Source organism: Oncorhynchus nerka, linkage group LG22 (genome assembly GCF_034236695.1).
Source record: "Oncorhynchus nerka isolate Pitt River linkage group LG22, Oner_Uvic_2.0, whole genome shotgun sequence".
Classification (NCBI taxonomy): domain Eukaryota; kingdom Metazoa; phylum Chordata; class Actinopteri; order Salmoniformes; family Salmonidae; genus Oncorhynchus; species Oncorhynchus nerka.
In genome coordinates this window covers 31,248,314-31,376,330 of record NC_088417.1, presented here as the reverse complement: position 1 = coordinate 31,376,330, position 128,017 = coordinate 31,248,314, and the positions used below count along the sequence as shown (strand labels likewise).

General features: G+C 43.5%; 2 protein-coding genes across 5 annotated transcripts in view; both read left to right on the top strand.

Moving 5' to 3' along the window:
- Nucleotides 1-14,535, top strand: part of LOC115125332 (MAGUK p55 subfamily member 7-like) — a 313,135-nt gene extending 298,600 nt beyond the window's left edge. For all 3 annotated transcript variants that reach the window (XM_065007128.1, XM_065007126.1, XM_065007127.1), the window contains 3 exons: nucleotides 2,478-2,586; nucleotides 4,956-5,099; nucleotides 12,239-14,535. In XM_065007128.1, coding sequence (XP_064863200.1) covers nucleotides 2,478-2,586; nucleotides 4,956-5,099; nucleotides 12,239-12,418 — 433 coding nt within the window. In that variant the 3' untranslated portion in view covers nucleotides 12,419-14,535. The remainder of the gene's footprint in view (nucleotides 1-2,477; nucleotides 2,587-4,955; nucleotides 5,100-12,238) is intronic.
- Nucleotides 14,536-48,965: 34,430 nt separating this feature from the next.
- On the top strand, nucleotides 48,966-127,639 carry odad2 (outer dynein arm docking complex subunit 2). Of its 2 annotated transcripts, none has more exons than XM_029626701.2 (20): nucleotides 48,966-49,040; nucleotides 49,326-49,586; nucleotides 60,693-60,850; nucleotides 61,241-61,439; nucleotides 61,648-61,754; nucleotides 62,562-62,698; nucleotides 63,639-63,755; nucleotides 68,056-68,273; nucleotides 68,885-69,013; nucleotides 71,766-71,919; nucleotides 85,715-85,861; nucleotides 86,285-86,494; nucleotides 87,522-87,755; nucleotides 87,964-88,074; nucleotides 88,225-88,379; nucleotides 98,666-98,908; nucleotides 102,659-102,773; nucleotides 107,258-107,446; nucleotides 107,710-107,931; nucleotides 123,811-127,639. In XM_029626701.2, exons 2-20 carry the CDS (start codon nucleotides 49,363-49,365, stop codon nucleotides 123,922-123,924), a joined length of 3,183 nt encoding a protein of 1,060 aa, XP_029482561.2. In that variant the 5' UTR covers nucleotides 48,966-49,040; nucleotides 49,326-49,362; the 3' UTR covers nucleotides 123,925-127,639. The 2 variants fall into 2 exon arrangements, with proteins under 2 accessions (XP_029482561.2, XP_029482562.2); XM_029626702.2 differs by having other exon boundaries at nucleotides 48,973-49,040; nucleotides 49,334-49,586.
- The last annotated feature ends 378 nt before the right edge of the window (nucleotides 127,640-128,017 follow it).

Here is a 128,017-nt window from a genome sequence, read left to right as displayed (position 1 = left end):
GGGCCCCTCTCTGCCCTGTGTGTGTCTGTCTGTGTGTGTGTGTGTGTGTGTGTGTGTGTGTGTGTGTGTTTCTTTGAGGTGACGCCGACACTCACACTCGGGAGCCGCTCTCACATTATGCGGGGCGGACAAATTGAAACAGAAATGAACATCCTTCGTGATGGATGCCTTTCCGGCTGTCTCGCTCTCTAAAAACACACAACATGCACGCGCGCACACACACACAACAGGATGGCTGGGCTGCTGAGTGTGTATAGAGTGTCAGAGCATGCAGAGCGAGGCTGGGACCAGGGTAGGGCTGCTTCAGCTGTGGTTGGTCATGGGGCACGGCATAGGATGTCTGTCGGGGAGTTTAGAGTTAGGGGTGAATGTTGGGACTGTGATGTGGCCTCGACGCTCTGGACAATCCACACACACAAACACAAATTACAAGGCACTGGAGAGAGGAGAAGAGTGAAAGCCTTGTTTTTTTGCGTTGTGCCCACACACACACACACAGAGAGAAGCTCTCTCTCTCTCTGTGCCAGTAGGGAAAAGCTCCATGAGAAATGGGCCACGGGCAGTAACTAGCAGTGTGTGAGCGTGTGTGTAGATTTCCCAAGGAAAGCCCTGTTCCCTGCAATGGATGGCATCCATACATTCCCAGTTTAGCTGAACCGGTCTTGGCATTCTACACTGCTCTTATCTACATAACAGCACTTGTGACAACAAACAGCATAGCTTGTTTCAGTGTATGGCTATGGCAGGCCTTTTAAACATGAGATGAAATGTATTTCCCATAACCAAATGTAAGAGCTTGTTAGACTACCGGCTCCTTTTCTGAAACGGAATAAAATGTTCTTACATGAGGCAATTACTATAAAATGAGTTTTACATGGATTTTAGGACTGCAAGTACAGACATTCAGCCCAGCGATCATCAGGACCAGTCTGATGGTGTGTCCAAAATGGTACCCTGCTCCCTCCGTAGTGCACTGCCCTATGCCCATGTGGACCCTGGTCAAAAGTAGTGCACTGTATAGGGTCTGGGGTGCCTTTTGGAATACACACCGAGTCCACCAACACACACACACTGTCTTATTATTTAGAAATGTAAACTTAGTAAGACACGCACACACACACACACACTAGACACGCTCCTGGCATTCTCCTTCTACACTTTAAACAAACAGGTGTTACTGATTTAAAGTGTAGCATAGAAGATTATATAAAGGGTTATTGTGCCAGACTGTCTGGATTTGTGTTGTACTGAAGAATGCCATCTGAGGATTCGTCAGTGGTTGGAGGAGTAATCCCTAGTCCCTGAGGTACTGTAGTCTTTTAGAATGATCTTATTCTGAACACAATCTCAGTTAGGAGTGTGTGTGTGTGTGTGTGTGTGTGTGTGTGTGTGTGTAGTATATCTAAATAAGAAAGGAGTGCCTTAGAATAAGATGGTAACACAGCCAGTCCTCAGGCTAGGTGAGTTATACGTTGGTTTTATTTGACGTTAATATTAATGTTCATCCCAGCCTGTACTTCTAAATGATGTGAGTGAAACGTTTACTCACTGACCTACTCTTGTGCTTTTTTACGCATCTCTCTCTGACTTTCCCTCTCTGTGAATGTGTGCTGCAAAATGAATTGTCTCTTTAAGGACATTAACGTTTTTCTAATATAATCTCCCTCTTTCTTTTATTTCTCTCTCTCTCTCTTGCTCCCCCCTCTCTCTCTCTCTCTCTCTCTCTTGCTCCCCCTCTCTCTCTCTCTCTCTTGCCCCCCCCTCTCTCTCTCTCTCTTGCTCCCCCTCTCTCTCTCTTGCTCCCCCTCTCTCTCTATCTCTCTTGCTCTCGCTGTCTCTCTCTCTTGCTCCCCCTCTTTCTCGCTGTCTCTCTCTCTTGCTCCCCCTCTTTCTCTGTCTCTCTCTCTTGCTCCCCCTCTCTCTCTCGCTCTCTCTTGCTCCCCCTCTCGCTCTCTTGCTCCCCCTCTCGCTCTCTTGCTCCCCCTCTCTCTCTCTTGCTCCCCCTCTCTCTCTCTTGCTCCCCCTCTCTCTCTCTCTCTCTCTTGCTCTCGCTCTCTCTCTCTTGCTCCCCCTCTCTCTCTTGCTCCCTCTCTCTCTCTTGCTCCCTCTCTCTCTCTTGCTCCCCCTCTCTCTCTCTCTCGCCCCCCCCCTCTCTCTCTCTCTCTCTCTCGCTCCCCCTCTCTCTCTCTCTCTTGCTCCCCCTCTCTCTCTCTCTCTTGCTCCCCCTCTCTCTCTCTCTCTTGCTCCCCCTCTCTCTCTCTCTCTTGCTCCCCCTCTCTCTCTCTCTCTCTCTTGCTCCCCCTCTCTCTCTCTTGCTCCCTCTCTCTCTCTCTCTTGCGCCCCCTCTCTCCCTCTCTTGCGCCCCCTCTCTCCCTCTCTTGCTCCTCTCTCTCTCTCGCTCTCTCTCTCTCTTGCTCCCCCCTCTTTCTCTCTCTCTCTCTCTCTCTCTCTCTCTCTCTCTCTCTCTCTCTCTGTAGGTTCATAGAGCATGGTGAGTATAAAGGGAACTACTATGGCACCAGTCTGGACTCTGTGCGTTCGGTCCTGTCCAAGAACAAGGTGTGTCTACTGGACGTTCAGCCTCATGTGAGTTACACAAGTCCCTGACCCAGTCACAATCTTCCCTTTACCTCTACCCGCCATCTCTTCATTCGTTTCCTGTACCCTTCATTCCACCACTCCTTTTCCCTCCCAATGTCCTTCCAACTCTCCCTTCATCCCTCCATCCAAAAATATAAAAAGCAACATGCAATCATTTCAAAGATTTTACTGAGTTAACGTTTATATAAGGAAATGATTCAATTTAAATACATTCTTTAGGCCCTAATCTATTGATTTCACATGACTGGGAATACAGATACCTTAAAAAATATCATTTCAAAGTAGGGGCGGTGATCAGAAAACCAGTCAGTATCTGGTGTGACCACCATATGCCTCATGCAGCACGACACATCTCCTTCACAGAGTTGATCAGGCTGGGGCCTGTGGAGTGTTGTCCCACTCCTCTTCAATGGCTGTTTGAAGTTGCTGGATATTGTTTGGAACTGGAACATGCTGTCAAACACGTTGATCCAGAGCATCCCAAACATACTCAATGGGTGACATGTCTGGTGAGTATGCAGGCCATGGAAGAACTGGGACATTTTCGTCATCATGGAATTGTGCACAGATCCTTGCGACATGTGGCTGTGCATGATCATGCTGAAACATGAGGTGATGGCGGCGGATGAATGACACGACAATGGCCCTCAGGATCTCGTCACGGTATCTCTGTGCATTCAAATTGCCATCAATAAAATTCAATTGTTCGTTGTCTGTAGCTTATGCCTGCCCACACCATAACCCCACCACCACCATGGGCCACTCTGTTCATATTGTTGACATCAGCAAACCGCTCGCCAACACAACGCCATGCACGTGGTCTGCGGTTGTGAGGCTGGTTGGATGTACTGCCAGATTCTCTAAAGTAACTTTGGAAGCAGCTTATGGTAAAGAAATTAACATTAAGTTTTCTGGCAACAGCTCTGGTGGACATTCCTGCAGTCAGCTTGCCAATTGCACATGCCATCAAAATGTGAGACATCTGTGGAATTGTGTTGTGTGAAAAAACTGCACATTTTAGAGTAGCCTTTAATTGTCCCCAGCACAAGGTGCACCTGTGTAATGATCATGCTGTTTAATCAGCTTCTTGATATGCCACACCTGTCAGGTGGATGGATAATCTTGGCAAAGGAGAAATACTCACTAACAGGGATGTTAACAGATTTGTGCAGAGAAATTAAGCATTTTGTGTGTCTGGAAAATGTCTGGGATCTTTTATTTCAGCTCATGAAATTTGGGGCCAATGTTGCGTTTATATTTCCACCTCTCTCTCTGCCTATCTCCTGGAGGAATCTCATCCTTCAGGAGACTTCAGAGGCAGCGGTGGCTTTCTGCAGGCCATGGCTGCTTACTGGGTTACCAACCAAACCTGGCTTAAAGGGCCATTTTTAGGAGCAATTACTGCTAATGTTCCTTATTTGAAGATTTCCTCTTTGGCTTATGTGTCTGGGTGGTGGTGATGATCTGCCTTTCATAAGTGGCCTGTATGTCGCTGAAAGCCCACAAACCCCACAGTTACAATCCTTTTACCCCAGGCCAGGCCTAGCACCCACCCTGCCTCAATTCTGCCTCGCACAAACACACTCTTGCCTGGGCCCCATAGGCATCCTCTGTTTGTTTTCTCTGAGTAAGTAATCATATAGAGTCCGAAATACACTATTATATAGATTACTGGCATGTTTTCGAACCATCTCTCCCTGATCAAGTGCCTCGTTAGCCCATGCTGTCTGTGTACATGTGTTTATATGTGCGTGCTCGCACGTGTCTATGCCTTTGTGCTCCCTTGTAGCTCTCTACCCCGCTCAGTAGTCAATCACATGAGTTTCATGTCAGCCTGGTGGTGTTGCAGAGCGAGGGATGTTGACTGGTCCCGTGCTGACCGGATGAAAGCTCTCCTCCTCTCTTCCCTCTCTGTGATGGAGATTAATGGTAGTCTAGCGCCACTTCCCTCCTGTCTTCTGCTCCTGTCTTCGTCTGGGTCCCAAGTGGCACCCTATTCCCTATCTAGTGCACCTAATAGGGAATAGGGTGTTGTGTTGGACTCGGCCTTCGTACCGGCCCAGGGTTTCGAACCCGCTCAGCAGAACACAGCGAGAGGCCGTGGTATCGGGCCCAGAGGGAGGTGGACCGGCACCGGTTAACACTGCTCGGCTGCGGTTCAGTACACACACACACACACACACACACACACTGTGTGCTACGTGTCAACGCGACCCAGCTGTGTAATGTGTCATCGCCTCTGCACTGTGACAGATGGAGATCTGGGTCTAATTCCACTCTGCGATATCTCCAGATAGATGAACCAGACACTCTCCTCTGCTAACTGTGTTTTCTCTCTCCTCTGTGTGTTGCAGACGATAAAGCACCTGAGGACGGCAGAGTTTAAACCTTATGTGGTGTTCGTGAAGCCGCCGCCCGTCGAGCGCCTGCGGGAGAGCAGACGGAACGCTAAGGTCATCCCAGGCAGGGACGACAAGGGATCTGCCAAATCATTCTCCGTAAGTCACGTCAGCAAAAACAATGAAATGTTTTCATATTGTCAAGAGAAGAAACGTTTCAACGTTTCACCTTGTCCAAAATCTGTGACAGAAAAGCCTTGCGCTTAAAAGTTTGCGTCTTTTTGAAGTAAAAACAATGTCACACAACATCAGAAAGTTGAAATGACTGGCTATTGGTGACGTGGTGGGAAGGATCAAACTTGATCCAGGGGTGTAAAAGTTCACACATTTTGAAGAACATTACTCCTGTAAAACAGGCAGTTTTAGAACGTCAAACAACTACTTCTTTTTAAAGGTAAGAAATCCACCAAATGGATAATGATTGGCTAATTGCGTTGGAAGCACACTTCCCACTCAGACATCTCCAGTGAAAAGTGATGTGGTCTTTGTGTGTGTCACTGTGTGCGGGCGTGTAATGACACGTTATAAGGTAGGATCAAAGGTCATCGAGCAGTTTTCGTGTACCACATGACGAAGCTGTAGGGTTATCAGAAACACATCTAACACCAACTTTATCTGGGGCTCTGGGGGAGCTAGTTGTGGTGGTGAGGTCATATTTACTACCTACAGCTTTCTGTTTCAGGCTAGGGTGTATGTGTGTTTGCGTGCGTGTGCGAGCATTTGTGTGTGTGGTTGTGTGTGTTACACACCTTTCCTCCACAGCAAGTCGCAGCTCACAGCCGGGCCCCACATGAAACCAATTAGCCGTGGTGCGTTGCCGTGGTGGCGGCGTAGACGTGTGGCAGCTGATGGCTTTCCCAGCCCGCCGGGTCATCAGGTCCGGCGCTCGCGTGTCTCTCTCTCTCCTCTGGGCCACGCTACGGGCCAGAACCCAGGTCACAGCCACATGCCGGGCCGGGATGGAGTGATATGATGACGCGAGAGAGAGAGGGTGGGGGGGAGAAAGAGGGAGAGGGAGGGGGGGAGAAAGAAAGAGTGAGGGGGGAGAGAGAGTGGCTGTCATGTTGGAGGCGTGGAGGCTTTCCACGCGCCAGCGCTGAAGGTCGTGTCAACCGAGCTGGGGGAGGGGAGAGGAGGAGGAGGAGGAGGAGGTGTAGACCGGCAGGTGCAGATCAGATCGGCTGGCGGCTCAGTGGGATGTCTGCCTCGGCCTTCGCGGCCCCGCAGGGCTCTGGGCCGTTCTCTGCCTTTCGTCTGTTCTCTCTCTCCATCTCTCCCTCAGTGTGTCTGCTCTTTTCAGCTCAGAGCATGAGGGCCTGCCCCAAATGGCTCCATATTCCCTATATAGTGCACTGTGGGCCCTGGTCAAAAGTAGTGCACTATTCAGAGAATAGGGAGCAATTTAGAGCACCGCCTCAGCCCCACATTGAGGTGTTACTCCACACATACCTCTGTGTTTTCACCATGACCTAACCTAACACACAGCCCAACGCGGCTCTGGAAAAGGACAGGGTTAGACACAGCCGCTCTTAACTCAGAACATCCTTCGTTGAGCCGTCACTAAGTTACACAGTACCGTCGCTGTTTTAAACACAACATGTCAGAGGGACAGCATCTCTTCTTAAAATCATCCTTCAAACATTAGATAAATTCACCGGTCACCTCACTGATATACAGACATAATGTATTAAAGTCAGAAGCATCACTTTGTCCCCCAGTCGTGTACGGACTACACATCTCTGAGGTCGCTGATATGTTTTTGTTTCATCTCAGTAAGACAGGGATTTCTTCCCGCCGAGCTCTTCCATCATGCATGATGACGGCCATCCTGAGGGGTGAGAGGTCAAACAGAGAGAGGTCAGAGGTCATGCTATCAACCTTTGTTTGACCTTTGGGTGAAAGTAACCCTCTGCTCTCAGTATAACTCATGTGAACAGTGAGCAGTCGTTGCCAAAAACAGGGCAGACTTTGACATTGATTGCCCTGGCCTATAATACCTTTATTAGATCCAGAGTTCAGAGCTCAGGTAACACATCCAGCCCCAGCGTTTTATTTTGTTACCTGGTTGAAATATTTCCTGTTACCAAAGCCCTTTCTGTAACCTTTTCGGGAGATTGACAGACAGCGTTTTAAACCATCAGGTGCCAGCTATTAAAGAAAGAAAGACTTTGTTTGGTGGAAATGTCACTGCTGGATAATATTCTCCGTCTGCTATATTTCTTTCAGTCGAGACGAATGTTCGAGGCAGCAGGTCTGGTCATTGTCCCATCCAGACTACTGGAGAACAGACGTTTCATTGTTTTAACAGAGCCCTCTATGCTTTATTTTACCTGAATGCATTCATATCTGTTTTCAAATAGGGCTGACATGAAATATGAGCCCAAAATCAGTTATGATACTGTAATACGATAATGAATATGTCCATATTCATATTCCTAGTAAGAGCAGTATAATAAGTAAAGGGTTCATGGGATAGGGCTACTTACTGATGTCTTACCTTTCCCTCTAGCCAAGCAATGACATTCTGTCTTCTTTGAGAGAGAGTAAATCAGGGACCTCTTGCCGAACCAGATCTGTTCTGATATTTTATATCATTTTAATACAGAGGGCAGGTGCATTTTATGGGTATGAATAAAAGCAGATTTTCCGTTGAGGGCCTGACCTCCGAGGGGATGGCCAAGAGACATCAGGACTGAGAGGAGACCTTATCCTGGCTCAGTACCATAGAGATCTCTCTCTGTTTCTCTCTCTCGGTCTCTGTTTCTCTCTCTCGGTCTCTGTTTCTCTTGGTCTCTTTCTCAATTTCAATTCAATTTAAGGTCTCTATCGCTCTGTCTCTCGGTCTCCGTATCTCTCTCTCGTTTGGTCTCTGTTTCTCTTCCTCAATTTCAATTTAAGTCTCTCTCTCTGCCTTTGTTTCTCTCTTTCTCTGCCTCTGTATTTCTCTCTCTCTCGGCCTCTGTATCTCTCTCTCTCTCGGCCTCTGTATCTCTCTCTCTCTCGGCTTCTGTATCTCTCTCTCTCTCTGCCTCTGTATCTCTCTCTCTTTGCCTCTGTATCTCTCTCTCGGTCTCTGTATCTCTCTCTCTCTGCCTCTGTATCTCTCTCTCTCTGCCTCTGTATCTCTCTCTCTCTGCCTCTGTATCTCTCTCTCTCTGCCTCTGTATCTCTCTCTCTGCCTCTGTATCTCTCTCTCTCTCTGTATCTCTCTCTCTCTGCCTCTGTATCTCTCTCTCTCTGCCTCTGTATCTCTCTCTCTCTGCCTCTGTATCTCTCTCTCTGCCTCTGTATCTCTCTCTCTCTGCCTCTGTATCTCTCTCTCACTCGGCCTCTGTATCTCTCTCTCTCTGCCTCTGTATCTCTCTCTCTCTGCCTCTGTATCTCTCTCTCTCGGTCTCTGTATCTCTCTCTCTCGGTCTCTGTATCTCTCTCTCTCTGCCTCTGTATCTCTCTCACTCTGCCTCTGTATCTCTCTCTCTCGGCCTCTGTAGCTCTATCTCTCGGTTTCTGTTTCTCAATCTCTCTCGGTTTCTGTTTCTCGCTCTCTCTCTCTCGCCCTCTGTGTCTCTCTCTCTCTCGCCCTCTGTATCTCTCGGCCTCTGTATCTCTCTCTCTCTGCCTCTGTATCTCTCGGCCTCTGTATCTCTCTCTCTAGCCCTCTGTATCTCTCTCTCTCGCCCTCTGTATCTCTCTCTCTCGCCCTCTGTCTCTCTCTCTCTCGCCCTCTGTATCTCTCTCTCTCGCCCTCTGTCTCTCTCTCTCTCGCCCTCTGTATCTCTCTCTCTCGCCCTCTGTATCTCTCTCTCTCGCCCTCTGTATCTCTCGGCCTCTGTATCTCTCTCTCTCTGCCTCTGTATCTCTCTCTCTCGCCCTCTGTATCTCTCGGCCTCTGTATCTCTCTCTCTCTGCCTCTGTATCTCTCTCTCTCGGCCTCTGTATCTCTCTCTCTCTCGGCCTCTGTATCTCTCTCTCAGGTCTCTGTTTCTCTCTCTCTCTCTCGGTCTCTGTTTCTCGCTCTCTCTCTCGGTCTCTGTTTCTCTTCCTCAATTTCAATTCAAGTTTAAGTTTTCTATCTCTCTCTCTCGGTCTCTGTATCTCTCTCTCTCTCTTTCTCTCTCGGTCTCTGTCAGGTCTTTCTCTTTATCTCTTTCCCCATAATGGCCTGCTATGGTCATAGAGAGGGAGACTTGCCATGTCATGGACACTGACCGCCTGGTTCACATGGAAACGGCATACACAGCGTCTCTAGGGCTTCTTCTGTCCATGTCCACCCCACCGTCCTGTTGCCAGTTCCTGATCTAATGTCCAAAGGGTTGGAGAGCTGCTGGCAGCAATAGCTGGTAGTGTGTCCCAAATGGCACCCTATTCCCTGCGTAGTGCACTACTTTTGACCAGAGCCCTATGGGTATCGGGTGCCATTTAGGAGCACCCTGGGTCACTGTGTCCACGTCCAACCTCCATCCTTTCCGAGGGCTGACCACAGATGAAGGTTTACCAAGGGTCAACAGCCTTGGATCACCGGAGGGAATATATGGTGTACGGACGGACCGAGCCACTTCAACTTCCTCTCAGCCCTGACCAACAAACCTCCTGCTCCCTCATCAACCTCTTCCCTTCCTCCCAGACGGAGGAGGATAAAGCCATCATATCTTCTCTCAAAAGACAATAGGCTGTGAGATAAATGTGGGTGGATTAATTACTGCCTTGTACAGTAGACAGTGAACACAGTGGAAGAGAAAGCTGTACGAGGGCTGTGTCGGAGGCAGAGTGGTATGTTTGTACAGTAGACAGTGAACACAGTGGAAGAGAAAGCTGTACGAGGGCTGTGTCGGAGGCAGAGTGGTATGTTTGTACAGTAGACAGTGAACACAGTGGAAGAGAAAGCTGTACGAGGGCTGTGTCGGAGGCAGAGTGGTATGTTTGTGCAGTAGACAGTGAACACAGTGGAAGAGAAAGCTGTACGAGGGCTGTGTCGGAGGCAGAGTGGTATGTTTGTACAGTAGACAGTGAACACAGTGGAAGAGAAAGCTGTACGAGGGCTGTGTCGGAGGCAGAGTGGTATGTTTGTACAGTAGACAGTGAACACAGTGGAAGAGAAAGCTGTACGAGGGCTGTGTCGGAGGCAGAGTGGTATGTTTGTACAGTAGACAGTGAACACAGTGGAAGAGAAAGCTGTACGAGGGCTGTGTCGGAGGCAGAGTGGTATGTTTGTGGAGACTGGCTTGAAAACGAGTTATTGTCGTGTCATGGCGACCGTTTAATTTTAGCTGCACGACTAATCAACTATGAGGTGAAAAACCGCGAGCCGCGAGTAACTCCTGGCTCGGAGCTGTTAGGCTGACAAAAAGGAGACATTCTAAAATTGTAGATTTTAATGAGTTTGTGTGTGAATTTGTGTGTGTGTGTGTGTGCGCATTTCCATCAGTATGTGTGTCTGTATTCCTGCCTATGAATGTGTCTGTATTTATATTTGTGTGTTTGGCAGTCAGTGGAGATCTGAAGCTCAGTATTCCTCTAGTAAAAGGAGCTAGCTAAATGTAGCTAGCCGCTCTAACCCTGCCATGTTCCCTGGGTTTGAGGCTGGAATGGACCAGGCCATATAAACATATCACCGTGCAGTATAATACCATGCCATCAGAGAGGGGAAACTGTGAGGAGGTAGCTAGCCTGGTCCCAGATCTATGTGTGCTGTCTTGCCAACTCCATTCATGACAGTGACCATAGGAGTTGCAAAACAGCACAAGCAGATCTGGGACCAAGCTAGCGGTGAGGCCAGGAGTTGTATAGCTACTAGGTTCATGTACCCAAGCCATTTCCATTTCTGAAGCCCTCCCATTTTTAATGCCTTGTCCACAAGCAGTCTTTGGCCTGTCTCCATAAAACCAAAATGGCATGTATCAATTATGGACCTTCTACTTGCTTTGGCAGTTATAGATATGTTTAGTATTTTTCCGTTTTAAGGAATATTTCATTTCTCTTCTGAATCAGATCGGCTAATGAGGAAATAATGAAAATTCCTTGAGGTTTTGGACTGTGTGTGTGTTACAGTTTTGTAAAGTGTGTGTGTCCTTCACTTGTTTGGGTCAGTCTGTTTATCTGTGTTAATGGCTGTTATGTTTGTTTATGTGTATGTCTCTGTCTTCCCTGAGATTCTCACTTACTAATGCCCTTTAGTCTTCATAGGCCATCGACAAAAGCTTGTCCCGAAGATAAGCAGAAAATAGATGTCTGTTTCTCTCAAAATGGACAGTAAAAGATACAGTTTTAGGTACACCCATCTAGTACCGGGTCAGACCCCACTTTGCCTACAGAACAGCCTGAATTCTTTGGGACATGGACATGTTGCTCCGTGTGCCAGGAAAACATTCCCCACACCATTACACCACGGCCACCAGCCTGTACCGTTGACACCAGGCAGGATGAGTCCATGGACTGACTCAGCCATCAGCATGACGCAACAGGAACCGGTATTCGTCGGACCAGGCAATGTTTTTCCACTCCTCCATTGTCCAGTGTTGGTGATCACGTGCCCACTGGAGCCACTTCTTGTTTGTAAGTGATTTAGCCCATCCGTGACAAGGACCGATGAGTTGTGTGTTTCCGAGATGCCATTCTGCACACCACTGTTGTACTGCGCTGTTATTTGTCTGTTTGTGGCCTGCCTGTTAGCTTGTATGATTCTTGCCATTCTCCTTCGACCTCTGTCATCAACGAGCTGTTTTCACCCACAGGACTGACGCTGACTGGATGTTTTTTTGTTTGTCTCGCCGTTCTCAGTAAACCCTAGTCACTGTCATGCGTGAAAAGCCAAGGAGGCCAGCCGTCTCTTAGATACTGGAACCGGCGTGCCTGGCACCAACGATCATACCACACAGTCGTTTACTGTAGGTCACTCGTTTTGCCCATTCTAACGTTCAATTAAACAGTAACTGAATACCTCGATGCCTGTGTGCCTGCTTTATGTATATACAGTATATCAGAAAAGTGAGTACACCCCTCACATTTTTGTACATTTTTGAGTATATCTTTTCATGTGACAACACTGAAGAAATGACACTTTGCTACAATGTAAAGTAGTGAGTGTACAGCCTGTATAACAGTGTAAATTTGCTGTCCCCTCAAAATAACTCAACACACAGCCATTAATGTCTAAACCGCTGGCAACAAAAGTGAGTACACTCCTAAGTGAAAATGTCTGCTGAGTGTATATTTTATTCCATTCTATTCTTGTCCAACAGGAGGAGGACTTCCTGGAGATGGTGAGCACCGCCCAGCAGATGGAAAGCCAGCACGGCCACCTGTTTGAGAAGATCATTGTCAACGACGACCTGACGGCGGCATTCACCGAGCTGAAGGTGGCTCTGAAGAAGGTGGAGACTGACACGCACTGGGTCCCCATCAGCTGGACTCACTCCTGAGAGCCACAGAGAAAGAGTGAAATGCCGTTTGGAGAAAGAAGGATATAAAAAGGGGAGGGCTTTTTAATGAAGTTGGTTCTATGTCCACTGTGTAGGTGGTGGGTGCTGTCGGGTTTAGGATGGATCGTAACACAGCTGGACAGCAGAGTGGGCTGACTAGATGTGTGTCCCAAATGGCACCCTATTCCCTATATAGTGCACTGCTTTGTGAAAGTACTTTTCAAATAGGGAGTAGAGTGCCATTTGGGACGAAACCTGTGTCTCTGTCTGGGTCTTCCTCTGGGCCCTGTCTAGCTCAGTCATCATGCAACACGCTGGACATCTGAGGGTGGGGCTGGTCTGATCTGGTTCTAGACCGCTGCACTGTCTTCTCATCAGATCGGTGTGACTGCCCATCAGTGCTGTGCCAGAACGTACTGTAACTTCGGACTCCTTCCTTAGTGTGTTTTTAACATTAGTTCATAGAAACCTAAGGGATTTGTATTGTTCTGTGGGTGGTTTGTATATTAATGCAGAATGGGGGAACAGATGAAAATGTTTTTTTGCCTTCAAGTCTTAAACTCAGCTTGGGTCCGAAACGGCACCCTATTCCCTATGTAGTGCACTTGTTTTGACCAGGGCCCATAGGGGATGGGGTGCCATTTCAGACACAGCCTCAAACTCAGATAAACGTTTCCCTTGTGATTTCTAACGCTTCCATAGTCTGCTACACCAAGGTATCAAAGCAAAAACATGGCAGGGACAGTACACTCAAAAAACAGCAACAACAGGTGTCATTTTATTTAAGATAAATTAATATATTTGAATATTTTTCTGCAGTTTTATATATAACATATCTATAGCATCATCTGTAAGGAAGCATCATGACACTGTAAGCTACAACCTGAGGTGATTTCTGATGTTACTTTGACGTTGGAAGTTTTTTCATGTCGTCGCACCTCAAATTCCCAAGGTCCTACTTACACCGCGTGTATTTTAAATGGCAAGCTATTGTGTGTACTGTGCACTACTTTTGACCAGAGCCCAATGAGCCCTGGTTAAAAGGAAATAGGGTGCCATTTGGGACACATCCTAGGTGTTTTCTAATTTTATTTTAGGGGCTTTTTTAAATGTAAAGCCCTCCACCCTGCCCTACTCATGATTGTGCCCAGGCAGCATAACAGTTTGCTATTTCAACCAGCAGACGTTGGCTCGTCGGTTGTAAGTCAAATGTTCTCAATCTAGTATAATTAGGGTGGAGTTAGCGTTATTTTACCCTCATAAAACAGGCCTAAAACAAGGAACCTAATAGAGGGGTCCATGGCGCTAGTAGATTTACAACAGACAGAAACACAAAGTAGCTGATTTTAACTTAGCAAGGTTCAGGTTATATACAGAGAGGTTAGAGGCGCTAGTTATTTGCAGGATTCCTCCACCCCTCTCTTTCTAACCCTCCTGTCTATCCCTCTACCATGTTCCTCCTATACAGTATGCTGGCTGTATCCCAGGGTTATGTGTCTAGACTAGAGCCTGTCTTCGAGAGAATATTTATGTATACCATATCTAGGGTTGCGAAATTGCTGGGTGCAGTGACCTCAGTGCCCCTATGTTCTCTCTCTGTCTCTCTCTGTGATTTCACACTCTCACATCACCAATCATGTGGCGTTAGCTCTGTGTCGAGCTAAGGTCATCATGAGTCATGACGATGCACCAGAGCGATCTCGCTGTCTGTCTGGTGTCTCTTCTCTTTTACAGCAGGTTTCCCTCTATCCCTCGCTTCCTTTATCCCAGTGTTTTTGTTCATTTCAAATGTTCTTAGTATCGCAGATACACCTGTTCTGTATTTTTCTGATTATCAGGAGATGGTGTTTCTATTTAAACAAATATATTTGTTTGAGGTTAAGCCACTACAATACCATGTTTATCTACACTACAGGTTTAACCCTCTAGTTTCCTCATTCTTTTCTTTCATGTTTATATGATGTTAGGTTCATATTTATCCTCCAGCCAGCCGAGTCAGAGTTCTGTCTGTGCAGATATTGTCCTTCTGACTGTACATTCAATTACTGTGAGGCAAATTGTGTGATTTCACTTTTTTCTTTTTATTTGTACATTTTATATAAAAATATTAAACCAAATGTGTATTTTTCTAAGATGCTAATAACCCGTATGGAGAACTAGAGTTTGTAATATGGCAAGTGAATGATGATTGTAGCCATGAGTTCATTTTCCTCTCATAGGATCACGACAGTGACATGGGACGCTTGGGGTTGTCACAATCTTGTATGTCTAGAATTAGTTTCTGAGCCATTTAGCGCAACTTTCGCTCGCTCCGATAAAGAAGAAAAACACTTACACGGAGTGCACACTTGTGTAAATAGAACTGAGAATGTGTCCCAAAAGGCACCCTATTCCCTTAATAGTGCACTACTTTTGATTATAGTGGTGCACTATGTCGGGAATAAGGTGTCATTTGAGATGTAACCCCTTACGGAAAATCGCATGATTCCACATGTAGTGATATTTCACATGAAGTTTCACATGTTGATTTCCACATGTAAAATCACGTGAAACCATGTGTTTTTCTCACACTTCACTAGAGGCTGTTTGCCTACTAATCTCACTACAACCCCCCTCCATGTCGCTGATCATTACTTTGTTTGCTAGATCCTTCTCCCTCCTGTATCATGTCTTTGCCTCTTCGACACTACTCTCCTCCCTTTCCGCATCCTTTGACTGTCCCCTTTCCTCCCAGCCGGCTCAACCTTCACCCTCATGCTCCGTGGCTTAGTGACCTACTGCTTGCCTACAGAACAGGGCCCCAAAAGCATCTTAAGGCTAAATTTATCGTTAGAACATTTGTTAAATCTCTGAACTGTTTCCCCGAAACTGTTGCACTTGAAAACACTAATCGAACGCCTGCCTCAGACCACTCGTGTAACGGCTAACAGCGATAGATACTTTTTTGCCCTCCCGCGTCACTTAATAGACACAAGATCTCAGCCAAACATAGAATCACATGGTTTATCTGTCTCTCTGTGACCACTGATATCTTCAGAACAAAGTTGGCTGCAAATACAAAGTTGCCAATGTCCTTGCAATTGATACAAACAACCGACATATAAAATGTTTTAAAAAAAAGATGACTGCATTAAAATATAAACAGTAGGCTATATGCCTATTTCAATCATATTGAAAACATTTTAATCAATTTAGTTATATGTTGCTTCTTGTAGGCACTTTCTGTATTTGTCTCAATATATTTCATCATGTGTAGCCTAACGTGCGCAATGATGTGCCAAATCTGTAATTTTGTGCATTTTCATTGGGTAAGCATTATAATAAGCCGCCTCTAGTTGCAGCCGTAGGTGGTAATAACTCTCTAGGAGGTGACCGTTTGTCAGTTTTGTGAAAAAATTATAATGTTAAAGAAAGATTTGAATGGAGAAAGCTGACCCGAAAGCAGCGCAGCATTTCTTTAGATCCTATCAGTTTTTGACTCCTGCCTTAACGATGCACTTAGCGACCTTTCTTTCTGCGTAGTTTTTGGGGGAAACATGTTACATATTCGGCCGTTGTAGGAAAGATGCATTGTTAAAACACTCGTAAGGAAAACTAAACTTTCGGAGGACCTATCATCCTTCCACTCCCTCCTCTCAACCTTCTCTTCCCCGGTCTCTGCTGCTAAAGCCGCGTTCTACCACTCCACATTTCAAGCTTCTGCCTCTAACCCTAGGAAACTCTTCTCCACCTTCTCCTCCCTCCTTTAATTCTCCACCTCCCACCCCTCCCTCCTCCCTCTCTGTGGATGACTTTGGAGAAAAAAAAAGGTTGACATCTGCTCCTCATTCACTCAGCCTACTGAGCCCACTGATCCCACTCACATAGTACTACCCTAGACCTTGACCTCTTTCTCCCCTCTCTCCAGATGAAATCCTGACACAAGTGATGTCCGGCTGCCCAACAACCTGCCCACTTGACCCTATCCCCTTCTCCAGACCATCTCTGGGGACCTCCCGTTCTTCACTTCCCTCATCAACTCATCCCTGACCACTCACTCCCCTCAAGAAACCAACACTCGACCCCTCTGACGTCAAAAACTACAGACCAGTATCCCTTCTTTTCTGTCCAAAACACTTGAGCGTGATGTCTCTCTCGTTATCTCTCTCAGAACGGTCTTCTTGACCCTAACCAGTCAGGCTTCAAGGTGGCTCACTCAACTGAGACTGCTCTCCTCTGTGTCACAGAGGGTCCACGCTCTGCCAAAGATGACTGTCCTCTGTTCATCCTCCTAGATCTATCTGCTGCCTTCGACACCGTGAACCATCAGATCTTCCTCTCCACCCCCTCAGGGCTGGGCGTCTCAGGCTCTGCACACTCCTGGATTGCATCCTACCTGGCAGGCTGATCCTACCAGGTGGAGTGGAGAAGAGTTGTCTGCACCACATGCTCTCACTTCTGGTGTCCCCCAGGGCTCGGCTCTAGGCCCTTTTCTCTTTACACCAAGACTCTTGTCTCTGTCATATCCTCACATGGTCTCTCATTGCTATGTGGATGGCGCTCAACTACTCTTCTCCTTCCTCCCCTTCTGACACCCAAGTGGCGACACACCTGTGCATACCTGCCAGAGATCTCAGCTTGGATTTCGGCCCACCACCTCAAGCCAAAAACAGACAAAACAGAGCTGCTCTTACTCCCTCTCCCAGAGTGCAAAGAACCCCGGCGTGACCCTGGACAGCACCCTGTCATTCTCTTCAAACATCAAAGTAGTGACTCACTCCTGCAGGTAGAGTACAACCTTTCCTCACACAGGATATGGCGCAGGTCCTACTCCCATCTAGACTCCTGCAACTATGTTGGCTGGGCTTTCCGCTTGTGCCATCAAACCTTTGCAACTTATCCAGAATGCCTCAGCCAGCCTGTTGTTCAACCTTCCTAAGTTCTCCCTTGTCACCCCACTCCTCTACACACTCCAATGGCTTCCAGTCAAAGCTCATCTTGAAGACCCTGGTGCTTGCCTACAGAGAGGCAAGGGGAGCTGCCCCTCCTTACCTTCAGGCTATTCTCAAACTCTACATCCCAACCCGAGCACTCTGCTCCGCCACCTCTGGTCTCTTGGCTCTCCCACCCCTACAGAAGGGCAGCTCCCACTCAGCCCAGTCAAAGCTCGTCTCTGTCCTGGCACCCCAATGGTGGAGCAAGCTTCCCCCTAAAGTCAGGACAGCGGAGAACCTGCCCATCTTCCGAAAACATCTGAAGCCCTTTTACCACCTGCACTGACTTTGCTGATAAATACTTTGTTGGCGGAAAATGTACTTGATAAGATTCTGATATGTTGTCTTCTCGCCTAGCTATTTTAAGATGCATGCACTAATTGTAAGTCAAATTAAAGTGTATTTGTCACATGTGCCGAATTCAACAGGTGTAGACCATACAATGAAATGCTTACTTACAAGCCCTTAACCATCAATGCAGTTTTAAGAAAAATATCTAAAGAAAAATAAGAAATAAAAGTATCAAATAATTCAACAGCAGCAGTAAAATAACAATAGCGAGGCTATGTACAGAGTCAATGTGAGTCAATGTGAGTCAATGTGAGTCAATGTGAGTCAATGTGAGTCAATGTGAGTCAATGTGAGTCAATGTGAGTCAATGTGCGGGTGCACCGGTTAGTCCAGGTAATTGAGGTAATATATACATGTAGATAGAGTTATTAAAGTGACTTATGCATAGATAATAACAGAGAGTAGCAGCAGTGTAAAAGAGGGGGGGGGTCAATGCAAATAGTCTGGGAAGCCATTTGATTAGATGTTCAGTAGTCCTATGGCTTGGGTGTAGAAGCTGTTTAGAAGCCTCTTGGTCCTAGACTTGGCGCTCCGGTACCGCTTGCCGTGTGGTAGCAGAGAGAACCGTCTATGACTAGGTTGGCTGGAGTCCGATTTTTTTTTTTTTTTTTTAAGTCTCTCTAGATAAGAGCGTCTGCTAAATTACTAAAATATCAAATGTAGTACTTCACATGTGATGATATTTCACATGAAGTTTCACATGTGGATTTTCACGTGGTTACCTAACTTTTGTGGATTCAAATTTTCACGTGAGATTTCACAGGTGATGCCTTGCAAATGAGTCATTTTGATACACAGTGTTTTTAACATGAGTGTTTTCAATGTATATTTTAGACACACTTTGAAATACAGTACCAGTCAAAAGTTTGGACACACCTTCTCATTCCAGGTTTTTTCTTCATATTTTCTCTTCTACCATGTCGAAAATTGTAGAAATAAATAAAAACCCTTGAATGAGTAGGTGTCCAAACGTTGGACTGGTATGGAGCAGCTACAGATGGACCCTTTAAGTCTATTCAAAGTGTGACTTTCAGCATATGTCCATTAGGCCTATGGATTTATTTATTTTTATCAGCATGAATTAGATTGAGCACTAAAAGCCCCACCTATATTCCATAGGCTTGGACAGGTAATATCTAACCATTCCACAACAACATCTAATATCTAACAGGTAATATCTAACCATCTAAACAACATCTATCTAACAGGTAATATCTAACCATTCCACAACAACATCTAATATCTAACAGGTCCAACAACTAATTCCACAACAACATCTAATATCTAACAGGTAATCTAATATCTAACCATTCCACAACAACAATATCTAACAGGTAATATCTAACCATTCCATTCCAAACAACATCTAATATCTAACAGGTAATATCTAACCATTCCACAACAACATCTAATATCTAACAGGTAATATCTAACCATTCCACAACAACATCTAATATCTAACAGGTAATATCTAACCATTCCACAACAACATCTAATATCTAACAGGTAATATCTAACCATTCCACAACAACATCTAATATCTAACAGGTAATATCTAACCATTCCACAACAACATCTAATATCTAACAGGTAATATCAACAACATCTAATATCTAACAGGTAATATCTAACCATTCCACAACAACATCTAATATCTAACAGGTAATATCTAACCATTCCACAACAACATCTAATATCTAACAGGTAATATCTAACCATTCCACAACAACATCTAATATCTAACAGGTAATATCTAACCATTCCACAACAACATCTAATATCTAACAGGTAATATCTAACCATTCCACAAACAACATCTAATATCTAACAGGTAATATCTAACCATTCCACAACAACATCTAATATCTAACAGGTAATATCTAACCATTCCACAACAACATCTAATATCTAACAGGTAATATCTAACCATTCCACAACAACATCTAATATCTAACAGGTAATATCTAACCATTCCACAACAACATCTAATATCTAACAGGTAATATCTAACCATTCCACAACAACATCTAATATCTAACAGGTAATATCTAACCATTCCACAACAACATCTAATATCTAACAGGTAATATCTAACCATTCCACAACAACATCTAATATCTAACAGGTAATATCTAACCATTCCACAACAACATCTAATATCTAACAGGTAATATCTAACCATTCCACAACAACATCTAATATCTAACAGGTAATATCTAACCATTCCACAACAACATCTAATTCCATCTAACAACAGGTAATATCTAACCATTCCACAACAACATCTAATATCTAATATCTAACAGGTAATATCTAACCATTCCACAACAACATCTAATATCTAACAGGTAATATCTAATATCCATTCCACAACAACATCTAATATCTAACAGGTAATATCTAACCATTCCACAACAACATCTAATATCTAACAGGTAATATCTAACTAACATAATCCACAACAACATCTAATATCTAACAGGTAATATCTAACCATTCCACAACAACATCTAATATCTAACAGGTAATATCTAACCATTCCACAACAACATCTAATATCTAACAGGTAATATCTAACCATTCCACAACAACATCTAATATCTAACAGGTAATATCTAACCATTCCACAACAACATCTAATATCTAACAGGTAATATCTAACCATTCCACAACAACATCTAATATCTAACAGGTAATATCTAACAATTCCACAACAAAACCTAATACACACAAGTATTAAGTATAAAATATATGGATGAGCAGCGATAGAGCGGCTAAGATGCATAGATAGTAAAGAATAGATAGTGAAGGATACAGTACATACATATGAGATGAGATATGTGAACATTATTAAAGTGGCATTATCAAAGTGACTAGTGTTCCATTTATTCAAGTGGCCAATGATATCAAGTCTGTAGGGTAGGCAGCCGCCTCTCTGTGTTAGTGGTGGCTGTTTAACAATCTGATGGCCTTGAGATAGAAGCTGTTTTTCAGTCTCTCAGTCTCAGCTCTGATGCACCTGTACTCGCCTTCTGAGTGGTAGCGGGGTGAACAGGCAGTGGCTCAGGTGGTTGTAGTCCTGTGACATCGGGTGAGAGAACAGCAGTGTGATTCACATCAGTGCATTATGTTGATATCAATAACTTGTGCCTTTTTTCAATGCTGATTTGAATGTCATACAGGAAACGGAGAAGTGTCAAAAAATGTTCCGCAAAACATCCTTTCGGAATTTAGAAGTCATCCTCAAAGTAATCATCTAGTTTTTCTCAAATATTTGGAATCTGATTACAATATTTTTGCTGGTAACGTAACTGATTACACTTACCGTTTTTTTTTTTGTAATCCCTTACGTGTAAAGGATTACATGTAATCCGTTACTCCCCAACCCTGCACATACACTACAGTCACAACACACAGGCCTCCTTATTGTCCCTAGAATTTCTTAGCAAACAGCTGGAGGCAGGGCTTTCTCCTATAGAACTCCATTTTTATGGAATGGTCTGCCTGTCCACGTGAGAGACGCAGACTCTGTCTCGACCTTTAAGTCTTTACTGAAGACAATTGAGTGTAGTCTGACCCAGGGGTGCGAAGGTGAACAGCAAGACACTGGAGCGACGAACCGCCCCTGCTGGCTGCCCCCTCTGCACTGGGATTCTCTGCCTCTGACCTTATTACGGGGGCTTAATCACTGGCTTACTAGTGCTCTTCCGTGCCGTCCCAAGGAGGGATGCTTCACCGGTTTTTCCATGAAAGCATACATGAAATGAGTTGCAAAATGAATAGGAAATATTGTCAAGACGTTGACAAGGTTATAAATAATGATTTTTAATTTAAATAATAACGTTGCTTTCGTCAAAGATTCCTCCATTTGCAGCAATTACAGCCTTGCAGATCTTTTGTCATTCTAGTTGTCAATATGTTGAAGAGTTTTCACCCCGTGCTTCCTGAAGCACCTCCCACAAGTTGGATTGGCTTGATGGGCACTTCAAATTGCTCCCACAACAGCTCAATAGGGTTGAGATCCGATGACTGCTGGTCACCCCATTATAGACAGATTATCAGCTGACTGCTTCTACCCTAAATAGTTATTGCATAGTTTGGAGCTGTGCTTTGGGTCATTGTCCTGTTGTAGGAGGAAATTGGCTCCAATTGAGCGCTGTCCACGGGGTATATGGCATGGCGTTGCAAAATGGAGTGATAGCCTTCCTTCTTCAAGATCCCTTTTACCCTGTACAAATCTCCCACTTTACCACCACCAAAGCACCCCCAGACCATCACATTGCCTCCGCCATGTTTGACAGATGGCGTCAAGCACTCCTCCAGTATCTTTTGTTCTTCTTTGTGATCCGAACACCTCAAACTTCGATTAGTCTGTCCATAGCACTTTGTTCCAGTCTTCCTCTGTCCAGTGTCTGTGTTCTTTTGCACATTTTAATCTTTTCTTTTTATTGGCCAGTCTGAGATATGGCTTTTTCTTTGCATCCCGGAGTCGCCTCCCCTCTTTCTATTCTGGTTAGGGCCAGTTTGCACTATTCTGTGAAGGGAGTGGTACACAGCGTTGTACGAGATCTTCATGTTTCTTGGCAATTTCTCTCATGGAATAGCCTTCATTTCTCAGAACAAGAATAGACTGACGAGATTCAGAAGAAAGTGCTATGTTTCTGGCCATTTTGAGCCTGTAATCAAATCCACAAATGCTGATGCTCCAGATACTCAACTAGTCCAAAGAAGGACAGTTTTATTGCTTTAATCAGTACAACAGTTTTCAGCTGTGCTAACATAATTGCAAAAGGGTTTTCTAATGATCAATTAACCTTTTAAAATTATAAACTTGGATTAGCTAACACAACATGCCGTTGGAACACAGGAGTGATGGCTGCTGATAATGGGGCTCTGTATAGGCCTATGTAGATATTCCATTAAAAATCTGTGGTTTCCAGCTACAATAGTCATTTACAGCATTAACAATGTCTACACTGTATTTCTGATCAGTTTGATGTTATTTTAATGGACAAAAAATGTGCTTTTTTTTTCAAAAACAAGAACATTTCTAAGTGACCCCAAACTTTTGAACTGTAGTGTCTATCCTGCCTGGTCGGACGGGGCCACTCTCTTTCTCTCTACCTGCTATCTCGACCTGCTGTCTCGACCTCTGAATGACCCTGCTGGTCATCTATGAACATTGTTCTTCAAGATATTCAAATCTGCTATTAATGGCAATGTACTATGTCCAACCAGCACAAACAGAAGAGGACTGGCCACCCCTCAGAGCCTGGTTCCTCTCTAGGTTTCTTCCTAGGTTCCTGCCTTCTCAGTAGTTTTTCCTAGCCACCGTGCTTCTACATCTGCATTGCTTTCCATTTAGGGTTTCAGGCTGCGTTTCTGTACAGCACTTTGTGACATCAGCTGATGTAAGAAGGGCTTTAAAAAAATACATTTGATTGAAACCTGATTGAAGGGTGACGAGGTGGAAAGAGGTGGCTGGAGACATGCCGAGGGAGGAGTGGGGGAGGAGAGAGGTGGTTGGAGACATGCCGAGGGAGGAGTGGGGGAGGAGAGAGGTGGCTAGAGACATGCCCAGGGAGGAGTGAGGGAGGAGAGAGGTGGCTGGAGACATGCCGAGGGAGGAGTGGGGGAGGAGAGAGGTGGCTGCAGACATGCCCAGGGAGGAGTGAGGGAGGAGAGAGGTGGCTGGAGACATGCCGCGGGAGGAGTGGGGGAGGAGAGAGGTGGCTGGAGACATGCCGCGGGAGGAGTGGGGAGGAGGAGAGGTGGCTGGAGACATGCCGAGGGAGGAGTGGGGGAGGAGAGAGGTGGCTGCAGACATGCCGCGGGAGGAGTGGGGGAGGAGAGAGGTGGCTGGAGACATGCCGAGGGAGGAGTGGGGGAGGAGAGAGGTTGCTGCAGACATGCCGCGGGAGGAGTGGGGGAGGAGAGAGGTGGCTGGAGACATGCCGAGGGAGGAGTGGGGGAGGAGAGAGGTGGCTGGAGACATGCCGAGGAGGAGTGGGGAGGAGAGAGGTGGCTGGAGACATGCCGAGGGAGGAGTGGGGGAGGAGAGAGGTGGCTGCAGACATGCCGCGGGAGGAGTGGGGGAGGAGAGAGGTGGCTGGAGACATGCCGAGGGAGGAGTGGGGGAGGAGAGAGGTGGCTGGAGACATGCCGCGGGAGGAGTGGGGGAGGAGAGAGGTGGCTGGAGACATGCCGAGGGAGGAGTGGGGGAGGAGAGAGGTGGCTGGAGACATGCCGAGGGAGGAGTGGGGAAAGGTCAGGGAGAGGTAATGGTACTCTGTGGGAGGCCAAGAGGAAGGTCTGAAAACAGTTTTCAGGAGGACTCGCTGTCCTCTTCCCCTTAATTGGAATTAAGGAGTGACTCACTCACTTACTTACCAGGCTCCACAGTACGGGTTGCGTCCTAAATGGCACCCTATTCCCTTTATAGTGCACGTCTTTGACCAGGGCCCGTAGGGTAGTATAGTAGTGCACTTTAAAGGGAATAGAGTGCCATTTTGGACCCAATACTGTAAGTGGGGACATGACAAGGTGCTGGAGCTGGCCTGTCATGTCAGGCTTTAGAGGTAAGAGAGAGAGAGAGAGGGAACGAGACAGAGAGGGAGACTGAGAGAAAGAGGGAAGAAGACAGAGTTCCACTTTGGTGTTACCTTCCAAAAGCCATCAAGCTCAATGGTCCATGTTTAACAGCAGAAAAATACCGCCTCACATCGTCCCTTGGGCGTGGGAAACTAGAGCCGTGGGAGCGCGGACCCAGTGACAGGTAAGAAAGGTTTTGAGAGACTTCTAAGTAAAGCGCTGACTTTACTTCCATTTCCCTCCACGTCAACAGTTATGTTAACGGTGCCCACTGTCTGGGGTGCGCCTTTATATTCCCTTTATAGTGTACTACTTTTGACTAGGGCCAGACAGGTTGCAGACACTGTTTGGGGCCTGCTGGCTAGCTCTCCTGGGTAAAAATGTCCCTCTCTTTCCAGCCTGCAACGAGCCAAAGTGACTGGAGCCACGTCCATCTCCTCTATCGCCACTCTCCTGTCCTCTCTGGTTTAGCTCTTCTCCGACTGGCTCACAAAGCTTGCGCCCCAAATGGCACCCTATTCCCTACATAGTGTACACTACTTTTGACCAGGGCTCATAGGGCTTTTGTCAAAAGTAGTGCACCATAAAGGGAATAGGGTGCAATTTAGGACACATATAAGGCTCAGATCGCTTTCAATCTACAGTACACTTCATTAGATTGAAACCATTTTTTTGTTAACCCACTACCTCACCCACTAGATAGTGTTTCATCCTTGCGTGTTTATTTGACCATGTCCACGTTTGAGTGTTTATGACCTCTTGCCCGTTCCAGTATGTTTTGATAACACTCAAAACAATGTACATGAGGGTGATGGGTTCCATGTGAATTCCAAACAGTTCTCCTCAACAAAACACCCTCGTATCTGACGTTCTAAGACATTCTGTCATGGGGGGGGTTGTGACTGACACAGCGTTTTCTCTCCCAGCACACTGACATGTAGATGTACTGTAAGTCCTCCTGTCACGCCTTCTAGGGGCCCTATGGGGAAGGAAGAAGTGCTCTTGCTCAGTCAGATGTAAGTCATGTCGGTGCGAGGCCCAGAACATCATTTGTTCCCACTGGTACGTTTCTCCCACTGCCACGGGACAAGAAGGGGGCTGCTGATGGAAAAGGACAGAACTATTCCCCACATTTCTCCCCCTTTCTCTCTCTCTCACTCACCCTCAATCACATGAATCAGGGTTGATTTGACAGATGGTGACGTCACAGCGATCAATTAATTGTGTGTTTGTGTCTAGGCAGCATGAATCTGAAGTTGCACAGCCCGAACGAGGTGATGAGATCTTAAATACATCCTTATAAAGGTGAAAAAACATCATGCGTGCCTGTATTAGTCCATGACTGATTTAAGAAAACAAATCTTCCTACCTGGTCCCTGGAGAGCAGCTACTCTTATGTGACTGTTGGTTTTTAATTGGTTTCCCCAATTATGATATGAATGTGACTGAGAGCTCACAGAATCAAAAGGCTGCCCTTTTCCTCATTTTGTTTTGTCTCTGATCCACAAGATTAATGTTGGACTCCGCAGGGCCTGTCGTACGTTTTCATGAATCGCTCTCCTGCCTTTTGATGTATTTATTGTCATGTCCATAAATTCCCATATTAACTGGGCTAGGGCCGAGGTGGAGAGAGAAAAACAGGAGATTATGTTGTGGAAAAGCCAGACACACCGCCATCACAGCGAGGCACAGCGACATGTCACAGAGGTTCCTACTGCGTTCCCTCTCATGCTTTTCCGAAACCATTAAAGCAAAGTGACTCGCCCTCTTCGATTTGATATACACTCCAATTGGTTTGATTTACTGCTCTAAATTACGACCTCAGGGCCAATATCCTGAACCCTGCTCAACGTGATAAGTCCTTACATTCGCTGCATGACAAATTGTACATCATGCGCATCGGAGGAGGGGAAGTAGAGGGGGTGTCCTGGGCTCCTGCTGAGATCAGATCTCTTTCATGGAAGGTTCTCTTCTTTAAATAACCTTTCTCTTTCTCTCCCTCTCTCAATTTTATCTCTCTTTCTCACTATTTAATTTTTTCTCTTTTTCAATAGTAGCCCATTCCATCCTGTTCTGTCCATACTTTCATGTTGTGATCTGGGCCGTCATCGTCGCAGCTCTGTTTTCCTCATCCCTGGTAAATGACCTTGACCGGAGGGAGAGTTCCAGGCTGCATTCCAAATGGCACCCTTTTCCCTATGTAGTACACTGCATTTGACAAGGTCCCGTAGAGCTATGGACAACAGTAGATCACTATGTAGGGAGCCATTTGGGACACCTCTCCAGTGCTGGCTGGGGCTTCTGCCCACCATGTGTCTCCTGCTAATTAACGACACATTACCTCATGTCTGTAGGCAAAGGTCTTCAGGCCCCGTTACTTTGAGCTGTATTACACAGTTACACACAGGGTCTGGGGAACCAAGGAGAGAACAGAGGATGCCCTTCATACCTTTCTTCATGACTGCGTCCCAAATGGCATCCTATTACCTACATAGTGCACTACTTTTGACCAAAGTTATTTTAAAGTTATTTTTACCAGGTAAGTTGACTGAGAACACATTCTCATTTACAACAACGACCTGGGGAATAGGTACAGGGGAGAGGAAGGGGGATGAATGAGCCAATTGGAAGCTGGGGATGATTAGGAGGCCATGATGGTATGAGGGCCAGATTGGGAATTTAGCCAGTACACCAGGGTTAACACCCCTACTCTTGTGATAAGTGCCATGGAATCTTTAGTGACCACAGAGAGTCAGGATACCCTTTTAACGTCCCACCTGAAAGACTTCACCCTACACAGGGCAATGTCCCTAATCCCTGTCCTGGGGCATTGGGATATTTTTTTTAACCAGAGGAAAGAGTGCCTCCTACTGACCCACCAACACCACTTCCAGCAGCATCTGGTCTCCCATCCAGGACCAACCCTGGCTAGCTTCAGAAGCAAGCCAGCAGGGGTATGCTGCAGGGTGGTGTGCTGCAGGGTGGTGTGCTGTAGGGTGGTGTGCTGCAGGGTGGTGTGCTGCAGGGTGGTGTGCTGCAGGGTGGTGTGCTGCAGGGTGGTGTGCTGCAGGGTGGTGTGCTGCAGGGTGGTGTGCTGCTGGAGTATGCATTGCCTGTTAAGGATGTGCAGGTTAGAGAGGCACCCTGTGTAAAGTGAAAATGAGAGCAGGGGGTAAAAGTTCAGGTGGAAGTGGTGGGTCCATTGTTAGTATTAGTGGAATTTCCTCTGACTTGTGGAGGTAAAACAGGGTCGAAGGACCGAGGCTGTGTGAACACATTGACTATGTTACGGCGACACCAAACTGTCCACCTCTATTTTCTTAAACTTTCGCTGTGCCGTTCCCCTCAACCTCTCTGTACCCAGTTCTTAATTATTTAGACAGAATCTATCATGTTTAAAGTTAGAGGTATGGTGGTCGAGGGAGGACTGGCTTGTTGTGCAGAGAAATTAGCACGGTCTCTGTGGTGTTTTGAGGGGGGGATAAGACCACCTCTAAAAATGTTATTTATATATTTTTACTATGTCGCTTTACTTTGGTTTTGTGTTTCAGAGCCTAATGGGTAAGTTTCTCATCATGCCACTTTATAATAACTTTACAACCATGCTCTGGTTGGAACTTGTTGGTTAGCCCGACCACATGTAAAAAATACATTAAACAAAAATGAACCTGTTCTGTTTGGGCAGCCCATATACATCCATCCACAGAGGAATGTGTCGGTGGGCCCAGTCCAGCTTGGATGTGAATACAGAGCGCAGAAGTAGGCCGGTAGTCAGTCATGATGTTAAGGTTATAACGGCGAAGCCTGATCGTCAGTCGTGTATAGCCGTTCTACTGTCGAGGGTTCTCGAGTTACCACCACGTCTCAGCAGCATCCTGCCGCAAATAAACACGCACACACCCAGCACTGGGACCGGATGCGGATCTCTGCTCTGCCGGCGATACCTTTACTGTTTAAATGTCTCTGTAGGCCCATCTAGATGAGCCATCAGCACTCTGCTGTGGTGACGACTCAAAATAACTTGTTTCCTGGTTTTCCTCATTTATTTCATACCATAGTTTGCTGTGTTTATGGAATATTTTATTTCCATGCTCGTGTGAAGTGAGAGTACAAAAACATCCCGTTGTCATATCAAAGTTCACCACTGTACGAGCCAATAGTGAAGATACTGTCTTAGGCCATAGGAATAGATGAGACATGAATAGAGAAAGTGATTGTGGATTGTTTCAATGGTCTTACACTGCACACGCATTGAAATCTGATCAAAATCACACTCAATGAAATCACATTCAACTCCATGGCCATGTGCTAATTACATTTTAGACGATCGGCATACAGGATCTCAAGTTGCTCCTATAAAGACTGTGTATGCTCAGCCTCCGATTCTGACGTTGCCTCAACTCAAGGAAACTGTGAAATGATTTGCCTGGCGTGTTCCAAACCAGGAAGCAACAAGACATTCCAACGAAGCACGGCATGCTGATAAAACCCATACTTTTCCTGGGATACAATTGGCCAGACTGGCCTTGTAGGAGACGTGTGAGAGACGTGTAGCGTCATATCGGTGGCGCCAGTTGTGTTCTCAGAGGCAGGGTTGAGGCTGTTGCTGTTTGACACCTCTGTAACACAGAGAAATGAATCCCAAATGGCATCCTATTCCCTATTTTAATGCACTACTTTTGACCAGGGCCTTGGTAAAAGTAGTGCACTAAATAGAGAATAGGGTGCCATTTGGGATGTGAACAGAGACCCAGGTCCAGATGGAAAGGGAGGCCCTTAGCGTGACGATGACTGGGCCAGGTCATGGCAATCACCAGGACGTCCCTCGCCGTGTCTCACTTCGCTCGCAAAGCCTACAGCCCAGAGCCCCTGGACTCACCCAGGGAAGAACACTCACTCACAGGCCTTGTTTTGACAAGATGTCCCTCTCATTTCTCTTAGGAGTGTGGAGGGTGGTCAGACACACACGCACAAACAACGGCACGCACACACGTGAGTGTGTTATTATTTCCAATCAGCGGTTCCCCCTGACTGACTCGCCTGAGCGACAAGATGGGAACTCACATGATACAATGAATGTGTAAAACACAGGAGGTGGAAAAAGTGGGAGGGAGCGGGAGAGAGGTCCAGACAGAGAGACCGGTCTGGTTTGCTGGGGAAGAATAACAAGGAACTGTATGATATTGTATTGGGTCGTGTCCCTTTACAAGGTGATGTAATCGTCAGTAAAGAGTTATCGGCGGGGTCAGGGCCATATGTACTGGTGACTGGGTCCTCAGATATATGGCCAGACCTGGTTGGAGGGGACAGGGGATGCCTCCCAAATGGTACCTTATTCCCAATGTAATACACTACTTTTTTTACATTTAATTTTTACCCCCTTTTCTCCACAATTACGTGGTATCTAATTGTACTAATAATTAGATACCACGTAATTGTGGAGAAAAGGGGGTAAAAATTCAATATTGTCTCATCGCTACAACTCCCGGGCTCAGGAGAGACGAAGGTCGACACAGCGCGCATCCAACCTGGAAGCCAGCCGCACCAATGTGTCGGAGGAAACACTGTGCACCTGGCGACCTGGTTAGCGTGCACTGCGCCCGGCCCGCCACAGGAGTCGCTAGTGCGCAATGAAACAAGGATATCCCTGCCGGCCAAACCCTCCCTAACCCAGACGACGCTAGGGCAATTGTGCGTCGCCGGCTGCGACAGAGCCTGGGCGAGGCCCCAGAGTCTCTGGTGGCACAGCTAGCCCTGCGATGCAGTGCTCTAGACCACTGCGCCACCCGGGAGGCCTATAGTACACTACTTTTGACCAGTACTTTTGATCCCATAGGGCTCTGGTCAAAAGTAGTACACTATATAGTAAGGTGCAGGGTTGTGAGAAGATCACAGCCGCCACGGCGTTAAACTGTCAAACCGGACAGGACTCATATGAGCAGAACCAGGTGGTAAGAGCTGTGAAGCAGCAGCTCACCTTTGGACGGCCTTCAATGTTCAACTTCCTTAATATGTGAGCAAATCCAGTGAAGAAAATAGCCTGAAAGAACATCGCAAAAAAATGGCTGACCGTTTTGTTTGTGTCTCTTTGAGAGACCGGCATGCAGTTGAAAGAGGAAGGAGATGCAGTGAGGTTCTAGTTCGTAAAAGACAGAAGTGGGAGCAGAACGCAGGAAGGTGAAGGCAGTCTTTCAGTGCGCTGGTCGGTGTGTCATGTATTAACAGGTGTTGATGTTGGGGAGTGGTGTGTGAGTGGTCTTGGGAGTGGAGTGGTGGTGGAGTTTGGCTGAGGTCTGAAGGGAAGAGGGGGTTTCTAACAGCCCATAATGAGTGATCATCTACTGGCCTGGTTGTGTAGTGGGTTGACAGACAGGGCGCACCCACACACCCCACCGCCTCCCTCTGAACCCAGCCCTTTGGAAAGGGAAATGGGAACTACCCGCAGCCTTGGGGAGGCCCAGCAGCAGCCTGGCTCTCCAACTCTACAGCCCACATCGAAGGTCCCCAGAGCAGGCCGGCAGGCACGAGGCCGGGTCCAGTTCCTGCACCCTCTCTCTCTGGAGCGGAGCGGCTCACACGAAGCCTGCAGACAGACTGATTGGTCCTCTGTGTTCTGTGATTAGACTAGCTTCATTGTTAGCATTGGAACGCTCTCCACTCCTTGAGTCTCCTCTGGCGTTCATAGGCCTTCAACATTTAGCAGCTCACTATATATACTCTGTAACAAATCGTATTTCCACTTTCCTGACTTCAAAGTCAGTGAGTGCACTGATGGATTTTCCCTTAACATGACTTGTCTATTGGACTTCCCCTTCGAACAGACTTTACACATGATGCATCCCAAATGGATGCCCTTTGGGCCCTGGTCAATAGACATACACTACATAGGGAATAGGGTGCCATTTGGGACGCACATACAGACTTCTGTTTATTAACATCTCTTGTCTGTTCACAGGAAACCCTTGTCTTCTCGTGTGACTTTTCTTGCCTGCCTAACAAACTGAAGTGCCATTATTTGCAGAGAGTCAGAGTTATCCCTTTACGGGTTTCTTTTCCCTCCGTCTGCATCTCACTTAGCTATACCATCGCTGGAGCGGCTGCAACATAAGCACTCAACAAGCACCTCCTCAACCAATGGTTGGGAGGGAGGAGCGCCCGGCTCAAGAACCCCTCTCCTTTCCTACAGTACTTCTCCCCCTCTATCCACCTCTCTCTGCACATGCCAGTGCCCGTCTCCCCCCTCCTCTCCCTCTCTCCACCTCTCTCCTCGCCCCACACCCAGCGCGGCACATGGCAGTGTCTCTCTCTGCCTGTTCATGCTGAGATAGACTGACAGACTGACAGACAGGCGGAGGAACAAAGAGGCCCTGATGTCTTCCAGGGGAGATTATAAAACACAAGTCAAATTGTATTAAACCTCCCCGAGTGTTAGCGAGTGAGGCAGCGCCAAGCATGGACAGCTCTTCACACCGCAGTTTCAAAATAATAATTACGCTGTGAGAGACTGAGGTAGTGAGGAGGGAAGGATGGAGGAAGGGAGGGAGAGGGGAGGAGAAAAGTGAGTGAAGATCTGTGTTTTTGCATGCTGAATGACTTTGAAATAGTAGAACCAGCTGGTATCTCCAGGGACCTCATTTATAAACCTTACATAAGGACAAAATAGACCCCAAAATGTGCACCGGTTTTCACGCAGAAGTTGGCATTTATAGGAAATTAACTTGACATGAGAATGTGCTCACCTCCTCGCTAACTTCAGACCATGCCTACACACATCTGCTAGTGGTTGAAATATTGTATTGCAAGCTGGCAAGTATTTTGTGCAAATTTGGGATGTGATGAAAAGCTTATTCATAAAAAAAATAAAAAACTAGAAAACATATTAACAAGAATGCAGACATGTGCAGTTATTGAGCAGAGTGAAAATCTGTATATTTCATTTGAATTTCATAACCGTAATACATTCCTCACCTTTTCTGGCCATGATGGCTTCACATTCCCAAATGAGCCATAATACAATTTATCATGTGAACCTGTCATTTAATTGGACCTATTAGCCTCGTAAATATACTGAAGAAAAATATAAACGCAACATGTAAAGTATTGATCCCATGATTCAAGAGCTGAATTGAAAGATCTCAAAAATGTTCCATATGCATAAAAAGCGTGTATCTCTCAAATTCTGCACACATTTGTTTACATCCCTGTTGGTGAGCATTTCTAAATTTGCCAAGATAATCCATCCACCCGCAAGACCATGTGTAACCACGCCAGCCTAGGACCTCCACATCCGGCTTCTTCACCTGAGGGATCGTCTGAGGCCAGCCACCCGGACAGCTGATGAAACTGTGGGTTGCACAACCGAAGAATTTCTGCAGAAACAGTCAGAAACCGTCTCAGGGAAGCTCATCTGCATGCTAGTCGTCCTCACCAGGGTCTTGACCTTCGGCATCATAACCGACTTCAGTGGGCAAATACTCACCTTCGACGGCCACTGGCACGCTGGAGAAGTGTGCTCTTCACGGATGATTCCTGGTTTCAACTGTACCGGGCAGATGGCAGACAGCATGCATGGCGTTGTGTGGGCGTGCGGTTTGCTGATGTCAACATTGTGAACAGAGTGCCCCATGGTGGGGTTATGGTATGGGCAGAACAACGAACACAATTGCATTTTATTGATGACAATTTGAATGCACAGAGATACCGTGACGAGATCCTGAGGCCCATTGTCGTGCCATTCATCACAGCCCCACGTCGGAAGGATTTGTACACAATTCCTGAAAGCTGAAAATTTACCATTTCTTCTATGGCCTGCATACTTACCAGACATCTCACCCGTTGAGCATGTTTGGGATGCTCTGGATCGACGTGTAGTACAGGGTGTTCCTGTTCATGGCCATATCCAGCTATTTCGCACAGCCAATGTAGAGGAGTGGGACAATATTCCACAGGCCACAATCAACAGCCTGATCAACTCTATGTGAAGGAGATGTCATGCTGCATGAGGCAAATGGTCACACCAGATACGGACTGGTTTTCTGATCCACGCACCTACCTTTTTATTTAAAGATATCTGTGACCAACAGATGCGTATCTGTATTCCCAGTCATGTGGAATCCAGAGATTAGGGCCTAATGAATTTATTTCAATTGACTGATTTCCTATGAACTCTGCTGATTTAACCGGTGTGAAATGGCTGGCTAGTTAGCGGGGTGCGCGCTAATAGTGTTTCAATCGGTGGCGTCACTCGCTCTGAGACCTTGAAGTAGTCCTTCCCCTTGCTCTGCAAGGCCGCGACTTTTGTGGAGCGATGGGTAACGGTGTATCGTGGGTGACTGTTGTTGATGTGTGCAGAGGGTCTCTGGTTCAAGCCCAAGTAGGGGTGAGGAGAGGGACGGAAGCTATACTGTTACACTGACAGGTCCACAATACAATTGTTTTCTCTTTCAGAAACTTTTCCAGATAAATTACTGCTAAAGATTAAACACAGTCTATTTACAATAGACCCCTAGCATATGTCAAATATTCAAATATTTGGAAGTATGGGTAAGCTACAGTATTGCTGTGCAATAGGAAAACAACATTATTTCCTATACCAAGACAGGACATAAAAATCCAAGAATCTATTGAAAGACAAACCATTCGTATTTTGTATGCCGTGGCCTTATGCCAGTAGTTCCCATTTCTGCAGCAAATAAAGGGTGTTATTGTCACCCTAAAAGACATATGGTGTTTTCCAGGCTGCTCTTTCACACTCACACAGTTTTAGGACATAACTGATTTATAATGGGAAACATTCCTATGGCCTGTGCCAATTTTAGAAATCTCAATATTTTTGGTGTGCAGACCTTTCAGAAATGGCACACGCAGACATTTTGTGTGAAATTTCGGCAATGGTTATAAATGAGGGCCCCAGGTGAGAGGGGGGGTGAGAGGCAACAGGGATGGCAGAGTGGTACTAGGTCAAATGAGGGATACCAGCTGAGCTCAGGGATACAAGCTGAGCTCAGGGATACCAGCTGAGCTCAGGGATACTAGCTGAGCTGGTAAATAGGTGTGGTTGGAGACAACCTGTCTGACCTCAGATGAACCAATCAGGAAGCAGGATACAGGACATTCCCCAACAATGGTTACGACAACTGTCCAACATTTGTGAAGTCCAATATCACTTTTTACAGTTGTTTTGAGGTTTTCCTCTTAACCTCAAAACAACTAAATGACAAACTTTTAGGACTAAATAATTGGATTTGTTCACAGTAACATGTTTACCGCAAACATGATAACAATGTTGCTTGTAGTATCATGCTGATATATGTTCATACTGTCTGTTAGGCCCCACAATGCATTTACATGTATATACAGGTTGACATTTTTACATTTTGGTCATTTAGCAGATGCTCTTATCCAGAGTGACTTACAGGAACAATTAGAGTTAAGTGCCTTGCTCAAGGGCACATTGACAGTTTTTTCACCTAGTCAGCTTAGGGATTCAAAACAATGACCTTTCAGTGACCCAACACTCTTAACAGCTGGACTACCTGCTGATGTCATGGGAAACCTGGTCAGATAAAAGCATGGCCAGCTTTTTCATTCTATTTTTACATTAAATGACAGCTTGTGGATTACAAATACATTTCTGGTGATGACAGTGTGGACATCAATCATTTGAAATGGCTGGAAACGTTCAACTTTATGGTGATGCGATTTTCTACAAGATATGTTTTGAGGTTTGACAGTGTTAGTTCAATTTATTTTTCAAACTCAAAACCACTTGTGAAAGTGGTACAGGGTTTAGCCGAGGTATTGGTGGGGTTTTGCCAGTGCCACCAAATAGCAAAATAAACAACAATTGGTTTTAATACATACAGATTCAAAGTCGTTCCATTCCATAAATCTTTGTATTCATGAATCTTGTTTTACTTCTATATTTGACAAGCAAACAGCTGCTCCAAAGAAAGCATTGGCACCAACAACTTGAAATATATACACAGCACTTGAAATACCACAATTACAGGTTTACATCCATAAGAAGCCCAAGCAATGATATTCATTGTTACAGAGCAAACTGTTTCAACAGTATCTGGTTTTGTTTTTCTTACAGTGAGACTAGTTTAGTGTAGATAAAATGGACTTTATTGCTTTGTATTTCATAGTTGCCCTTGATTTCCCTTCATCGCCATTGGTTCCCAATGTTTTGTTTGATGGGCAGTATCTGATTGGGTCTTAATCTAGATGTTTGATTGCCTTTGGCTGGAGTTCTTAATTCTTTACCGATGTAGCTATTATTTCGAGAAAACAAAGGTTATATAGCTATCGAGGTATTTCTGATTCACTGACGTTGACCCATTTGTATTACGGTCATATCAAACCATTTGAAAATATTTCACTAAGCAGTAGCCGTGAATCGCATCACACACACACACACAGCCCATTAATAATGAGATGCTCCTCAGCCTGGGTTTGTCAGTGAAGTAAAATTAAGTGCAGTTTTCTTTGGCACCTCTGTCTGTCTGCCTCACCTATCAGTCCGTCCTCACTGAACCAAGAACCAGAAGCACTTATGTATTTTCCATGTTGGTGGGAATCCACAGTAACTCATCTATAATACTGCCTGTCCAAACAGTCAATAAACTGGGTGATTATTTATAATGACCCAAATCCTGTTTATACCCCGTTTATATCTAATGATAAAATCAAGCTGCTACGGGGGTGAGGTAGTAAAATATAAAAGAAATAACCCTATTTGCAGTGCCCTTGGGCACGGTACTCTAGGCCCACTCTAAATTGTTCCCTGGAAAAAGTTATAAGACAAGTCACCAAGTCTCTTGTTCATCATACCGTTAGTCACTCAGACCTGAATCTCTCTCAGAGCAACATTTGCCCCCGCTAACTCCCTGTCCCTACAAGACTCAGCAGATTATAGAAGGTCTACAGCTTTAAAACAGGAGTATACGGTGATACAATGTTCTCCTCTTGTTAGAACTGTTTTGGCTATTTTTACTATTTTCTATTTTGGAAAGGTCATATATCTGAAATGTGTGTGACAGATCTTGCACTTGCTCATTATTGTGACCAGTGTCACCTCATTCCTTGCCTGGCCCGTCCTATTGGCTTGCGTACCAAACGGCACCCTATTCCCTATGGGCTCTGGTCAAAAGTAGTGCAATATATAGGGAATAGGTTTCCATTTGCGCTGCAACCCGAGTTAAGTTAACCACGTCCCTGAACTGTGCTGAACTGCACTTGACATGAAGCCTGCAATAATAAGAGTTCTCTGGACTGTGTGAGTGTGTCTGGGAGGAAGACTAGAGCAGGATATATGATATCAAACTACCTCAACAGGAGGACGACTAGAGCAGGAGATATGATATTATACTACCTCAACAGGAGGAAGACTAGAGCAGGATATATGATATCAAACTACCTCAACAGGAGGAAGACTAGAGCAAGAGATATATCAAACTACCTCAACAGGAGGAAGACTAGAGCAGGATATATGATATCAAACTACCTCAACAGGAGGAAGACTAGAGCAGGAGATATATCAAACTACCTCAACAGGAGGAAGACTAGAGCAGGATATATGATATCAAACTACCTCAACAGGAGGAAGACTAGAGCAGGAGATATGATATTATACTACCTCAACAGGAGGAAGACTAGAGCAGGATATATGATATCAAACTACCTCAACAGGAGGAAGACTAGAGCAGGATATATGATATCAAACTACCTCAACAGGAGGAAGACTAGAGCAGGAGATATATCAAACTACCTCAACAGGAGGAAGACTAGAGCAGGATATATGATATCAAACTACCTCAACAGGAGGAAGACTAGAGCAGGAGATATATCAAACTACCTCAACAGGAGGAAGACTAGAGCAGGATATATGATATCAAACTACCTCAACAGGAGGAAGACTAGAGCAGGAGATATATCAAACTACCTCAACAGGAGGAAGACTAGAGCAGGATATATGATATCAAACTACCTCAACAGGAGGAAGACTAGAGCAGGAGATATATCAAACTACCTCAACAGGAGGAAGACTAGAGCAGGATATATGATATCAAACTACCTCAACAGGAGGAAGACTAGAGCAGGAGATATATCAAACTACCTCAACAGGAGGAAGACTAGAGCAGGATATATGATATCAAACTACCTCAACAGGAGGAAGACTAGAGCAGGAGATATATCAAACTACCTCAACAGGAGGAAGACTAGAGCAGGATATATGATATCAAACTACCTCAACAGGAGGAAGACTAGAGCAGGAGATATGATATTATACTACCTCAACAGGAGGAAGACTAGAGCAGGATATATGATATCAAACTACCTCAACAGGAGGAAGACTAGAGCAGGAGATATATCAAACTACCTCAACAGGAGGAAGACTAGAGCAGGAGATATATCAAACTACCTCAACAGGAGGAAGACTAGAGCAGGATATATGATATCAAACTACCTCAACAGGAGGAAGACTAGAGCAGGATATATGATATCAAACTACCTCAACAGGAGGAAGACTAGAGCAGGAGATATGATATTATACTACCTCAACAGGAGGAAGACTAGAGCAGGATATATGATATTATACTACCTCAACAGGAGGAAGACTAGAGCAGGAGATATATTATACTACCTCAACAGGAGGAAGACTAGAGCAGGAGATATGGTGTTATACTGCCTCAACAGGAGGAAGACTAGAGCAGGATATATGATATTATACTACCTCAACAGGAGGAAGACTAGAGCAGGAGATATGATATTATACTACCTCAACAGGAGGAAGACTAGAGCAGGATATATGATATCAAACTACCTCAACAGGAGGAAGACTAGAGCAGGATATATGATATCAAACTACCTCAACAGGAGGAAGACTAGAGCAGGAGATATGATATTATACTACCTCAACAGGAGGAAGACTAGAGCAGGATATATGATATTATACTACCTCAACAGGAGGAAGACTAGAGCAGGAGATATATTATACTACCTCAACAGGAGGAAGACTAGAGCAGGAGATATGGTGTTATACTGCCTCAACAGGAGGAAGACTAGAGCAGGATATATGATATTATACTACCTCAACAGGAGGAAGACTAGAGCAGGAGATATGGTGTTATATCTCCTCAACAGGAGGAAGACTAGAGCAGGAGATATGATATTATACTACCTCAACAGGAGGAAGATTAGAGCAGGAGATAGTATAATATCTTATCTCAACAGGAGGAAGACTAGAGCAGGATATATGATATTATACTACCTCAACAGGAGGAAGACTAGAGCAGGAGATATGATGTTATACTACCTCAACAAGAGGAAGACTAAAGCAGGAGATATGGTGTTATATCTCCTCAACAGGAGGAAGACTAGAGCAGAAGATATGGTGTTATATCTCCTCAACAGGAGGAAGACTAGAGCAGAATATATGATATTATACTACCTCAACAGGAGGAAGACTAGAGCAGGAGATATGGTGTTATACTGCCTCAACAGGAGGAAGACTAGAGCAGGATATATGATATTATACTACCTCAACAGGAGGAAGAGTAGAGCAGGAGATAGTATAATATCTTACCTCAACAGGAGGAAGACTAGAGCAGGATATATGATATTATACTACCTCAACAGGAGGACAACTAGAGCAGCAGATATGGTGTTATCCTGCCTCAACAGGAGGAAGACTAGAGCAGGATATATGGTGTTATACCTTCTGAACAGGAGGAGTAACAGTAGTCCATACTCTTCATCACTTGTTTCATTTCAGTGTTAACGGTTTGAGTATGGAGTACACTGTAGACGGATGGAATCATGATAGCAATGTACCTGGCACACAATACCTTTCTCCAGGAGTCCTCAGCATGTTACCATGCAATTCATTCAACAGCTCCAGTCAAGCATTGGAGACTGGTTTTGTTTGTTTGGGTGTATTAAGTTAAACGCTAAGTGCATCTAAGACCCAGCAGGTGCCCTAGACCACAGAGCCATATTTGTTTTGAAAAGGTTCTGGAAGCCCCAGACGGTTCCATTTAGCCGTTTTAACAAACAGAAACAGAGTTGCTAATGAGTCCTTGAGCCAGAAATAGGCCGTCATTCATTCTCCTTCTCTCCTTGTCCTTTTGTCTCTGATTCTCTTTTCCCATTTCCTCTATCCAAGCTCCTGTCTGGACTCCTGTGCCCTGAGTCTGTACACTCTCTCTCCTTTTAGCCTGACCTAATACCCTGCTGTGGATATGTGGATTTCTCCTTCTCTTTTTTCATCCCTCCACCCCTTTCCTCTATGTCCTATACACAAGCATGTGTATCTGGGCTCTTGCTTCACACAAACCACTGGCCTGATCAGGCACCCTGCTGTGGGTACGTGGATTTCACCTTTTCTCTTTGTACCCCATACTCTACACTTCTCTCTCGCCCTTGCTTCTTTCCAAACTCTTACACAAGTCTGTCTGGCCTCCTGTACCCGAAACCACTTCTGCTCCAGCACCCTGCTGTGGCTACGGGGATATTTCTCCATGCTTCTTAATTTAGACAGACTACCTTGTTCCAAATGAAATACCTGAAACGGGGAACTAATAAATCTTCCCTTGTAACAACAACAACACTCAGGATGATGTTTCTTGATTTCCTTTTCTTCTCTGGATGAGCTACGGCTTCTCCCCAGGGATATCTCAAATTTCTGTCCAGCATGTTACCTACGAGAGAGAGAGAGAGAGAGAGAGAGAGACACACACACACAGAGAGACACACACACACAGAGAGAGACACACACAGAGAGAGAGACACACACAGAGAGACACACACACACAGAGAGAGAGACACACATACAGAGAGAGAGAGACACACACACACACAGAGATACACACACACAGAGAGACAGACACACACACACACAGAGAGAGACACACACACACACAGAGAGCGAGAGACACACACAGAGAGAGAGAGACACACACACACACACACAGAGAGAGAGAGAGTTCACAAACTTGTTCGACTAACACACTGAAGCCTCAGGACCAGAACATCCAATCAATCAGAATAAACCAAATTACAACACAGTCAAAACAAAACTACATTGCTTATTGGGAAACACAAGCACAATGCAGTGCTATCTGGCCCTAAATCTACAGTACACTGTGGCTAACTATTTGTCCATGGTTACTGATCAAAACCTTAGAAAAACCTTGACAAAGTACAGGCTCAGTGAGCACATTTATTACATTTATAACATATTGTTATTTTTGTATTTAATTTAGTATTATTATTTACTATCATTTTATATTATTATTTGTTATTGTTTACCATTTTATTACAATGTATATTGTATTCATTGTTGCTTTGGCAATATTGACACAATGTTTTTCATGCCAATAAAGCTGCTAGAATTTGAATTTGAGAAGACAGACAGACAGAGAGAGAGAGAGGGAAAGAGACACACACAGAGAGCGAGAGAAAGAGAGACACAGAGAGAGAGAGAGACACACACACAGAGAAAGAGAGAGAAACACACACACACACACACGAGAGAGAGAGAGAGAGAGAGACATATACACAGAGAGAGAGAGATGCTGAGGTAACCTCTGGCAAAAGACACCTAGAACAATCAGAGATTGGAGAGGTGTGCCAACTACTGCATCTAATATGCAGACTACTGAGCTAGACAGACCCTTTAATTCACACACACACACACAGGGTTGCAGATTGCGTTGTACTTTTTTGTGCATTCTTATTCCATGCCGAGCCTCAGGTGGAATCATCATTTGGCATAAGCGGGACTTAGCACTGAATGAAATGAAAAAAGGTACGAATCACATTTGGCTAAAACTTAACAAAGGTACAATCTATTGTGACAATGATGTATACATATGTGCTGCTTATGCTCCTCCTTCAGATTCATCATATTATGATGATCAGTTTTTTGACAATCTCCAGACAGAAATCATTACATTTCAGGCAGATTCAGTCTTCTTAGCCTGATGCAGGTCTATAATTTTGTTTCTGGTGTCCTTTGACAGCTCTTTGGTCCTGGCCATAGTGGAGTTTGAAGTGTGACTGTTTGAGGTTGTGGACAGGTGTCTTTTATACTGATAACAAGTTCAAACAGGTGCCATTAATACAGGTAACGAGTGGAGGACAGAGGAGCCTCTTAAAGAAGAAGTTACAGGTCTGTGAGAGCCAGAAATCTTGCTTGTTTGTAGGTGACCAAATACTTATTTTCCACCATAATTTGCAAATAAATTCATTAAAAATCCTACAATGTGATTTTCTGGATTATTTTCTCATTTTGTCTGTCATAGTTGAAGTGTACCTATGATGAACATTACAGGCCTCTCATCTTTTTAAGTGGGAGAACTTGCACAATTGGTGGCTGACTAAATACTTTTTTGCCCCACTGTATACACTTTACACACACTAATTTATAAACATGTTAATAAACACGTCCACCAAAAAAAATAGGGCACAATCTTTGCTTGTTTTATTGACTTTGAAAAAGTATTTGATTCTATTTGGCACGAAGGGCTATTCTACAAAATTCTACAAAGTGGGCTTGGTGGTAAGGTGTATGACTTCATAAAATGTATGTACACAGAAAACAAGTGTGCAATAAAAATCAAAAACCAAAGAACATAATTATTTTACAATGTTGAGGTGTGAGACAAGGCAGCAGTTTGAGTCCAAATCTTTTCAACGTTTATATCAATGAATTAGCAGACATGTTGGAACATTCTCCAGCGCCAGCACTCACACTATTTGACACAGAGGTAAAATACCTGCTATATGCTGATGACTTGGTACTTCTATCACCAACCAAAGAAGGTCTTCAACAGAACCTTAACTTTCTAGAGCAATATTACCATAATTGTGCCCTGGCAGTAAATTTCCAAAAAACGAAAATCATGATTTTCAACAACAACAAAAAAGATGTCAGAAACACAAATATAAATTCACCCTGAACAACACCATAATTGAACACACTAAAAATGACACCTACCTTGGTCTGACCATATCTGCATCGGGAAACTTTAATATGGCAGTGAATGCACTCAAAGAAAAAGCCTGCAGAGCACTGTACGCAATAAAAAGGAAATTATTCAAAATCAAAATTCCAATTAGAATTTGGAACAAAATATTTGACAGTGTAATCCTACCAATAGCTCTTTACGGAAGTGAGGTTTGGGGCCACTCAATAAACTGGACTTTAAAATGTGGGATAAACATCCAATTGAAGCCCTACATGCAGAATTATGTCTGAATATTCTACAAGTCCAGAAAAATACACCAACTAATGCATGTAGGGCAGAACTGGGCCGCTTTCCAGTAGTAATGAAAATACAGAAAAGATCATTAAAATTTTGGCTACATCTAAATTCAAGTCCAAATTCAAGTCTGCAATTTAAAGCACTTCAAACCCAAGAGCTGAGCCCAGAAACGAGCCCTCTCAGTCAGCTGGTGTTGGACCTCACCAACCAAGCTGACACCAGCACTGCTTCAAAAGAAAGAATTCCAATAAACAAAATCATGAACCAATCAAAGGACTCATATTTACAACATTGGAAAAACTAAACAAAATCCCAAAGCCGACTAAATTGCTATCTGACCCTAAACAGAGAATATGAATTGGCTGATTATCTCTACTCTGTCAGAGATACGAAGCAGAGACAGATTCTTACCAAGTACAGGCTGAGTGACCACCGATTGGCAATAGAAACCGGCAGACATAAAAAGACATGGCTACCCAAAGAGGAGCGTGTATGTGGTCACTGCATAACAGGGGAGGTAGAGACAGAGATGCACTTTCTCCTTTACTGTGATAAATATTCCTCACAAAGAGATTCATTATTCACAGAAATGACTACATTTATTCCAAATTTTAACTTATTAAAACCAGAGGAAGAACTAAAAATACTCATGGCCGAAGGAGCAATGGCTCCTCTTGCAGTCAGATATGTATTTTCCTGCCACAGCCTGAGGGACACTGTCACGCCTTGGTCTTAGTATTTTGTAGTTTCTTCATGTATAGTTTTTTCCTTCATTAAAATATCATGAATCATCATCACGCTGCATTTTGGTCCGATCCTTGTTCCACCTCTTCGTCAGAGGAGGAGATAGAAGAGAACCGTAACAGAATCACCCACCTCACCAGGACCAAGCAGCGTGGTGACAGGCAGCGACAGCAGAAGCAGCGAAAGGAGGAACGGACATGGGAAGATGAATTGTTCGGAGAAGGACCCTGGGATCAGCCTGGAGAATATCGCCGCACCAAAGAAGAACTGGAGGCGGCGAGAGCTGAGAGGCGCTGGTATGAGGAGAAGCAACAGCGGCAGCAGGAGCAACAATATCGGGACTACACTACTTGGGAGGAAATAGACAGGTGGGCGGTCGACCCAGAGAGAGTGCCGGAGCCCGCCTGGGATTCGCTGGAGCAGTGCGAAGCAGGTTATCGGAGAATGGAGTTGGCGAAGCAAGCATGGCGGCGCGGACGGAAGACCGAGAGTCAGCCCCAAAAATTTATTGGGAGGGGGCTCAGGGATAGTGTGGCAGAGTCAGGGTTCAGACCTGAGCCAACTCCCCCTGTTTATCGTGAGGAGCCAAGGAGGAGACCAGAACCAGAGCCGGTGTTGGAGGTGAGTGAAGCAGAGACTGTGAAGGAGTTAATGGGGAAAGTGGAGGAGAGAGTTATGAGGGAGTTGCTAGTTTGGTGCTTTAAATACGATATTCGCCCGACGGAGCGTGTCGGGGATTTAATGGCACCTGGGTCAGCGCTCCATACTCGTCCTGAGGTGCGTGTTAGTCGGCTGGTGAAAATTGTGCCAGCCTCACGCACTAGGCCTCCTGTGTACCTACCTAGCCTTGCACGTCCTGTGCCAGTCATGCTCTCAGGCTCTCCAGTACGCCTTCACGGTCCGGTCCATCCTGTGCCACCTTCACACACCAGTCCTCCGGTGGCAGCTCCCCGCACCAGGCTTCCTGTGCGTGTCCTCGGTCCAGTACCACCAGTGCCAGCACCACGCACCAGGCCTTCAGTGCGCCTCGCCTGTCTAGCGCTATCAGAGCCTTCCTCCTCTACAGCGCTGCTGGAGTCTCCCGCCTGTTTAGCGCAGCCAAAGCCTTCCTCCTCTACAGCGCTGCCGGAGCCTCCCGCCTGTTTAGCGCTGCCAGAGCCTTCTTCCTCTCCAGTGCTGCCGGAGTCTCCCGCCTGTCTAGCGCTATCAGAGCCTTCCTCCTCTCCAGCGCTGCCGGAGTCTCCTGCCTGTTCAGCGCAGCCAGAGCTGTCAGTCTGCATGGAGCAGCCAGAGCTGTCAGTCTGCATGGAGCAGCCAGAGCTGCCAGTCTGCATGGAGCAGCCAGAGCTTCCAGTTTGCATGGAGCAGCCAGAGCTGCCAGTTTGCATGGAGCAGCCAGAGCTGCCAGTCTGCATAGAGCTGCCAGTCTGCATAGAGCAGCCAGAGCTGCCAGTCTGCATAGAGCTGCCAGTCTGCATGGAGCAGCCAGAGCTGCCAGTCTGCATAGAGCAGCCAGAGCTGCCAGTCTGCATGGAGCAGCCAGAGCTGCCAGTTTGCATGGATCAGCCAGAGCTGCCAGTCTGCATGGAGCAGCCAGAGCAGCTAGATCCGCCAGTCAGCCAGGATCCGCCAGTCAGCCATGATCTTCCAGATCCGCCAGTCTGCCAGGATCCGCCAGTCAGCCAGACTCTTCCAGATCTGCCAGTCAGCCAGATTCTTCCAGATCTGCCAGTCAGCCAGACTCTTCCAGATCTGCCAGTCAACCAGACTCTTCCAGATCTGCCAGTCAACCAGACTCTTCCAGATCCGCCAGTCAACCAGACTCTTCCAGATCCGCCAGCCAGCCAGGATCTGCCGGATCCAACTACCTGCCTGAATTTCCTCTCAGTGCTGAGCTTCCTCTCAGTGCTGAGCTTCCCCTCAGTGCTGAGCTTCCCCTCAGTGCTGAGCTTCCCCTCAGTGCTGAGCTTCCCCTCAGTCCCGAGCTTCTACCTCAGTCCCGAGCTGCCCCTCAGTCCAATGGGGTCCTTGGTGAGGGTTATTAGGCCAAGGTCGGCGGCGAGGGTCGCCAATCATAGGACGCGTTACAGGGGGACTAAGACTTGGTTGGAGTGGGGTCCACGTCCCGAGCCGGAGCCGCCACCGTGGACAGACGCCCACCCGGACCCTCCCCTATGGGTTTAGGTGTGCGGCCGGGAGTCCGCACCTTGGGGGGTTCTGTCACGCCTTGATCTTAGTATTTTGTAGTTTCTTCATGTATAGTTTTTTCCTTCATTAAAATATCATGAATCATCATCACGCTGCATTTTGGTCCGATCCTTGTTCCACCTCTTCGTCAGAGGAGGAGATAGAAGAGAACCGTAACAGACACTGAATAATAACATCTGCATAGTAAGCAGTAACTTACTTATTGCTATTATTGTTATTACTATTATTGTTATTACTATTATTCCAACTAGTAGTGGTATGGTAGTAGGGTGATGGTAACGATAGCAGTTTAATTATGGTGATGGAAGTTGTAGTGGTGAAGATGACCATTTTTAGTTATAAGTTAGTTACAGTTTCATTTTCCATAGTTAGATTTGTACATTTATTACATTTCTACTATTGACTGTTACCATTATATTGTTATTAGTTTTGTATTTAATTGTTGTATTATTATTTACTACCATTTTATATTATTCTTCTTTATTATTTATAATTTTATTACAATGTATATTGTATACAGTGTTGCTTTGGCAATATTGACACAATGTTTTTCATGCCAATAAAGCAGCTGAAATTTGAATTTGAGAGAGACAGAGTGAGAGACACACACAGAGCGAGAGAGATACACACAGACAAAGAGAGAGTGACACACACAGAGGGAGAGAGAGACACACACAGAGGGAGAGAGAGACACACACAGAGAGAGAGAGAGACACAGAGAGAGAGAGACACACAGAGGGAGAGAGACACACATAGGGAGAGAGAGACACACACACATAGGGAGAGAGAGAGACACACACAGAGGGAGAGAGACACACACACAGAGGGAGAGAGAGATACACACAGAGGGGGAGAGAGACACACACAGAGGGGGAGAGAGACACACACAGAGGGAGAGAGAGACACACACAGAGGTAGAGAGAGACACACACATAGGTAGAGAGAGTGAACGAGAGTGAGAGAGAGAGAGAGAGAGAAAGACACACAGAGGGAGAGAGAGGGGGAGAGAGAGAGAGACACGCACAGAGAGAGAGACACACACACACAGAGAGAGAGAGACACACAGAGAGAGAGAGAGAGAGACACACACACAAAGGGAGAGAGAGACACACACAGAGGGAGAGAGAGATACACACAGAGGGAGAGAGAGACACACACAGAGGGAGAGAGAGACACACACAGAGGGAGAGAGAGACACACACAGAGGTAGAGAGAGACACACACATAGGTAGAGAGAGACACACACATAGGTAGAGAGAGACACACACATAGGTAGAGAGAGACACACACATAGGTAGAGAGACACACACAGAGGGACAGAGAGACACACACAGAGGGACAGAGAGACACACACAGAGGGAGAGAGAGACACACAGAGGGAGAGAGAGACACACACAGAGGGAGAGAGAGACACACACAGACGGAGAGAGAGACACACACATAGGTAGAGAGAGACACACACATAGGTAGAGAGAGACACACACATAGGTAGAGAGAGACACACACAGAGGGACAGAGAGACACACACAGAGGGACAGAGAGACACACACAGAGGGAGAGAGAGACACACACAGAGGTAGAGAGAGACACACACATAGGTAGAGAGAGACACACACATAGGTAGAGAGAGACACACACATAGGTAGAGAGAGACACACACATAGGTAGAGAGACACACACAGAGGGACAGAGAGACACACACAGAGGGACAGAGAGACACACACAGAGGGAGAGAGAGACACACACAGAGGGAGAGAGAGACACACACAGAGGGAGAGAGAGACACACACAGAGGGAGAGAGAGACACACACAGAGGGAGAGAGAGACACACACAGAGGGAGAGAGAGACACACACATAGGTAGAGAGAGACACACACATAGGTAGAGAGAGACACACACATAGGTAGAGAGAGACACACACAGAGGGACAGAGAGACACACACAGAGGGACAGAGAGACACACACAGAGGGACAGAGAGATACACAGAGGGACAGAGAGACACACACAGAGGGACAGAGAGACACACACAGAGGGACAGAGAGATACACAGAGGGAGATATCGACACACACAGAGGGACAGAGAAACACAGAGAGAGAGTGAACGAGAGAGAGGGAGAGAGAGAGACACAGAGGGAGAGAGAGGGGGAGAGAGAGAGATGCACACAGAGAGAGAGAGAGAGAGAGAGACACACACACACAAAGGGAGAGAGAGAGACACACAGAGGGAGAGAGAGAGACAGAGAGAGAGACACACACACATAGAGAGAGAGAGATACACACATACGGGACACCATGGACCGGGAGGGCAGCTGCCAGACAATAAGACACACAGTGTTGATTTGCACAAATTGTTGCCGTTCATTCAGCGTAGGAAAGAGGGGGTTATAATCTAATGAAAACATACTCCAGTCTTCTCAATCATGGTCTGGGGCACGCTTAGCCAATACGAGGAGCCCATGGTACATATGCAGGGAATATGGTGCCATTTGGGATGCAACCATGGAGTTGTGATACCTTTCTGTGAAGGGTGGATCTCCCCATTAACTGTCTGACTCAGAGCTCACTTCTGGTGAGGCTGTGGCTAAAGGAATGGAAGGTTCCACAGTGGTGCACAATCAAAGGTTTAGAGTCTTCTGGTTATTTTCCTTTTGCATCTACCTGAAAAGGAAAAATATGCAATCGGATCTGGTTAATCAACTAGGCCTGATTTTATGGTGGCCTAGCAGTCTCAAAACACACCAAAGCCTTTATCTCACTCTCCTGGATGATTTTTCTTTCTTCTTTTTTTGCCAACCTGAAATAACGAAATCCTTTCCCTACTCAGCTTTTGAAATTACAGCCAGGTTGAGGTTGGCTTTTGTTTTGAAAATGAACACTTTTTATACAGTAAGAGGATGTTGCTCTCAATGACTGAATGAATGAAGTCTGAATTACTTTATTTGAATGAAGTCTGAATTACTTTACTTGAATGAAGTCTGAATTACTTTACTTGAATGAAGTCTGAATTACTTTACTTGAATGAAGTCTGAATTACTTTATTTGAATGAAGTCTGAATTACTTTATTTGCCGAGCCAAAATGGGTAAAAATCTACTTCAAATATACTATTTCCAGTTTGCCCAGATTGTTTGTCTGCGTAACACTGCAGTGCCAAACCATACAGCAATCATAGAGAGTGTTTCTAAAGAAGCTCTCACATGTGTGGTTCTGGGGACACTCTACTTTAAAAAATGAACTTTTCTTATGAAGGCATACTCAGACTCACGCTGTGCTAAAGCAAATATCACACCAGCAGGCAGGAAGGAATGGAGTTTTGCGTTTCTGACTAATGTTATTTTTGACACGTCTCCCGCTACGTTGTTGAGAGGTATCCTAGCAACTTGAGGCAGTGGTGCTTGTCTGTTTCCAAGGAAACCGACTAAACTGCTAACATTGATTGGTAGCTAGCTCGGGGTTCTCTAAAAGACAATTTCAAATAGCTGGTAAGTTGTCATATGTAAAAGATAAATGTTTACTGTACACTTACACAAAAAAACGAATAAAATGTTTTAGCTATGAAAGCTTCAACACCTTTCAAAAGTTTGGGATGTGATGGATGTAAGCAACGCGGGGGTCAGCTGGCTAGCTAACGTTACATTAGTCGATAACTGGCTGTTAACATAGCTAGCTAGGTCGATACCGTCTTATCTGCCAGTCTACTATAACTGTAGCTAGCGATTTCATATTTGTTGCTAAAAGTGTAATTGTCACCAATTAATCCACCATAGCGTTTCAGGACTTTGCCAGTCCCACACAGCTGCTACCATGGGGGTAGCGCTGACCAGAGCAGCGCAATGGACCACAGCAAGTTCTGGGACTGGAAAACTGGAGATCACTCCAGCCAACGAGTCTCTGCTGAAAGAGATCCTGGAGTTTGTGGAACAGTTCAGCTCCAGACACCCTCAGGAGGCCAAGCATGTGTTCAAGGTGCCGTTGCAGTGGACCACCTCTTTGCAGGCTTCTGATTTCAAAACAGAGTATGACATAAGGTAATCATGAGGCAAGCTGTGCTGCCTGTGTGCTTGGTGTAATGTTACTGACTGGGGATGTTGTCATGGAGTCTAAACGTATTTTGAGCCCTGCAGCAGGACTCATTTATGTTCTTGAATGTATTTGTTTTCCGTTCAACTTCAGTAGGACAGGAAACATCTAGACTACTTCATCAGAAAAGTCTGTTCTTTTTTTCCCTGGCTGTCTGCCTGTGATTAGTTGTTATTCTACAGTTGGTTAATGGTAACCCTTGCGGGGGGGGAAAAAAACATGATTTCACATGTGAATTTTCCACGTTTTGCACAAGTGAAATTTGATTTCAGATCTGAAATTCCACATCTGAAATCATGTGAAACCGTGTGTTTTTGGAACACTTCACATGTGATGATATTTCATATATGGATTTTCACATGTGGTGATATTTCATATATGGATTTTCACGTGACGATATAACCTTCCAAATGCGGATTCATATTTTTTTCCACATGAGATTTCACAGGTGATGCCCTGCGAACAAAAATGAGTTGTTAGGATACACACACACAAACAGTACTTTTAACATAGTGTTTTCAACTTACATATTTGAAACATTTTGGCATACATTATTCAATTGTGTATTTTTATTTGTACAATACTTGTTATTCAACATGTCATCACCTGGGATTTGAACTCATAACCTTTTGGTTCATTGCATTCTGATCTTCCTGCTATGCCGCCACGCCTGTGTCAATGACTGATTTCACCTGTCTTTCTACACTTGGGACTAAAGTAAAGTAAATCTCTGCTTAAATATAAACTCAAGAAAAACCATTATATTTATTTTAGTGAATCAGGGGGTAACATTAAAACATGTTAATATGCCTCACTAACAGACTATACAGAAAATCCTCAAATTGCTGAAATAATTAAATGAAATCAATGATGAGAGAATAGTCAAATCCAGAGGTTGTGAGTTCCAATCCTAGGTAGGGTCATATTGAAAAGTCAGAACTAAGTGATCATGTTACATTTTTTACTCTATTTCAGCAGTTACTTTAAAACCCCCATACCCCCATACCCTTATAAAAAAAATATATGTGAAAATTGCATTTGCGTTAACATTTTCACATGTAAATAAAATAGAGACACGTCAGTTGTTCATATGTGAAACCAGATGTTCACATGTGTAACATTTTAAGTTCAAATGTTAACACCACATTTTCACATGAGGGGAATACCATGTTTTCACCTCACATGTGAATTGCAGATTCACGTGAAATGTGCTTTTGTTTACATGTGAAATTTGCAGTTTCATGTGAAAAAACTTTCACTTGAAAATCAAATTTGCATTTTCACATGGGAAAATCTACCTCGCATGTGGAATTGCATTTTCACGTGAAAAAACTGTTGAAATGTTGCATTCCCATGTTGTCACATTTATTTCACATGCGATCATGTTTTCACGTGTATAGTTTTATGTTATCACACACAGCTAAATGTCCGGTGTTAAATCAACACTGAGAGTGTTATATTTAACACTGGTCCAGTGTCTATACGGGTCCACACTTTCCTCTGTTAAATTAACACACTGCTTATTGAAAATACTTTATTTCCATATTTCCCAGAGTGTCTTTTGAGTGAATTACCACCAATGACTGTAGGCTATTTGTTAGTGACAGAGACATGGTTGTTGCATTCATCCATTTTCAGTCCTGTGGCCTTAACCAAGTGAGATCCTAACCAAATATGTTATCATTAAAATGTAATTGTTGAAGACAATACAACACATATTTCATACGGCCTTATTTTGAGGGACTAGATTTACCCTAATACAGTGGCCACAATGGGGAAATCCATTTATTCACCTCCAACCTGCATTCAGAATGACTGTTGGGTTGGGAAGAAAAATATATACACTGCTCCAAAAAATAAAGGGAACACTTAAACAACACAATGTAACTCCAAGTCAATCACACTTCTGTGAAATCAAACTGTCCACTTAGGAAGCAACACTGATTGACAATACATTTCACATGCTGTTGTGCAAATGGAATAGACAACAGGTGGAAATTATAGGCAATTAGCAAGACACCCCCAATAAAGGAGTGGTTCTGCAGGTAATAACCACAGCCACTTCTCAGTTCCTATGCTTTCTGGCTGATGTTTTGGTCACTTTTGAATGCTGGCGGTGCTTTCACTCTAGTAGTAGCATGAGATGGAGTCTACAACCCACACGAGTGGCTCTGGTAGTGCAGCTCATCCAGGATGGCACAGAGGTTTGCTGTGTCTGTCAGCGTAGTGTCCAGAGCATGGAGGCGCTACCAGGAGACAGGCCAGTACATCAGGAGACGTGGAGGGCAACAACCCAGCAGTAGCGCCTTTGTGCAAGGAGGAGCAGGAGGACCACTGCCAGAGCCCTGCAAAATGACCTCCAGCAGGCCACAAATGTGCATGTGTCTGCTCAAACGGTCAGAAACAGACTCCATGAGGGTGGTATGAGGGCCCGACGTCCACAGGTGGGGGTTGGGCTTACAGCCCAACACCGTGCAGGACGTTTGGCATTTGCCAGAGAACACCAAGATTGGCAAAATCGCCAGTGGCGCCCTGTGCTCTTCACAGATGAAAGCAGGTTCACACTGAACACATGTGACAGACGTGACAGTCTGGAGACGCCGTGGAGAACATTCTGCTGCCTGCAACATCCTCCAGCATGACCGGTTTGGCGGTGGGTCAGTCATGGTGTGGGGTGGCATTTCTTTGGGGGGCCGCACAGCCCTCCATGTGCTCGCCAGAGGTAGCCTGACTGCCATTAGGTACGGAGATGAGATCCTCAGACCCCTTGTGAGACCATATGCTGGTGCGGTTGGCCCTGGGTTCCTCCTAATGCAAGACAATGCTAGACCTCATGTGGCTGGAGTGTCAGCAGTTCCTGCAAGAGGAAGGCATTGATGCTATGGACTGGCCCGCCCCCTCCCCAGACCTGAATCCAATTGAACACATCTGGGACATCATGGCTCGCTCCATCCACCAACACCACATTGCACCACAGACTGTCCAGGAGTTGGCAGATGCTTTAGTCCAGGTCTGGGAGGAGATCCCTCAGGAGACCATCCGCCACCTCATCAGGAGCATGCCCAGGCGTTGTAGGGAGGTCATACAGGCAGGTGGAGGCCACACACACTACTGAGCCTCATTTGGACTTGTTTTAAGGACATTACATCAAATTTGGATCAGCCTGTAGTGTGGTTTTCCACTTTAATTTTGTGTGACTCCAAATCCAGACCTCCATGGGTTGATAAATTTGATTTCCATTGATCATTTTTGTGTGATTTTGTTGTCAGCACGTTCAACTATGTAAAGAAAAAGTATTTAATAAGAATATTTCATTCATTCAGATCTAGGATGTGTTATTTTAGTGTTCCCTTTATTTTTTTGAGCAGTGAATATATCTTTTTGATTTAAGCTTTATTTTAACAGGGAAGACTTATCAAGACTCAAATCTCTTTTTTTTTTTCAAATGGAATTCGGAAAGTATTCAGACCCCTTGACTTTTTCCACATTTTGTTATGTTACAGCCTTATTCTAAAATGGATTAAATTAGTATTTTTCTTCATCAATCTACACACCCCATAATGACAAAGCGAAAACAGGTTTCTAGAAATTTTGGCAAATGTATTACAAAGGTAAATAAGGTATTTCTGTTTTTTATAAGTATTCAGACCTTTTGCTATGCGACTTGAACTTGAGCTCAGGTGCATCCGGTTTCGATTGATCATCCTTGAGATGTTTCTACAATTTGATTGGAGTCCATGTCCACACCTTGTCTACATAAGGTGCAACAGTTGACAGTGCATGTCAGAGCAAACACCAAGCCATGAGGTCGAAGGAATTGTCCGTAGAGCTCTGAGATAGGATTGTGTCGAGGCACAGATCTGGGGAAGGGTACCAAAACATTTCTGCAGTATTGAAGGTCCCAAGAACACAGTGGCCTCCATCATTCTTAAATGGAAGAAGTTTGGAACCACCAAGACCCTTCCTAGAGCTGGCGGCCCGGCCAAACTGAGAAATCCGGAACAGAAAGGCCTTGGTCAGGGAGGTGACCAAGAACCCAATGGTCACTCTGAGTTCCTCTGTGAAGATGGGAGAATCTCTCAGAAGGACAACCATCTCTGCAGCATTCCAGCAATCAGGCCTTTATGGTAGACTGGCCAGATGGAAGCCACTCCTTAATAAAAGGCACATGACAGCCCACTTGGAGTTTGCCAAAGGGCACCTAAAGGACTCAAACCATGAGAAACAAGATAATCTGATTTGATGAAACCAAGATTATCTGGTTTGATGAAACCAAGATTGAACTCTTTGGCCTGAATGCCAAGTGTCATGTCTGGAGGAAACCTGGCACCATCCCTACGGTGAAGCATGGTGGTGTTAGCATCCTGTTGTGCGGATGTTTTTCAGCAGCAGTAACTGGGAGACTAGTCAGGATCGAGGGAAAGATGAACGGAGCAAAGTACAGAGAGATCCTTGATGAAAACCTTCTCCAGAGTGCTCATTTCAGTTTGCCTATCAGCCTAGCAGAGGAGTTGATGATGCCATTCTTACCCTCCTTAACATGGTCTATAGACATCTAGAGGGTGCCAAATCCCATGTCAGGGTTCTGTTTGTTGACTTTTCTTCTGCCTTCAACACAATCCAGCCTTACATTCTAGCACAGAGACTCATTCGGGACTTCTTAGACGGGGGGCTGGTTTTGTGGCTGTTGGACTTCCTGAGCCAATGCTCACAGCGAGTCAAAATAGGTCCCCATGTGTCGGATATACGCAATTCCAACACAGTATCTCCTCAGGGATGTGTTTTGTCCCCACTCCTGTACATCTTGTGCACTAATAGTTCTACTAAATATTGAAAAATATTGACGAATATATTGACAAAATATTGACGAATACGCTGATTCGGTGTGCGAGTTCATTAGAACGTGCGTCGAAGATGTCGTTCCCATAGCAACGATAAAAACATTCCCAAACCAGAAACCGTGGATTGATGGCAGCATTCGCGTGAAACTGAAAGCGCGAACCACTGCTTTTAATCAGGGCAAGGTGTCTGGTAATATGTCCGAATATAAACAATGCAGCTATTCCCTCCGCAAGGCTATTAAACAAGCTAAGCGTCAGTACAGAGACAAAGTGGAATCTCAATTCAATGGCTCAGACACAAGAGGCATGTGGCAGGGTCTACAGTCAATCACGGACTACAAGAAGAAACCCAGCCCAGTCACGGACCAGGATGTCTTGCTCCCAGGCAGACTAAATCACTTTTTGCCCGCTTTGAGGACAATACAGTGCCACTGACACGGCCTGCAACGAAAACATGCGGTCTCTCCTTCACTGCAGCCGAGGTGAGTAAGACATTTAAACGTGTTAACCCGCAAGGCTGCAGGCCCAGACGGCATCCCCAGCCGCGCCCTCAGAGCATGCGCAGACCAGCTGGCCGGTGTGTTTACGGACATATTCAATCAATCCCTATACCAGTCTGCTGTTCCCACATGCTTCAAGAGGGCCACCATTGTTCCTGTTCCCAAGAAAGCTAAGGTAACTGAGCTAAACGACTACCGCCCGTAGCACTCACTTCCGTCATCATGAAGTGCTTTGAGAGACTAGTCAAGGACCATATCACCTCCACCCTACCTGACACCCTAGACCCACTCCAATTTGCTTACCGCCCAAATAGGTCCACAGACGATGCAATCTCAACCACACTGCACACTGCCCTAACCCACCTGGACAAGAGGAATACCTATGTGAGAATGCTGTTCATCGACTACAGCTCGGCATTCAATACCATAGTACCCTCCAAGCTCGTCATCAAGCTCGAGACCCTGGGTCTCGACCCCGCCCTGTGCAACTGGGTACTGGACTTCCTGACGGGCCGCCCACAGGTGGTGAGGGTAGGCAACAACATCTCCTCCCCGCTGATCCTCAACACGGGGGCCCCACAAGGGTGCGTTCTGAGCCCTCTCCTGTACTCCCTGTTCACCCACGACTGCGTGGCCATGCACGCCTCCAACTCAATCATCAAGTTTGCGGACGACACAACAGTGGTAGGCTTGATTACCAACAACGACGAGACGGCCTACAGGGAGGAGGTGAGGGCCCTCGGAGTGTGGTGTCAGGAAAATAACCTCACACTCAACGTCAACAAAACTAAGGAGATGATTGTGGACTTCAGGAAACAGCAGAGGGAACACCCCCTATCCACATCGATGGATCAGTAGTGGAGAGGGTAGCAAGTTTTAAGTTCCTCGGCATACACATCACAGACAAACTGAATTGGTCCACTCACACTGACAGCGTCGTGAAGAAGGCGCAGCAGCGCCTCTTCAACCTCAGGAGGCTGAAGAAATTCGGCTTGTCACCAAAAGCACTCACAAACTTCTACAGATGCACAATCGAGAGCATCCTGGCGGGCTGTATCACCGCCTGGTACGGCAACTGCTCCGCCCTCAACCGTAAGGCTCTCCAGAGGGTAGTGAGGTCTGCACAACGCATCACCGGGGGCAAACTACCTGCCCTCCAGGACACCTACACCACCCGATGTTACAGGAAGGCCATAAAGATCATCAAGGACATCAACCACCCGAACCACTGCCTGTTCACCCCGCTATCATCCAGAAGGCGAGGTCAGTACAGGTGCATCAAAGCTGGGACCGAGAGACTGAAAACAGCTTCTATCTCAAGGCCATCAGACTGTTAAACAGCAATCACTAACATTGAGTGGCTGCTGCCAACACACTGTCATTGACACTGACCCAACTCCAGCCACTTTAATAATGGGAATTGATGGGAAATGATGTAAATATATCACTAGCCACTTTAAACAATGCTACCTTATATAATGTTACTTACCCTACACTATTCATCTCATATGCATATGTATATACTGTACTCTAGATCATCGACTGCATTCTTATGTCACTAGCCACTTTAACTATGCCACTTTGTTTACTTTGTCTACATACTCATCTCATATGTATATACTGTACTCGATACCATCTACTGTATGCTGCTCTGTACCATCACTCATTCATATATCCTTATGTACATATTCCTTATCCCCTTACACTGTGTATAAGACAGTAGTTTTGGAATTGTTAGTTAGATTACTTGTTGGTTATCACTGCATTGTCGGAACTAGAAGCACAAGCATTTCGCTACACTCGCATTAACATCTGCTAACCATGTGTATGTGACAAATAAAAATTGATTTGATTTGATTTGATTTAGTTCCCATCCTGACAGACACCTCGTTAAGTTCACTGATGACACTGCCTTGATCAGCCTGTTGCATGATGGCGAGGAACATCATGGCCCGGTCCTAGATGACTTTGTAGAGTGGTGTGAGGAATCACGCTTGGTCCTCAATACCAACAAGACCAAAGAGATGTGCATAGACTTCAGGAAGCGTACAACACCTACCTCTGCAACATCTATCAGAGGTCAGAATATAGAAATAGTAGAGGAATATAAATATCTGGGTGTCCTTTTGGACAATAAGCTTCAGTGGAGTAAATGTACAGACCTGATCTACAGAAAGAGCCAACAGAGACTGTACCCTCTAAAAAAGTTGGGATCTTTTAATATAGACTGTACTATACTGACTCTGTTTTACAAATCCTTTATTGAGAGTATTTTAACTTTTTGTATTGTTTGTTGGTTTGGCAATGCCACTGTCAGCCAGAGAAACATGCTGAGAAGGATTATTACTACAGCAAGCAAGGTACTTGGAGTCAAACAGACAGGACTGGATGAGATCTTTAAGGTCAGGGCCCTCCGTAAGGTTCACAAAATAATTTTAGACCCAAGCCACCCCCTGTCCCTGGACTTTGAATTACTCCCCTCTGGGCGCAGGTATAGGGCACCCCTCAGCAGGAAAAACAGAATGAGACAATCATTTATGCCAGGTGTGATATCCCTCCTAAATATCTCCGGCGAATGTTCCCATTGACCCCGTAAAGCCAGCAGGCTAGTCTTTTCTTCTTTAAAAGAAAATGTTTTATTTCTTACTATTATTATTTTTATTGGTGTGTAACTGTTATGATAGTTGTGTTGTCAATCTTGTTTTGTATTTCAACGCCACTTTAAATGTGTACATGACACTGCAACAAAATTTCCCCATGGGGACAATAAAGTCAGTAAGTAAGTAAGTAAGTACCTCATTCTGGGGCGAAGGTTCACCTTCCAACAGGACAACGACCCTAAGCACACAGCCAAGACAATGCAGGAGTGGCTTCGGGACAAGTCTCTGAGTGTCCTTGAGTAGCCCAGCCAGAGCCTGGACTTGAAACCGATGGAACATCTCTGGAGAGACGCTGCCCATCTAACCTGACAGAGAGAGGATCTGAGAGGATCTGCAGAGAAGAATGGGGGAAACTCCCCAAATACAGATTTGCCAAGCTTGTAGCGTCATACCCAAAAAGACTTGAGGCTGTAATTGCTACCAAAGAGGCTTCAACAAAGTACTGAGTAAAGGGACTGAATACTTATGTAAATGTGATATTACATTTTTATTTAATTTAAAAATTAATTTGCAAAACATCAAAAAATCTGTTTTTGCCTTGTCATTATGGGGTATTGTGTGTAGATTGATGGGGGGGGGTAATCAATTTTAGAATAAGGCTGTTATGTAACAAAATGTGGAAAAAGTCAAGGGATCTGAATACTTTCAGAATGCACTTGTGAATATGCACATTATACACAAATATATATTGGACCCATGTCGTCCAAAAAGTTATACTTTTGACTCATCTGTCCATAGAATATTTTCCAAGAGTTTTGATGATCATCCAGGTGCTTTTTGACAAACTTGAGTCAACTTTTTGGATGAGATGGGTCCCATTATGTCTGGCAAAAACCAAACCCTGCATTCCACAGTAAGAACCTCATACCAATGGTCAAGCATGGTGGTGGTAGTGTGATGGTTTGTGGATGCTTTGCTGGATGCTTTGCTGCTGAAACTGAAGCTAATTTGGGTCATGCAGCAAGACAATGATCCCAAAACACACAATGAAGTCAACATGAAAACGGTTAAAAAGCAATACATTTGAAGTTTTGAAATGCCCTAGTCAAAGTCCAGACCTAATCCCAATTGAGATGTTGTGGCAGGACTTGAAAAAAGCAGTTCTGCATGTAAGAGTGGGCCAAAATTCCTCCACAGCGATGTGAGAGACTGATCAACAACTACAGGAAGTGTTTGGTTGCAGTCATTTCAGCTAAAGGTGTCACATCCAGTTATTGAGTGTAAGGGGGCAATTACTTTTTCACACTGGGGAATTGGGTGTTGCATAACTTTGTTAATTAAGTAAAGAAGTATCAATTTGTTTTGTTAGGCTCCATTTATCTAATATTATGTTTTGGTTGAAGATCTGATAACACTTAGTATAACAAATATGCAAAAATAGAGAAAATCAGAAAAGGGGGTAAATACATTATCAAGGCACTGTAGATGAAGTTACAGATGGATTAATGGTGTTTATTTAAATAGTGAAGAGAACAGGTCCCAGAATCGACCCCTGTGGTACACCTTTATGTACATCAAGAAATGCAGACAACCCCATCAATCACAATGGCCTGAGCTCTGATACTAAGATAATCATTCAATTATTCACACGCGTCAGAGCTCAGGCCTATCGAGGACAACTTATTCAATAAAATAGCATGATCAACAGTATCAAAATCTTTTGACAGGTCCACAAACAAAGCAGCACATGTCATTTAGGTGTCTAAAGCATTGACAAGACCATTAACAACTGAAGTGGTTGCTGTACTAGTTCTATGCTCAGGCCTAAACCCTGATTGCTTTACATTTTACATACATTTCTCAGATAACAAAAGAGCAAAGTTGTACATTTACCAAGGATTCAAGAATCTTAGCTAGACAAGGAAGCCTTGAAATGGGGTGACAATGATGAAGATCACTACTATCCCCGTCCTTATGAAGTGGCAGCACAAGAGCTGATTTCCATACTTTTGGAATATTTCCTGATAACAATGTGAGGGGTTACATAATAATCAGATTAGGTTTAGTCACCAGCTGGGTTAGGTTTAGATCATTACACATGTCTTTTAGATTGTCCGAAGCCTCTATTTCCCAATCATAATTTACGTTACCCAGGATAATACTTTTTTTAATTAGTAAAGGAAGACAACAAACTAGTTAACTAAGGTTTACCTGAAGGAGGACGATAGATCCCTTTAACAGTTATGGATACATTTTTCCCCAGACAAAGTCTTAAAGATAGTAGCTCGTTATTATGGTCATTTCTTTAGCAAGAGACATGGATTTCAGTAAAGAGCCAGAGAAAATATGTTTTATAAAAATGGCCACTCCACCACCTCTATCCTGTCTGTCAGCTCAATATTATACTTTTTAAAATTATTTTTTATCTATGAGACTAACTTAAACAGAGAAACTGGAACAACCAATTCACGTAACGGGTGCAATAAGTCCAAGTAACAGATTGGATTAGTTTAGAAAAATGTATGCTATTTATATTTGAGTAGCATAAGATGAATTAATCAATCAATATACATGCAAAAATATAGATATTGAAACAAACAATTCTAATAATCAACCTGCAATAGAGCATGCTGGGAAATAAGATAATGATGGACTTGGTTTTGGTTTAACATTTCTTATTACCACCAACACTGGGGTTCTTTTACACCAGTGAGTGTTAATTTAACACTTACAGAGTTAACACCTAACTCAACACTAGAAATGTTACATGGAAAAATCCACTCTGGGTCAAACTGGCCAATTTTCTGTGCATGTTGCTTTTACATGTTATCACATTAGCTTCAACTAAGATCACGTGATCACATGCAATCACATGTGGAACACGTGTTTTTTCTCTAAGGGAAATCAAACAGGTGCATTTACTGTAGATTTCACTGATAACAAAAGTGCGCATTTGTTAATTCTGAGAACATTCCCCTTTCCTTCCCGAAAAGCATATTTATGACATTAGCATAGACACAGAATGGAAAAGGTATCTAGGCCTAGATAGAGAAGGAAAACGGTGTGCTTGTTGACCAGTTTATGCTTAAAAATGTGTGTTTCTCTATTTTCAGTGGCCCGGCTGTAAAGTCACAGGAAACAGACAGGGATGGGCATCCTATGTTGCAGCTCACCCCTCCGACCATTTCTGTGCACAGCTTCAGTCAGCTGTCCAAAATAGTGCAGCTGGCAACGGATAAGAAGCTCAAGGAGGTCCGAGCTTGCCTGGAAGGTAAACCATGTCAACCACAGAATGAGACTTTGCATCCCATTTGCATCCTAAATAGTCAAAGCTGCATACTTCCCATAAGCCACAGGCATCATTTGTTTGTCCTCCTTGTTATCGTCTGCTTTCATCCAATTAGAAACTGGCATCAGATTATGTTTGCAATTCTTCAGTCATATTTACTGTACCCTCCAAGCCATAATGTGGTACTTGCTAATAGCTATGTTAGTTTGAGAAAAGAAAACATGAATCTACTGTATGTCTATAATACCCTAGGCCTGGACGTTCTTAAAATAGGCCTACATCGTTTGACCTCAATGGGACAATCTGGCAAAATAAACGTGAAAAGTGAAAAAAAAAATGTATGGATTTAACCATTTTTACTGTAATTTGTAGCCAACAGAGACCCTGTTGCGAAGATGCTGGGACCTAGCTTCGCCACAGTGGAGGGGGAGGACAGCTCTGTGCTGCGTCTCCTGGAGGAGGTAAAGGAGGGGGACCAGGCCAAGGAGACTGAGATCAAAGTGAAGCTGATCATCCTACTGCAGCAGCTGGACACTCAGCTCCTCAGCAACTCCCTCAAGCAGATCTCCCAGTGGGTGCCTTTCCTTCCTCCTCCTCACTCTGTCTGCAATCTCTATCAATAACAAATCAATCTATCTTAATTCACACTCCCACTCCCACTTCAGACAAGTCCAAACATATGAGTTTCACTGATTAAAAAACAGTTTCTTACCAGACAGAACAACCACAAATGGGCCCAAGATGAATTGTCTGTATTTGTTTTTGTTTTTTTTGTACAGGGAGGTTAGGCTCAGTCCTGCCGCAGTGAAGAATGATGTTGAGCTGCTGAAAAGCTTCTGCAGTGAAGGGGAGAAAAGGGTGTTGACGTCTGTTCAATACACATCAGGTTTGAGTTATCTTTCCCATTTTCTTTCTTTTGCTATTAGAGGGTAATACTGGGATATACAAAATATCTGTGTTCAACCCTGAAAAACATGTTAGTCATTATACATGTCAGATGTACTGAGACAATCAATTGTTTCACTTGCCTCAGGCGGCGCGGCACATTTGCGATGACATAACAATGAACCGTTCAGTGGGAAACGCACCACCCCAGTGATAAATGCAGTCTTTTGGAAAAAAAAACTTCTATGCAAATAGTCTCCAACCTGTCATATCGAGCACATTAAAATAAGGTGGTATGTGTGTCACGATGCTCTGCGGGGTAGCTGTTTTCAGAGGATGATTTATCAGGGAGTGAAATCACAGCGAGCTCTAAATAACCTGGTCTTCTGTCTTCAGACCTGTACTGCGTCCCAAATGGCACCCTGTTCCCTATATAGTGCACTCATTTTGACCTGAGCCCTATGGGCCCTGGTCAAAGGTAGTGCACTAAATATGGAATAGGGTGCCATTTGGGATGCCAGCCCCTGTACTGCTCTCTCTGAGGTGGAGTTGATCCGTCGTCCTCGCTGGCGGCTCAGGGAACAGCGAGGATTTCTCCTGTGATGCTGCACACTTTGAACCCGTATTGGATCTGTATTTTCCCTCTAATCCTCGATCCCCTCATACCTTCTGTACCTTCAGGGAAAACTCACAATGTGGCCTAATTCCCTATAGAGACATTACTACTGTATGGTTAAATCCTATTGATTTAATGTACATTGTACACTGAACTGACATGCTCTGGTATGCTCTTCTTATTTTTCTGCAGATTATGAGTTCACCAATGGCTGTCGAACTCCTCCTTGGAGGCAGGTGCATGGTGAGATCTGCTACCTAGTGATAAAGCCGTGTGACACTCAGCCCCTGCACATCACCTGCAGCACAGCTGGAGTCTTTCTCAACGGGGTAAGATAGCTAGAGATAGAGTAGTGTCACTGAATCACCACCAGTTTCCAGTAGACTGAGAAGCAAATTAGTTGTGGATTATGTCTGAACTGTCAAACAGAAATCCTGCATCAAGAAACGCTCTCTATTTTCTCCTTTCGTTTCAGTTTACATAAACTGAATTTCAGTCAACAGTATTCCATTCTCCGCATTAGATATTATTTTTAGTCTACAGGATGTGTTTTGTCATAAATGCTTTAGGCATCGGTCAATTAATAGTCAAGATATTTTAGCACAGAATGTTTGCCAATTGTTATGAACAAGCACGGCAAGTTAAAAATCATCTTTATCTAAATGTTTACGATATAGAACGTTTCTGTTAATGATAGCCCGTAAAGTTTCCAAAACATTAGGTAAGTGTCACTGAAAAGTTTTGCGATTTATGTACTGAAGTAGCGTTAGCTGTATGGTCGAATTCCAAGTTTGCCCTGTGTTGTTAAACATTTACAACCACCCCATTGACCTTAACGTGTCTGCAATGAATCATAAGGAAACATTTGACATGCCTCAGCGTCTTTCACTCTCTCCGTCACTGCCTGATTCCCCGAGTTAGTACATTTCCTGTCTCCCCGTCTGCTCACCTGGAAATGGTTCAATTCAGGACACTGAAACCCGTGTTCCAACATGTATGACATTGATGGCATATTTACAAAAATGACACCTAAAAGATTACAGTTGAACATAATGTGGGTGCAGGCGGTGCACACTGGTTTTGAATACCAGCCTGTGAAGCTGCGTTTTGATACTTTGACCCTCTCTAAACCTCCGTTGTTCTGACAGATATCCAACTGAGCCTATAGTTAGTCTCTAGGGGTCTCTGCCAGTAACAGTGAATAGCTTCATGGTATTATGTATTAGTAGTATTGATCTGATACATAAAATGTCATCTTGGTCTTCACAGGGCATAAGGCAGGAGGGTGAGGAAAATGCCTATGACAGAACAAGCGATGTCTACAGAGACCTGGTAACCCTTCTGAAAAGCAAGTCTCCCCATTTTGCAGAGAACATAAATAAACAGGTAGGGTTTCACGTGAAGCAGGTTGCGGGTTTTCTCCGAGTAATATTTGCTCTGCCGATAACCCCACGAAGCAGTATGCATTCGAACTGATCATAGATGACGTAATGTAATGCATAGTAGAGTGCGTTTAGGATTGTGAATCAGTGTCTGCGCTTGTCCTCCCCGGTGAGCTAGTGTCTGGTTGTCACGGTGCACAGTGAGAACTCTCTGAAACTATTGCAGCACTACCTAACCTTACTTTCCAAATCACACCAGTTGAAAAGAATGTTAAAAAAACCCACAAAAAAACAGTCCAGTTACTCACACAGACAGAGTCATGTGTTGCCCTGAAATGCCAGTGATTCATTCAGTAGTGCTGTTTCCTGCTTAAGTGATTTGATGAATTAACAAATCACCCCAATAATGACTTCAAGCTGTGGTGGGAAAAAATGTGTTTATCATCTGAATATCTGGACATATTTTTTGTCACGAGTGACTCGATAATGTACTGTTGGAAAATGCTGTATAATTTACAGGCATTCTAGCTATACAGTTACAGGGGCCAAATATTTACGGAGAAACTTTGTACATTTATTTATGTTCTAGGAAAGGACACAATGTTTTATTTAATTGATTCAACAAGTATATTGAGTATTTATTAGTTTCCTCGTGTCTATTTGGACTGTCTGATGAGTAGTTACAACAAAGTATTCTAGCTAAACAAGTGTTTTCCCACTTTTAAATCGTTCATTTCTGTTAGCAAAGACTATGGTCATTGTTGCTCTTGCCGGTTTCTCCTGGGCTGGTTTATATTCACGATAATTCTGTCCTTGAACTATTGGAACGGAAATGTGATTAAAACTGATATCCTTTTACCCCTTTCTGTAAATCTTGCTCTTTAAAATGAGGAGCCCACTGGTTGAATCAACGTTGTTTCCATGTCACTTCAACAACAAAAATTCTATGTGAGGACGTTGAATCAATGTGGAAAACTAAAAAAAATCACCAACGTAAGAGAATTTAGTGTTTTTCCCCACCCAACTTTTTACCTCAATCCAATGACATGGTGAAATGTTTTGTTGATTTCACGTTGAATTCACATTACTTGACAACTCAACCAGTGGGACGTTGTCACACTAATATATTGTAGTTTGCAAATGTAAAGCATATATTTTGTCTTTTCCCACACAATTTCAGGAACTGGTAAGTCCGTGCTTGCTTTATGGACAATAGCTTAAGACAAAGGAAATGTCTTGTTTGACATACAAGAGTTGTCTGAAGCACGATCTGCCATAATAGCCCCTCCTCCATAATCCATGGTCGTTCCCGAGACATTTACCATTTACATCATGTTACTACAGTGGCCTATAACAACCATTGTTCTCCCCATTTGGAAATAACGATATTATCAAGGAGAAAGAGCCGCCTCATTACTTTCAATTGAATTGTGCTTGGCCAGTCAGTGTGACTTAGTGCCACAGAGAGACAGGTTAGGTTAAGTGGCGGGTAAGTGAGGCAGTATAAACCCCAATGACCAGTGCCAGGCCGCTGTGCTGTGCTGTGCTGTGTAAAATGGCCATCCAGGCTTTAATGTTTTATGAACCCCGTGTCTGTGAGGAGTGATGCCATGAGGTTGAACCTGTCGGTCTGAGGATGTTGGACAGTAGGCCGTAAAACACTACTGTAAATGAGGTAGCTGAGATACAAATCAAGTCACAGGATATCTCTGCCTACTTCCTTTTGCCCTTTGAAGTTGCTCCAGTTATGTAGAAAAACATTGAATTGTGACGGTGAGGTGATATAAAGGGAGTGTTTTGCACTCAAATCAGGCAATGTCTTTCTGGCCTTTTTACACCCCGCCAAAGGATTTTCCCTCTGCAATACTGAAGCACACTTCTTATATGAGAGAGGGTCAGCTTGACTCAGTGAATGCTGATTGCAGATAAAAAAGCCTTTTGTATTGATTGGTGGAATATCTGTAACTTGTTCAGACATACAGCAAAAAAGTAATTGCATTCAATCTTGAGGACAAAAAAATGTACGTCTGAAACCGCTCCGGCCGGGACCTGCTCTCTGATTGTATCACCAAGAGCCCAAAATGGTTGTGATCCAAGTCAACATGAAGCCTGGCAGGGTGATAGCCAAAGATAACAACACCAATCTCTGAACATGATCTACTCGTTCCCAGCGTCGCGGAAGCAGATTTCTTTTCACAGTTTTATTAGATCAGACATTCTCAATCAAATAAGCAAGAGGCAGCCAGAGGAGAAGAGTGCAGCACCTGGGAAGCATACCGCATAATGCTACTCCCTTCCTTGGTGTGTTGGACTGACAGAACGAGTGTTGGACTGACTCGTTCTGAAAATTACAACGTGATTAGAAATTGGACATGGTGTATGTGTTTTGCATGCGCGATCACACGCAAAAATGCCATTCAAATGTCCCGAAATCAATCTATCTCTGCTGTCATGTTCACTCTCCACACGGAGTTTCGCGGAGCTCCGCCACTGACAGCTACCCATTAGCTGACAGCTACCCATTAGCTGACAGTTTCACATTAGCTGACAGCTACCCATTAGCTGACAGCTACCCATTAGCTGACAGTTACACATTAGCTGACAGCTACCCATTAGCTGACAGCTACCCATTAGCTGACAGTTACACATTAGATGACAGCTACCCATTAGCTGACAGCTACCCATTAGATGACAGCTACCCATTAGCTGACAGCTACCCATTAGCTGACAGGTACCCATTAGCTGACAGGTACCCATTAGCTGACAGGTACCCATTTGCTGACAGGTACCCATTAGCCGACAGCTACACATTAGCCGACAGCTACCCATTAGCCGACAGCTACCCATTAGCTGACAGCTACCCATTAGCTGATAGCTACACATTAGCTGATAGCTAGCCATTAGCTGACAGCTACCCATTAGCTGACAGCTACCCATTAGCTGACAGCTACCCATTAGCTGATAGCTACCCATTAGCTGATAGCTACCCATTAGCTGACAGCTGCACATTTGTTGCACCTCTTCTGATTTTCCATCACTGTGTGGAGCAAGTCATTATTGATACAAGTCCATAACATGTGTAAATATTTGGAGTCTCAGGTGTCTCAGTGAGGGCTTGGAACGTGGCACAAAAATTTGGAAGTCAGCTGTAGTAAAAAAAAGAAGAGAAGTCTGAGGAGAGTTGCAGGCAGGCAGGCGTCAGACTTGCTTAAACTGTGCACTTGTTTGTTGGCCCTCTAACTGCTCTGACAGAGCCCGTCCCTGTGCTGTGTGCGCTGCTGTCGTGTGCCATAGACTTTGGAATGTTTCCTTCGGTCTTAGCATATGGAGTTTGTCCATTTCAGGTATCGTAAAAAGAGGTAAGGTTGGACACCTGAAATGCAGCCACGGTGGACTGAATTGGCCTGCAGTAGCTGGAAGGTCACTCTGGATTCTAAGACACACAAGCCTTTTGAAAAGTGGCCGAGCGTGGTTGGGCCGAACGTACGAACACAGCCGTAGTATTCCATGTTAATTATTTTTCCCCTTTTACTTCTGAAAATCACAAATAAAAAATGAGCTCATTGGGAGCCATGGCAGTCTGAGGCGAACAATTTTCTGCCTAGCAGGTGTCTGTGATTATAAAACGTTCCCTGCCTGCAATCCATTCATGTGTGTCTTGTTGGCATTCTTATGTGAGGTTGTAAAGTTGGGTAAAAAGACCTTCAGAAACTTTAAAAATCATCTTTGAATAACAGTGACACAAAGGCTCTACTTTCTCTATGCCAAACTGCAAGGTTTTAGCGTGAGGAATGTAAAGAAACAATAAACGTTTGATATTGTTCAGCCAATTAATAGAGGGGGACCTCTTCTGTGTTGTAAAGCACTGGGAATGTGTCATTTTATTCCCTTCGCTCAGTAATAAAGGCTGAATTGTTATTCTGCTGCTTGGAATGATGAGAAAGTACGGTTTTTATCATGAACAGTCCCAGATACAGACTTATAACCCTGATTTGTTTTTTATAGGGTTCTTCTTGGGCTGAGAAGAACTGAACGACACTCTTTCAGACACCAGTGTGTGATGTCTCTCAAATAAATGAATAAAGAGGCAACGTATCAGATGTACAATGGAAAATATGCTTTATAACTTAAAGGAATCACAATAGGCCCGAAAACTTTGTTAAAAGAACAATCATTCAGAGGAAGAACTTTTTTAGCGACCCAAGTCCATATAATTTTACGACCCAAATTTATTTCACTGCTAGCATTTTGGTGCAAATTAAGAGAGGTCCTATTTCCTCATGTCTTTTTTTCCCCCTCAACAGGATTTTGCCGTTCAAGAAGAACCTCCAACACAAAAGGTCCAACATGTGGAATTGGTTGATGCAGAGGAACAAGGCCAACCCCAGAGGTCTTACGAGCATCAGGAAAAGAATGTGCATGAGAAGGCGAGACAACAGCTTGTGCAAAACAAGCCAGGCGGCAAAAAGAAATTAGAACCATCTTTGAAATGGAAGAACCTCGGTCTCGCGTCTCCCTATGAGTACGTGATAATTCCACCCTGATATACAATGTCCTTGAAATATTGCAATGCATGTGATATGCGTGGCGGGAACTTTCTGCTCCAATAGATTTGAAGCTTTTAAGTAAGAAGGGAGTGATGCTGGAGTCAAGCACTCCGATGGCTGTGTTTGTCTCATTGTGTCTTCTCCACATGCCAGCAGTCACACATTATAAAGATATGGTTTTATATGGCTTATACATTTAAGGGAGGGCCACAAATATTCCTGATTATCTGGACGATCCCAGCTAATGGATGTGTTCACTGTGTTGAACCCCTCAGCTCAATTATAGACCCGCGGGAGGATAAATTCAGAGAAATGATCTATCGCATATGTTCTTTGATTGATAAATAGATCTAGCAGGGGTTTGAGTATTTGCAGCTGCACCTTGTGATAAGTGTCCCCATTTTTAAGAGGCAACTGGCTCCAGATAAAAGTGCCTTAAACGGCTAAGAAAGCCTAAAATCCCTGCGTCTCTCTTCTCTCCCTCAATGCCTTAGATGATGATGTTATGTTACGATAAATAACTATTTAAAAACAGACAAATGGGTAATGATGTGTGCCTTTTATTTTATTTCATTTTTTTTTTTAGTGATGCAGATGACAAGAAATCGAAAAAGAATGCAGTGAGTGAAAAGTTTTCCGAGGCACGGGAGAAGATGCAGAAGAAAGCCGATGTCTCTGTGTCCTCCTTACCTGGTCGGCAGTCGTCTAATAAAACGTAAGCCACCTGATGGGGATTTCTCTTCCTGCGCTGCACAAATGAAAGAGCTTCCACAGTACAGCAGAGAAAGCAGCAGCCGACAGAACAGGAGATTGCTGAGTTGGCAGAAAGAAAAGATTGGCAACACTCTTTTGATCTAGGATGATATTCTCTGTGGATTATAAATATTCTTATATAAGATAATGTATGGGTCTGATGTACACCTTCCCTGTTTTTCCTCTGGCGCCTGGCAGCGAGGTTTCCAGCTGTCCCCATAATTGTGACAGGCCAGTATATACAGGACCTCTAGTAAAGTTACTGGGTCGACTGTAGACACTGTTCTGCCGATGAGCTTTTTTCCAACTTGCACCAGTGAAACTTGGTACACGTACAGGAGGGGACCTAGGCAGGTAGCCTAGCGGGTTAAGAGCGTTGGGCCAGTAACCCAAAGTTTACTGGTTTATATCCCAGAGCTGGCAAAGGTGAAAAATATACTGTTCTGCCAGGAAATGAACCCCCAACAACAACTGCTCCCCTGGACGTTGATTAAGACAGCCCCCCACACCTCTCTGATTCAGAAGGTGTGGGTTAAATGCATTCAGTTGTGCAAGTGACTAGGTATCCCCCTTTCCCTCAGGGAGCCTACTGACATTACTTATGGACAGTAGTGATAGCAGACACAGGGACCGTGCTTCACTGCTTAATTAAGGCTTGGTTCAGTGTTTATCATGGCTCTGCTACGCTGCCTGGGAAACGGTCGTATCGGCTGGTTTCCTCTGATAATGGCCTTCTCTGGAAATTCTATCTGTGTACATGGGAACCATCTCCCCGCGGACCCATTAGAACGTATACCAAATTTCATTGCTCTGCGGTGCGCCGTTTTAATGATACACTTATTTGAGTGGCCCAGCTGACTTTAAAATCCATCTGCATTTCTGTTTGCGTGTATGGAAGGAAGGCGACGGTAGAGAGAGGCCCGCTCTGTGTAGTATGATGATGAATACTCCAGTTCCCCCATTACTTTCGGACCCTCTCTCTCACTTTATGCCTGGTTGCTGCTGCTTAGATCTCGAGGATGTTCAAACCTGACACTTCCATTTATTTTAATGGTGCTTGTTGCATAGAATAACATTGCCGTTATTTTAAATGGAGAAACCTCAAATATTGTTACGTGTATCATTACAGTTATTTAAATCCTTCCTGTGTATGTACTTGTATAGTTAATTATTTTAGGGGGTAGATCAGCTTTAATATTGCATATAAATTGTAGCTTCCATCAATTTAATTGTCTGCATCATTTCCAATCGCCATATATTTTCTTTGTAAATATATACAGTACCAGTCAAAAGTTTGGACACACCTACTCATTTAAGAGTTTTTCTTTATTTTTTAGTATTTTCTACATTGTAGAATAATAGTGAAGACATCAACACTATGAAATAACACATATGGAATCATGTTGTAACCAAAAAAGTGTTAAAGCAAATCAAAAGATAAGTTATATTTGAGATTCTTCAAAGTAGCCTCCCTTTGCCTTGATGACAGCTTTGCACACTCTTGGCATTCTCTCAACCAGCTTCATGAGATAGTCACATGGAATACAATTCAATTAACAGGTGTGCCTTTGTTAAAAGTTAATTTGTGGAATTTCTTTTCTACTTAATGCGTTTGAGCCAATCAGTTGTGTTGTGACAAGGTAGGGGTGGTAAACAGAAGATATCCCTAAAAGACCAAGTCCATATTATGGCAAGAACAGCTCAAATAAGCAAAGAGAAACAACAGTCCATCATTACTTTAAGACATGCCAATGTGGAAAAAATTTCAAGAACTTTTAAAGTTTCCTCAAGTGCAGTCGCAAAACCATCAAGCACTATTATAAAACTGGCTCTCATGAGGACCGCCACAGGAAAGGAAGATCCAAAGTTACCTCTGCTGCAGAGGATAAGTTCATTAGAGTTACCATCCTCAGATTCCAGCCTAAATAAATGCTTCAGAAAGTTAATGTATAACACATCTCAACATCAACTGTTCAGAGGAGACTGCGGGAATCAGGTCTTCATGGTTGAATTGCTGCAAAGAAACCACTACTAAAGGACACCAATAAGAAGAAGAGGCTTGCTTGGGCCAAGAAACACGAGCAATGGACATTAGACCAGTGGAAATCTGTCCTTTGGTCTGATGAGTCCAACTTTGAGATTTTGGGTTCCAAGCACTGTCTTTGTGAGACGCAGAGTAGGTGAACGGATGAACTCCACATGTGTGGTTCCCACCGTGAAGCATGGTGGAGGAGGTGTGATGGTGTGGGGTTGCTTTGCTGGTGACACTGTCTTTGATTTATTTAGAATTCAAGGCACACTTAACCAGCATGGCTACTACGGCATTCTGCAGCGATATACACAGATCTTTTAAAAATATATTTTCCTTTATTGTTTTCTACTAACCCTACCACCTTATACATAGTATATACATTTTAGGGACACAATCTATTTTACAAGAGTTATCTTTTGTTTGTTTTTACACCTAACCTTTCTGCTACCCTCAACCGCTCCCATCTATTTCTGAAGACCATCCAGTCCTTGTATAGTTATTACACACACTAGGTCTAGATAGTGATTTTAGCTTGTTGTATAGAATAACCTTTCAGTTATTTTAAATTACAAAAGTAAATCCTTCATATTTTGTTATCACATGCCGACATTGAAACTCTTCTTGTGTTAGAACACACAGCCTAGATGTTGATTGTTATCTCCTGCTGGGTCCTGCTCCTCAGTAAGACCCCGGGAGGAGCTGGTGGCGCCGATGACTTCAGTGAGAGTTCATCGGAGAGTGAGGAGGATGAGGAGCAGCCAGAGCGCCGCACGGAGAGTAACACAGACCTGCCCTCAGAGTACTGGCAGATCCAGAAACTGGTCAAGTACCTCAAGGTACAGTACAGTAAAGCCTGTAGAGGCCCAGCCCTCCTCTGCTTTGGGTATTTGACTGAAAATAAGTTATTCTGTTTCGAAAACATGTACTATTCTAGCAGGCCAGCAGTCCACAACAGACAGGGAAAAAAATCCAGGTTATTTTCCTGTGATCCGTACAGGAATTTTTTATGAGGAGTTGAGTCAATATTTTTTCAATTGTCTAAAAAGTAGTAATGCCTTTAAGGTATTTCTCTGTGTCTGTTGTATTGTAATAGTCACAATAGTGCTAATGTCACCTGAGAGAAACATAATGTTATCACCTTAACATAATTCCACATGCCTGCTTTGCGTACATTTTATGTCATTGTCGACAAACTGACGTTGGAAAAAATATGCATTGCATTGCAAAAGTATTCAGACCCCTTGGATTTCCTCACATTTTATTGTTACAAAATAAATATTCTGTAATGTCAAAGTGGAAGAAAACAATATTTTTGGGGGGTGGATAAATACATTCATAACTAAAATATAGTTGTTGCATAAGTATTCAGCCAATTTGTTTAGGCAAGCCTAAATGTAGTTTAACAAATCACATAATAATGGACTCACTCTGTGAGAAATGATAGGGGTTGACATTATTTTTTAATGACTACCCCTTCCTCTGTCCCCTCTACATACAACATATGTAAGGTCCCTCAGTCAAGTGTTGATTTTCAAGCACAGATTCAACTACTGTACAAAGACCGGGGAGCTTTTCGAAAGCCAGATTCAGTCTGCTTTAGCCCCGAGACTGGGAGAGGAATCCATATTTCAGCAGGACAATAACCTACACTGGAGTTGCTTACCAAGAAGAGTGAATGTTCCTGAGTGGCCAAGTTACAGTATTGACTTAAATCTGCTTGAAAATCTATCGCAAGCCTTGAAAATTGCTGTCTAGCCATTATCCCCAACATCATGACAGAGCTTGAAGAATTTGGGAAAATATTGCACAATTCAGGTGTGCAAAGCTCTTAGAGACTTACCCAAGAAGACAGCTTTAGTTGCTGCCAAAGGTGTTTCTTACATGTATTGACTCAGGGAGCGGAATACTTATGCAATGACTATATTTTAGTTATTTAATTTCTATTAAAAAAACAAATGTTCAAATTTTCCTCCACTTTGACATTACGGAGTATTTTGTGTAGATTGTTGACCAAAAATGACAATTAAATCCCACTTTGTAACACAATAAAATGTGAAGAAATCCAAGGGATCTGAATACATTGTATAAGATGCTCCTGTTTTAAAGCGCCTGCTTTGTAGTAGGATGTTTATTGAAGTGGTTGGCCTGGGTCTGTGGAATTCCTGTTTCTGACACACTAGGCCTGTTTGGGTGCATGTGCGAGCCAACGCTTAGGAGATAGAAGAGAGCTGTCTAAACGCAGCAGCTGGACACGCTGTTTGCCCACACCACAGAGCATAAATGAAACGCGCCTCTGAAAGGTCTGACAGTGCATATGGTGAATATTAATGTGTCAAAACACAAAAGGACCAAAAACTCCAGTGACCCAGATTGACTGGAAATACCTCCATCTACTGCCTGATTTGAAAGGATTTCTCCCTTCTCTCACTCTGTGGTTACCGGTCAGTTTATTTGGATAGATACCGTTTAGGCCCATGACATGATGTAACTGCAATCATATGATATTGTGGTTAGTCATTCATTGCATATCTGGCCCCTATACATTAATGGTAATCATGACCTAAGGTAGCTTCTCTCAGCTATGAATCGGCCATTTCAAATGTAGTAAATAAAAAATAAATAAATGTGTGATAAATATATATTTTTATACAAATTAAATTGATTTACGGTATAATAATTCAATATGAATTACTTTCTTTTGTACCTCTATGATCTAGGCATATTAAATATTAGCAGAAACTTAGCTGTGGTACAGTATTTGGCTCTGTCCGTGTTTTTATATACTTTACTGCAATCGGTACCCCCTAATAAGATCATTCATAGGGCAATCGGTGGTTCTCTAAATGAAACATTCATGCAAAGTTCAGTTCCAGGTAGATATTTTTAGCTTAACAAAACATCAGATAATTAATGAAAATTCCCTCTTAGGAAAGCAGCAGTTACTCTCTTTTCCAAAAAAGGATTTAAAATGTAAATGATATAGAAAGAATATGAGAGAACTTTCAAATTTCATTTTGTTTGTATACGTTATACTTTTCAGTGGGATTGAAGTGAATTCGTAGTGATACTTTGTGCCTTCAACAATATGCATTTGTAAACCTGTACTTCCCAGGCAGTATTATATCTGTCTGGGAACCACACACTGGAGTTATTTATGGGGTTTGTCCAGTAGTCATTTTATAATATCATTACCATCAGAAGCTAAATGTAATCCAGAGCCAAGTTAAATATCTGTTTTATTTTAGGAGTAAGAACAGTTTTTTTCTTCGTCTTTTCAGCGGTATAGACAGACATTTGTACTTCAGGAAGATTGAGACTTTCATAAAGTAACACATGAATGATCTGTGTTGCGTTTTAATGGTTATTTATCTAAGGATATTTAGCCAGAGTGCTAATATGTGTGCCGACATTGCATGCGTTTAGAAGGTCTTATGGAACGTGCTAATATGTATACTAATATGTATATATGTGTGCCGATGAATACACATACAGTATGCCATATAATAAGTTGTGTTTTTGCTCGCTGCAATGATGTTATAATGATGTTAACATGTTGCTTTTGCCACAATGACTTAAACACTTTAGATGAGACTTGTGTGTGTGGAGTAGAGTGTACAGTTGAAGTCGGAAGTTTACATACACTTAGGTTGGAGTCGTTAAAACTCGTTTTTCAACCACTCCACACGTTTCTTAACAAACTATAGTTTTGGCAAGTCGGTTAGGACATCTACTTTGTGCAATTCACTGTATCACAATTCCAGTGGGTCAGAAGTTTACATACACTAAGTTGACTGTGCCTTTAAACAGCTTGGAAAATTCCAGAAAAGGATGTCATGGCTTTAGAAGCTTCTGATAGGCTAATTGACATCATTCGAGTCAATTGGAGGTGTACCTGTGGATGTATTTCAAGGCCTACCTTCAAACTCACTGCCTCTTTGCTTGACATCATGGGAAAATCAAAAGAAATCATCCAAGACCTCAGATTTCTTTTTTTAGATCTCCACAAGTCTGTGGACTTGGGAGCAATTTCCAAATGCCTGAAGGTACAACGTTCATCTGTACAAACAATAATACGCAAGTATAAACACCATGACTACGGTTTGCAACTGCACATGGGGACAAATAAATATGTTGTGTAATCATCTTCCGATATGAAAACCCTGATAAAACAAAAATAGAACTGTTTGGCCTTAATGACCTTCGTTATGTTTGGAGGAAAAAGGGGGAGGCTGTTTTAGACAAAAAAAACTTTAACCAAGTAAGATAAATAAATGTTCAATCAGTCCCGAGTGAATGAACAACAACAAAAGCTTCCTGTCCTCACCAAACTGTCCATTTAAATAGTGTCAAGATAATGCATTAATGACAGGGTTTGTTGCGTAAGCGTTACCATCACCGCCATGAGATCTGAAGGCCCTGGGTTCGCTCCTCTTTGAGGAGACATTTTTAGCATTCTCTTTCATGTATAGTGTTGACACCCCCCTCCCAGTCCCGACACACACCGCCCCACACACGTATGGTGTGTGCTTATTTTCAATGATTAGGTTGCTCTTAAAAGAGCATCGTTGAATGGCAATGGACAGGGGCTGTGGTGCTTACGACTGCGGCTTGTTCCATTCGAACATCCCATTGGTTCCTGCATAGCGACCTGGTGTTGCCTCCCGCCTGCTATGCGAGTCCTCCTATCTAGCTAGGTAACTAGCTAGCACACAGTGTCCTTCACTCCCACCTGCAGAAAACCTGCCCTTGCCATCGTTAACAGACCTTCTGAAACAGTGCACAACAGGAGGGGAGCGCGAAATACACTGTCTACCGGGCTAGCTACCTAGCCCGCCTGCTGAGTCCTAGCTTGCTAACTAGTAGAACTGCAGAAAAATAGTGCCTGACTTTTGGGGATGGACACTGTCTACCGTTGTCCCTAGCTAGCTAGCTACCTATGTTGTCACCCCCACCTCTTCTTCTGTGGGGTTTATCGGCTGTTGGCCTCCAACGTTATGGCACGTTACTGCCACCTACTGTCCTGGAGCGCTCTCGCCTGTGTACCGGAGTCCTAGCTTTTCAAAAAAATGGACCACAAGAAGTATAAAGAGAGGTTCCTGCAGATGAAGGAATGACCACATGTAGGACCACCCTGAATTGCGGGCCGCAATTGCACCCTACTCCATCTTGCTACTACGGAGGAGAGAACGGTGGATACTGGAGAGACCAACTCTCAAGGAATACGTTGTTGCCCTCATCCGTCAGATGCACTCCAACCCCTATGGTACATCCCAGGAACACACTGCTTTATGGCTGGGTGGTGGATTGTGTTCCCTGAAATGTTTATCGTGCTGGGCCCACTCTCTGCATTTGGTTAACTTCTGGTCCCACTGGAACATCCAGCTCCTCCGCTGTGCGATATCAGAGAAGACCACCGCTGTCCCGGGAAACATTCGGATGACCACCTCTAAATCCGCACATCAGCCGCACCAGTGCCGTCCCTTTGGTGTGTCCCAAGTCGTCTCCACCAAGATGTATAACTAGGATGTCAGGGAGAGAAGTAGCACAGGCCCTCTGCTGGCGCAGAACACAGAGCAATTTGTGCCACTTCATGCATTGCTCTCCGAGCCACCTAAAGTGACAGTCAATAATGTATGTACAGTAAATTGTTAATGGGTAGGCTACATGTTGATTATTTTGCTGTGAATATTAAATAAATACTAATAACTACATTTCTGTTGCCATTTTCCGTTATGGTGTATTTTTACTTGACTGTATTGCTGTGTTATGTTGTATAATCACCTTCCGATATGAAAACCTTGGAAATGAAGTGAAGAGTAGGCATTGGTCTGAAGCTGAAAAAGAAAGGAAATTGACACCACAATGCCTACTGAACTCATGCTCGACCAAGGTTGTCCAGCACACAGCTTTGACCTACTACAGTAGCTATGTTGGTCTATTACTTCAAACATTTTGTATGCAGGTTGCTTAGGATTCAAACCTTCTCAAACTGCCTAATTCATACACTTCAGTGGAATAATGGAATGCACAGGATCCTGCTATTAAAATAATACTGTATATCATTAGGCTGTATGTGTTTTTATAAATAGGCCTATTGTAAATGTTAATTGTTGAAGCGTCACCATCTTTATTGCAAAAATAAATACAAATACACACTTTAATCTTTAATCACTTTAAACATATTCATTTGACAGAGGTAATCAACTACCCACTGATCAGCACAGAAACTGATAGAACAGAATCATTTTTTGAAACAAGTGTTTCTGAGCTTATGTCAATATTACACAGCTAAGCTAACTGTTACAGAAATCTACACCAGTGCTAGAGGCATCACTACAGACCCTGTATTCCAGCCGGCTGCGACCGGGAGACCCGTGAGGCTGCGCACAATTAGCCCAGCGGCGTCCGGGTTAGGGGAGGGCTTGGCCGGCCGGGGATGTCCTTTCGGGGCGCATGCATGCTGACTATGGTCGCCAGCTGTACGGTGTTTCCTCTGACACATTGGTGTGGCTGGCTTCAGGGTTAAGCAAGCAGTGTGTCAGGAAGCAGTGCGACTTGGCGGGGTCGTGTTTCAGAGGACGCATGGCTCTCAACCTTCGCCTCTCCCGAGTCCGTACAAAGGTGTAAAAAGTAATATTATAAATACATTTCCCTATATGGTAGCGGTCTCTCAGATTGAAGAGCATACAGTAAAGTTTCCATACCAAGTAATTGCCATCAATATGCACTGTAGGTAACCACAAGCTGAAGCCAAACTGCCTCATTTACTAGAATTAGATACATGGCAACTTAACAGTTTCATATAATATGCTGTCGCCATAGCTGCTACCAATTACCCTAATTTGTGCTCTGCTTTTTTTTGATAAAGCATTGGCGATAAGTGGTTTAAGAGGTTAAGTGATGATTAGCAAAAAATATTTAGGTGACAAATTTATTAACATGTTTGTTACTTAGCAAACCACACTCAAAGGTTGTCTATTGTGTAAGTGTTTACAATGACGGCTAGAATGTGATCATTTTTGTTGCATAGGTGGCTTCTTCATTTTACTGCCACATAATAACACATTAGAGGATCCCTTATTTGTCCCTAATATATATTTTCATATATTAGCATTAGATCATGTCCTTTAGTTTATATTGTCTTATAATAATGAGATTACAGTATATTTTGTTTTATGTCCTGAGGAAAAGTAACTGATTGCAAGCATTTTATAATAAACAATAGAATTATTATGTATATTAATTTCCAAGTAAAATGTAAGATATCGCAAAGAGGACGGTGATGTAAGTAGGTGTCATGATTTACTTAAGCGTCTAGAGTGCTCCCCACGTCCATCCACGATACGATGATGACACTTTGTTTAACCCTGGTTGAGGTTGTCCACCCTCTGCTGGTCAGTAGCAGAACTACAGACCCCATAAGTTCTCCTGCCATACAAAAGAGCCAGGGTCAGTCTCTACACTCACATTAACTTCATTTCTACAAGTGAAGCATTATTTCCAATGAATTAGGTGTTTCGGAGCTTTGAACAGAGTATTCAGCTCTGTTAACATGTTATATAAAGACATTTTCAGAAATAGTTTCTTAATTAACTACCAGGGAAAAGAATGATGGTTGATAATAAGCCTCGGACTAAAAGGGAAAATATAAATACAACACACATCAGTTTGAACCATTATTTTGGAAACCCATAGAAATTAAGTGGGCTACTTTTGCACCAGACAAAGTCATTTTCACTATGAAAGTCTGTACCTATTTCCATACTTTTTAAATTAAACAACTTTTTAGTGACAGAAAATACCACAAAACGTTTGGACGCCTGACAAAACTGTATTATTTCACTAGCCGCTACAAGACAGCAGGGCCAGTCATATGCTCAACATTTGATTTTATACATGATCCTATGTCCAATGTGAAGTAAGAGAGAACCACCAATCATTCTTTCCCTATTCCCTACCCATAATGGACTTGGCAGTAGATGGCTACATTTTCTTCATCTGTACCCTACATGGCTAGTCTGCTTCAGAAACGACAGAATAGTATAAACCACATGAATCCTCCGGGATGTGGCCTCAGCCAAGCTGGTTGATTCTTTCTTGCACCGACTGAGGTCGAGGAGGACAGACAGTAGGAACACAGGCAGTAGGAACACAGACAGTAGGAACACAGACAGTAGGATCACAGACAGTAAGAACACAGGCAGTAGGATCACAGGCAGTAGGATCACAGGCAGTAGGATCACAGGCAGTAGGAACACAGGCAGTAGGAACACAGGCAGTAGGAACACAGACAGTAAGAACACAGGCAGTAGGAACACAGGCAGTAGGATCACAGGCAGTAGGAACACAGGCAGTAGGAACACAGGCAGTAGGATCACAGGCAGTAGGATCACAGGCAGTAGGATCACAGGCAGTAGGAACACAGGCAGTAGGATCACAGGCAGTAGGATCACAGGCAGTAGGATCACAGGCAGTAGGATCACAGACAGTAGGATCACAGGCAGTAGGATCACAGGCAGTAGGAACACAGGCAGTAGGAACACAGACAGTAGGAACACAGGCAGTAGGATCACAGGCAGTAGGATCACAGGCAGTAGGATCACAGGCAGTAGGAACACAGGCAGTAGGAACACAGACAGTAGGAACACAGACAGTAGGAACACAGGCAGTAGGAACACAGGCAGTAGGAACACAGGCAGTAGGATCACAGGCAGTAGGATCACAGACAGTAGGATCACAGGCAGTAGGATCACAGGCAGTAGGAACACAGGCAGTAGGAACACAGGCAGTAGGATCACAGGCAGTAGGATCACAGGCAGTAGGATCACAGGCAGTAGGATCACAGGCAGTAGGAACACAGGCAGTAGGATCACAGGCAGTAGGATCACAGGCAGTAGGATCACAGGCAGTAGGATCACAGGCAGTAGGAACACAGGCAGTAGGAACACAGGCAGTAGGAACACAGACAGTAGGATCACAGGCAGTAGGATCACAGGCAGTAGGATCACAGGCAGTAGGAACACAGACAGTAGGAACACAGGCAGTAGGAACACAGACAGTAGGATCACAGGCAGTAGGATCACAGGCAGTAGGATCACAGGCAGTAGGAACACAGGCAGTAGGAACACAGGCAGTAGGATCACAGGCAGTAGGATCACAGATAGGATCACAGGCAGTAGGATCACAGATAGTGGCTCCACCCCACATGTCATAGATCCAGCTCTGTGGCACAAACACACACACACACACACACACACACACACACACACACACACACACACACACACACACAGGTCATTACCTTGCTGTTTGCAATTAGTTGTATCAAGCAGTGGTTTCAGACATTTCTGGTGGTGAGGAAGTCTAAACAATGGGGAGACAAAAGCAGACTTTATTTTAATAGGTGATATCAGGTTAACTCCTTTAATTAAATTGTATCCATGATAGTTTTTTAATTGGTTGTAAAACAGTTTGAGTCCCATAATGGTATTTGATTAGTAGATACATCTTTTATACAATGGTCTCTATAATTTACCTGAGGAAGGACCATTGAGTTGTTGATTAATGATGATCATCCAGCGCTGCATGTCTGGTGTGAATTCCAGAGCGACCTTAACACGTAAATTCCCTTTATGCGATGTCTACTTCCCAGGGCTTACTTAGTACCTGTTGCACTTGCTCAGTTTTTAATGTATGTGTCTGAATTAATGGACCATAAGAAATGCTTGTTTTATAAACTCAGCTAAAAAAATAAATATCCCTTTTTCAGGACCCTGTCTTTCAAAGGTAATTTGTAAAAATCCAAATAACTTCACACATCTTCATTGTGAAGGGTTTAAACACTGTTTTCCATGCTGGTTCAATGAACCGTAAACAATTAATGAACATGCACCTGTGGATCGGTCGTTAAGACACTAACAGTTTACAGATGGTCGGCAATTAAGGTCACAGTTCTGAAAACCTAGGACACCAAAGAGGCCTTTCTTCTGACTCTGAAAAACACCAAAAGAAAGATGCCCAGGATCCCTGCTCATCTGCAGCCAGGGAAATAAATTGCAATTGTCCATACTGTGAGACTCCGAAGACAGCGCTACAGGGAGACAGGGCGGACAGCTGATCATCCTCACAGTGGCAGACCACGTGTAACAACACCTGCACAGGATCGGTACATCCGAACATCACACCTGTGGGACATGTACAGGATGGCAACAACAACTGCCCGAGTTACACGAGGAACGCACAATCCCTCCTCCATCAGTGCTCAGACTGTCAGCAATAGGCTGAAAGAGGCTGGACTGAGGGCTTGTAGGCCTGTTGTAAGGCAAGTCCTCACCAGACATCACTGGCAACAACGTCGCCTATGTGCACAAACCTACCGTCGCTGGACCAGACAGGACTGGCAAAAAGTGCTCTTTATTGACGAGTCACGGTTTTGTCTCACCAGGGGTGATGGTCGGATTTGCATTAATCGTCGAAGGAATGAGCTTTACACGGAGGCCTGTACTCCGGAACTGTCACGCCCTGATCTGTTTCACCTGTCCTTGTGATTGTCTCCACCCCCTCCAGGTGTCGCTGATTTTCCCCGGTGTATTTATCCCTGTGTTTCCTGTCTCTCTGCCAGTTCTTCTTGTTTGTTTTTTCAAGTCAACCAGTGTTCTTCCCGTTCTCCTGCTTTTTTGCATTCTCCTTTTTCTAGTCCACCCAGTTTTGACCCTTGCCTGTTCTGGACTCTGTACTCGCCTGGCTGACCATTCTGCCTGCCTTGACCACGAGCCTGTCTGCCACTCTGTTCTGGTTTTGACCTTTTGCCTTGACCACGACCATTCTCTTGCCTACTCCTTTTGGATTAATAAACATTGTAAGACTTCAACCATCTGCCTCATGTGTCTGCATCTAGGTCTCACCTTGTGTCATGATCGGAGCGGGATCGATTTGGAGGTGGAGGGTTCCTCATGGTCTGGGGCAGTGTGTCACAGCATCATCGGACTGAGCTTGTTGTCATTGCAGGCAATCTCAACGCTGTGCCTTACAGGGAAGACATCTTCCTCCCTCATGTGGTACCCTTCCTGCAGGCTCATCCTGACATGACCCTCCAGCATGACAATGCAACCAGCGATACTGCTCATTTTGTGCGTGATTTCCTGCAAGACAGGAATGTCAGTGTTCTGCTATGGCCAGCTAAGAGCCCGGATCCCAATCCCTGGGACCTGTTGGATCGGAGGGTGAGGGCTAGGGCCATTCTCCCCCAGAAATATCCAGGAACTTGCAGGTGCCTTGGTGGAAGAGTGGGGTAACATCTCACAGCAAGAACTGGCAAATCTGCTGCAGTCCATGAGGATGAGATGCACTGCAGTACTTAATGCAGCTGGTGGCCACACCAGATACTGACTGTTACTTTTGATTTTGACCCCCCCCCCTTTGTTCAGGGACACATTATTCCATTACTGTTAGTCACATGTCTGTGGAACTTGTTCAGTTTACATCTCAGTTGTTGAATCTTGTTATGTTCATACAAATATTTACACATGTTAAGTTTGCTGAAAATAAACGCAGTTGACAGTGAGAGGACGTTTCTTTTTTTTGCTATGTTAATATTGGTATTTGACTGCATTCACCAGATCACGAGAGTATATACTGTATTTATGAATACTGAATTCCCTTCATTCTTTCCCTACTTTGTAATGTGAAATATTTAAAGATATTTTTCCTCTGGATATAATTTACGAGGACATTTAGTCATCTCTATCCTTATTGCCAAATCCCGCTGGTAGTGAAATGTATTGAGCAGTGAGTCCCTCCCCAGTTTTGGAGCAGACGTGTTCACCTGGGTTTAAACTACTATAAACAAAACACATAGCAGCCTAACCTCTGCAGTCTTCCTTGTTATCCCCCTCTATTGTGACAAGTGTAAATCTATGAAGTATTGTTTATTTTCTGTGGCGAATCACAAATGCCCCAAAGTCGCATAAATACTGTCGAAAAATGTCCTCATCATGTTATGTAAACCCTAGTCATTGGTTATGTTTACAGTTTATTCATGTGTCTTTCATAAGCTGTAGTCTTTAGATGCAGACAGAGGTTGCTTTCCAAATAGTACCCTATTCTCTTTATAGTGCACTACTTTTGACCAGGGCCCATAGGGTAGTGTACTACATAGGGAATTGTGTGCCATTTGACAGACAGTTGCTGGGTTGTAGGCTATCTGCCCCCTCTGCCTGCACATCTGCCCCTATCATGCTAGCTGGATGAGAGTCAGAGACATCCATCTTAACAGATTGTCAGATGTTGTCAATGTTTTAAAGAATGTCTACAATACTTCTAGACCAAAGCTAACAAAACTGGAAGCATATGATATTTTCTCTCTGGTATCAGTTCTAAACATAGCGTTTTGTTTTTACAAGGTAGGATCCTAGCCCCACTGAATCCTTTGAAGAGTGAGAAGGGGTGGTGGAGACTACATAAGCAGTAGATCCACTGCTGTTAATAGACAAAAGGTTCACATTTAGGCCAACGTCATAATATGGGGAACACATGTGTCCATTATCCCGCTCACAACAGTGTTTCAGGCTACCTCTATTTGGGAACTCCTTCATATCACGGTTCTCCCAGATACAGTGATTGTAACTGTACTCCCATAACATGAACTGCGTAGAACTTACTGTTATCCATAGTCGTCTCCCCCCCCTTTTAAATAGCTCTTCTATCTCACGTTAGTGCGTTCATTACATAAGAGATTTGAGTCTCCTCTGCGTGGGCAGAGTAATCTGCCTGGGATGGTCCTGAGTCGGAGATGTTTGTGAAGTATGCAACTAATAAAGCAGCTTTGCAGTAGTGCCCTAAGAACTCACTGATCTCCACGTCTATCTGTGGTTCATTTAAAAGAAGAACAGAAAGAAAGAAAATGAAACAATAAGATTTGGATTGTTCACTTGCCAGGAGATTTTGACTTTAGGGTGCCGTGTCACATTTCAAAGTCATGCAACACATCCAGCTTACATCCAGCGTATTTTCTACCTACTGCGATGAACTGTTGTTTCAATCTGGAATCAGAGGGTTTTGTTCTGTCTAAGCTATACTGAACACAAATATAAATGCGACATGCAACAATTTCAATGATTTTACTGAGTTACAGTTCATATAAGGAAATCAGTCAATTGAAATCAATTCATTATGCCCTGATCTATGGATTTCACATGACTGGGCAGGGGCGCAGCCACTTGGGAGCCAGGCCCAGCCAATCCGAATGTGTTTTTCTCCACAAAAGGGCTTTATTACAGACAGAAATACTCCTCAGTTTCATCAGCTGTCCGGGTGGCTGGTCTCAGATGATCCCGCAGTTGAAGAAGCCGGATGTGGAGCTCCTGGGCTGGCGTGGTTACACGTGGTCTGTGGTGAAGAAGCCGGATGTGGAGCTCCTGGGTTGGCGTGGTTACACGTGGTCTGCAGTTGTGAGGCTGGTTGTGCAATTCTCTAAAACAACGTTGGATCCGGCTTATAATAGAGAAATGAAAATTTAATTATCTGGCAACAGCTCTGGTGGACATTCCTACAAGTCACCATGGCAATTGCACACCCTCTCAAAACTTGAGACATCTGTGGCTTTGTGTTGTGTGACAAAACATTTCAGAATGGCCTTTTATTGTCCCCAGCACAAGGTGCAACTGTGTAATGATCACGCTGTTTAATCAGCTTATTGATATGCCACACCTGTCAGGTGGATGGATTATTTTGGCAAAGGAGAAATGCTCACTAACAAGGATGTAAACAAATGTGTACACAACATTTTGGAGAAATAAGCTTGTTGTGTGTATGGAACATTTCAGTGATCAGCTAATGAAACATCTGATCAACACTTTACATGTTGTGTTTGCATTTTATTCAGTATATTTCACATCAACAGAAGGTACACTGCAGGAAGAAGACTGTGTCTGAGAATTGCAATTGTTGTATCTACCTTCCGCCAACTTCCTTCTTTATGCGTGTAATGCCACACTCAATCTCAACTAAATTGTTTGGTTATGTTTCCAACACTGTCAACCCAATCACCTATCATTATATAGGTCAGAGAATGGCCCCAGTCACATGTTTTACATCTTTACATTGTTTTGCACACTTTGCACTCAAGAGGCAATAAACCCAAATTGGCTCAATATCCTCTTCCTATATATTGAGGCACTTGAAGTGAAATCAAAGAAGATATTTTTTTTTTACTCCCAAACCACTTGTTTGCTTAGTAGTAGTTACTAAGTAGCTAATTGGGTAGAAACAAGCTTTGAGTTATTTTATGTGTGTATAGCAACTGTCATAACAGAGAGTCTTTTGAAATGCTTACTCATTATTATGTTCAATCAACATTTCAATGCTAATTTTTCTCTTTTATCTTCAACTTGGGTCATTGTCTATGGTTTCTGGCCACAGGCATCTTGAGTCCGAGTTAATGCCATTCCATATCAGATCATTCCTCTCCACCGGTGTTTAACTGTCACAAAATAACCCCAGCAGGCATGGTTAAAGAGAGATATCAGTAGAGGGAAGGAGGGGAGACGCTGTGTCCTCATTTTTCTCAATGTCTCTTTAATTATTTTCTCTGCCGTTTTATTCATTGGTGCCGTGTTTTCATTCTCATTTCAGGGAGGCAACCAGACGGCCACTGTGATTGCTCTGTGCTCCATGAGGGACTTTAATTTAGCCCAGGAGACGTGCCAACTGGCCATCCGGGATGTAGGTGGCCTTGAAGTCCTCATTAACTTGCTGGATACAGAAGAAATCAAATGCAAAGTGAGTAGCCCTCCCAGTCCCTGCTCCCTGCCAAGCGGACCTGGATGCCCGTGGGGGGGGGGCAGAGCTGCCCCTGTGCTGTGTGTGCCAGCCTAGTGTTTCAGATACCCAGAGTACTGACTGGAGGTCCTTTAAAGACACAGGGAAGCAATTCGACTTCAATAGACCTAATGAGATGTGTGGGCGCTTTTTATACAGCATGCCTTGATATTGAGACTCTTTAGAAGCTGCTGTCTATTTTTAGGGGTCACGTTTTGGGGGTTTACCTAATCCTCTTTATTTGTGCTCTTGTTGATGGATGTTTAGCCCATGTTGTTGACATTGGCTTTGCAGTTTTTCTTCATACAAGCCAACGTTTTTTACCCGCTAAGGAGATTTAGCGAGATGTACTCTGTGGACTTACCGTCTTCGTGCATGGTTTAGATTGGCTCTCTGAAGATTCTGAAGGAGATCAGCCGTAACTCTCAGATCCGCCGGGCCATCGCTGACCTGGGGGGCCTGCAGACCATGGTGAAGATCTTGGACTCCCCAGACAAGGACCTAAAATACCTTGCCGCAGAGACCATCGCCAACGTGGCCAAGTTCAGACGGGCCAGAAGGACAGTCAGACAGCACGGAGGGATCAAGAGACTGGTGAGTCTAGTGGGAAGATATATACTGTGCTGTAGCACAGCAGCGCATAGCCTTGCATAAGGGAACATAATGCTAATGTTATTTAGACAGACGCTTTGATCCAAAACATTGACAGTGACACATAAATATATGGGAATGTATTCCGTGCAGGAAATGAACCCACAGCCCTGCTGATGTTCCCTGCAGCACGCTCTAACTGACCCTCCACAGAGCCCATTTGGAGTCACATGCTATAGCAAAGCAGAACCTTAGGCATTATAGTCCAATATAGTCAAATCATGGCTCCCCTCTACAGAACACAGCCCAGCAACACACAGCTCTTCACAGCACTGGCTCTTCTAAGTACCTCCAGTTTCCATACACTGGGTTCCGTGATACATGCCACCCTCACCCACCTTTCCCCTAGTTTTATGTTACAAAACATCAAAGTCATTGGGGGGGAAACGGATAGAATGTCCTTTGACATCCTTGGATCTGAGTTGATGTTTATTGACAGAGCGACCTGTGATTAAAGCCTGTGGGCCTTGTATATTTATCCTCGAGCACCAAATCGGATGTGCTCATTGCAGTCATTGCAGTGGAGAGATTAATTTCACGCTGAACTACAGACTGAGACCACCTTTGAACTGCATAACATGTGTAATAGCTTTGCCTGCTCTGTCTCAGTGGCCGTGCAGGAACTATGGCTTTAACACAGCCCTGACACACAGACCGATGCTCATAAAGGGTCACTCTGGGATTTCAACACTGTAACATCAACACGCAGACCTGCTCTTTTTCCACATTCTGAATCTCTGTTTTTTTTATTCTGTCCGCTCACATAGTAATATGATTTAATTATGCACTTAATCATGGCCAGCAACTTTGCTAATCTCATTCAATACATTGCGTCAACGGAAACCACAGCTATCATTACAGCATTTCCTGTGGTTTTCACATTCACTCTCGCAATGTCGGATAGATATTTTATTTGATGCACACGGGATCCTTGAGTGTGTGTTCTCTGTGTGTGTGTGTTCGTTCCCAGGTAGAGTTACTAGACTGCGTGCCTGACTCGGCGGCCCTGACAGAGGAGCAGGAGAAGGACGTGGAGGTGGCTCGCTGCGGGGCCCTGGCCCTCTGGAGCTGCAGTAAGAGCACCAGGAACAAAGAGGCCATCCGCAAGGCCGGGGGCATCCCTCTTCTGGCTCGCTTGCTCAAGTCTCCCCACGAGAACATGCTGATCCCTGTCGTGGGAACCCTGCAGGAGTGTGCCTCCGAGGTGAGGGGCTCACTATGAGGCTCTGGCCAAAAGAAGTGCCCTATATAGGGAATAGGGTGTCCATGTCGGGTATACCTATGGTTTAGTGGGCAGCATGTGTAGCAGATTAAGGTATGGAGTGCTACCCTGAAGAGGACCACCTAGTGATTCATCATTGCAAACTAAAACACTGTCATTGACTGCCTATGTGTTTTCCCTGAACGTTCAGAGAAGTTACAGGATTGCCATCCAGACGGAGGGTATGATCGAGGACTTGGTGAAAAACCTCAACTGTGACAACCACGAGCTACAGATGCACTGTGCCAGTGCCATCTTCAAGGTAACCATGGTTATGACTCATGTTAAGAATGTTTTCAGTCCATCATAAACAAACAAGAATAAATTGAGGCTGGGAATGTGGACAATGCACAAGCATTAGGTCAAGAAGCATCCCAAAATATGTCTAGCAATGTTTGTCTGTCTGTCTCAGTGTGCAGAAGACAAGCGTACCCGTGACCTGGTGCGTCAGTGCGAGGGCCTGCAGCCCCTGGTGACTCTGCTGAGCCAGGCAGACAACAAGCAGCTCCTGGCTGCCACCACTGGGGCCATCTGGAAGTGCTCCATCAGCATGGAGAACGTGGCTAAGTAACGTTACCCCTCCCTCTCCCTCCATCCAGGCATCCCTCCCTCCTTCTCTCCTTCCCATTATTATTAACCCTCATTATCACTACAGCCCCACTCAGACTGGAGCCTGACCAGCACCAGAGGTAAACTGTGTAGCTGGTCGTGGTCCCATATTTACTGTAGTGGGGCGGGGGAGTACTTTAGACTGGGGCATGTCTTATGTCATTGGTAGGTTGGTGCAATTACTGGTAGCCTATAAAATGAGCCTGGCCCTGACTTTGACAAATTACCCACACAGAAGTACATTTTTGTTTTGACTGATGTCCACTTAGCATGTATTGAGTGGGCAGCCATAGGTGCTCGTAATACTCAGATAATATGTTTGCAAACTTAGTGTCACGAGTCTGATGGGAATTTAGAGAGCTAAATGTAAAGTATGGGGAGATGGGTCTACAGTACGTTCCAATGGAAATCCTAGTGATAGCGGTTTGGATGGTATGCTGCAATCACGTGGCGTTTTTACGAGACCTCTCATGTGTTCATATGTGAGTCTCACTTTTTCCACTCCCAGAAGTTGTCACGTCTCGTCCTTTACGTTGTGTCTGGCCGAAGTGATTATTTGGACAAAATGTTAAGTTCTGCAGCTACACAGATTCTATTAGCGCTGATCTTTTATGTGACTGTTAGCAGGAGGAATGTGCGCTTTTCTGCCGTTAACAAAAGATGAAGTAAAGAGTTTATTTTATAGACACCCTTTGGTGTCTAAAGCAGCTCTCCTCCCATCAGTAATGAACATGGGCAAGCGGACTGAGAGAAAGCTGCCTCGAAAATGACTCCTCCATAATGTTGGAAATGTAAGCTGACAGACTCTTAAATCATTTGTCATGTTACGGCATACCCACGTTTATTTCATTGTCATTTAGTTCCCCTCAACAGTCACACTTTCTGGAATCTTTCCTGGCTGGCTTTATTTTGCGTGGGATGATTTTTTAAATCAGTCATTTTCCCTCAAAAAGAAATAATGCCTGAAAACCCTGACCCGGCAGCGCTCAATGGTTGCTAAAGGTACTCCCGTGACTTGTTTTGTTGTTGCTGTATTTCTTTTATTTGTCAGAGTGACTCAGGGGACAATGCAAGCCATATGCATTCATTTATGCCACCGTAACCTCTTAATAAATTCAAGGCTTATTTTCAGAAACGTAGCCAACAAACTGATAAGGCTGTGGCTTTTTTCATTTTTTTTTTAAAAATACGTTTTTACGATAAAAGAGGCTTTTGGAGTTTTATATGATGAATTAAGATCATGTGGAAATGTCTAGCATCTGACTCAAAAACTCTGTAGGCCTGAAAATTGCAGAGGAATTTAAAAAATAATAGTAAAATGTCCCAGTAGCACTCACACCGGCCTCTCTCCACTTCATATTTCATAACTGACAGAATGATATCCTACATTTAGAGTCTAAGTTAAGTCTTCCCAACTGGAAGCAAGTGCCTGTTGCCACAGTCAATTAAGCAATGATCCCATTATAGAAGCATGCCAATAACTCTCTCTTTAAAACAGGTGGATATAGATTACTATCTCTGTTGCCAAGTTCATGGTGGACAACCAGACCAGTGGTTATTTTCATAAACAAAAGCATCTGTTCTGTTTGCATAGAACGAGGAGTGTTGGATAACAACAGATTTAGTTATAAAGACTAAAGAATTCATACAGCAGAGAGTTCAAGAAACAAAGTGAACCTTTCAAGACTGCATTTCAGTCCTCTGGCTACTTAACAAGCCTTCCTGTTCAGTCCAGTTCAGATGCATATGGAATAACACAAAAATGTCAGAGATTGGGAGCCCTTTAGAGTGCAGCCTGGCACGGCGATAAAACAGGTTAACTACACTGGCAATGAGTAATGTGGCACCCTGTGCACTTGCTCCCATTACAGGCCGCTTGTCTCAGCGTACTTACTCATAACACTGTTGCTATGCAAAAATGGTCCATAATAATAATAATAATAATAAATAATGATACTGATAATCACATGTTAAACCGCAATTTGCTGACACTTCATTGGCAAGAATCAAACCCTCACACTCATTAAGGGGACTGTGATAGATAACTAAGGAATCTAGTCAGTGAGAGAGTGACCCAAAGGGTTTCATTGGCAAGCATCAAACCCTCACACTCATTAAGGGGACTGTGATAGATAACTAAGGAATCTAGTCAGTGAGAGAGTGACCCAAAGGGTTTCATTGGCAAGCATCAAACCCTCACACTCATTAAGGGGACTGTGATAGATAACTAAGGAATCTAGTCAGTGAGAGAGTGACCCAAACGGTTTCATTGGCAAGCATCAAACCCTCACACTCATTAAGGGGACTGTGATAGATAACTAAGGAATCTAGTCAGTGAGAGAGTGACCCAAACGGTTTCATTGGCAAGCATCAAACCCTCACACTCATTAAGGGGACTGTGATAGATAACTATGGAATCTAGTCAGTGAGAGAGTGACCCAAAGGGTTTCATTGGCAAGCATCAAACCCTCACACTCATTAAGGGGACTGTGATAGATAACTAAGGAATCTAGTCAGTGAGAGAGTGACCCAAAGGGTTTCATTGGTTTCATTAAGGGGACTGTGATAGATAACTAAGAGTCAGAGAGAGTGACCCAAGGGGTTTCATTGGCATCAAACCCTCACACTCATTAAGGGGACTGTGATAGATAACTAAGGAATCTAGTCAGTGAGAGAGTGACCCAAAGGGTTTCATTGGCAAGCATCAAACCCTCACACTCATTAAGGGGACTGTGATAGATAACTAAGGAATCTAGTCAGCGAGAGAGTGACCCAAGGGGTTTCATTGGCAAGCATCAAACCCTCACACTCATTAAGGGGACTGTGATAGATAACTAAGGAATCTAGTCAGTGAGAGAGTGACCCAAAGGGTTTCATTGGCAAGCATCAAACCCTCACACTCATTAAGGGGACTGTGATAGATAACTAAGGAATCTAGTCAGTGAGAGAGTGACCCAAAGGGTTTCATTGGCAAGCATCAAACCCTCACACTCATTAAGGGGACTGTGATAGATAACTAATGAATCTAGTCAGTGAAGAGTGACCCAAATGGTTTCATTGTCAAACCCTCACACTCATTAAGGGGACTGTGATAGATAACTAAGGAATCTAGTCAGTGAGAGAGTTTCATTGGCAAGCATCAAACCCTCAACTCATTAAGGGTTTAACTAAGGAATCTAGTCAGTGAGAGAGTGACCCAAAGGGTTTCATTGGCAAGCATCAAACCCTCACACTCATTAAGGGGACTGTGATAGATAACTAAGGAATCTAGTCAGTGAGAGAGTGACCCAAAGGGTTTCATTGGCAAGCATCAAACCCTCACACTCATTAAGGGGACTGTGATAGATAACTAAGGAATCTAGTCAGTGAGAGAGTGACCCAAACGGTTTCATTGGCAAGCATCAAACCCTCACACTCATTAAGGGGAATGTGATAGATAACTAAGGAATCTAGTCAGTGAGAGAGTGACCCAAAGGGTTTCATTGGCAAGCATCAAACCCTCACACTCATTAAGGGGACTGTGATAGATAACTAATGAATCTAGTCAGTGAGAGAGTGACCCAAATGGTTTCATTGGCAAGCATCAAACCCTCACACTCATTAAGGGGACTGTGATAGATAACTAAGGAATCTAGTCAGTGAGAGAGTGACCCAAACGGTTTCATTGGCAAGCATCAAACCCTCACACTCATTAAGGGGAATGTGATAGATAACTACGGAATCTAGTCAGTGAGAGAGTGACCCAAAGGGTTTCATTGGCAAGCATCAAACCCTCACACTCATTAAGGGGACTGTGATAGATAACTAAGGAATCTAGTCAGTGAGAGAGTGACCCAAAGGGTTTCATTGGCAAGCATCAAACCCTCACACTCATTAAGGGGACTGTGATAGATAACTAAGGAATCTAGTCAGTGAGAGAGTGACCCAAAGGGTTTCATTGGCAAGCATCAAACCCTCACACTCATTAAGGGGACTGTGATAGATAACTAAGGAATCTAGTCAGTGAGAGAGTGACCCAAAGGGTTTCATTGGCAAGCATCAAACCCTCACACTCATTAAGGGGAATGTGATAGATAACTAAGGAATCTAGTCAGTGAGAGAGTGACCCAAAGGGTTTCATTGGCAAGCATCAAACCCTCACACTCATTAAGGGGAATGTGATAGATAACTAAGGAATCTAGTCAGTGAGAGAGTGACCCAAACGGTTTCATTGGCAAGCATCAAACCCTCACACTCATTAAGGGGACTGTGATAGATAACTAAGGAATCTAGTCAGTGAGAGAGTGACCCAAACGGTTTCATTGGCAAGCATCACACCCTCACACTCATTAAGGGGAATGTGATAGATAACTAAGGAATCTAGTCAGTGAGAGAGTGACCCAAACGGTTTCATTGGCAAGCATCAAACCCTCACACTCATTAAGGGGACTGTGATAGATAACTAAGGAATCTAGTCAGTGAGAGAGTGACCCAAAGGGTTTCATTGAACGGTTGCCTTCCTGTGTTTGTGTTTAGTTTTTTGGACGGCTCGGGCGGTTGGTGTGAATAAAGGTAGAAATTTGGCCGTGGGTTCTCCAGGAAGGCCGGAGAGGAAACCAGCATTATGAAGAGTTGACTGTTTTAATCCACACTTACATTTGCGAGTGGATCTGTTTTTTTTTCGTTTAAAAAAAAAACTCTCCCAGGGTTATTTGAATAACATGTAAAAATGTCAAGACGCAGGTTTGGAATCACATGACCAAGTCATTACTGTCAAAAAGGAACGGCTGCAAACGGTAATAGAGTTTTTTGTCGAGAGTTGTTAAGGGCCGTTTGTGTTCATTTCAGAATCAATCATGGGCCGAGTGGTGTTTCGAGACGAAAATCGTTTTAGAATATATTTGACAGAAACAGTAATGAGAGGGAGTTGAGCTTTTTTTGTATTCCCAAGTAGTAAATGAACAACTCAAGCAGCCCTTGTGGCCAATAGCAGACAGTGTGCTTTCGTGTGAGTGATCTTTAACATGGCATGGCTGTACTGTACAGTAGGGGTGTGTGGGATGCAGGACTGAGATATGTGGAGCGAGAGGGAGACCTCCCCTGAAGTCCAGAAGAAGACACACGTGTTAGCTATTTTCCTGATTAATGATGCATCAACATAAGAGATCATCGATGGCCAAAAAATATAATTATCTTCATAACTTAAGTGTGTTTGTTTTAAAGGTCTACATAGGCTAAATGCTGAGAGATTGACATTTTCCTAAGACCTGCACAATGGAGCCTATAGCCTGTATGTATGAAAGGCCTTAATAAAAAGGCCTCTCAAACCTCTTGTCTCGCACTAGGAACGTTTTGGACTGTTGTTTTGTGCAGATTTAAAAGCAGATGTATAGGTGCATTGATACGTGTCCCCTTGAACCTTATATACGGAAGTGTTATGCACACACACAAAAGCTGTGTAAAAACTAAGCCCTGTAACAAACAAGTGAGGGAAGAACTTTGCAATGGAAAGTGGTCCTCGCCAAGACTCGGACTGTATTTGCCAACGCAATAATGTTTGAGGTCAAGATTGTATGGTTCAGTTACAATTACTGACTATGCATCCAGTCCTCCTTCTCTTACCTCTCTTCCAGAGTCTATGATGAGCAGAACACCATCATTATGTATCATAATGATACTTCTTTCTTACCTCCCGTTTCTATCTACAGAACTTTGCTCACCCGACCTCTAGGCCTATTCAGGCAGCAGTTCACTCTCCTTCATTTTGTAGTGGGTTCGTTTTTCTGTTCAACGTTAGACAGTAGAATGTATCCTTCTGAAAGTCTCCCAGGCCCTTTATGATTCCCATTGAACGTCTTCGAGGCTCTCTACCTTTCCCGTAGTCCTTGAAATGACAGACGGGCAGCTGTGGTATAAAAGGACAGACAGGCAGCATTCAAATTCTTTGCACCACCAATGTGAATGAATGTGTCACTGTAACAGATGTGTTTAGAAAAAGAGCAACACAATTCGTCATAGAACTGCTACACAGAAGCCTCTCTTTGGTCCCTGTGCCTTTTGATAGGCCTTAATGATGCCTCCACTTGTATTGAGCCTACTGTTTGTACGAGGAGCTCATTCAGCCAGTTTCGTGTTACTTCTGCCAATTACGCGAGCTGGGATTAGCTGAACAAAAATAGGCATGACTTGCAGTCCATTTATCAAAAGTTATTTGTGCAATTACAAGGGAATTCTAGGTCTGGGAATGTCCAAGGACCTCACAATACGATATTATCACAATGCTTAAGTGCCGATATGATATGTATTTAGATTCTATCAAATCAACATTTAATGGTCTGGTACACAGTTTTACAGATGTTAACGCAGGTGCAGAGAAATGCTTATGATTCTTGTTTCAACAATGCAGAAATGTCTAGCAATCCAATGACTATACACACATAATCCAACATTTTACACAAATAAATAAATAAAGATCAGCAATTTTAGAATCTGGAATATATATATCAATAAATAAATATATATATATATATATATATATATATATATATCTTTACATACTGTTTTACACACTTTATATGTTTATAATGTATTATGTTATATGTTTATATGTTTATAATGTATTCTAGTCAAGGATTCATCCTATATAACTACTGCTGTACACACCTTCTGTACACACCACATCTATTCATATACTGTCCATACTGCGTATACACACTATATATATATACATACACACACAATATATATATATATATATATATATATATATTATAGTGTGTATATATACAGTGGGGCAATTAAAGTATTTAGTCAGCCACCAATTGTGCAAGTTCTCCCACTTAAAAAGATGAGAGAGGCCTGTAATTTTCAGAAAATCACATTGTAGGATTTTTAATGAATTTATTTGCAAATGATGGTGGAAAATAAGTATTTGGTCAATAACAAAAGTTGATCTCAATACTTTGTTATATACCCTTTGTTGGCAATGACAGAGGTCAAACGTTTTCTGTAAGTCTTCACAAGGTTTTCACACACTGTTGCTGGTATTTTGGCCCATTCCTCCATGCAGATCTCCTCTAGAGCAGTAATGTTTTGGGGCTGTTGCTGGGCAACATGGACTTTCAACTCCCTCCAAAGATTTTCTATGGGGTTGAGATCTGGAGACTGGCTAGGCCACTCCAGGACCTTGAAATGCTTCTTACGAAGCCACTTCTTCGTTGCCCGGGCGGTGTGTTTGGGATCATTGTCATGCTGAAAGACCCAGCCACGTTTCATCTTCAATGCCCTTGCTGATGGAAGGAGGTTTTCACTCAAAATCTCACGATACATGGCCCCATTCATTCTTTCCTTTACACGGATCAGTCGTCCTGGTCCCTTTGCAGAAAAACAGCCCCAAAGCATGATGTTTCCACCCCCATGCTTCACAGTAGGTATGGTGTTCTTTGGATGCAACTCAGCATTCTTTGTCCTCCAAACACGACGAGTTGAGTTTTTACCAAAAAGTTATATTTTGGTTTCATCTGATCATATGACATTCTCCCAATCTTCTTCTGGATCATCCAAATGCTCTCTAGCAAACTTCAGACGGGCCTGGACATGTACTGGCTTAAGCAGGGGGACACGTCTGGCACTGCAGGATTTGAGTCTGTCCCTGGCGGCGTAGTGTGTTACTGATGGTAGGCTTTGTTACTTTGGTCCCAGCTCTCTGCAGGTCATTCACTAGGTCTCCCTGTGTGGTTCTGGGATTTTTGCTCACCGTTCTTGTGATTATTTTGACCCCACGGGATGAGATCTTGCGTGGAGCCCCAGATCGAGGGAGATTATCAGTGGTCTTGTATGTCTTCCATTTCCTAATAATTGCTCCCACAGTTGATTTCTTCAAACCAAGCTGCTTACCTATTGCAGATTCAGTCTTCCCAGCCTGGTGCAGGTCTACAATTTTGTTTCTGGTGTCCTTTGACAGCTCTTTGGTCTTGGCCATAGTGGAGTTTGGAGTTGACTGTTTGAGGTTGTGGACAGGTGTCTTTTATACTGATAACAAGTTCAAACAGGTGCCATTAATACATGTAACGAGTGGAGGACAGAGGAGCCTCTTAAAGAAGAAGTTACAGGTCTGTGAGAGCCAGAAATCTTGCTTGTTTGTAGGTGACCAAATACTTATTTTCCACCATAATTTGCAAATAAATTCATTAAAAATCCTACATTGTGATTTTCTGGATTTTTTTCTCATTTTGTCTGTCATAGTTGAAGTGTACCTATGATGAAAATTACAGGCCTCTCTCATCTTTTTAAGTGGGAGAACTTGCACAATTGGTGGCTGACTAAATACTTTTTTGCCCCACTGTATATATACACACTAATATATATATATATATATATATATACACATACATATATACATACATATATATATATATATATATATACATACACACACTATAATATATATATTATAGTGTGTATACACAGTATGGCCATTTTATGAATAGATAAGGTGTGTACAGCAGTAGTTATATAGGATGAATCCTTGACTAGAATACATTATAAACATATAAAGTGTGCAAAACATTATGTCAACATTATTAAAGTGACCAGTGTTCAATAACTCTTGGGCAGCAGTCTCTAAGGTACAGGGTAGAGTACTGGGTGGTAGCAGGCTAGTAACAGTGACTAAGCAGAGTACTGGGTGGAGGCCGGCTAGTGTTGACTGTTTAACAGTCTGATGACCTGGAGATAGAAGCTGTTTTCAATCTCTCGGTCCCATTTTTGATGCACCTGTACTGTCTTCGCCTTCTAGATGGCAGCGGGCTGAACAGGCCGTGGCCCTTGTGGCTGAGACAATTCTATATGACAATTCTATATGACAATTCTATATGACAATTCTATATGACAATTCTATATGACAATTCTATATGACAATTCTATATGACAATTCTATATGACAATTCTATATGACAATTCTATATGACAATTCTATATGACAATTCTATATGACAATTCTATATGACAATTCTATATGACAATTCTATATGACAATTCTATATGTATTGTGATTTGATACTGCAATTTTATTGCGCTTTGATGTTCCAAACATATTGCTCACTATCTGTCTGCTGGAGAGAGACAAGAGAGAGCATGATAACATTTGTTTTGATCAGTCATGGAAATAAAAGTCCTATAAACATGTTGGCTCACTGTTTTAAAAAAGATGGACAAGCTATAGGATGGAAAATACCGAGTTCTGGTGCATGTACAGCTAACGCTACCTAGTATCAAATCCATACCCGGAGTCAAAGTATCGATATATTATATATATATATATATAGTCCAAAATAATATCTGTAATATCTGTATAAATGATATCCCCCATCACTAAATTCTGCTGTTGGAGCACCATGCAGATACAACTTCAATGGTGGCCATATGAATAGCATCGTTGTTCTACGCTAAATTCACTAAAAGTTTGCTTAGGCAGCCGCTCCGTTCATTACTGTTATACTTGCAAGAATATGTTTTGGTGGATCATGACCAAAACCAAATGACCTTGGACACTTTCTACAATAGCCTACGGACTGTGTTGCCAGCAACCATAACTGTGAGGGAAAACAGTCATAGAACGTAACCGTACATCAGAGGTTTGTTGAGGCTTTCTGCAACCACATTATATGCCTCTTAAATGTTTACTGTCGTTTACCCACTCGGTAGTTCTGGCAAACAAAGTGAAATCACAGTAAAACAGGGAGTGAACTAGTCCAAGCCACAGTGAACCTCGGTCATGCAAAGTACATGTGTGGAGAGGCCTTTGAGCAGTCGTGGGAAAACTGTCCTGTTGTTACTGGGTCAAGTGATTTGTGCTGGAAAAAAATGCATTTACAGATGTTAACGCAGGTGCAGAGAAATGCTTATGATTCTTGTTTCAACAATGCAGAAATGTCTAGCAATCCAATGACTATACACACATAATCCAACATTTTACACAAATAAATAAATAAAAAATGCAAATATAACTCCATTCCTGAAATATATCACTCTCTATATTATCACACTGTCACCTGGCCAATCCAAGACATTTTGACGTGCTCCACACACATTGAAACATCTACAGGATATTGATTATGATTCCGAATTGTGTCCTATTCTTGAAAGCCCCTACACTTACAGTATGTCCAAAGTTACATATAACATATGAGGCTATAAAAAAGATGAAAGTGATTGGTTGAATAAAGTGATTGGTTGATTGACCCTGGTGCTGTGCCTTTCCCCAGGTTCCAGGATTACAAGGCCTTGGAGACCCTGGTGGGTCTGCTGACAGACCAACCTGAGGAGGTGCTGGTGAACGTGGTCGGTGCGCTGGGCGAGGGGGCCCAGAAACCTGCTAACAGGGCCACCATCAGGAAGTGTGGAGGCATCCAGCCCCTGGTCAACCTGCTGACGGGAACCAACCAGGCCCTGCTGGTCAACGTCACCAAGGCTGTGGGAGCCTGCGCCACCGAGCTTGAGAATATGACGTAAATCATAGAGATATATTTAATGTTGTGGCGTAAATCGCCAACTCCGTTCAGATGATCAACAGACCCAGACCCAACAGACCCATGTGTTGCCATCTCTTAAGCTCTTCAAAATGGTTCATAACCCGTATCATTAGCGGTCGTTCATCATCGTAATTGGTCCTTCTAATGTTGATAACAGACGGTGTCCCGGTGATAGTGTCCGGCTATGATCTTAATCTCTCATCCTCGCCAGGTAGGTTTAATGTTCGTCTTCAGCGGAGTGACAGTTTTAAAAGCCTTGTTTATTGTACCTGCTGCGATAAATCTGGTTGTGGTGGCGCGTCCCACAGTTTTACTGTACGTCTGCGGTCATTCATGTTGCTGAACTGGTCAGAGTAGCATACCTTCAGCCGTCCAAGCCCTCGTGGCTGGAAAAACATCAACAGTGAACACATAGCTACAGTCCAGTTCTGCTAACTACAGTATGTGCCGCTTATTTGGCTTCAATACTCCTAAACGCTGCATACAATATAGTCCCATTTGAATCTCATTGCTATTACAAGGCTGTTACAGACTGCAAGACCCTTACTTAATTAACACTGGACATGAATAAATCACTTTTATGTCTGAGTATGTTTTGTTAGGCTAGCCATTAATGTCATTGTAAGAATAAGTAATATGGTGTGGATAAGCACAGTGGTGAAATAAAAGTTGCAGAACTGTTGTTTTGAAGAAATAAGGCCGTTTCAGCAATTAGGCTAGCTAGCCTAACTTCTCCATTCACCCAGGCAGAATGTTATATCTGAACCCATTCATTCAGGGCCATGTTTTCTCATGGAATGTATATTTAGGCCTTGTCATTTTTTTAGCATTTGCACTTAGTTGTGGACAGAAAGTCGTTATTTCCACAAGTGCTTTCTGTATGTCTTGTGGCAGGGTGAATTATTTTGAGGACCTGTGTGTACAGTAGTTTGCCGAGCAATTAACATAGCTCACATTTGATTGTTTCCTGCTCCAGACCACGTTTGGTCAGAGCTGGTTCTCAGATTAAGGACCTGACCAGGCCTGCTATTGTCACTCCCTGACTGACTGGACTACAGGGTGATGTATGTCTGTGCTGCTCCAAACTCTACATGGTGCTTCAAATTCTTTGCAAAATCCATGTCAGTTATTGGCTTTGTTTAGCTTTGTTTTCCTGGTCCAGGCCACATGGCCAGGAAAACGTCCTGGCCATAGTTGTAACTTTTCAAAACTAGCTAATCGATGATCTACGCCTACCTGTTTGTTTTAAAATCCTTTTGAAAATAAGCGTATTTTTATTCTAAGCTATTGCACTGTGTGGCTAATGATATCATAGACAAAATATGGGGAAAATATCACATTACATTCCCTCCTAGTACTTTCTGTAATTTACAAGAAAGAACACACGTTTTGCAAATGCCTTGAGGCTTTGTGGTCTCCTTGTTTCCATCCCTCATCCAACTGTCAGTTGTCTCCTTCATGCTAACGTGTTTCATACCTGCTCTTGTGAGGACAGAACTTTTCTGGCGCTCGATATGAAGTTTAGTTTGTTGTTGGGCTGGATTTAGGAGGCCCCTCTGACTGGAGTCTTACGATATGATCCCCCAGACTGATTTATGTGCAAACGGAAGACAGATGGCGCAGGGGACTTCTCTTGATGAGTGCTCGCTCATTGCCAGTCACGGAGATACCGTGATTAGGGAGTGTTTAAGTAATTATGACAGCATTCAATGTCGGCCTTGTTGGTGGAAGCACACATGGGAAAAACGTTACATGTTATTTATACCAGACAACGGGCACATTGTGGTGTAATTCTTTGGGTTCCCAGACCCTGACTACAGCCTTGACTACAGTCATGTACGCAGCATGAAATACGGCTTATGCTTAAGTAAACTTCAACTCGGACGCCATGAAATATAGAGAGACCTGTCTACTGGCTCTGTTTGATTTGGAAAGAGGTATCCCCAGACTACCCACCCACTACAGTATAATGTTGTTTTGGTTCTATATATAAATATCTGTATAGACCTCTCACTTTACCTTTATTTAAGTTAACCTATGGCCTACCGTCACATAGGCACTCAGTGATTTCTCATGAAGATCCACTTTACCAGACCAGACTGAGAGTGAGTTTTTAGAGCTGTGGTGGAAACAGAATGGGACTGGTGAAGGTTGGTTTGTCATTGAAAACCCATGCAGAACCCTTTGATTCTGCCCTGTGATGGGTTTTCAGAGCTTGGACAAATGAATACTACTGTATGGCCCAGCCAGAGCTCTGAGAAAGACGAGCACTCAAATGGTCCTTTCCTCTTGACTGTGAAAGTATATACACTGAACAAAAATATAAACACATCATACAACAAATTCAAAGATTTTACTGAGTTACAGTTCATATAAGTAAATCAGTCAATTGAAGGCCCTAATCTATGGATTTCACATGACTGGAAATACAGATTTGCATCTGTTGGTCACAGATACAAGTAGGGGCGTGGATCAGAAAACCAGTCAGTATCTGGTGTGACCACCATTTGTCTCCTACAGCGTGACACATCTCCTTCACATCGAGTTGATCAGGCTGTTGATTGTGGCCTGTGGAATGTTGTCCCACTCCTCTGAAATGGCTGTGCGAAGTTGCTGGATCTGCTCAATGGGTGACATGTCTGGTGTGTACACAGGTCAATTCAAGAGCTGGGACATTATCAGCTTCCAGGAATTGTGTACAGATCCTTGCGACATGGGGCTGTGCATTATCATGTTGAAAAATTAGGTGATGGCGGTGGATGAATGAAATGACAATGGGCCTCAGGATCTCATCACTGTATCTCTACCTGCCCATACCATAACCCCATCGCCACCAATGGGGCACTCTGTTCACAACATTGACATCAGCAAACCACTCGCCCACACAACGCCAAACACGCTGTCTGCCATCTGCCGCTACAGTTGAAACCAGGATTCATCCGTGAAGAGCACACTTCTCCAGCGTGCCAGTGGCCATCGAAGGTGAGCATTTTCCCATTGAAGTCTGTTACAACACCGAACTGCAGTCAGGTCAGTACCCTGGTGAGGACGACAAGCATGCATATGAGCTTCCCTGAGACGGTTTCTGACAGTTTGTTCAGAAATTCTTTGGTTGTGCAAACCCACAGTTTCATCAGCTGTCCGGATGACTGGTCTCAGACGATCCCTCAGGTAAAGAAGCCAGATGTGGATGTCCTGGGCTGTCGTGGTTACATGTGGTCTGCGGTTGTGAGGCCGGTTGGATGTACAGCCAAATTCTTTTAGTAGATAAATTAACATGACATTTTCTGGCAACAGCATCATTTTTATAGACTTTTCTTGTCCCCAAGCACAAGGTGCACCTGTGTTATGATCATGCTGTTTAATCAGCTTCTTGATATGCCACACCTGTCAGGTGGATGGATTATTTTGGCTAAGGTGAAATGCTCACTAACAAGGATGTAAACAAATGTTTTCACTAAATTTGAGAGAAATACTATTTTTGTGTGTTTGTAAAATTTCTGGTATCTTTTATTTCAGCTCATGAAACATGGGCCCAACACTTTACATGTTGCATTTATATTTTTGTTCAGAGTATATCACACTGACTGTGCCCACTGTAATATCACTCTCTATTATCTTTTTTTATCTCTCTCTCTCTCTCTGTCTGTCTCTCTATCTCTCTCGATCCTCTCTCTACTGCTCTCTATCTCCCTCTCTCTCTCTCTCTTCGCTCTTCTACTACAGGATCATTGACCGTCTGGATGGAGTGCGTCTGCTCTGGTCCTTGTTGAAAAACCCAAACCCAGATGTCCAGGCCAGTGCTGCATGGGCCATTTGTCCATGCATTGAAAATGCAAAGGTACAGTACACCTAAGAAAATGGCATTTGTTTTAATTATTTTTATTATTCTCTAATGGCAACAATGCTTAACAACATGTAATACGTATGTAATACATATTTACATAACATTGTAAATAACATTAAGTCTCAACCTTTCTGCAAAGGTTCTCATGTTCTATTACAGGTTTATATGTGTATGTTTATCTTGGTTGTAATATGTTCATCATGTTTATATCTTGGTTGTAATATGTTCATCATGTTTATCTTGGTTGTAATATGTTCATCATGTTTATATCTTGGTTGTAATATGTTCATCATGTTTATCTTGGTTGTAATATGTTCATCATGTTTATATCTTGGTTGTAATATGTTCATCATGTTTATCTTGGTTGTAATATGTTCATCATGTTTATCTTGGTTGTAATATGTTCATCATGTTTATCTTGGTTGTAATATGTTCATCATGTTTATCTTGGTTGTAATATGTTCATCATGTTTATCTTGGTTGTAATATGTTCATCATGTTTATCTTGGTTGTAATATGTTCATCATGTTTATCTTGGTTGTAATATGTTCATCATGTTTATCTTGGTTGTAATATGTTCATCATGTTTATCGTGGTTGTAATATGTTCATCATGTTTATTGTGGTTGTAATATGTTCATCATGTTTATCATGGTTGTAATATGTTCATCATGTTTATCTTGGTTGAATCCCTCTCTCACACTGTTCAGAAGCCTGTTTATATCATCATGCAGGTCAGCCTCCTTAAGCCTCTCTCTACTTAAAGACAATCTGGTGTCGAGAGGTTGCTGCAAGGGTGACGTTGTGTCACTGGAGGCTTACAAGAACCCTCCTCTAATACAAAGCAGAACACGCTGCTCTCTGTTGGTGAACTGGTGAACTGGGAAACAGGCAGCTGGCAGGCAGGCAGGCATGCAGGGAGAGACTTGGAGGAGTAATATCCTGTTCTGACTCCTCTGTTGAAAATCCTCAACATGCTCTGAGTTACAGAGTCATACAACCAGCCGCAGCTTCTTCTTACGAGCAGGGTGCCAGACAGACAGGCTGTGACCCCATTCTGCACATAAAGGCTGGGGTACATACTTCTACTGTCCAGTCCTCATGGCATAGGGCCTGCTCTATAGCATTCATATGCTGTCTGAATTCCAAATTGCACCCTATTCCCTATATAGTGCATTACTTTTGACCAGAGGGCCCATAGGGATCTAGTCGAAAGTAGTGCACTATGTAGGGAATAGGGTGCCATATGGGACTCAGAGTCTATTGCATTCATATAGCTATACCTCAGCCGTTCTATCTAAATCCCCCCCCCCCCTAATATTTCTGTCAGTGGGTTTGATTCCCAGGGTTTTTGTATAATTTTTCCAAAATACAAATGTAACATAGTTCTATTAGATTATAGCCAAGATGAACGTAAACAGCTTGTCAGTTGGACAATCTGTTGACGTTTATACAGATACATTGGGCCTAGCTCAGGCAGGTGTCTCAGTCAGGGTGAGGGGAGCTTTTCACTTGCTACAAGGAATTTTTCCGGACCAAAATTGTGACAAAAATGATCTATGGCAACCATATGGAAGAGGAGTGCCGACCGGCTGCAGCTTGAGCACTAACAAAGTTTGACCATGTTTGTCTGGACTTTAGGGTGCCAATTTTTGTAGTGAATACATGAACATGCTCTTTGGTTGATTTCTGACACCGGGGCAATGACGAAAGCTAAATAGTGCGTTGGTTTTGCCTGTCGAGCGAGCGAGGGGAACCTGATACTGCTCGGTGCGGTAGTAGTTATATAGATAAAAGCCCCATGTGGTTTTAGTTAGCAGCTCCACAGTGGATTTATGAGAGGATCATGGTGTAAATGCAGCTGCTGGATGCTCCAGTCCTTACCTCTACTCCTACTCAGGCATATACAGACACATACAAGAACAGTACGCCCCACTTGTACCGGCCTGCCTGGCCAGCTCCCTCTGTGAGTAAAGCCCTAGTCATTATTGCAGTCAGCAGGGGCTTTGCAGTGAATCAGTCAATTAGCATTGTTCCCTCAATCAAGGAGGTAACCTGCCCTGCTGCTCATGTAATGAAGTGCATTATTAAGTTGCCTGGACACGGGCAACTTGCGATAACCTGGTTTATTTACCATTTACATAGTAGCCTATGGACGTAGGAGCCTGATTGCTTGCTTGCTGGAGAGGGTCAGGGCAAACTACTCTGCTGTGCCGCTTGGGCCGGCTTCCTTTCCCCCTCCCTCAGACAAGGCCAAATCACGCACACCGACCAGATAATGTGTTTTCTATTTCATTTCATCTTCGGGGAAAAGGGACAGCAGGATGGCCGGGGCCTTCCGTGTGTAGCTGTATAATGCTGTGGTTTCCAGGGGTCTGGGGTTCTGTCCAGGCCATGAAAGGGATCCTCACTAGTCCGCCGCCGCAGCTGGTGACTTGAGAAGCGCTTCCTCTGTCGCTGGTGAGTCGCGGCATCATCAGTATTCCTGAGGAAAGGCTTCCTGTGCTGTGTGCGCTCTCTGTGCTGTGTGGAGGCGGAGCGGGGGGTCAGCTCCTGGCTCTGGCCCGGGCACACACACACTGCCCCTCCTCTGGCACCACATCTGAGGGGAGCAGAGAGAGACACACCACCGTGTTCCGTCTTGCTCTCTGAGCCCTGGCCTGTCAGAGCTAGAAGGTTCCATTCAACACTCCTCACTGTGCAGTGTGCACAGCCACGATACCTGCTGTGGTAGTGTCCCATTGTCACTGCTTTGGTTGGTTATGCCTGCACTCCTGTCCCTCGTTGAATAGGCCACTCACATTGAGGCTAGTGTGAGTGTGGTTAACCGGGCAGTTATTATTGCATTTATCTTTTATTTAACGAGGTGAGTCCCATTGAGATGCAAATCTCTTTTACAAGTGGAGCCCTTGGCCTGGCACAACCACACACAACCCCCAAAGGGAGGGGGTTATGATTCATTACCTAGACAATCATGTCTACGTACAAAAAACTAAGAAACAAGCTATATTAAATCCTCAATGTCCTAGATGGAGATATAATGTTGATGGATATTGAAATGGAGCATGCGTTGTGATGATTTGCACTCAGCCATCTCTAATTATACGCTTTCCATAATCTTGGTTTACTATTTTCATATTGCTGGAGAAAGGCTGGCAGTGGCTGTGTATGCCACCTTGATATATACCTCCTTTTGGTGCCGATTTTGTTGAGTTGTGATTTTAAAAGAGGCCCCGATCTGCCAAGCTTCATTGAAGGCTGCGTATGTGCCCACTCTCTTCCGCTGTGGTTCCTCAGAGAGCTTGGACGGCACAGCCCCATAAGTGGCTGAGAGTCCTGTGGTACCAGCTAGCCCACTGGTGCCATGCACTTAAACCAGTGTCTACGGTGCCAGCCTGGCCTGTATGGTCGGGGAAACACACCGACTCCTTCAGTTCCTCTGCACACTGATTCCGACACCATGTTTTGGTCCTGTGTTCTGAACCATGTAACCTACATGGAGAGGTCATTAGATGGGCCTTCTGTTGAAGTAGTGTTCTGAACAGTGTAACCTACATGGAGAGGTCATTAGATAGGCCTTCTGTTGAAGTAGTGTTCTGAACAGTGTAACCTACATGGAGAGGTCATTAGATGGGCCTTCTGTTGAAGTAGTGCTCTGAACCATGTAACCTACATGGAGAGGTCATTAGATAGGCCTTCTGTTGAAGTAGTGTTCTGAACAGTGTAACATACATGGAGAGGTCATTAGATAGGCCTTATTTTGAAGTAGTGCTCTGAACCATGTAACCTACGTGGAGAGGTCATTAGATAGGCCTTATGTTGAAGTAGTGCTCTGAACCATGTAACCTACGTGGAGAGGTCATTAGATAGGCCTTATGTTGAAGTAGTGCTCTGAACCATGTAACCTACGTGGAGAGGTCATTAGATAGGCCTTCTGTTGAAGTAGTGTTCTGAACAATGTAAGCCTACCTGGGGGTGTAGAAAGGGGAGTCCAAATAACTCCTCATCCAAATGGAACCTAACCATTAGATAGGTCTGCTGTAGAAGGATTAGTTTCCCTTGGCCCTTGTATTTCTTAGCAAGAAATCCCATCAATTTTGCCCTGTTGATTTCTGTAAATGGCTTTTTACAACAAACGGACTATATCTCCCCTATGACATGCTTGATGAGGAATAGCTACTGGCACACCACACAGCCCATCCGTATTTACAATGGCCCTATCAGTAGAGTGGAAAGCAGGAGAGAGCCACGGCTACTCACCTTACCTCCGATTGGGCTGACTGGCACTGATGGGGTTTTGATTGTTGCTAAGGCTGATGAAAAGGCTTTTTCTTTTTCCTTAGCTTGTGTGTTTCTTTGGTTTTCACTGCTCTGCTCAAATGCCCCTTGCTTCCCTCCCTGCCCATTACACAGTCTCCCTGCGCCACTTCATTTCACAGATTGAGAACACCAAGCTAATAAGAGGCTTTTTACTTTTAGGATTCAGGGGAAATGGTGCGCTCATTTGTCGGTGGATTGGAACTGATTGTTAATTTGCTGAAATCAACAAACAAAGAGGTACTGGCGAGCGTGTGTGCCGCCATAGCCAAAATAGCCAAAGACGAAGAGAATCTGGCAGTCATCACTGACCACGGGGTTGTACCGATGCTGGCCAAGCTGACAAACACAGTAAGTACACCTCAAAATACTTCTAATCCTACTCAATTAGCCTGTGTGTTTACTGGGAATCTTCAGTCCTGTTGTAAATGGACTGTCTATGATACCATCATCTCAGTTGTAATTTAAAAGTTCACTGTAGTGTTTGAAACAAACTCTATTGAGTAGTATGCATAGCCTAGGCCCTGGTCAAAAGTAGTGCACTATATAGGAAATAGGATGCCATTTGAGATGTAGCCATGGATGCCTGTTGTCCTATTTTCTCTGTTTTACAGACTGATGATAAGCTGCGTCGTCACCTGGCTGAGGCCATTGCCCGTTGCTGCATGTGGGGCAGTAACAGGGTGTTGTTTGGGGAGGCGGGGGCCGTGGCCCCCCTCGTCCGTTACCTGAAATCCAAGGACACCTCAGTCCACCAGGCCACAGCTCAGGCCCTTTTCCAGCTCTCCAAGGACCCCAACAACTGCATCACCATGCACGACAACGGAGTGGTCAAGGTATGTTCTTTGGCCCCTGATGTTTTCAATCACTTTTTAGCTCACAACCACTTGTCCATTCCATACCTAATGTTCAAGGTATGTTCATTAATATCTTTGCTCATGATCATTCACTTAAAAAAAAAAGAACACTTGATAAAACTTGTGGTTTTCGGACATGTGTGAAACATGTCATGTGGGAAAAACGGATACGTGAGTCAGACACGTGGTTTATGGACACGTGTGATGGATTTTCACATGTACATTTTTCACATGACTCAGACACAGTGGTTTAGAGATTTGAATTTGAGATTTGAAGTGCCCCATATTGCTGAATGGTACCAAAAAATAACTAAGGATCATGGTGAAAGTGGCTGTAACTAGCAAAAGATCATGGTCGATGTAGTCGTTATCATCCTGCCTGAGAGAGTTAACCATGGAGTCTCCTAGTAGCCTGCAGTCCTGTGATTGATTAACTCACCACCTGGATTCGGTCTTTTTTTTTTTATACATTGGATAAAAGTAGAGACTCAGAGCTACAAAATTGTATATCATACACTGCATTTTTGAGGAACAATGGGAAAGTAATTCTGCTTTGAAAAGTTGCTAAACATTCAAACTCACTTTTGAGAAACTGGCCTTTGAATGTATCTAGTGAAGAGCTCTTCTTTGTCTACACCCATTCAGCACCGTACACACCCTCTTATGCTTTAGCCCCACCCATCTCGTTTCGCTTTCGGAGCTTTCTGAGCGCACACTTGACGCTCTGGCTGATGATTTGTTTACCTATGGATAACATGAAAACAACCTAACCAGTTCTGCTGGCAACAATTTCATTCCACTTTTTTTGCAGACGTTTCCTGTCCCCAGCCATATTCAATGCGTGCTGTACACTTTAGCTTAAGACATGTAGCTAGCTAGCTAGGTAAACAATTAACCTAGCTAGGTAAACAACGCGTAAGATCACACACGTCACGTAACATTAGCTAACGAGCCAGCCAGCTAACGTTAGCTAGTTAAACAACAATGAACATTGTGCCAAATCATGTCATTTACTACCCTGCATGAAAATGCTGGGGAGCTAACCAACCAGGTTCAATATTAGCTAGCTAATATTAGGCTCTAACTAGAAAAGCAAACAGCTCTGGGATAGAGTAATAACGTCAGCTAGGGAGCCAGCCAGCTAACGTTAGTTAGCTAACTAGCTTGAAATGAAACCACTTTCTGGCAAAATTAGAAATGTGTAATATGTGAAAATGTAGCTAGCTAATGCTAGACTGTCTTACCTGTATACATCATCATGCATGATGGACGCCTCTCCCTGTCACGGATGTCATGCCACGGTTGCTAATAGCTTGAAGATGTAAACTGGAGACGGGTGTTTTCTCCATCTCTTTAGCTATCATACTCTAATTCCACTGATTTCAAAACTTGATCCTCCAGAAAGTGGAGAGCAACACTTATGCAGCTCCACTACACAATACTTTTTTTTAAAAGCCGCGTTCGACAGGATTACCAACACAGACTGCCCAGCTCAAATAGACAGAAGCCTTCTATATGGCAGACCAATCCAAACTCTGAACTCGGCATGTTCAGCCCACTCATTATCTCAGCCAATCATGTCTAGTGGGAAGGTTGCTGACTTTTTCTGTGGCTTAACCAAAAAGACTTGTAATTTAACAATTGTATTCGTATTTACAGATGGCATACAAGTTTATTATTAAGGCACATGAAATTTCACAAGTTCCAGAAGGCATTTCTGCCAAAAAAAAACACATTTTGATTAAAAAAAACTAAAGAAACGTTAAAATGGCTGTCCTGTGAAGTCATGACTTGCGACATACGCCTAGTTCATTGAAACGGGTCACAAATGTAGTAGTCAGAATTAGTGATTCTAATAAAATAGAATCACTATTTAATTAAATATCTCGATTTATAGCAAATTTTAAAATAATTCACCGTGGGGATTGAATTTGATCATCATAAACGGCCATCTAATTTTTTGGGGTTTGGCCCATCTGGCGACCGTAATTTACATAGGCTTTCTAGGACTTTTGATACAGCTAGGTTGCTACGCAGTAGCCGACCAGAAGAGCTTATGACTTCACCCTCCAGACCAGACACTGGGTGCCTGTAGTAAATCCATTAGCTGCTCCTCTCTGTCTGTCACTTGCTCCGTGCACACAGCTCGTTCTGCATGCGCTCTGTTCATGGCGCTCTTAGTCATTGAGTATCCATAGCAACGGCTACGCTCGGGCTGCTCTGCTCAATGAAGAGACATGAGAGAGCAGTTAGCTGTTAGCTATTTTTCGTCACTCTAAACTCAACATAACTCAAGGAACATTATTATTTTCTGTGAAATAATCTCTCCTGTCTCATATTTCACGAGGTTGGAAGCACTTCTGACTCCATGTTATGATCTTATTCAGATATAATTGTACTGCGCAGCAGAGCACACACAAATGGCTCAGCTTCAAAGTGTTAGTGATCAATTTAGTGATAACTGAGCCCTACAAGTACCCTAATTATTGATGAAAAAACAGGCCCTACCCGGATGTATAATATCAGGGCCGTCAGGCTTGTGTTGGGTAGCAGAGCTCTAATGTGGTTTCCCAACATTTCACGTTTCACGTGTGCTTTTGCAACTGGCGGGATTAGAACCTGGGTCTCCCACGAGAGAAACCAACGTCATGATCATTCATTTTAAAGTCACAGTCTACTACACTTTCACATGTAATACCTACATGTTTAAAGCAGTCCACCATAGTCCCTGTGCCCAAGTATTCCAAGGTAACCTGTCTAAATGACTATTGCCCCGTAGCACTCACATCTATAGGCATGAAATGCTTTGAAAGGCTGGTCACGGCTCACATCAACACCATCATCCCAAACACCCTGGACTCACTCCAATTTGCATACCGCCCCAACAGATCCACAGTTAACACAATCTCTATTGCACCGCTCACACCTGCACAAGAGGAACACCTACTGTATGTGAGATTGCTGTGCATTAACTACAGCTCATCATAAAACACCATAGTCCCCTCCAAGCTCATCCTTAAGTTGGGACTGAACACCTGCCTCTGCAACTGGATTCTGGACAACACTGCCACATTGACCCTCAACACGGGGGCCCCTCAGAGGTGTGTGCTTAGTCCCCTCCTGTACTCCATGTTCACCTACAACTGTGACTTCAACACCATCATTACGTTTACTGACGATGACAATGAGACAGCCTATAGGGAGGAAGTCAGAGTCCTGGCAGTGTGGTGCCAGGACAACAACCTCAGCCTGACAAAGGAGCTAATCGTGGACTGTAGGAAATGGAGGGCCGAGCACGCCCCCATTTTATTTGTATTTTAAATCCGTTATTTTACTAGGTAAGTTGACTGAGAACACGTTCTCATTTGCCACAACAACCTGGGGAATAGTTACAGGGGAGAGGAGGGGGATGAATGAGCCAATTGTAAACTGGGGATTATTAGGTGACCGTGATGGTTTGAGGGCCAGATTGGGAATTTAGTCAGGACACCGGGGTTAACACCCCTACTCTTACGATAAGTGCCATGGGGTCTTTAATGACCTCAGAGAATCAGGACACCCGTTTAACGTTCCATCCGAAAGACGGCACCCTACACAGGGCAGCCAATCACTGCCCTGGGGCATTGGGATATTTTTTTAGACCAGAGGAAAGAGTGCCTCCTACTGGCCCTCCAACACCACTTCCAGCAGCATCTGGTCTCCCATCCAGGAACTGACCAGGACCAACCCTGCTAAGCTTCAGAGCAAGCCAGCAGTGGTATGCAGGGTGGTATTCTGCTGGCCCATTCACATCGACAGGGCTGTAGCGGAGCTGGTCGAGAGCTTCAAGTTCCTCTGTGTCCACATCACTAACACAGTTGTGAAGAGGGCACAACAACGCCTCTTCCCCCTCAGGAGGCTGAAAAAATGGCATGGGCCCTCAGATCCTCAAAAGTTATACAGGTGCATCATTGAGAGCATCTTGACTGGGTCCATCACCGCTTGGTATTGCAACTGCTTGGCATCCGACCGCAAGGCACTACAGAGGGTAGTGCGTACGGACGGCCATGTACATCACTGGGACCATCGCTCCCTACCATCCAGGATCTCTATACCAGGCGGTGTCAGAGGAAGGCCCTAAAAATTGTCAGCGACTCCAGTCGTAGACGGTTCTCTCTGCTACCGCACGGAAAGCGGTACCGATTCACCAAGTCTGGAACCAACAGGACCCTGAACCGTTTCTACCCCCAAGCCATAAGACTGCTAAATAGTTAGTCCAGCTAGCTATTTGGTTTACTATTTAAATATATGCATTTGACTCATCACATATTCAGCTGCTACTGTTTATTATCTGATTCTGTTTCCTAGTCACTTTATTCCTACGTATATGTACATACAGTATCTACCTCACTTACCCCATACCCCTGCACATCGACTCAGTACTGGTACCCCATGTATATAGCTAAGTTTTCTTATTTTTGTATTACTTTTATTACGTTATTACATTTCTATTATTTCTCTATTTTCTCGCTCTCTGCATTGTTAGGAAGGGACCATAATCATGGTCATAATCATGGTCATAATCATAATCTGTTAGTCTACACCTGTTGTTTACGACACGTGACAAACAAAATGTTATTGATTTGATTCAGAACATTTATTGAGTTTCTCAGGATTTGCTTATCATGCCCTGACCTTAGAGATCCTTTAAATTCTCTATTTGGTAGGTCAGGGTGTGACTAGGGTGGGAAATCTATGTTTAAATGTCTTTGTTGGCCCGAGTATGGTTCCCAATCAGAGGCAGCTGTCTATCGTTTTCTCTGATTGGGGATCATACTTAGGCAGCCCTTTTTCCCACCTTCTGTTGTGGGATCTTGTCTTTTTGTGTTGCATGTGTTGCACTCCTAGCTTTACGTTCATTGACTTGTTTATTGTTTTTGGTAGAGCATTTAAAATGAAAGAAAATGTACACCTACCACGCTGCACCTTGGTCTTCATTTAACGACGGATGTAACATTGGTGTGATTAATCACGATTATCGCATATTCATAATTTGCTAAAATTGAGCTGTAATTTAAGAGTTTTATATAGAAAGCATTACAAGAATATTGCCGTTTTGATTTTGTCCAAAGCATCGGTTAGCAAAATCAGGAATATTGATAAACACTTTATTTAACCTCAAAGTCAACTTGTTTGGACATCGTGTTGTTGTTTTTAGCTGTATAGATTATGTATTTAGAATGTTTTCAATGTATTTTGAACGCTTTCAGACAATATGATTGAAAAAAATTATGTTTTTTCACATGAAACTGCACATCCGATTTTCACATGGGAATGTTTTTAACATGTGAAACCTCAAATTCCACATGTGCAACAGCAATTCACATGGGAGGTGAAAACGTGTTTTTCTTCTCACATGTGAAAGGTGGTATTAACATGTGAACTCTAATACATGGGAGGTGAAAACGTGTTTTTCTTCTCACATGTGAAAGGTGGTATTAACATGTGAACTCTAATACATGTGAAAATATGGTTTCCATGTGAAATGTAAGCTCAATATGTGCTATTTCATGTGGAAATTCCTCAAACGTTCTCCTCACACCTTCATAGAATTTCTTTTCATTTATATTTATATAATTTATTTTTATTTTCAGCATTCTGTTAGTGCACATAAAGTTCGTTTTTGCAGTTTTAGTTGGTAATTTAACACAACACGTCTATTGAATGGGGCTTGGAGCCCCATCACTCTACTATGTTTAAGCGATGTGTGAAAACACTGATAATAAACTTTGAAAACCTGTAACTATTTTCAGAGCCTTTGACCAAAGGAGCAGAAACAAAGGTAGTTTTATTCTCGTCCGAAACATGACTCCACATTCTAACTGTCATGGGAGTTCAGAAAAGCAAACAACTCAGTGTGTGCGAAGTGCCACTTCCCTTGTAAACCCTAGATGCCATTACAGAGCAAGTCAAAAGGGTGTATCTTGGGTAACTGTTGCTAAGAGTTGTCCCTGGACATGAGAGCAGAATGTGTCAATGACATGTTTTAGGCCAAGGAACAGGGCCAAGGAGAACAACACTATGCTATGGTGGATATACTTTCAAACGAAAGCACTGCTTCACTGAGAAGAACATCTACTAAGTTAGAAGCAGTCTATGCTACACCGTTGCAGTCCCTTGGTTCTAATCCATATAAGTGGCTGAGAATAGAGAACAGTGAGTGTTTCATACAGAATAATAGTTTTTTATTATTTTCATTTTCCGATACTTTTCCCAAATTGGTCGTGTTTATATTTATACGTGACTTTGAAGTAAAGATTTTATGTTTAGATTGAAACTGTATTTAATGTCATGTTGTAGAGAACGGCGTAATGCAATGTTTGGGGAAATGTTTTTTTTACATTTGTTTATCACATTACTTTCAGAAGGAGATTGTCACGTGAGAAATCTTTTGTGACCACATAGGGTTAACCTACTTTTTTTCCCGACAACAACTGCAATGTAAATTATGAAGGGGTTCTGCCATTGCAGCCAAATATTTTTTCCCATGTTCATTTAATGGTGTACTTTAGCTTGATCTACTGTCGCAGTATATGTGGTTCAACACTACCCATAATTGGTAGCTGGACTGAACATTGGGTGTTCCGAAAGAGTAATGTCCAATTTTGCAAAAGTCATTAAGAAGAATGTTTTTTGTACTTCAAGCCAACACAAAAACCTGGACAGCTGTGTGTTTGTGTGTGTGTGTGTGTGTGTGTGTGTGTGTGTGTACGTACGTACGTACGCACGTTTGCTTGTGAGTGTGTACGTATGTTCGTGCGTGCGCTTGTGTGTCTGCATGCCCTGCATACCACTCTTTTAATCAGTCTCTTTCTGTTTGCTCTTATTAATGTACCAGTGCAGAGTAAGTTGTTTCAACACAACTCCAAAATGTATTTTGGGATTATAAAGAGCTTAATTACGAGGGGGGAAAAAGGCAGGTTACGTTACACCACTATTGCGTGTTTAATTTGTTCTTAATCTGAGCGGTGAAAAGGAAACACACAGGCGGCTGCATTGTTTCAGTCTGACTGGGTTCATACTAACAGTCTGCTGATATATACCTGCCTGATCCCTAGACAACATTGCGAAACATTACGACGCAAGAGCCTGTCGGTAGTTAAACACTGAGAGAGGCATTGAGGCCTAGCTGTGTTATGTACATCCTGCTTCTGATCTATGGATTGGTTTGACAGAGAATGTGTTCGAACAATATTTCCTGACTTTTTTTGTTTTGTTTAATGGGTTTGAGAAGGGTTTATCAAGGAGCGATGCTTGGCTCTCTGTCGGTGTAATTTACGGCCCAGTATAAAATTAAAGACTGCCTCTTGTGTTATTGCAACCGTATTTCAAAGTGCCTTTCTCTGCCATTGAAAAGCTCTCAAAACATGTACACCCGCAAGTTGTATAATGATTTTGTAGGATTTTCTCTCATTGCCCCTCTCTCCTAACATTCTGTTCAGTACTGTATGTAACCTTCCTCCCCAGCATTCTTAATGGTGTATAACTTAGTCCCCTAAGCTTAGCAGAGGAAATTAAGCATTGAAAAGAAAGTATTTTTCACTGGAAAACACATTAGTGACCCGTCTGAGTTTTTTTTTTTTTTTTCAATTTTTTTATGTCCCTCGGTCTTAAAAATATCCAAACGCCATTTCATTGCATCTCTTCAAATTTCATAAACTGTATTAAAACCTTGTAATATTGCATGAAAAATATGAAAACATCTTTATATGAGCAGAATAAAAACCACAACATTTTGTTACAGCGTGTTTGCCTTGGCGACTTCATTAGACATTCAAAATGTTTCACTTAGAGGTTTCGTGTCTGTCCCGTTTTTCAGAATGACTCAGTCTTGTGCTTTATGTCATTGTGTTATTGTGCTTTATGTCATTGTGTTATTGTGCTTTATGTCATGGTGTTGTCGTGTGTTTTGTCATTGTGTTGTCGTGTGTTTTGTCATTGTGTTGTCGTGTGTTTTGTCATTGTGTTGTCGTGTGTTTGGTCATTGTGTTGTCGTGTGTTTGGTCATTGTGTTATCGTGTGTTTTGTCATTGTGTTATTTATTGTGTTTTATCACAGTGTTATTGTGTGTTTTGTCATAGTGTTAGTGTGTGTTTTGTCATTGTGTTATTTATTGTGTTTTATCACAGTGTTATTGTGTGTTTTGTCATAGTGTTAGTGTGTGTTTTGTCATTGTGTTATTTATTGTGTTTTATCACAGTGTTAGTGTGTGTTTTGTCATAGTGTTAGTGTGTGTTTTGTCATAGTGTTAGTGTGTGTTTTGTCATAGTGTTAGTGTGTGTTTTGTCATAGTGTTAGTGTGTGTTTTATCACAGTGTTAGTGTGTGTTTTGTCATAGTGTTAGTGTGTGTTTTGTCATAGTGTTAGTGTGTGTTTTGTCATAGTGTTAGTGTGTGTTTTGTCATAGTGTTAGTGTGTGTTTTGTCATAGTGTTAGTGTGTGTTTTGTCATAGTGTTAGTGTGTGTTTTGTCACAGTGTTATTGTGTGTTTTATCACAGTGTTAGTGTGTGTTTTGTCATAGTGTTAGTGTGTGTTTTATCACAGTGTTAATGTGTGTTTGTCATAGTGTTAATGTGTGTTTTGTCATAGTGTTAGTGTGTGTTTTGTCATAGTGTTAGTGTGTGTTTTGTCACAGTGTTAGTGTGTGTTTGTCATAGTGTTAGTGTGTGTTTGTCATAGTGTTAATGTGTGTTTTGTCATAGTGTTAGTGTGTGTTTTATCACAGTGTTATTGTGTGTTTTGTCATAGTGTTAGTGTGTGTTTTGTCACAGTGTTAGTGTGTGTTTGTCATAGTGTTAATGTGTGTTTTGTCCTCCGTTCCCTGGTTCTGTTGGGGAGCTCTGTGAACAAGCCTTGGAGGAGTTTTCAGGGGCTGCTAGCTTTCCCAGAGGAAGTGTCTACCAGAGCTAAGCAGAAAAAGCGCCAAGATGAATTGTCCTTCCTGTTTGAGTTGACATCTACACTTGGTATCTCACACTTTTATAAGGATGGTGCTTTATTTAGTCCCTTTTACAAAATCAACACACCCTCCTCTTTGCTTTACATCGCTTCCAGAGGGCCGCAGATTGTTTGCTGAAACCGTAAATCCTTGTGGACAGCTTCAGCTAGCTTTCTGTATTAAAGGGTCTCTTTCATAAGACAAGCTTTGTGAGGTAAAATGATGTAAATTACAAAATGCGTGTGGTAGGTATTCCAGAGAATGGCCGTTGCCAGCTCCTAGCTCGTATGTATTTTAGGCTTTAAATCTCAAAATTAGAAAAACGTTTGCACTGTTGTTGCCATGTATACTTAATCTACTCTTTCGCTTTGCACTGTCGGTGTTTGTCTTCATTTTCTGTGCTCTACACGCTCAAACTGAACTAGTGAACACGACAAGGGAGAGAGGGGGGAGAATAAATAGAGGGAGGGAAGGAGTGAGAGTGAAAGAGAGAGTGAGAGCAGCAGTCAGAATTTCAAACACTGCACCATCTCAGAAGAAAGATTTCTGAAGTTTCCTCTTAGTCATGCTCTGTCTGTAACAGAATGTCAGGTTGTGGACTGGATGTGGTGTGCAGATGATACCGCTAGCATACACCACTGGTGCTGCTCTCTGCAGCTAGCTACTGTATGTATGAAATACCTAGTGTGTTAGGCCTGCCTGACGATATGACTCAAGCCTTTCTCTAAAGTCTGGTCTGGAATGAGGAGGAATGTCCAGTTCCAGCAGCTCTCTCAGGTTGGACTTCCTCGTGTGTGTGTGTGTGTGTGTGTGTGTGTGTGTGTGTGTGTGTGAAACCATAGATTTAGAGAGAGTACAGTAAACTTAGAGTAGTCTTAGAGTACAGTAAACTTTCCATGAGTCAAACCCCCCAAAATCATTGATATGAAGCTGGGTTTTTCTCTTCTGAGAAAGAGATGAGGGGAACACAGCTAAATGGTCCTGGCTCATTGGAGGCCATAGGGAACGTTGTTTACCTTGACTTCCCTTAGTAACTTCCCTTCCCTTCCCCTCGACCCAGAGCTCAGCTCAGCTAAATGCAGCCTGTTTGTGTTGTTTGCCCATAGCATGGAAAGAGCAGGAGGCTGAACCAGGATGTTCGGTCCCAAATGGCACCCCATTCCCTATATAGTGGACTAATTTTGCCTTTGGTCAAAATGTAATAGGGTGCCATTTGGGACGTATCCAAGGGAACGCTGGGCCAGGGGTCTGAGTCTGTAATGCCTGGTTGGTTGTCAGACCCAGGAGCTTTTCTAGGGGAATTTAGAGATCCTAACTCCTCAGGAAGCAGCAGCCCAACACTGGAGCACTTAACACTGGGACACCTCCATGTGTGATGGGAGGGGATGTGTGTGTTCGTGCATTGCACATGCTAATGCAACACTGTGCAGCAGGGCAGGCCTCCCCCTCCCCAGCTCAGCCTGAGAGCCAGAAAGCAGCCAGGGGCGGCAGCGTGCTCTGCTCCTGCAGCTTCTCTTTTAGGAGGGCAGGACTCACAAGAGTCCCTCTGAAGATCGAAAAACCTCACTCTACTGATTCGGTTCTCAAACGAGCGAGAGCAAGTGTTCATGTTACCATGGTTTGGGAATATTCTAACAAGTGGTGTATTATAGTCTTTGAGATCCCAGCTGGGGAGGAAGAAGAGAGAGAAAATGCAAAGAGACACGCTTATCTTAGCCCATAACTGTGCGCTTGGGGAGACCTTATTTGGCCTCGTCTGAATAACATGCTATGATGTTGGCAAAACTCTGCTTCTGGCACTTTGCAGGCATCCTCTCTTTTCACAAAAGAGACTTGTGTCTGAGCCAAGCTGCATGTTTTCTGGACCTTGTGTATATAACATTTGCGTTTCAGAGGTGTTTTGGATGCTATTTAAAAACCCGTATAAAAACCATATAAACTGATGTTACTACCACAGAAATACTAACTGATACACTGATGCATTGAAAGAGACCCGTATTCATAGGCCAACATCCATTTTTTTTATTTTTTCCAATGCAGGGAATGGACTGGTGGTATTATTTTCTCAGCTTTTTGAGGGTTGTCAATGTTCTCCCGGAGTGTGTCAGTTTGTTTGCTCACTGCTCATACACGGAGAGGAGATAGAAGCCTCGTCTTTCATCTGTTTTCCTTTCACTATTTATCTTTGAGCAGAACATTCTGGGAATGTCTTTCTCTCCGCTCTCTGGCACTGCGCTAGGCCGCTAGCTAACCACACAAATGTGCGACGCAGCCTTTTTAGTTTGCATGTAACACAGAAAGAGTCAGAGTTCAACCTCAACCTCACACTGACATACATTATGAACACAATGATAGCATGGGAACAGAACAGAGACCTGTAATGTCCTGTAATGTCCCAACCAGTGGTAAACTCACCGTCAGGGCCAAGGGCAGGCTGGTTGAAATAGATGGAGATAAGAGTCAGTGAAGCATGATGTGAGGATCTATTAGATTACTTTCGAGGCAGATGTTCACGTTAAAACACACTTACAAACACACACACACACGTGCACATGCAGCACATGGGGATTCGTGAAGCGTAGTCCTCATCCTGAGGTGTCCACACTTGCACCAGCGAATAGCTAGCTTTTCGTGCCGACTGGTAAGATGTTTCAGGAGGGCAGTCATGTGTGCTAGTAAGCCAGAGGTTCTGGGTCTGAGACGAATCAGGAGGAATTGGTACTCGCTAAGCAAGCAGCGTGACGTACTTTACAGGCGCGCGCACACACACACACACACACTATTATATTAATGATACAGTACAAACCCCATTAAGGATCTCCATGGAGAATGCCCTGCATGTCAAAGACAGAAGAATCCAACCTGGTCTCAGAGCATTTCATATTATTCTGTACGTAAATCTGAAACACTTGATTTAATATGATATGTTACGTTTCGTATGGTACAGTTGAAGTCGGAAGTTTACATACACTTAGGTTGGAGTCATTAAAACTTGTTTTTCAACCACTCCACAAATTTCTTGTTAACAAACTATCGTTTTGGCAAGTCGGTTGTGTCCTAAGTCATTTTTCCAACAATTGTTTACAGAGATTATTTCACTTATAATTCACTGTATCACAATTCCAGTAGGTCAGAAGTTTACATACACTAAGTTGACTGTGCCTTTAATTTCAGAAAATTATGTCATGGCATTAGAAGCTTCTGATAGGCTAATTGACAACATTTGAGTCAATTGGAGGTGTACCTGTGGCCTACCTTCCAAATCAGTGCCTCTTTGCTTGACATCATGGGAAAATCTAAATAAATCAGCCAAGACTTCAGAAAATAAATTGTAGACTTCCACAAGCCTGGATCATCCTTGGGAGCAATTTCCAAATGCCTGAAGGTACCACGTTCATCTGTACAAACAATAGTACGCAAGTATGAACACCATGGGACCACGCAGCCGTCATACCGCTCAGGAAGGAGACGCATTCTGTCTCCTAGAGATGAGCCTACTTTGGTGTGAAAAGTGCAAATCAATCTCAGAACAACAGTGAAGGACCTTGTGAAGATGCTGGAGGAAATATGTACAAAAGTATCTATATCCACAGTAAAACGAGTCCTATATCGACAATACCTGAATGGCCGCTCAGCAGGGAAGAGGCCACTGCTCCAAAATCGCCATAAAAAAGCCAGACTACAGTTTGCAACTGCATATGGGGACAAAGATCGTACTTTTTGGAGAAATGTCCTCTGGTCTTCCAAATGGACAATGACCCCAAGCATACTTCCAAAGTTGTGGCAAAATGGCTTAAGGACAATAAAGTCAAGATGTTGGAGTGGCCATCACAAAGCCCTGACCTCAATCCTTTTAAAAATTTGTGGGCAGAAGTGAAAATGCGTGTACGAGCAAGGAGGCCTACAAACCTGACTCAGTTACACCAGCTCTGTCAGGAGGAATTCACCCAACTTATTGTGGGAAGCTTGTGGAAGGCTACTCGAAATGTTTGACCCAAGTTAAACACTTTAAAGGCAATGCTACCAAATACTAATTGAGTGTATGTAAACTTCTGACCCACTGGGAATGTGATGAAATAAATAAAAGCTGAAATAAATCATTCTCTCTACTATTGTTCTGACATTTCCCATTCTTAAAATAAAGTGGTGATCCTAACTGACCTAAGACAGGGAATTTTTACTAGGATAATGTCAGAAATTGTGAAAAACTGAGTTTAAATGTATTTGGCTGAGGTGTATGTAAACTTCCGACTTCAACTGTATGTTTTAATTTGTGGATGTCCATCCATTTCGTATGATACACTATATATACAAAAGTATGTGGACATCCCTTCAAATGAGTGGATTAAGGTATTTCAGCCACGCCTGTTGCTGACAGGTGTATAAAATTGAGCACACAGCCATGCAATCTCCATAGACAAACATTGGCATTAAATTGGCCTTACTGAAGACCTCAGTAACTTTCAATGTGGCACCGCCATAGGATGCCATCTTTCCAAGTCAGCACAAGAACTGTTCGTCGGGAGCTTCATGAAATGGGTTTTCATGGCTGAGCAGCCGCACACAAGCCTAAGATCCCCATGCACAATGCCAAACGTCGGCTCGAGTGGCGTAAAGCTCACCGCCATTGGACTCTGGAGCAGTGGAAACACGTTCTCTGGAGTGATGAATCACGCTTCACCATCTGGTTTGGCAGATGCCAGAAGAACGCGACCTTCCCCAATGCATAGTGCCAACTGTAAAGTTTGGTGGAGGAATAATGGTCTGGAGCTGTTTTAACGCTTCAGCATACAATAACATTCTGGTTGATTCTGGGCTTCTAACCTTGTTGCAACAGTTTGGGGAAGGCCCTTTCCTGTTTCAGCATGACATTGCCCCTGTGTATAAAGCGAGGTCCATACAGAAATGGTTTGCCAAGTCTGATGTGGAAGAACTTGACTGGCCTGCACAGAGCCCAGACCTCAACCCTGTTATAGCAGCAAAGGGGGGACCAACTCCAAATTAATGCCCATGATTTTGTAATGAGATGTTTGATGAGCAGGTGTCCCCATACTTTAGGTCATATAGTGTACGTTACAAATTAGAGTTTGTATGATATGTTGCGAATTCCAATTTCTTATGGCTAATGTTAGCTAACTGGCAAACACTAACGTTAGCAAGCTGGCCAACGTTAGCTAGGTAAAGGGTTATGGTTTAGAGTCAGGTTAAATGGTCAAGATTAGGGTTAAGGTTCGGGGAAAGGTTAGCTAACATGCTACGTAGCTAAAGTTGTGGTGATGAGATTCGAACACGCAACCTTTGGGTTGCTAGACATTTACGTTATACGGAGAGAGAGACAGAGAGACGATGGCTTTATTTGCTGCGTCGTCCTCTCTTAATATAGTCATATTCATAGCCTATCGAAGCCTATAAAGCCCGAGAGAGACTGAATACCTAAAGCTCTCTCCTTCATAGGACTGTTTCATGTAATGTCTGAATCTATTCCATGGATTTAGGTGTTTAAGAAGGTCTTAAGGATCATTTCCTTTGTACACAGGATACTGTCTAGAATATTGTTTGCTGTGCTTAAAGGATCCTCAGATGACAGGATGTGCCATTTCAACACTGACAAGTTGGGACACAATTGGTTGGCTGTTCAAACACCGCTGCCAAGCCTGCGTCAATATTCTTGGTGTACAAGTCTTCAAAAACAAAACCTGCCATTTTACAGCTTTAAAGCTTACTTTTGAGTTAGTACTCAATGTAGAGCCTGAAAAGTATCTAGAATATACTGTATGATTAATGCACTGTCAAATAATCATTTTGTTTGGGACTCGTGAGCTTTCGAGTGTTTACCTTTGAGATCTAAATTAGCCTGTTTCGTTCATTATTGATGCAAACCAGAAAGCCTCCAAACTAAGTTGAGTGTGGCTTAAGAGAGCTCAATGGTACAACATTGTGATTTCATGAAGGAGCACACATTGAACAAATTTAAAATGTCCATTGCGCCGGAGTGTTTGTGCCTGTATTTACTTTTATTTTGATTTGGGACTGCAGCTGCCCACAAGCTTGATGTAGTCACTTTTTGCTCACGAAAATAGGCAAAGATAGCATCCTAAAACCCATGCTATACCATAGCCACAGTGGGTTTTATTGGCAGACTTTTCCATCTCCAAAGGTTGACATGTTGTGACAGTATAATAAGTAACTCTTTTGAACACAATAAAAATGTTTTAATGTATTATTTTGATGTAAAACCCTAAATGTGGGGCCCAAAAAAAGCAGAATTTCTGGGGAGAGAAAAACCCAATGTTCTGCAAACAGATCAAACAGCAGATCCATTATACAAGTGGCAGTAATAGTCGGATATAATCTGACCTTTGGAGCAGTGGAAGGATGTCAAGTAGTGTGGTTGCTTCGTGCTCAGGTTTTTAATGCGTAGCCACACTGCTGCCTGCTAGACAAACGCTTTCATCTAAACAAACTTTGCAGAGACGGGCAGGCATGTGCTGCTTGCAGCTGTAACCCATGCCCCATGCTCATGGCCTGGTTAGGAGGTTAAAACAGGACACACAGAGAAAGACACGCCACTGCAGCCTGACAGACTACTCACAGCTACTGTATACAGACTTTGCATTTCTCAGCAATCGTGAGTTGTAGTGCTGACCATGAACAAACTACTTGATACTTACAGTATCCACTAAATTAATACATTTCATGTAAATGCCATATCCCCATTGATTTACCGACAGCTTCATCATGATATTGAATGAGACTGAACAAATTGTTACATTAGCGATTTTATCTCCCGCATTAGCGACTTTGTCTCTCCTATCTCCCCTGCTTCTGATTGTTACAGTAGCATCTTTAACCTGTCCTCTCCTCTCTCCCTGTACTGTAGCTCCTGTTGGGTATGATGGGCTCCACTGACGAGGTCCTTCAGGAAGCTGCCGCTGGCTGTGTGGCTAACATCCGCCGCCTGGCCCTGGCCAATGAAAAGGCACGGTACGGTTAAACAACCACCATGAACCCTCCCCCCCAGATGCTACTATGACCTCATCATCACTTTCTGGGTTACAATTGGATGTCATGGTTCCAGATCTACTCCAGTAGCCTTCCATCCACAGAGACTCATCTCACTATCCATCTATCCTTCCCACCCATCCCACAGAATATAAGAGTGATTCCTTCTGCCTCCATCTGTAATAGCAGGAAGCGTTTATTCTATCCTACCCATGAATTTGGATGATTATTTCATTTGGATTTCATACAAACATACTGTATAGGAAAACTATGTCTCCTCTCAATTTGATAATAGCAATAAATGCTTTCTTTCTCCTGTTTTGTGCCCATGCCAGATACCCCACCACTGTTCCTGAGAGTGAAGCAGTTTAGAGCATGTACTGTGCAGTCACATTCCTTACGCAATCCACACGAGACACTGATATCTAAACAAGACCACATCTGGCTGTGTTACTCACTTCAACACAAGCACCTTAAAACTGTAAATATGTCTGCGAAACACAGACACAACCTCCAATGAGCCCTTGAGAGATATTGGAAACAATGCATTGTTGTGTCAGTATATTATATGAGCTGAGCTTATTTGCTCAACAGTGGGTCTGTCTGTATGCAACTCAAGATACTCAGAAATTCAATCAACATTGACATAAACGGGCAAAATACAGAGATAACATTGCATAATGCAGTAGAAGGTCCCTCCTGCACTAAAAATACGAATCTAAACGTGTAATTGGTACACACAGTTTCCTATTAATCACAATTACTTAATGTATTTTCCTGTTGCATTATGGGTAGGCATAGTCATAAGTAATTGGGAAAATGTATGTATATACAGTACCAGTCAAAAGTTTGGACATACCTACTCATTCAAAGGTTTTTCTTTATTTTTACTATTTTCTACATTGTTGAATAATTGTGAAGACGTCAAAACTATGAAATAACACATATGGAATCATGTAGTAACCAAAAAAGTGTTAAACAAATCAAAATATATTTTATGTAGCCACTAGCCACCCTTTGCCTCGATGACAGCTTTGCACACTCTTGGCATTCTCTCAACCAGCTTCATGAGGTAGTCACCTGGAATGCTTTTCCAACAGTCTTGAAGAAGTTCCTACATTTTGCTGAGCACTTGTTTGCTTTTCCTTCATTCTGCGGTCCAACTCATCCCAAACCATCTCAAGTTGTTCTAGACCTCAGCTGAATCTGGTAATGAATGGTGTGGCTGTTGAACAAGTTTAGGTGACTAAATTACTTGCTATTACTTTAGATTGTAAACTGTCATGGTCAAAACATATAGATTCAATGGTTGTAAAGATGAGGAGAGGTCTGTCCGTAATAAAGAGATGCTCTGCGTTTTCGACACCACACTCCAAAAAGCAAGTCCTGCAGGCTCTAGTTTTGTCTAATCTTGATTATTGTCTGGTCGTGTGGTCCAGTGCTGCAGAGAAAGACCTAGTTAAGCTGCAGCTGGCCCAGAACAGAGCAGTACGTTTAGCTCTTAATTGTAATCAGAGGGCTGATATAAATACTATGCATGCCAGTCTCTCTGGGCTAAGAGTTGAGGAGAGACTGACTGCATCACGTCTTCTCTTTATAAGAAACATTCATGTGTTGAAAATCCCAAATTGTTTGCATAGTCAACTTACACACAGCTCTGACACACACACTTATCCCACCAGACATGTCTTTTCACAGTCCCCAAATCCAGAACAAATTCAAGAAAGCGTACAGTATTATATAGAGCCCTTATTGCATGGAACTTCCTTCCATCTCATATTGCTCAAATAAACAGCAAACCTGGTTTCAAAAAACAGATAAAGCAACACCTCTCCCCTATTGGACCTAGATAGTTTATATGTAGGGCTGTTCTTGTCTTGATGTTCTGTATTATGTGTCATGTTTTGTGTGGACCCCAGGAAGAGTATCTGCTGCTTTTGCAACAGCTAATGGGGATCCTAATAAAATACCAAAATTGGGTTGAGGTCAGGTGATCTCCTTCTTCGTCAAATTGCACTTACACAGCCTGGAAGTGTGTTTTGGGTCATTGTCCTGTTGAAAAACAAATGAGAGTCCCACTAAGCCCAAACCAGATGGGATGGCGTATCACTGCAGAATGCTGTGGTAGCCATGGTGGTTAAGTGTGCCTTGAATTCTAAATAAATCACAGACAGTGTCACCAGCAAAGCACCTCCATGCTTCATGGTGGTAACCACACATATGGATGGAGATCATCCTTTCACCTACTCTGCGTCCAAAAATCTTCAATTTGGACTCCAGACCAAAGGACAAATTTCCACCGGTCTAATCCTCTGCAGCAGAGGCAACTCTAGGACTTCCATTCCTGTAGCGGTCCTCATGAGAGCCAGTTTCATCATAGCGCTTGATGGTTTTTGCAACTGCACTTGAAGAAACTTTGAAAGTTCTTGACATTTTCTGTATTGACTGACCTTCATGTCTTAAAGTAATGATGGCCTGTCATTTCTCTTTGCTTATTTGAGCTGTCCTTGCCATATAATGGACTTGTTCTTTTACCAAATAGGGCTATCTTCTGTATACCCCCCTTACCTTGTCACAACACAACTGATTGGCTTAAACTTTTAACAAGACACGCCTGTTAATTGAAATGCATTCCAGGTTACTACCTCATGAAGCTGGTTGAGAGAATGCCAAGAGTGTGCAAAGCTGTCATCAAGGCAAAGGGTGGATATTTGAAGAATCTCATATATAAAATAGATTTTGATTTGTTTAACAATTGTTTGGTTACTACATGATTCCATATGTGGTATTTCATAGTTTTGATGTCTTCACTATTATTCTACAATGTATAAAATAGTTCAAATAAAGAAAAACCCTTGAATGAGTAGGTGTTCTAACTTTTGACCGGTAGTGTATATACACATCTCAGAACCAAAACCCTAGTGTGGCGTCTGCTCGACAATACCCTTTAAATGACTCATAAACAACTGGATTGTTTTCTTCCATTAAAGACAATAACTGCTCTGCTGCTTTTTCATACAAATAATGACATGAACTTAAAAAAGAGAGAATAGATTGCTTTTTATTGAAGAGAATACAAAACATAACAAAAGAGAGGGGATTGGATGAGAATGGATTTCTGCTTAAGCTCAGACATCCCTACCACTGTAGTCGGAAACTTGATGAGTGAGTGTGACCTCCTTTACCTCCTCCGTCTTGTGTCCTTAGAAAAAACAAACATTTCAGTTTTCATTGTTTCACCCTGCAACCTGGACTCAGAGGTAGACGTAGTATAGTAAACAAAAATCTGGGACACTCAAATTTGTATGATATGTACAGTCAAATTTCCTGCCAGTTCTTCTCTACGGTGACACCATTTATGGGAATGCATCAGCCACTACTCTTAAACCTTTGGATTCCTTGGTGCCACTAGGGCAGTTTAAAACCCTGATGATAAATGAGTCCACTGAGGTGTGCAATTGTTTTGATTGATTGACTTTAAAAATGTGTTTATGATGCCTGTAATGTACTTGTTATTTTATCTTGTAGTTGTACCTTTTATTTCATGTCCCCAGGGCACCATTGAAAATGAGACCCTGTTCTCAATTGGGCTCCCCTGAGTCTAAGCCATTACTGCTATTAGCCCATAAAAACACATTAAATAACAGATTCATACTGTACATGGAAAAACAGTCAGAAAATAAATAAAATGACCTCTTTAAAAAATATATATGTGTCTGACCTATATACGTATGAGAGATATAAGAAAGATCAGGACATTATTTTCCTTTTTTGGAACCATATTTAACAACAACAAAAAAGTCTCTAAACAACAATGAACAAAAAAAAATGAATATTCCATTCTCTGACCAGAGCTCTGGTGGACATTCCTACAGTCAACATGCTAATTGCATACTCTCTCTAAACTTGAGAAATCTGTGGCATTGCTTTGTGTGACTAAACTGCACATTTTAGAGTGGCCTTTATTTCCCCCCAGCACAAGGTGCACCTGTGCAATGATCATGCTGTTTAATCAGCTTCTTGATATGCCACACCTGTCAGGTGGATAGATTATTTGGGCAAAGGAGAAATGCTCACCAACAGGA

Bases quoted from the DNA above. Each gene is read 5' to 3' on its own strand.
- odad2 (XM_029626701.2), top strand. From the start codon at position 49,363: ATGGGGGTAGCGCTGACCAGAGCAGCGCAATGGACCACAGCAAGTTCT. The intron at 61,755-62,561 runs GTTTGAGTTATC...ATTTTTCTGCAG, and splicing joins GTCTGTTCAATACACATCAG to ATTATGAGTTCACCAATGGC. The intron at 63,756-68,055 runs GTAGGGTTTCAC...CCCCCTCAACAG, and splicing joins CAGAGAACATAAATAAACAG to GATTTTGCCGTTCAAGAAGA.